Source organism: Catharus ustulatus, chromosome 2 (assembly GCF_009819885.2).
Source record: "Catharus ustulatus isolate bCatUst1 chromosome 2, bCatUst1.pri.v2, whole genome shotgun sequence".
In the NCBI taxonomy this organism is placed as follows: Eukaryota; Metazoa; Chordata; class Aves; order Passeriformes; family Turdidae; genus Catharus; species Catharus ustulatus.
The window spans coordinates 52,937,361-53,081,539 of NC_046222.1; the positions used below are offsets into that span (position 1 = coordinate 52,937,361).

General features: G+C 40.5%; 2 protein-coding genes across 3 annotated transcripts in view; one reads left to right on the top strand and one right to left on the bottom strand.

The window, feature by feature from the left end:
• Positions 1-22,121, bottom strand: part of LOC116992613 (heat shock protein 105 kDa-like) — a 23,300-nt gene extending 1,179 nt beyond the window's left edge. Inside the window, exons 1-17 of one of the 2 annotated variants that reach the window (XM_033052405.2) lie at positions 21,914-22,120; positions 20,992-21,049; positions 15,126-15,266; positions 13,285-13,407; positions 11,935-12,034; positions 11,079-11,212; positions 10,356-10,600; positions 9,256-9,484; positions 8,281-8,387; positions 6,919-7,052; positions 4,675-4,880; positions 3,771-3,902; positions 2,895-3,032; positions 2,354-2,479; positions 1,720-1,827; positions 1,493-1,612; positions 172-333 (exon numbers count right to left, since the gene is read on the bottom strand). In XM_033052405.2, the coding sequence (XP_032908296.1) occupies positions 172-333; positions 1,493-1,612; positions 1,720-1,827; positions 2,354-2,479; positions 2,895-3,032; positions 3,771-3,902; positions 4,675-4,880; positions 6,919-7,052; positions 8,281-8,387; positions 9,256-9,484; positions 10,356-10,600; positions 11,079-11,212; positions 11,935-12,034; positions 13,285-13,407; positions 15,126-15,266; positions 20,992-21,049; positions 21,914-22,020 (2,370 nt within the window). In that variant the 5' untranslated portion in view covers positions 22,021-22,120. Of the gene's footprint in view, positions 1-171; positions 334-1,492; positions 1,613-1,719; positions 1,828-2,353; positions 2,480-2,894; positions 3,033-3,770; positions 3,903-4,674; positions 4,881-6,918; positions 7,053-8,280; positions 8,388-9,255; positions 9,485-10,355; positions 10,601-11,078; positions 11,213-11,934; positions 12,035-13,284; positions 13,408-15,125; positions 15,267-20,991; positions 21,050-21,913 lie in introns of both variants that reach the window. The other variant, XM_033052406.2, reaches the window with a different exon arrangement.
• Positions 22,122-40,680: 18,559 nt separating this feature from the next.
• On the top strand, positions 40,681-97,803 carry LOC116992835 (beta-1,3-glucosyltransferase-like). Its single transcript, XM_033052845.1, has 15 exons — positions 40,681-40,812; positions 49,842-49,903; positions 52,070-52,109; positions 64,822-64,931; positions 78,243-78,319; positions 80,813-80,924; positions 83,377-83,513; positions 84,320-84,383; positions 86,152-86,283; positions 87,313-87,382; positions 91,335-91,448; positions 93,102-93,201; positions 94,229-94,348; positions 94,874-95,018; positions 96,179-97,803. Exons 1-15 carry the CDS (start codon positions 40,725-40,727, stop codon positions 96,344-96,346), a joined length of 1,539 nt encoding a protein of 512 aa, XP_032908736.1. The 5' UTR covers positions 40,681-40,724; the 3' UTR covers positions 96,347-97,803.
• Positions 97,804-144,179: the final 46,376 nt, after the last annotated feature.

Below are 144,179 nucleotides of genomic sequence, written 5' to 3' on the forward strand. Positions count from 1 at the left end.
ATTGTATCCAGTACACTGCAGCTCCTCTGCTTTTTACTGGATCCCCTCCTTTCCATACTTTCTACCTTTCAAGAACACTAGAGTAGCAAGATGAAACTGGGGAAGACAAAAGGCACAGATCCAGTCTACTTTAAGCACCAATCTCTAAAGATAGTTTCTTATGGTACTTACCTGTAGCTTTGCCTTAATTTCACTTGAATGCACAGCTGGATCCTGATCTAAGCTCTTCTTAGCCTGTGCACTCACAGCATTATTCATCCACTCTACCACTTCACTAACACACTTTTCTACTTTCATCATTTCCATCTCATCGATATGGATATATTTTTCATCCTGTCCAAATACAAACATTTTGTATTAGTTAATCATGTCAAGTGTTAATAATGTAATCAAGTAATCCCAACAAGTCTATCAATTATTTATAACTTGTAAATCTCTTCCAATGGTCAAAATAAATAGAAGTTAGCCACAAGGCAGATCCATTACAGCAAGGGACAACAGGAAATAGAGACGTCAATATAAAGCTTCCTGTACCCAAATGAACAAGAAATCTGGTTCAGAGGTCATACAAGCTTCAGAAGAGCATCATGCAATAAAATCTAACATTCTTCACAAAGCTGATTAAAAAAAAAAAAAATCCCCTCCCATTCTGGAGGAGCTACCTCTACCCAAGTTAGAGATTCTGATGTACAGAGAAAGGATCAGAGTTTTCAACTTTAGCATTCCCTACAATACCACAGTTACACAGTTAACTACTATCAGGAGAAGGATCTGCCCAGATACACAACCAATGAATCCATATTCAGAATTCTTACATAAAACCAAGTTTTAAATATAATACTTACAATGATGCTCATTATTTCACATATAACACTACTACCGATTTCACTTAATTTTGTAACCTATAGCTGTAAGGACATAATTGTTTCTGATGTTAAGTTTCAGATTGAATTAGCTTGAGTGTTTGAGCTGTCTACTAAAATTCTTTAAGTTGAAATCCAAGGAGCAAATTTTCAGACAGGAATGTTTATCAAGAACATAACCTACAAATACCAACAAGGGGAAAAAACCACAAAAAATCTACAAAAACCAAGCCCCAAACACCCACACATAATAAAATGGTATTTTCTACTTTATCTGCAATTATATTTTACACTAATGTTTCTCATCATGCAATAATTCTTGCCCCTGAAACAACTGGAAGAGGAGCACATTTCTGAAAAACACTCAGACCAGTTTTTTAAAGGACAAGAATCAGATCACAAGTCTAAACTCTTTATAAGGGTATCCTCTTCAGCCTGAAAACATCCAGAAGTATCAAGCAACTGAAGATACGACACTGTGTGAGATTTTTTTTGAGTACTGGGAAACATTTGTGGTGTTAAATTTGTGACCTATATAGCAGTAGATTGCAGCTCATCTGAAAGTGCATTTGAAGCCCCTCCAGCCAATGAGCCTCACTGAAGCACTGTGGTTAAAAAAAGTCACTTACTTTATTCCTGAATTCCCCAGCTATTGTTGCATAGTACTGGAGCCTGTGTCCCAGTTCTTGTAATAGCCTTGGTCGTTCCTCTGCTTCTTGGTAGCGCATTTCAATTGGAGTACCTAATTTCTAGAAAAAGCAATTTGTACATGTTCATGTGATTCATTAACATTCATTAATGTTGTTGAGCACAGTGTTTGGGAAATTTTGCTTTTTGGGCATATTAACAGGCCTACCTTTAAGTTCTCTAATTTTTCTACATACACCTGCTTTGCTTCATCCTCACCCTCTTCATACAGCCAGCCTTCTGTCTCTGCTAGGAGGGCAGAGAATCCCTGCAGATCCTGTGTGTCAACATAATTCAACACAAACATCAAAATACACACCAATTCACCATGTTTGTCTTGAAGGACCATGATAGAGATAAATATACACATTAATCGTTAGCCTCCTGTATAAAAATTTAATTTCTACTGCAGCTTTTGCCTAATTAGGTTACTTAAAACATGCCAGCTTCTGGACTAAGAAACAGACCTACAAAGGTAGCATTAGACTTCTGTCCTTGATTAGGCCAATGCTTGGAGTGCAACTCTTAATTCATGGTTTTGGTTACACAAAAAGCAACACAGTTTCCCCTTCCAGTCACCAGCTTCAACTGGAAACAAAACTTCACTGTATTTCTGACAAAATCTATATTAAGGGATATGTATTTGACATGCCTAAACCTAATTCTGGGTTAGACACTGCCATCATTCAAATGAAATTCTGTGCAGCTATGTCCAGAGTGGCTTTGAGAAAGTTTAACTAAGGTATACAAAACAGTTATTTGATATCAGTATTTTCAGAGAAGTTCCTGAAACCATAACCTACCTTTTCACAAACAAACTTTTCATATGGTCCAGACAACTTGTCCCTGAACTCATATACATATTCCTCCACTGCATTCTTTGCATCATTTCTTTCTTTCTCCAGTTTATCTTGCATAATCATCTTTCCCTGTATACCACAGAAAATATTTTAATTATAAAATGCCAATGTTCAAACAGCATTCTGCAAAGCACAGCGCCTGTAAAATCTCCCAGAGGCCTTGGCTCACCTAACTGTTGATATTTTCATTATTATGCAGTAGACTCATCTGAAGAAATGGGTTGCACTTCTTACAACAGTTTAAATGAATCTGTGATGTTATTCCACGGATCAGTGCTCTGATACTAATTGCTGTAAAGGACACTTCAATCTTTCTGATAAACATTTGTCAGTTATGTGTTAGAAGGCAGACCAGTATATGTTAGCTCATTGTTAATTGAGCCCACACTCCAGAGTGATTGTATAAGAACAGAGGTTGCCTTGAGAAGCAGGTGAATGGTTAGTAACTGCACACAAGAAAGCAGTCTAAACCACACTAACTCACCTCTGTTTCAATATACATATTGAGAAGATCTTTTCCTAACTGCCAAACCAAGTTAGCTTCAATGGGTAGTTCCACATTCTTCACTTTTATCTTGGGTTTTTTAGCTTCTGGGGGCTGATCACCTTTCTTCTCATTTGTCTGAGTTAGAAAGAAGAAAAATAAGATAATTTTCCTGACTTTTCTTCTGATGAAGTACCACTACAATGAAAAATACATTTAGAGAAAGAATACACAAAAGGTTTTTCCATATTCTTTTAAAATCTTCAACATATACTCATGAGGCACTTTCCTTTGGAGGATTCCACCTCCTATCCTAGTCTCCTCACAGTCTGTTTCTAGATAGTAAGCACTGAGCTACAGCAAGGACATTACTCAGATACATGATGTGTTTGCAGATTTTCCAGAAGTGTCCATCTGTAACATAGCAGTTTGCTAAGGATGTGACAGTGGTTAAGATTTTAACCCAAAGCATTTTTCATCATATACAGATGAAAAAACAAAATCACTAGCAATAACATGCAGGCCAATGTTTCACATTGATTATTTCCTTTTAGATTTATGAATTCCTGATCCCAGCTTCCCTCAGCAGGCCTAATAAGTTTGGCCTCTAACTGCTGTTTAAATTGAAATGTATTCAACCCAAATAAACTAGTTGTACAACACTGCAAGAAGATAGGGAAGTGGTAGAGAAAGGCTTCTTGCAGGAATCCTTTTGGAAACTCTGCACAAAAACCATCACAAGATAGACATTTTTCACTATAGGAAAGGTGAAAATGAAAGAGGTTCCAACACCAAGTTCCTTTTCCTGAAATATGTTACCATTTTAAAAGCCATTATATAGGATAACATTTTCAACAGAGTTAAAGGGTCACTCACTTTCTTGACATCTGGGATTTTGTTTTCTTCAGAGGGAGGTTCTGATGAAGGGGGAGACTGTGACGTTTGCTGACCATCAGTTTGTACCTGGGACTGTGTTCCAGCCTCACTGTTCTCTTGCTGGATATTTTTCTGAAATGAAAGCCCAGGCACAAAGGATGTAGAAGGCATGTGCACTTGCATTTAAGTATAGGGCACTTCACTTCTGACGCACATACGGTACAAAGTGCCCTACAAAGCATTCTGTGCACACGCAGAAACACACGCTTCGGCTATGGAGATACAGACTAGCTGCAAGTTCAGAAGGACTTCATGAAAATGCACCATACTTGTGTGTGTGTGTGCACATGCTACCACTCTCTCTCATAAAAAAGGGGCTTTTAATTTATTGAGTCATAATGTTTAAGTTTTTCCCCCTCAGAAAACTATTAAAACACCAAGTAGACTGTAACAGTGTGCATTATTCCCCAGTGTTTCCCTCTTCTTCAATGCTGTAGAAAATAATTCAGCTTTTCCTTTCACAAAAAGTTGCAAAAACTTTACTGATACAAAGGATTACATACAAGTCCATCAACACAAAGGGCATGGATGATTAACAATCCAAATCTAGTTCTCCTGTTTGGAACAGCTGGATAGCTATGGTAGCTGTAAGCAACCCCACCCTCAACCAACCTGCTGGTATTCGGCACTTCACACAGTAACTGATTTTGAAATCCACACATTTGCAAGATAGCACAAATTGTTTCCTGTTCTTGTAAAGACATTTCTTGACAGCTACACACATCTTAAAATTAATCTCCTTTTGCTTCCTTAGAGGAAGGTGTTTTTCTTCCAGCATATGTAACAGTAGAACACATTTTCATCAATCAGTATGGACATTCACACACAAGAAAAGTCAACTTACATCACTGAAGTTTTCAGTAGGCCTCTGGTCCTGAGCTTCCACTTCAGTCTCAACACTGACATCTTCACACTCTTCACTTTTAACTGGTTCTACCATAGATGCAGTGGACACACTGAAAATGCCATGAGTATTGACACGGACTTTCACTTTGACTTTAGACTTCTCTCCATCTTTCTGGGCTGCCACATTCTGGATAACATACCTACCTAAAACCAAAACAATCAAAACTCACACAGTGGAATTAAGTAGGTAATATAACAGAGCCAGGAAAACATCTCTTTTTTTCACAGGCAAACTGTTTTCTGAATATTTGATGAAGCCTCTGTGCTAATCTCATGGTCCCTCAAATTAAATCAGTACTACCAGGCAAAAAAAAAAAAAAAAAAAACAAAAAACAAAACCAAAGCAACAAAACCAAAGTACACTGCTTTTCAGCCAACTTAATTTATAAATCAAATAGTAGGTTCTCCTGACACCATTTATGCAGAGTAAATACAAAACTGGTGCTATCTGTGTTACTAGTGGGCTCAAAGAAAACTATGAAAGGGCTTAGCCTAACACCACTGTTAAGTGGTGGCCTTCTGATACAAGTTGCTGCCCAACATAGGAACAGTATTTCTCGAGGCTTTCCTTACAGCTTCTAACATCCATGCAAGTCTGTCATTACCTTTTATTCTAGGGCAGAACCTAATTGTTCTGCAACTACTGTAAAACTTGAAACAAGTATTGTGTAATAGACCATTAGTTTAAGAGTAAATGAAGAATCAGGTGTCCTTGACATTAACAGCAGATATTTTTCCTTATGCATGGATTACCAAAAGAGCAACCTGGAGATCAGAATGCTTACTTAGCTGCAAAGTTCCCCAGTTTTGCAGTCCAGATATATGCATTTGCACACACAATTCCTTCGGCAACAGATCTAGACCACAAGTGCACAAGCTTTTACCTGCCTAGCTCACAGACTACGCAATGTAATCCTGTCTTGTAAATTCAGCAATATTGGAGTTGTATGATGTGGTCTCCCTTTTGCCAGTCTCATTAGAACTACTACTTCAGCAATTAGTCATGCCAGCAATTCTGTTCTGAGCAAAGGATTAACTGACAACTGAGTTGAAAAAAATCTGATCTTCAGTTCTGTTCTTACCAGTTTCCAGAACAGCAGGTAAACAGCTTTCCATTTGTTAAAGCCATATAAATTGAACACTGACAAACCCACCATTAGTCTTTATGGTAAGAGTTAACAACAAAAGGAAGTCTGATGTTTCTGTAACTACAGAACACTGTCAGAGAAACACAGAATGGCCTGGGTTGGAAAACACCTTAAAGATGGAGTTCCAAACCTCCTGCCTTTCATTTCACCAGGCTCCTCAGGGTCTCATCCAACCTGGCCTAGAATGCCTCCAAGGATGGAGCATCCACAACTTCTCTGAGAAACCTATTCCAGTGCCTCACCATCCTCACAGTAAAGAATTTGTTCCTAATATCCAATATAAACCTGCTGTCTTGCAGTTTTTTAAAGCTATTCCCCCTTGTATGATCACTACTTGTACTTGTACTAAGTCCCTTCTCCATTGTTCTGGTTTTTCAAAATACATGGTATGCAAACAGAGCATTTAATTGTATATTTAGAACTCAAGAATAATTATTTAATTGGCCTGTCTTTACCATCACCATCTTTTTCTAACTAACTACATTGTAAGCTCTTTGTAAGTATCAACACTGTCAAGTACTGCAATTTGTCAAAAAGTATGAAAGGGTTGGCTAGAAATGTTACATAGACAAATCAATACTGTAGTCTTGTAGCTGCCACTATTTCAGACTGCTTTGATTAAAAGTTATTCAGCATTATGTCAGTCCCAGAGGGTACAGGTGAAAACAACTAGTTATTCAAGACATAGGGGTATTTTTATACACAGGAGGTATTTTTCAATTATTCCTAGCTTGCTTCAGTGATAAGCAGAAAAGATGTTGAAAGTTACAAAGCTATCTTTTGTTGTGATAACCACATTTTAGTTGTAGCCATTCGTTTCCCCTCATTTCTTTATTTAGCCAAAGCAACATTATAAGCAAGAAAAATAAAAAATAAAAAACACTGATTCAGTTGCCTCAGGAATGGGAAAATTCTGAGTCCTTCAGAGACAAAAACCTGAGTATATACATCATAACCATACTGCAGCACACAGTTACTGTTTGATCTCAAATCATTCTATTGGAGACAACACCATTTCCAGGACAAGTACTTACCAATTTTTGACTCAGGATATGGGACTCCATTAGGATCAGAATAAAAAGCTTCTAGCTCAAATGGACCTTTCCTATAGAACGTAAGTACCTTAGAGAAAGGTGCTGCATGATTTCTGCTGAAGACCTCATGAACTCTGCAGTTAAGAGAAAAGCAACACTTTTAGTGGTGTATTTGAGCTAAAATGTTTTGATAGGGTCAGAACTCTTTCAGAGGAACATCATGTTTTGACACATTTACCCTTCTGAACAATTACAGTGAAGATACTTCACTACTGTACTGCAAAAAAGGATTTACTGTTCCTTACTGTAATAAGAAATTGTCCTATTCTACTATTTGAGCTTGGAACACTGTATTTTGAACAATAATTTGCACCCTTCCTTAGTCTCAAAGGGATAATTATAGCCCTGTTAATTCTGTTCCATGGCTCAGTTGAGAACCCTGACACCAGATTATTATTCATTCCTCAAAATGACAGAAAAACAACCAGCTTTACTTCGTGTTCTATGGCACATCCACTGTTATGCCAGCCTGATTCTAATTTCCTGCTAAGTTTTGTCTCCTAACTGTGGAAGATCTCATCTAATAACCTAGATGTGAGAAAATGAGAGCTTTACCTAGAACATGAACCCACAAGCTGCTCTCACAAGTGAGACAAAAAATAGGCCCTGCACCTCCAGAGAAAACAGACAGGAAAGAAAAAAAAAAAGGCTAAACTGCGAAGAACATGAAAAAGGTATGAACAGATCCCTTTAGAACTATGATTTTTCCAGAAGTTGAACTTGGAGCTCTTAACATCTTAGAAAGCAATTGCATTTCCCACAGGCACGGCACAGTTAATAACAGATGTCAGCCATAAGACTGTGGCAAGAAATTACTCTTAAATGTTAATTTTTTTCTAGGTATTCAATTCTTGCTTTAGCCAGATAAACAGTATCCATATACGCTCACAGTAGTGCCATAGTACACAACATTACTAATAAATCAGGATAGGTGCCAGGAACACCATGAGTAAAAAACAAAAAGCCAGAAGGCAAAGTGCCATCAGGACCCAGGCACTAACCTAGTCAATTTTGTATTTCTAATCCTAACAACCAGATAATGGTAGTGCAAGACCAGATACTGGTTGGTAGCTCTTCCACTCACATTTTAAAAATCTTCATATTTTAACAACTGAGGAATTACAGTTAAAATTTCAACCTATATGTCTTAATCTTCCCTGTCAACTATCTCTATAGTTGACAACAAGGCCTATGGGTTTTCTACATGAGAATGCCAAGATCCTAAATTGAATGCATGCAAGAACATTACCCTTGAATTATGAAGGTGAAATGCTTCATAGAACAGTAGTCTGAGCAACCTACCCTTCAGTGTCCTCTGCTTCTGTGTTCCACAGCAGAGATATTGGAAAAGGTGTAGCATCTGTCACAGAAAACTCTCTCACTTTAAAAGCTGGAGAAAGAATGGCACACTAAAAAAAGCCAAAAAACAAAATAACTTACATTAAGGCTTACACCAGCCAAGACAACAAAAAAATATTTGAACAAGTGAGAACTGTATTGATTTTATTAGGTAGAACTATTTCAATACTCAACTTCAATGCAACATGAGAAATTTCACACACAAGTGTTTATGTGCTGTGTTACCAGGCCTTTTTTAGCTTGTGAATAAAGGTAGCACTCTGATAGCAGGACTGTAAAAAATGGAAATGCTGCACTGCTTAGTCCTAAAAGAAGTGTTTATCTAAAGGGTCCTGCTTCTTTTCCTGAACACAACTGATTGCTGGCAATGGGAATCTGTTAGTGAGATGGAGTAAAGAAACAAGTCAAAAAGAAGAGGGTGAAATAAGAAGTTAGAGGAGAAAAAGGAGAACACAGAGTGAGTGGTTTCCTTGCAAAATATAGTTGGAAACAGTAAAAATGGGAGGGAGACAGAACAAAGCCTGTTCCACATTGATGGCAAGTTGGATACCAGAAAAGTCAAACTTGCAGTAGTTAGGGCTCTCCATAGATACTCCTCATATCTTGTTGAGTAAAAATCTTTCATCTTGACAATGACTTAAATTTTTGGCATTAAACACTCTTAGATCATATTCTTCTGAAGAGTAGCGGGCTGCTTACAGAATACATCCTGCAATAAAGTACTGCACCAGAGAGGAGTACTCTGGACTTTTTAAACAGCATAGTGTCATAAAAAGACCTAGTGAACAGGTATGTTTCCCTTGAGTACTTTAAAATGAACCACTTCTACAATTTTTTAAAACTGCTTGACTAATTCTTCATGGAAGTGCTACCAAGAAATGTATCTTTTAATTTCATCAAGTATTGTCAGTACTATACCTGCAGAGCACAGCCCCTAGCTATGGCTTCATCTGCATTCAGTGTTGTACTGACATCCTTGCCAAAGAATTTAGCAATCCTCTCTTTGACAGCAGGAATACGGGTTGCTCCTCCCACAATCTCTACAGCATTTACATCTTCCACTTTCAGTTGTGTTTGTTCCATTAATGAAAGCAGAGGCATCTCTATCCTTTGCAGCAGGTCAGCACACAATTCTTCAAATTGTGACCTAAGAATAAAAATAGAATTAACTAAAGAATGCCTGTCCCACAAGAACCTTGCCTGGTATTTGTTTCCAAATTCATGATGACTACGTTAGTTAACTACACTGCAAACAGAGCTAAACTCCTGTGAGTAGGCTAAAGAGGCAACCATAGACAAGGTAGTACACAAATAACTGCTTACTAATTTTCCTAAGCCACTATCAATGTAGTTAAATAAGACGTTTTGTTTGGGCAGCTGCTATATATTTGCCTCAGAGCAGAGGTTACAGATAGGAAATCAGAAAACACTGACACTTCCTTTATAATGAAAAATTGTTGCCTAAATACTGGAAGAAAAAGAACCCACCACTCTTACCAGCAGCTACAGAACTAACAAATTAAGCCATGCCTGTGAACACACGCAAGAAAGATAGACTTCATTTACACTTGGACCATAATCAAGTCAACACCCATAAGCACTGTTTCTGTTCTCCATTTCTCTACCAATATCCACAGTATACTAAGAGCAGAAAAAAAGAAAAAGCTTAAATTGTTGCTATCTTAAAGAGCAGTAGGATATTTAGGTTACCTAAAATACACAGAAGGGTCTAAATATGCAGCCAACCCTCTGGTTTGCATGCATCAATCCATGGTTTTAAGAACACACTCTATAAAAAGAATCCAAACTTCTTATGCATGCTTTATTGCAGCGCAACATTACTCAAGTAGCTGAACACCACATTTCCCAGCCTTAGCTAGTCTAGCATTAAAAAATGCCACAGCTATTCAGGACTTACACTTAATTTTAGCACATTAAGTTTCTTTCAAATACAGAAAGAAACACTTGTTTAAAAAATATAGCCACCAAAGCAAATGTCTGTCTTCTACAGAACTTACCTGTTCATTTTTCCAGATACATCAATATCATTCATGAAACACTCAATATTTAGGGGAATGTCTGTGCTATTTGAACTCATTAGTTTCTTCAGTTTCTCACACTCCTGATATAGACGAAGAAGAGCCCGAACTTTGGTTTTTGGATCTAGTTTGTACTTGGATTTTATTTCTGCACAAAAGTAATCTACCAGTTTTCCATCAAAGTTTCTCCCACCAAGGAAAGGGTCAAATGCTGTGCCAAGTACCTGGTTTGAAAGAACACAATAATATAGTCTTACACCAATAAAACCAAAGGGAATAGCAATCTTCCAATATCAGCAAATCCTTGCTTCAAAAAATGCTGGGGACAGGTCAGCCTGTCTTCCAGTGCATAACCACATTCAGTCAAAAATTGATCTTCGCTTTTACAGAGGAAATAATACTAAGTAACTAAGTGACAATCCTAAGTATTCAAAATTTTAATTCATACACACACTCATTTAGATAAAACCAAATAAATTCTAGCACTTGTATTACATATGTAATATGTATATGGCAAGAAATTTACAGCCTGTTTGAAACAATTCTAATGAAATGAAGGACACTGATGAAAACCTTCACCTTTTGACTTGTTGCCACTTTCTATGCATTAAAGCATTTCAGAATTTAAAAAAGAAAGCAAATGGACAGCCTATTTGATTCTAACTGCTTATAAACCCTTTTATTTCCATTTAATCTTACTACCTTCAATTTACTCTTGTTGAAGGCACAGGCTGATACTTGAAATGCAGAATGTCCCATATCAACAAACACAACTATCCGTGGCTTCTCTTCAGGAGCTGGAAGGTCTTGTTTATAAATTCCGTAATTCAGAGCCACTGCAAAAGAAGTGTCAGATATTATCCACACAATCTCTAGTTTCCAGTGGCACATCCCTGTGAACATTAAGTTGCAAGATCAAAGGCATCAAGACAAATCCAGACATACACCTGTGCAAGACATGGAAGTTTTATTCCATTAACCTAAGCTGTAGGACCTGAAAAGCAGAACATTCTCCCTTAGTCATGTTATATGCTCCCTAAGCATTTGTTTGGGTTTTTTGGGTTTGTTTTGTTTTGTCTTGCAAAGCAATCAACACAGACCACCTTAACCACAAAGTCCAAAGCCAGTTTTGTATTTACAGTATTTTCCAAGCTGGGAAGTTTTGTCTGACAGCTGTATAAATGGTCAGCAGAGCCAAGGGTCTGTTTAAAACCCTAACTATACTGAAAATCCTCGGAAGTTATGAGGTCTTGACATTTAATCAAGGAACTTCCTTTATGAGTGTCAGAATCCTGCAACTATGCATCTGGGCAGTACACTAAATGAACAAGTAGTCCAGGCACACATAGTGACTCAAGTAAGTGCTCAGTGAGATAATTATCACTGGAGCTTGATCTCATCTACCCCTTCACACAGAAGACATTAAATCAAGAAAAGAATAGCAAGTTTTTCAAATATTTATGTTTCATATTTGCCTTTTCAAGTCAGTCCTTTTTCTTAGAGTAATTAAACGCATCCTCTATCCCACTTGCAGGAACTGCTGTTTTATCCTACTTACCTGCTGTCATGTCATTCATTAATCTAAGACAATTTAGGCCAACAATCTGAGCTGCATCTAAAAGGGACCTCCTTTCAGCATCTGTGAAAAATGATGGAACCTGAAGAAAGCAGGTGAGAATTCAAAGTTAATTCCAGAAAATGGAGACATTCCACTATTTACTAAAAAGTATTAATTAAAAAATTTTATCTATTCCTCCTCTTGGAGGAAGACATTTACTGCAAGTCCCCTAAAATGCAGCTACTATATTGAATTGACACCTTAAATATTCTATTCAGAGATGGAATGAAACCAACACCAGCTAGTTTTTACATGAGCATACATTAGCAAGAAACAAATCAGTTACTTGTATACAAGTGTTAATAACATTAAGTGCTGGCCCAAAATGTGAAACTGGATATTATTAAGACAGTGACATGATATACCTTAATTAGAACTAGCCGGTATAGTCCCATCCAAAAAAACAAAACAGAAAGCAGGAACTAAAAACGTACAGCAATACTACAGATGTCAGAGATACAAAGAAATAAGGGACAACAAATTAAGAGAATCTACTTTGGCAGAAATTACTTTGGGCAAGAAGTGCTTAAAAAATCTGAAGAAATATGCTGAAAATTGAATATTTTCTACAGATCTCTAGCATTGGCATTGAACAGTGCCTTCTAATGTCCCCTTCCAGGGACACATGAAGAACTAGCTTTCCAGGTATCAACTGGAGAATCAACATTTCTAATAATAACAGAGCTAAATATTCCTAGATGCAACATGAGACAGACTTGTTTAGAGCCATTGAGAACAGAGAGTCAGGTGTTATTTTATACTCAGGGCTTTGCAATGGAATGACTGTTCTGGATCTGAGGACATTTTCTGTGCAGTCATAACATTGAAAAAAAAACAAACCAAAATTTGCTGAAAAGATGAAGATAAACAGGACAGAAGCTAAAGTTTTCAGCTACCAGAGGGGAAATTTTGATAAACAAAGGGAATTGTTTATTCAAGTTGTTATCAAAGCATTTTAAATTCAAGAAAAACCACAAACATATGTATTTACCTTAACGAGTAATTAGTATGCTTAGTCGTGAAAACAAGCTGTCCCAAAAGGGTATATACCTGGATCCAGAGACATTTTGGGTCCAAAAGTTCAGACATTTCCAAGAGAATGAGTTCATGAAGTTAGTCAGGGTCTGGAACACGGCAGCAGCCCTGGGATTTCTTTAAGTCAAAAGCTCTAAAGCTAGTTAAGATTAATCCCTTTGTAAGTGCTTAGCAGAGTTCTTTTTCACAGAAACAAAATGCCCTCAATAGCTGAAGTTAAAAGACATAATGTTCCTGTGCACTACAATTACTTACAGAAATAACACAGTCTGTTACTGGTTTTTTTAGGTTACTCTCTGCAGTCTCCTTTAATTTAGTCAATAGCATAGCTGAAATCTGTTCCACACTGAAGATGTGCTCCTCATCCATGTACATGACCTGGATAGAATAGGTAAAATAATTCCATTAGCTCAACTTGAGGAAAATTACATGTATTTAATGTTCTTTGATACACTGCTGGCTAATACTCTATGAATCATGACATGCTTCATTATTTCATTATAGAACTTCAGTTTACAATTTAATTTCCCAGTTGAGTGTTTATAGAAGCAATAATTCCATTCTCACTGTCTTAAAACATCAAGAACTATATCAACTCGATAGATCAAGGAAACAGTACGGAAATGGCCAAAAGTGACACAAATTTAAAATGTGGCACACCATTAAGTAAAAACAGCCATAATTTTTCAAATTTATGCCAAATGCAAAAAATGTACAGAACTACTTGCTGTCTATTTTCCCTTGGCATTTTTATCCCTCTGCTTAAATATATTAGGAGTCTCTGAAAGGAAGAATTGTGCAACAACAGTTCACCTAGGCACATAAAACAGCTAAAAACTTAAAATAAAGCTCAGCAAAAAGTTTATTTCATGCTCTCCTCACAAAAAATATTCTTGAATCACCATTTTTATCATGCAACAGAATACATGACAATGATGAAGTGAAGTAACACATAACTGATGCTCGAAAGTAGCACTTTTATTCACTCAGTACAATTTGGGGGAAAATTAGGCATTTTGATTTTAATAGAAAAACCGTTCACTGAACCTCCCAGCCTTACTGAGTGCTACTGAATCAATTATTAAAACTCTTTAACCACAGTTAAATAAATACTAATTTGTTCTCCAAGCAGCCTAAGAAAAATAGGAAAAATACCAACTAGTAGTGTTCTCCCAACACTACTCTCATAATACAAGACTCCTACACAGACACACTGATTAAAGGAAACCAATCATTTCTGTCTTATCTGTTCGCCTCACAAGTCACAAAGAACAAAAGAAAAAGCATCTCCTCTGTTGCAAAGCTTGGTTACTTTTCCAGTCAGAATTCTTTCTGATGCATACAATTCTGCGATCTATTCACTACTTAGGACTGATCTACACCGAAATTATGAGGGACCAGTTGAAGCTAAGGTCTTCATTAGCGAAGCAATGACTTAACAAGCAATAACTGCCTGTTATGCCAGCAATGCTTCATTATCAGCACTGGTACATATTTCTGTAAATGGACACAATGTAATTAAATCAAGCCATTCTACCAAAAGATGACATTGTATCAGTGAAGGCCTTGAAGAATAAGCAAGAGCCAAATCTGCAATGTGGCAGGAGCTGGTTTTGAACACCCCTTTGCAAGTAACTGACTCCAGGCAGTCCACTGAAGACACTTGCCACTAACTTATGGTAATCATTCTGAAGAACTCAGATTACTTTCTAAAGCACTTGTAAACCACCTAATAATACCTGCTGCAATGCATTCCACACAAAAGTGACAAAGTCATACTTTGAAGTAAAACCATACAACCTTGTAATTAACTTAGCAGTTTTCCCTGCCAGTATGTTTGAGCTAGATGTGCAATTTGCCAACAGGGAAACCTGCATTTCAGCAATTATTTGTAAATGAACCTTAATTTGTAGCTTAACATCCACTATTTAAAGATGAAGCTGTCTATTCATAGAAGAGCTCTTCTTTAACAGAAAGATTAAAACAACCTACCCTTTAGGGTAGTTAAAAGAAACCCGTATTTTTATGACTAGGTGCTGAAATGTAAGACTTCATATTTATCCACACAACCCAGAAAGAAACAAGTGCAGATTTACCTTCACTCCAACACCACCATTCTTCATGGGAACCAAATCATAGCTCAGCTTTTCTTTTTCCTTCTGAACAAAAGGATCATTAAATGCACGGCCATGGAATCTCTTGAAGTTAGATACAGTGTTGTGGGCATGAGTAATTTGCTGTGAAGAAATACAGGATAGTTAGAAATCCACTCTCAATCACCCTGCAATGTTCAGTGCTGCTCTGAATGCCCCCAAGCACAGGTCAAGTTTTCAGACAACCACTCACTCCCTCGTCACATTGTTTTATTTAACACTGGTAATTACTGTCTGGTACTTTTTATCACCTCATTAATAAGTTAGACACAGTACCAGACCCTTACTTACTAAGGATTATAAACCTATCTCTGAAACCCTGATACAACTGGGTGAACAATAACATGATCAACAGAGCCTACTACTTTAGTCAACTAATTTAGAATCTTAGAATCATTTAAGTTGGAAAAGGTCTTTCAGATCAAGTCCAGTTATTCACCTAACCCAGCCAAGACCACTAATGTCCTCAAAAGCCACATCCACACACCTTTTAAATACCTCTCAGGACAGGGAATCCATCACTTCCCTGGGCAGCCTGTCCAAACATTTACAAACCTTTGGTGAAAAAAAAATTCCTAATAGCCAATCTAATCTAAACTTCCCTTGGTGCAACTCGTGCTCCTTTTAGGTTACTGCTAGTGATAAGGGCACACCTGAGCTTCCTCAGGGGCTAAACACCCCCAGCTCCCTCAGTTGCTCCTCACAGTACTTGCACTCCAGACCCTTCCCCAGCTCCCTCGCCCTTCTCTGGACACGCTCCAGCCCCTCAATGTCTTTCTTGTAGTGAGGGGCCCAGAACTAACACAGGATTTGAGGTGTGGCCTCACCAGTGCCCAGTAAAGGGGGACCATCCCTGCTGGCCACAGGCAAGGATGCCAGTGGCCTTCTTAGACACCTGGGCACACTCTGGTTCATGTTCAGCCACAGCACTCCCAGGTCTTTTTCCACCATGCAGCCACTTTGCCCCCAGCCTGTAGTGTTACATGAGGTTGTTGTGACTCAAGGGCAGGACCCAGCACTTGTTGAACTTCATACATTGGACCTAAAATCTTCAATCTAGCCTGTCCAGATCCTTCTGTAGAGCCATCTTGCCCTCCAGCAGATCAACACTCCTGTCCAACTTGGCCTCACCTCCAAACTGACTGATGGTGCACTCAATCCCCTTTTTCAGATCATTGATTAAAATATCAAATAGGGCTAGCCCCCAGTACTGAACCTTGAGAAACACCACTGGTGATAGGCAGCCAGTTGGATCTAACTCCATTCACCATCACACTCTGGGCTATCCAGCCAGTTTTTAACCAGTTAGGAGTAACACCCCAGTTGTGCCAGCCATCCCCCCAGGTCTCCACAATGGTAACTGTATCACAATTTTACTGCTCCACAATGGTGTCCAGATCCTCCTCTTTATTGCTTGTGTTGCGGGCATTGATGTACAGGCACTTCAGCTGGACTATTGATCCCACCACGTTTAAGAGAAGCCCCAGTTCCTACACGACCATTCTCAGGAGCTTCAAGCCCCAGTTCCTACATGACCATTCTCAGGAGCTTCCATAGTTTCTAACACATCAACAATAACCCTTGCGTCACTGCTGCTGCATGGATCTCCATCCCATTTCCACCAAGGCAGCAGAGTGAAGGACCTCACTAGAACACTCTCAAACACTGCTGTGGTACTCCCCAGGCTTATCTCTAGCAAACCTGGTTGTATATCTTTCCCCCTCCAAACCTGGTTTAAAGCTCTCCATGATCCTTGCTAGCTCCTGTGCAAAGATCCTTTCCCCGCTCTGAGACAGGTGTACCCTGCCTGTTGCTGCTGTCATGTGAACTGACCCACGATCAAAACCCCCAATTTCTGCCAGTGGCACCCGGCTCAGATATTGGTCTGCTGGCTCTTCCTGCTTCCTGCTTCATTTCCTGCAACTGGAAGGCTAGAGAACATTTGATAGCACTGTTGGTGCTCCTGATCCCTTAAGCAGTCATTCCAAGGCCCTGAAATCTCTCCTGATTGCCCTTGGACTTGCTGGTGCAACCTCATCACTGTTTGAGAAACCAATAATGGATAATTATCTGACAGCCATACCAGGGTAGGAACTTGGACCCAAGAGAGGCAGCAGGCTTTCCTAAGAAGTGGTTCCAGCCAGCATACTGGGCCTTCTGCTCCCTTCTGAAAGGAGTCTCCTATTGTAATGACCTGTCTGCTTTTCTTCAGGGAAGCAGTTTTGACATAGGACAACTTAACCATGGTGACCGACTGCTCCCTTTCCCTTCAAGTACTGTTTTCCAGCAGGTGGAGGTGAGAGAAAAGAATCCTGTGTGTCCCATCTGCTTCCCAGACATGTCCCAGGGAAGGCAGGGTACAATTCTGCTATATTATCTCCCTCTCTCACACTCCCTGAGATTCCTCAACCTGCTCACCTCTCACCAGAGTTCTGTCACTAAGTGGAAGAGTACCTGGACACCATCCCATATCTGTGCTCTCAGTGCCACCCATGCTGGCATGGAGAGCAGGGCTGACCCTGCAGGTGGCACCTGGGTGGCAGGGTGTTCCTGCCAGAGCTGTCTGGGCAGCTGCGCCAGCCGTGCCGGGTGTGGAGCTGAGCGAGGCCGTGGCTTTCTGCCAGTGGATACCACTGCTGCCTGGGCTGGCACTGCCTCAGCACCCTTCCTGCACTCTGATGTGCCACACCCTGTTCACCAGTATTCCCCAAGGGCTTATTTTATATTTGCGGGAAACTGCTGTTGCTGCTTCTGGCCCCACCCAGGTCCCATCAGCCACCGTCACTTGAGCTGTAGCCTTCTGGCAGCTCTTGTAGTGACGTTCTTGTCCCTGTGACGTTCCCCCAGTTCAGGAAACCCCTCTGTGCACTGCACTGGAGCACTCTGCTGCTAACTGTGCTGGCAAGCAGAGCCACTCACCTTGGGTGACAGAGCTCAGACCAAATTACAATGTTTAAAGATTTCAACTACATGTGAAGCTGGTTTCTCTGTTTGTAAGATGGCCCTCCAACCCATGCCACACTACCTCCACTTCAAACATTACATTAAGAGCAAACAAGGGCTTTCCTAGTTACCAAGTGTCAAGCTTAAGTGTCCCCATGCATTTCAATACTTACTTTTTCCTCCCTGAGCTACTTTGAAATCACATCAGCTCCTTGTTCACATTCACCTAGCAGCAACTCAAATTCTTGCACCAGACCAAAGAAGAATACAGTGCACAGACAACTTGGAATCTTTTTTGCTAACATCAGTTTGAAGTATATGCTAAACTACAATGCAAGCAACACAGACAAGCATTCCTTATCAGAAATGCAAAGCACAACAGAAACCAGACAACTAGAGCAGCCTAAGAGATAATGCAAGTATCTCAGAGTAGAATTAATCCTATTTTATTAGAGACAAATTATAAAAGTGTGTTATTATCTACAGGATAGATTTAGGCAGGCACCAACAGACAGCATGATAGCAACTCAAAAGCTGAGCATACCAAGGAATATGTGTATTCACCACCCCCAAAGAAAAGCAAAAACTATTCCTTGTTGCATATAAAATTTTCCACCATGAAATGAAAGAATTTGAGCTACATCTTGTATTAGAAAGCTACTCAACTAGGACAGTTCTCCTACAGAAAAGCTTCCTGACAAAAAAGGAGGCCATACTCCCACTAACAAGCAGTAACTTTCAGACAGCTGTGTCTGTGCAAAGATGTCACACTTGGACTCCCTGCTGAGAATCATCCTTGGTTTATTCTAATCACCAAACAGTGCTCAGCAATTAATAGCACAAGCACAAGTTAGCACAGGCCAAAAATGATGCCAGGAACTATTCCAGTACTTTAATGTGATGGAGTAGTTAGGTTATGTGTTGAAGATTGTTTTGTTTCCCAGCATGGTTTCATTTATTTGTATAGCCACAACTTCAGAGTACTTGAATGCTACGTATTTCACAGCTGTACGGCTAAAGAACGTAGCAGCAGGAATTATTACCATGTAGTGGGCAGAGAAGCACAAACACTGTGGCAGCTTTTATGGCCTAATTTAGAATTAACCTCAAAGCCCTTTCTAAGAGAACAATCTTAAGATATTTTTAGAGTAATTGTATGCCATTAGGTCTGTAGCATGTTTTAATATCTTCCTGCTTAGTCACAATTAAGAAAGCTGAGAATTATGGTCTATTAACTAACATACTGTTCTCATCTCCAGTGCTACCACACTTACCTAAAGGGAACAGAAATTCTCTGAAAATTTGCTCCAGCAGCAATTTCTCAAATGTTAAAGAGAACACCTTTGAGTGTTTCGAGGTCTCTCACAAAATCACATTGTAGAAGTCATTAGTCAAAACTTCCTTTTTTTATTTTGTGTTATTTTTTTGTTTGCTCTTTTTTTTTTAAATGAAAAGAATCATCGCACTCCTTGATTTAAGTAGCTACTACACCCTAGGACACCAAAAATCTAACTCTGAATAGTCCATGCGAGGAAACGTCCACATTTACAAAGGAAACCACTCACATCTCAGGTCATCAGCCAAACTGGACCACTTACAACTAGAGAAATAAATCACCTGCCATCTTTTATCATTTTAAGTATCACATTCTTTTTTCCTGGCAAAAATATTTCGCTTCAACTACTAGAAGAGGCAAGCATGAAACACTCAATATAGTAACATCATACAAGTTAGTCTGAAGGTAAGTAAAGTCACAGGTGTTCATCACTGCAATTGCACATTTGTAAATGCAATCTATGAGATAATCTGCCTCGCTTTCAGCTTACTTCATGTTTTTCATAGCATCTACTGGAACAATCTAATATTGAAACATGCTTGAGAGTACATAGGATTCAGATCATTTCCCATTTTGAGTAACAACTCATTTTTGCACACTAATGAATCATACTGGTTTCTGACTTGTAACAATGTCAGCAGCAACTTAGCAATGCTAAAATGAAATTTAAGGAAAAAACACAAATGTGTGTTTACTTCCATTACTCCAAATGTTAACCTGTAAATGTAACTGAAAATGTGTGTGCTTGTTAACATGTAAAGTATTTTTATTGTCTTGGCTATTCAAAATTATGAAGAGTGCTATTACAGTGGAATAAAGCCTCCTTTAGTGCTCTCTCCATGGAAACCCACTGCAGTCCTTTTACTACATGAGAGAGATGCACAGGCCAGTGGAGGCTGCATGCTTGATCTCCCAGCAGCAGTTATGTAACAATGTACAGTGCCTAAGGATTTATAAAATCGTGACACTTTGTTATTGTGAGACTTACTGGAATTAAGTTTTCATTCTAAACTGAAAATAATACTTTAAAAAAGAAAACATTCAATCGTTCAGAGCACCTCAATAAAAAAGCAAACAACAAAACAAAAAACCCAAAATAAGGACTTGCACCTTCAAAACCAGAGTCATTTAATTTACAGCAAATCCATAGGTAGTAAGGTATGCTAAATAGCTTTAAGAATGTGAGCCAAACCTCTCCCCTTACATCTAATTTTAAGAAACTATACATAGCATTTAAAATGTTTTCCTTCAATTACAAGGAAAATCCTGTAAACAATCATTAGGAAAAGAAACCCAGTGACCTTAACAGGAACAAATTCAACTGGAAAGTATTACATTAACGAAAAAGAGAGCAGAAGCATTCTGGCAAAAACATCCTACATTGCTCTGAAGAAAGCATGGCAGCATAGTGCGGCGTTTCTAAAATAAAAGGCTCAACAAGAAACTGAAGCTGTTCAGTTTCAACTACACCCAGCCAACTCTCTTTACACCCACTGGTACTTCAACAGTTTGCAGCACAAAATTACCTACCTGGTTTTTAGCTGCAACACCAATAGCTCTGTTTTTTGATCCAAATGAAACCACCGACCTGGAAAGAACAACAGGCTAATTAACTCGGTCCTGAAAAAAAACACGACTCAGAACTATCACGGATTCATTTTCTACTACTGCAGATATCATAGTGTCATTCTTTCAGTTCGCAGTAAAAAACTACAGGAATACTTTTATCCATCTTAAAGCCTTGGCTCGAATCCAGGAATTTTTCACAAAGGCTTATCCAAACGGTACAACAGGATGGTCGCAATTCAGAGCTCACAGCCAGACTACACCCTACCCGCCTGTGCACGGCTGCTTCCAACTTGTCAACTAACTCCTGCTTTGAGCCTGCCTTTCTATACCTGACCTCTGACTAAAGCAGAGCAGCTGGCAGAGCCCATCCTACGCAGCACGAGTGGCAGCGCGTTCCCCCCGTGTCCCACTTAACCCGGGCTGCCCCCACGGGGATTCTGCGGGCCGCCCCCGCGCTCCCAGCCCGCCGCACCGCGACCGCAGCAGGCTCCGCATAGCCCCTCCGTGCCCCGGGCCCTGCCCGCGGGACGAGCCCCGGAGAACGGGTCGGGACCGGGACACCGCGGGACAGAGCGGGTGGGGACCGGGGAGCAAGGGTGGGCGGTGGCTGGGGAGAGGGGCAGAGAGCTGGCCAGGACCCGGGAAGGGGGCACACAGCGGGTCGGGGAAGGAAGGGGGTCGCGGGGCCGCACCGCGGGCCGCCACACAGCCCCACCGCTCTGTACCTGCCCCCGGCAGCCCTCGCGGGCCCGTAGGGAGGCGGCGAGAGCCGGCGAACGCGCTGGCCCCGCACAGAGGGAACCCCCCACGCCCCACCGCGAAACTTTCCCCACAGCGGCCGCTCCGCCGGGCACAGACCGGCCCCGCCGCCCCCCTCACTCACGGCGTGCACCGGTCGCTGAACTCGTTGGCCACGGTCTCGATGCCGCCGGCCCGCGCCACGGCGATGTAGCAGCTCTGGAAGCCCAAATCAAAGCCCACCACGGCCATGGCGCCGGCGCCAGAAGGAGGCCCCCGCTCTGCCCGGCTCGCTCCCGGTGCTGCTGCGGCCGCCGGTCCCCGTAGCGCGCGCGGGCGGGCGGACGGGGAGGGGACCCAGCGGCAGCGCCGCCGCTTTAAATATGACAATGAGGCGAAGTTTCCAGAAACTGCGGCAGCCACTCACCGGCTCCACGTGCGGCTTCCGCTTCCGCCCTCGGGCGCCTTCTCGAACAATTCCCACCAATCGGCGGGGCCGGGCGCGGTGACGCGCGCCGTTCCCATGGCGACCGCGGACGCCGCCGGCCCCGCGCGGGGCGGTGCCAGGCGGGCGGGGGCCGGGAAAGGCGGGGGCTCCGGCAGCCCGGAATGTGCGGGAACATGGGAGAGCAGCCGCTCTCCGTGGCAGTGCCCCTACTTCAATGCGCTGGGAAACCTCTCCAGAGCTCCTTGTCGCGCTGTTGTGGGTAACTCCCCCCTGTGCTGGCAGGCTGAATGTGTTCATTCTACACATCACTTGCTCTCTGCAGAGGGCTTTTGTCTCGGTATGCCACAATCCGCTATAACAGAAATGTCCTGTTGCCTCCTAGCTGTCTAGCTCTGTCTTTTTGTGCAGGACCCCGTCCCTGCTAGAAGAAGCCTTAACCTTCTGCATTCCATATGGAGGTATGGTGGGTACACAGGTCCTGATTTCAGTTGTCAGCAGTACATCCATCACAGAATCAGTTAGGTTGGAAAAGACCTCTGAGATCATTGACTCCAACCTCTGACTGAACCATGACCACCAAACCATGGCACTGAGTGCCGCATCCAGTCTTTCCTCAAACACCTCCAGGGACAGTGACTCCACCTGGAGTACGTCCCTGGGCAGCCCGTTCCAATGGCTAATCACCCTTTCTGAAAAGAAATTCCTCCTCGTGTCCAGCCTCACACTCCCCTGACACAGCTTAAGACTATGTCCTCTCTCATGTTAGGTGCTGCCTTTCAGGTCCTGGATGTTACAAAGGGCAGGGAGAGATGATAGTGTCCTCAGTGTCCTGAGTGCTCCTGCATGGAAGAGGCAAGATATTTCCACCCCCACTCCTCTCTTTCTAGGTACTGTGGTTCGGCAATTTCTGATAAAGCTTTGCTTCAGACTTGAGTAACGTTCAGCTCTGCTGGATTTTGACCCCCTTCTGAGTGTGTATGGGGAGGATTTGGTCTCCTGAAATAGTGCTTGCCTGTTTCAGAGGAGACACAGGGCTGAAAAATTCATGAGACCAGTGTGACTAGCTGAGGATGCAGCTTCTAGCTTCAGAATGAACTGGTAAGTTGGCCTGATCGATGTGGGTGTGTGAGTTGATGAGGTTTTGTGTCCTTACTTGACATGGTAAATATTCATGATAATGTATTTCCAGTTTTGAATGAGGAGACAGACTTCATCAAAGTATTTAGCTGCTTAAATATCCTGACACAGAAATGCTTGAAGTATCTAAGCAACCTTCATGAGCATCCAAAGTACTTGCATCCTGGATAATACTTATGTAGAACTTGAAGGTGATAAACAGTCTTTTCATTTATCAGTTCACCTGCGTGTCAGCTGTCACCCTATCTGACAAGAAGTGCCATTTTCAGTGGTTGTTTAGAAAGTCCTATTGTGGCAAATTATGGACATGCAGCACACCTGGTGGTTTAAGAGTTGCCATAGATGATAAAAGTAAATACCAAACATTCTTTCTGCTTTTTCCTCTTTTGTTATAAAGTGTTTATCCTTGAATAGAAAAATAGAGAAAGCTTGACTGTTTGCCCAGATTTGCAGCTGCTCTCTAAAGGGAGGAAAAGATCAGCAGTGAATTTTTAAGTTACTCTGCTGGCACCACCTCTGATGGTGCAGTGCAGTGGTTGAGTTATGGCTTCAATGAAGTGGAATCCCAGTATAGAAATAAAGTTTATTTTTACTCAGCTTAGAGCAGAAGCACATATTGCTATGTGTTCCCACTGTGGAACAGTGTTGAGGAGGAGTAGAGGGGAGATAAGAACTGCTGAGGGAGGTAATACTGGTAAGGTGCTTGCTAGAGATGGTTCCTTCGTCTGGGTCTGGGGCAGCTGATGCTGTGGTGAGGGCTGTTCTGAAAGCATAGGCATGCTGCCAGCAAATCTGTAGGCTGGAAACTCTGTGGCTGTGGGCACAGCCTGCTGCCACCAGGAAGTGCTCTGTGAAGGGACAAGTTTGAATGTTAGGATGTGAATAAGAACCCCCTGTTTTTCATCACTGATGGGAACCAAGAAACACAAGATAAAAGAAGCATCAAGAAATGCTACAACATGGGCTGGCTGAGGTTAACACACTGGTGAGGCCTGGCAGTGAGAACACTTGCATCTGTCTGTCTAGAATGATGCTTTGGATAAAGCCAGCAGGATTGGAATCCTTAAAACCAAGATTTACCAAAGGCTGTAGAAATGAGATGATAAACTTTATTTTAAAAGTCTAGGAAAAGATTCTGCAAAGTCTCAGTTCTTTCTTCCAGCAGTGTGGACAGTGTGTGTCTCTTCCTTCTAAACGAGAGACAGGAAGGGTTGCATATGGACAGTCAATCTTGTAGGGGTGGGTGGGGAAACACTGTGACCTCTGCTGCTGTTTGTTAGTGTTGGAAAGCTTGTGAGCTCCAGAACTGAGGCTACCCAGAGTGCTGCCCTTCTTTTTGGTGTCACAGCAGCCTCCACTGGGTATCCATGTGGACAGAAATGCTGGTCTGATGTGAAAATTCTGTTAAGGTCCTTCTTGGTCATGTAGTCTGTGATCTTAATGCTCCTGGGAAGAGGAGAGTTCTGCTATTCCTGGTTTCTCATAGTTCAGTGGCATGCTTGGTTCTTACACATGGGTGCTGTATTTTAACCTTTGTGGATTTGCAATGCACCAACTATTGTAGCTTGTTACCAAAATATAGTAAATATGAGCCATGTTTTTCTAATTTTTAAGGTTGCCTTGCACATTTAGGATGCCCAGTTTACCCAAATATTCTCCCCACTTCATTGTTTAACTTATGATAAATGAAGAGAGAGTTTGGTGACACAAAGATATCTCTGCTGGATTTTAATTCACCCCCTCAGTAAATGCAGGGAGTTTAGTTCTGCAAGTGCTCTTACTGTGACAGTAAAGGCTTCTGTAAACTTGCTCACATTCTGACCTGGAGAAAGGAGCAGTCTGACCCTCTTCAGTGCAAGCAATGCTTTAAAATGGTAGCTGATCGGGCCTTTAAAAATTGTTTCTTATTTGATACTGTGGCCTCTACCAGAGCATTAATAAGGGTGTTCAGAAACTGAATTTAACATGGGAAGAGGAGTTATCTCATGTGTTAAACCAGTCCTGATGTTGGTAAACTGCCATGGGGAGCAGAGATAGAATGACATTAGCGTCTATACAGGGAATGTTACCGTTATAAAACATGACCTCAGTCAACCAGAAGATGGGCTAATGTTCCTGTGGAAGGCCAAGCGTGGCAGAAAATAACATAGGAATCAATTGAGTACATGAAATTTCTGCTGTGTTGCCAGAGGCCCAAACAGAGATCTACAGAAACTCTGCTGGGACAATAGAGGCAGCATTCTTTGTGCATAATCTTCATATTTTAATTGGAACAGAAAACAGGAAAACCCATCCCAGTACAGGCAGGCAGCACCTAAACATTGCATTCCAAGTAAATAGGTCTCTGTCATTTACCTGGGGACTTTATATATGTTCTCATTTTCCATTTGGGGGCTGAGATGCATTCCAGCCCATGCTATTGTTTTAATCTGTTTGGAAGTTGCCTGTGCCAGCTTTGCTGCAGCTGCCGTTCTGTAAATGTGAGCAGTTGGCTCTTAGGATAGCTGGTCAATCTAAGCTTCTGCACTGTTTCTGTCTCTCATCATTTGAGAAGGTCTTTAGTGCAAGCTAATGAGATTAGGGTTCATTTGTTCTTGGTTTCCCAGCTAAGTTTTAAAAGGGTAAAGAGCATTTCAGGTCATTGCTTATTCCAAAGAAGGACTGACATTCCTATCAAGCTGTGGTTCTCTGGAAATATGAATTAGCTCACTAGACAACTCCAGTAGTCTCACCCTTGCAGTACAATCGTGTACTTCAGCGCTTGCTTTACCCTGATATTCATATCACTATGGTACGACTATGATATTTATTTTGGTGTATTGTTGTGGGGAGAGGGAGTTTTAGAAATTTTTCCCATTATTATGTTAAACTGGCCGGGGCAGAGCTCCTCTTTTAGCCATTAAGTGCTCAAGACAAAGGAATGGCTGGGCTGCCCCGATGGCTCCATTACGGAAGGTGGAGTGCTGCTTCGTCCTTCAGCGGGTGGGGGGACACTCGCAGCTCGCCGGCCCGAACTCGGGGAGAGAGGTTGTTTTTTCTCCGTGGTGGGATCAGGCCCCTGGACTCCAACTGCTAAAGCTTCCTGCTTCTGAGAACAACGCTGAGAACCGGGACGCCCATGGTGAGTAAGTGCTTTCCTCACCCTTCTCCCACCTGGGAGGACGCTGCCGCCTCGCTCCCCTGCTCCTGCAGCAGCCACGACTGAGAGGCTGCCCTGCCCTGCGCCATCGCGACTGTGTGGATGAGGAGGGGCATCGGTGACTGGAAAAAGGGACTGAGACTGAGTTTCGTTCTGTTCTGTCACTTTTTTTTTTTTCCTCATAGCTGATGCTGTTTTTGTTTGTCTTGTAGATATATCAGTAAAGAACTGTTATTCCAAACCCATACCTTTTGCCTGAGAGTTCCTGAATTTCCAAATTACAGTAATTTCACGAATACAAGCCGCACCAATTTGACCAAAATTTTGGTGGAAACCCGGAAGTGCGGCTAATATTCCGGGGCGGCTAATCTATTAACAAAATTCTAAAAGCTGCCAACACGGAAGTGAGAGCCCGCGGCAGCCCCAAGCCAAGCTGGAGCCCGGCCGGCCCCGGCAGAGGTGGGAAAGCCTGGCAGAGGCGGGGCCAGCAGTGTGGGGGGCGGGCGGCTGAGCCTGAGCCAGCAGGGCGGGGCAGGGAGGGCGGCAGAGCCTGAGCCAGCAGGGCGGGGGAGCCCGGGAGAACTGGGGCTAGCAGTGCAGGGGAGCATGGCAGAAGCAGGAAGGCCGGCGGGTGGGGCTGCCTGGCAGCGGGGGAAGCCCAGCAGAATCGGGGCCAGCAGCATGGGGGAGCCCGGCAGTGCGGGGGCCTGCAGTGCCGGCCAGGGCGAGGAAACGCGGCGGCGGTGCAGACGGGAGGGGGCGGCCGGTGAGCCTGGTGGCGGCGGCGGCAGCCCTGCCGGCGGGGCGAGCGAAAGCGCCGCTCGGCGAGCGAAAACGGTGCTCGCGAAAGCGCTGCGGGGCGGGGCGGGCGCGGCGCGGGGCGGGCGCGGCACTCGCGAGGCGCGGCGCTCGCGAGGCGCGGCACAGGGCGAGCGAAAGCGGCAGCGGGGCGAGCGAAAGCGGCAGCGGGGCGGGCGGCGAGCCCGGCGGCGGCAGCCCTGCCAGCCGGGCGAGCGAACGCGGCAGCGGGGCGGTGCTGACGGGAGAGGGGGGCCAGCGAGCCCGGCGGCGGCGGCAGCACCACCCGGCCAGCCCCGCCGAGCCGTGGCGCTGAGCTGGGCCACCCGGCCCCGTCGGCAACCATGAGCGGGCCGAGCCTTCCTGGCCCCGCCCCGAGCCAGTAAAGCCCGCTATGCCGCGATCCTGTTACTAATTGGCCAATTTGTGAAAGCTGCGCACGGATTCTCGCGACGAACGAAAGTGCGGCTAATATTCGGGGTGCGGCTTATCTATTGACAAAGACAGCAACATTGTCGAGGCACCGGGGGTGCGGCTTATAATCCGTGCGGCTTGTATTCGTGAAACTACTGTATAGTAAACTGGGAGGGAGGGGATTTTCACTATCCATTGTTTTTTGAAAAAAAACCTCACCTTTTCCTTTTCCTGGCAATACTGTCCCTTTAAACCAGGACATGTATATAAACATTTCATAAATCAAGTGAAAAAGAGTATTGTGACAAGGAAAATAATATGAGTTGCCAAAAGTCTATCCAACTATGTGAGACTAACACACCATGCTTGTATTTCACTTAAATTCTTTTTGGTCTCCTCTGTATAGGAAGTGTTAATGATAATTTCTACAGTATTATCTTTGCTAATACCTCCCTTTCACATTCTTATCCTGGAGAAAGAGAGGAAAATTGAAGCGGATATGTCACCAATGTGGTAGTGTAAGTAGCCTGAAGCACAGCAGTCAATGGGCGCTGCTTTCTGAATGTTTAAAATCTGAGCTGAGCTGTTCAGAGTATTCTTACTGTGGCAAATATCCACTTTGCACAAAATGCACAGGCTCTTGGGTAAGGCAGATAAACTTAGCTTGATAGATTATTGCATGCTTCCAGATAACAACCTCAGCACTTGGCAAATTCTAATGAGGCTCTTTGCAGCTCTGGCCATGTATCAGCACTTGTACACACAGCATAGCATGCATCCAAATCCCAGAGTAACCAACAGGGTGATGGCTTTATCACCCTGACACTCTGAATAAGACTCTTAACCCAAAAATTTTCTTAATCTGAATACAAGGATGTCCTTTGTCTGCAACTTTTTTCATTTTCATGCCTATTAATAGACCTTCGTTCAAATAAAACATTAGTTAAAATGGAGCAGACTTTATTTTTGAGGTTAAAATGAATTCCTCAAAACCTGTAGCTGTGAATGTTTGCTTTGATGGCTCAGAAACTACTGTTACTGTCTGATGCAGATTAAGCATTATTCGTGTTTAGAAAAGCACAGATTAAGGCTGAAACTAATGCAAAGGAGGAGAAGGTAAGTTAAAAGTTATAGTGCCAAAGTTGTTGTGAAATTCTTTGTTTTATTCCCTTGGATGTACAGATATTTTCATCCCTTCACCTGAACAACTGGATTGTCCCACTGGAAAAGTTAAGACTTTAGGAAGAAGAACATTTACACTTTATTTACAGTGATTTCATGATTATAAACCGCACCATTTTGACTAAAATTTTGCTCCCAAACCGGAAGTGCGGCTTATTTGTATGAACAAATTTTGGAAATTTCCCAACCAGGAAGTCCGAGCCAGCAGCAACTCTGAGCCAAGGTGGAGCCTGCCCAGCCCCGGGCGGCGGCGGGGCAGTGGCAGCACAACAGCAGCACTGCCCGGCCCTGGGGGGAGCGCAGCGGCACCAGCCGGCCACGCCCCTCTCCCTCCTCCTGGCGGCATCAGCCAGGGACGCCCCTCTCCCTCTTCCCGGTGGCATCGGCCAGGCACGCCACTCCCCTGTCTCCCAGCGGCAGTGGTGAGCGGGGCCGGGGCCGCTCCCTGGCGGCTGCCCCGAGCAGGGCTGAGCCAGTAAACCCCGTGATCCTGTGATTCTGTTACTAATTGGCAACTTTGTGAAAGTTGCACACGGATCCTCACTGCGAACGAAAGTGCGGCTTATAATCGATGCGGCTTGTAATCATGAAATTACTGTACTTTGTTTTTAATAAACTTAACACAGCAAGGCCAGTATACCATAAATGCTTTAAGATCCAAAATTATGGAGATTGAGCATATTCAAACAGTGTTAAACCTGGAGTGTTCATGAATCTCAAATACTCAAATTTGAGTGATTATATGTTTATAATTCCCTCATAAACTTTTCTCCTGTTGCTTAGACACAAGATGTGTTTTAAACAAGAAAATCAGACAATATGATTAGGGTTGAAAACTAAATTAATAGAGGTGACCAGCTGAACACCACTAATTGGAAGAAGGGGGGAGTTGGATTTTTTAAAGTAAATATGGAACTAGATTGTATAAACTCTCTGATGTCTAAGTGCAATTAATAAAATAAAAGTACTGCAGAAAGATTGCAAAGCCTCTTTAGACAGTCTGGATTAAAAAAAAAACAGTGGGATTTTGTCTGGTTTTTGTATATGAAATGAAAGGAACTCAATGTTATTTTTAAGTAGGGAAATGAAAAGGGATGAAAATGAAAATAAGGGATGAGGGGAATGGAGAAAAATAAGCTAAGTTATTACTACTTGATCTGATAGCAAACCATCTGGCAATATGCTGCCAAATCATTATGTATCATTTATATGACTCAGTGCTAATTAGATGTGCACGGATTATGCAGACTTCTTGTGCTTTCAACATTGCTAGAATGTTTTAAAAATATCACTTACATTATTAGTATGTCATGTACTTGTTATGAATTTCTGACAGCAATCCAAGCCATTTTTTCACTAGAAAGTATCCAAAGCACTTCAAAGACTCTTCAGATTTTGACTTATTAAAAAAATAGAAACAAAACAAAAAACCTCAATATAATATCAGGATCTTCTGTCCAGACACTAAAAAAAATTAATTTCTTTTGCTTTTCCAAGTAACTTTCAGAAAATCTACTGACTGAGTGGTTAGGCCTGAGCAGCATGAAAAGTTGACTAAGTACATGAATATATATATACTACAGGTTACAGTAAACATGCTTAGAAAGATCAAGTAATGAAGCATCTTTATAAAGTGTGCATACATTGCACCATGTCTGTACAAACACAAATCAAACACTTTTTTTTTCCTAAAAGGAAATTAAGGTAGGTAATTTTCCCACTTTCATTCTCATAAAGTCAACAATTGCCACAAATTGAGGACTATAAAATTTTCCTTTGAGTATGTATAGTACCTCTATAGCTATACTTAGAATGTATTAACTGTTATGTGTCTATCTTAAACATGCTGCAACATAAACCTGTTAATAAAATATATTTTGAGAGTTGAAAACTTCACACTGTTTTCATATGAAAGCTATTAAAATCTATTGAATGGAAGATTAAATATTGAGAGTTAAAAATCCACAGTCTGAGTGAGTGATTAATAGATGAAATTGCTTCCTTTTCAAGGAATGTCTCGAGGGTGGTGCATCTAACACTACAGAAACATTTTTTTAAAGAAAAAAAAATCAATATGCTTGACAAAGAAATATTACACGCATTCTGAAAACCAAAGACCTCTGAAGGGAGCTTGTTTATTTGTCACGTGAACATAAGTCTTGGTTATGAATATGGTGAAAATAAGGCAGCACAAACCCATACTTGCATAATGAACTAGCAAGTGCAAAGAAAGAAGTAATATTTGAAAAAATATCAGAACATTCTAATACAGGGAAATAGATCTTAACACAATAATACTTTTTGTGATGTGAGTGCTTTATTGAATATGCATGATTTGCCATGTGTTGTTCTGTATTTACATTTACAGATCATTTGGAAGAGTTGAAGATAGCCCGAAGAGCTGACAGAATGCTTTATAGTGTAGAACACATGATCTGTAAAGTGGTATAAATAAACATGTATAGACTTAGAATTACACAAGAGGTATATGCTCATTAGAGTATTTTTTCTATTTATTTCAGAAGCAGTGACATAATGTTCCTCTAGTAGATGAATGAGGGTAAAATTCCAAACTAAAGTGACATGTTCATTTTTAACAATAATTATCATTAATTATTTCCTACTGAAGTTTTCTAATATTATAAACTCTTTATTAATAGTTACGGGTAGCTTTCTAAAAAGTTACTGTCCTTTGAACACAGGCTGGATTCATCCATTTATCAAAACTGGATTATTGTGCAAGAATTTTCATTTTAGTAGTGTAACAGTGGAATTCCTGCACTACTTGAAACATGCTGAAGACTGATTGCTGTGAGAGGTCCCAGCTCAGAGGGCTCAAAAAGTGAGAAACTGAAATAATGAGGACCTTAGGAAAATGTTGGTAGAAGTGTTTTGACAGCTTGAATGGATTTACCTGGGCTATGCTAATATTAATTTTACAGAGAATTCAAGCTGAAATAAAAAAAAATATTTGCCTGCTTGGAAATTTACCACATCTGTTAATCTTATGCCTGAGCCAAACCTTCACATACAGTTATGATTACTAATAACATTACGTGCAATTTGTTGAGTTTGGGGTTTTTTGTTCTTGGATCAATAAAGAAAAACAAATTTATGTATAACTTCTGGACATTGGGTGGCACCATTGCCTCACATAAGCCTTCACAGTGTTGGCTCTACTCCTTTTTTCCTTTAGCATAACTATATAAGGCAAGTCAGAATGCAGAACTAGTTGCCTTCTTTCTTCTCTCTCTTTTTTTCCCCTCTTTTTTTAGTTTGATTGTAAGTAATCATCTTGCTTTAAATAGTAATGGATTTTTAACCAAGAGCTGATGTTGCTCTGTTTAGTGAAGTGGTGTTTTGATTTCAAATGCTGAAATGGAGAGATATTCTGTACAGCCAAACTGCTTTCATGTGCATGGGCACCAGCCAGCCTGTGATGAAGCTGTACAATAAATGCAAAAAGCAGGAATACCACCTGTGTGTTTTATTTTCTTTAATAAAATTCAGTTAAAAACAATTTCTAAATTCAGAGCTGATTTATGTCTGTAGCAGGGCTGATATACCAGATACCACTATGTGCTTCTTAAGGTCAAGATTCCTCTAGGTTTACTTTTAAGTTGTATTTAGTTCTTTTTAATTGGACCTTGATCTCCTTTCTGGCAAGTACAAAAACTTTGCTCCAAATGAGGAGATTGGTAAAAAAACATGCAACAAATATACTTTTCCTTACATTGGTGTGATTTTTTTTCCAGGGTTCATCAAATTTACTGTACAAAGTACTCAGTAGATAACTAACAGTATTTTGTCTTCAGACGAATTAAACCATCAGAGACTGCATTTTGAAAATTTTCTGACCAGTCACACAGCAGTGACTACTGTGGAAGTGAAAGAACTGGTAAAAAGAAATGCAGTTTTCCCATTAGTTTTTACTTTATGGCTTTGATTTTATTTGATGGAAAAGTGCAGAATTAAGCTTTGACATTATTTCAGAGAGTGTCATGGAAGAGGGCAGTCAGAGTTACATAGATCAGTGTCAGTACTAACTTACTTGGGAGAAGGCATTCTGATGAAAGCTGGAAGAATAATAGTGATTTTTTTTAAAATTTGGATTTTTAAAAAAACAATCCTCCTTCCATATATGTTGGTGTTCAACATAAAGATAGAAGTTCAGCATAAATATAAATCTGCAAAAAAGTATTTCTTATTCTTTGAAAATGTTGCCAATCAGTTTTATTTTCAGAAACAATATCCAATAATGTATCTGCTATGGTAGCACCTGCTATAAACAACTTATGAACCTGCTACTTGTCAATGTTTTCACTGTTAGGCCTCGTAAGGAATGTGTTCACTAGAATCTGAGCCAACTGCAGAATTAAAGAGCAGATAATTAAAACACATTTCTTGGCTTATCTGTAGTGCATAATCTGACCAACTCTGTCTGTTTATATTGCCCTAGAACTCATCACAGTGAAGTTCTTTAAGTTCAAGGTGTTTCATTCTTCTTTTAGAGCCTACAAATAAACGAAGTAACAGATAAATGGGTTTCACAGCTGAAAAGTGAGACAGAAGCTTTAAGTACGCATTATGAGAATGGTTGAGGATCAATGATCCAACATTGGGAGCATTCTACATTTTTATTCTTTTTAATGAGAATGAAAGTTAAAAAAAAACATGCAGCTATTTCTCAAGTATTGAAAAAATATGTAAGGACTTTCACTAGGCCCATTAAGGATATGATGAGAAATAATGTCCCAAAATTAAAACAAAGAAGTACCCTTTGGCTCCAAGAAGGTTTGAAGCTCAGTGTCAGCCAGGAACTGGGAGCCAATGCCTTGCACAACTGAAGGATATTTTTGATTTCTGGTGTCTCCATGATTTGAGAAGCAGTTGGAGTCCTGCTGTGAGCAGATATGAAAGAACCTGTTCAGTTTCTTTCTAAATCCTGTTCAATCCCACCCCATGGTTTTAACATTGTACATTCTGTAGTAGATAAATCTGCTGGAAACAATTATTCTTCTTTCAAACTTACTATTCAGACCACAATGTGTTACAGTAAATTCACTGCCAAATAAAGGTGATGAAAAGACCAGAATATCGTAGATTTAGAAGAGATTGTTACCAAGGTTTGTGAGTTGACCCTGGCCAACAGCTGAGCACTCCCACAGCTGCTTTCTCACATTTCCTCCTCCCCCAGCATGACAGTGTGTAAAAGAAGAGCAAAAGCTGCGGGCTGAGATAAAGACACTTTACTAAATGAAGAAAAAAAGGAGGAAAGACCCAAGTGATGCCAAGGCAATTGTTCGCCACCCCTTAGTGCAGTGTCTAGCCAAGCTCCAGACATCACCTTGGAGGCCACCCACCCACACACACACACACACCCCTTCAACTAACCCAGCTTTTATTGGGTAGAATAACTTTATATGATATGGAATATGCCCTTGGCCAGTTTGGGTCCTCTCACAGCATCCTGCTCAGCTTGGGGGGGAAGGATAGCACTGTATAGGCTCTTATGAAGGAAGTTAATTCCATCCTGGCCAGACCCAGTACACCAAGTTTTTACAGCTTTTTAGGTAAAATTCAATAAACTAGTTGTCTTCTTTTCTGTCTACAGTGCTTATAATTGAGGTTTACTGTGCTTGTCATGGTCATTTTCTTAGTATTGTTTGTGTTTTCCATAGAGCTGTGTAAAAACTTGGTACTGCTTGGTACTGGTTATGTCCAGTGTGCCATACTGCTTGGTCACAAAGCAGTTTTTCCAGCTCTCGACTGAGTGGTTTTGATTTAGGGTAGTGTATTTTGAGGGTTTGAGCAATGTTTTCTTAGATGATGTTGCCATCGAACTCACAAACTCCTTTTGACTTTTGTAGTTTCCCTGTGTCACGTTGACTTCATGTTATTGTACTTGAGTGGTTCTGTACCAGATGTGGCTTTCTGTGGTTTTTTGGTCCAGTTCTGTTTGACTTCCCATATCAAAAGCAGAATGCAAGAGTCCTAAGGGAGCAATTGTGGGTGGACATAATCTAAAACTGCTTTGAGACTACTACAGGTTGCAATAAGTGCAGTTGCTCTGAAGTGACACCAGGCTGTAATGGCTGCTAAGGGCCACTTCATAGCTGAAAACTTCTGAGTGAGGAGTGCTCTGGTTCCTACTGTCAGGTTTGATCAATAAGCTGCTCATCTGGTTAACTATGCCAACCCTTGTTTCCCCATATGTCACTGAGAAGGACAAGGCAGATCTCCACCTTTCAATGAAGACAATCAGGATGCAGACAATTTTCAGACAATTAAATCTATTTTTATAGTTCATGTTCATGTCGAGGGATGGTTGTTAGGTGACTTACTCATAATCAAGGATGGTTGGCAAGCTCAGAGCTTAGTTGTTTTACTTTCAGTAATGACTGATACAATAACTTTAAACTGCTGTTTTGCCTAAATGGGAAGCCTCAACAGGCAGCAAATACCAGCTTCTGTTGTTGCTAGTGAGAATGAGTTTACATATTCAAAGCTGACTGATTTTGTCTGCAGGTATGTGTCAGGTAGGTGTCATGTCTTTTTCTATTCTTCTCCCTGCCATCTCAGAATAAGAAAACAATTAATCTGGGAAAGAATTTTGAGGTCATCTGGTCCAACACCCAGCTCAAAGCTACTTCTGAAGTGGCACAGTTTTCCAGCTCTGCTTGTTCTATGGCATGATTACTGTGCACACCTGAGCTGGTTCAAAAGAAAACTACTTTGGCTGAAGATACTAGCTGTTATGCACTTGCCAATGTTTAGAGTGCACACAGTCCCTTTGCTTCTTGATATTACTGGCATTAAAAGCTGTAAGACAGACAGACCCCAAAGTCTTTGTGTCACCATTTTATAAATCACTCTGGATTTTTCCAGAGTCTAAAGCCTTGTTAAGATGTTCCATGCTGGCTGAACATCTCTGGATATTACTGTGACTGCTTATCTCTTACACTCTCAGAGATCTTTTTTTTGGCTGCCAAATTAGGCTGGCATAATAACGTTTGAGTTGTTTTCTGAACTGTCATGGTTTACAGGGCAGCTGCAATAAGGTAAAACACAATATATGGAAGTTGTTTGTGAGGCATGGGATGTCTTGAGGGACAAGTCCCAGGAACTGATGCAGGTTCATCAATGCTTGAGCAATCATGATATTTACAGCTCATCAAACCAGCATTGATTATCTGTATTTTGACTTTCAGTTTACAAAGTAATATTTTCACTTATTTATTAAAAGACAGGATCAGGTAGTTTAAGACTAATGTTTCATATTTTCAGATAGCTACATTTCAGCAGGGAACATATAAAAAGCTCAGATGTGCCTGGTAGAGTTAGTTCTGTGTCAGATGGAAACAGCAGGAGACCAAACAGGAGAGAGCAGCGAGTCTGACAGTTGTTTAGGCAAGCTGTTCATTTGACCAAGAGAGTGGGCAGCATGCCCTTGGCTTATAATCAAGACTGAAAATCTTCAGTCCTCTACATCTGCCTATAGAATTTTCTCCTTGACTGTGTGCACTACAGTAGACAGGAGCATCTCATAATCTTATCACCTGAACTCTGGGGACCTGTGTTAAGTTCCACAGCTTGATAGATCTTCTGTTTCTTATCTGTAGCTCGGTCTGTAATAGTTCAAGGATGTTGAAATTCCTGTGTCCTGCCCCCTGCCCTGAGTGTATGTATTCTGCCTCTTGGACAATCCTAAATGAGCACCAGAAGATATGCTGCAGATGCTGTTTTCACTGTTTCTCTTCCAGAAGACAGAGGAGCTGACTGGCAGAGACAGTTAAGCACTCATTATTGCCCCACAGGAAAGGAATTGTCTTTGATCCATCTTTACAATCTTACAAGAATCTGTGACTGATTGCTTCACACCCACTGTTTTTCCACAGCCTTTCCAGAGAGTGTGTGATCTAATAACAGCAGTCTCTATCATGAAAAATTGCTTGGTTGAACTCTGTTCCAGGGACTCTTTGCTACAGCTACACACTAGTGCTCTTCAAAGCTTTGATTTGACTTGGCTCAAATGGAGTTCTCAAATTTTAATTAAGAACAGCACTTCCCAGGTTAACCCAGGAAGAAGAGAGACTAAACTCGGACCACACTAAGGGCTGCCACAGAGGTTGACTGGAGTGCTGAGTTCCCTCAGTGGTTTCATTGTCAGGTTTACAGCATGCACTGCTGATACTGCAACATTATCAGTTCTCCTGAGCAAGATGGAACAAGTTCCAGGCCAAGTGTTGCCGACTGAGTCATGGTCAGAGTGTGGGGGGCTTTCCCTGCTACAGCAGGTTTCTCCCAGGGAGAGTTGTTCAGACCTGGTCCAAAGGGAACAAGCACATGTAGTTCAGATCTGAGTGCTGCAGAGTATCAGAGCACTCCCACTCAAACCCACTGCCTAGCATTTGACAAATGTAGGTGTATTCCCAGGGTATCAGTATTTTAGGGTATATAATAAGGGACTGGAACTGGCATTGAATAACTGCCTTGAGTAGCTGAAAGCTGGGAAACGGTTTCCAAATGCATCTTGTAAGTCAAAAAGTAATTGTGTGATTCTGAACTAATTTGGATTGGTTTTGCCCATTTCCATGGGATTAGTCATCACTTAAAGTTATGCCCCTCCTTACGTAACTTCCTGACTAGAACAGAGAGGTCCAATTGCAGAAGCCTGAGGAAGAGCTGGAACAGAACTTAACTCATGTGGTTTAAAGGGCTGTCTCAGACAGAGAGTTCTTTCTGCCCCACCTATTGAAAGGAACTACAGAAACTCTGTCATTCCTGGATGAACACTTTCTCAAATGGCTAAAAGAACAAAGGAGTTGCAGTCAAGTTCTCTAACTCAGCAATTGCTGTTGTATCTGGTTCATAACTTCTAATTTCTTTGTTTCCCTGTTTCTATAGAAAGTGATAACAGAGCCACCAGGGTATCTGGAGGCACTGCTGCAGTGCCTGTACAAAGAGCAAGCTACCTTTGAATCATATGACAGCCTTTGTATTTGATATGAATAATTTTACAAATTTTACGTATATATGTGTGTGTGTGTATATACATATATGTGTGTATACATCTATGTATATATATGGCAGCATTTATTTGTATTTGCAGCCCCTCCTTTCTAATCTCAGAGGAGGGACAGCAACAGTGCTATATTTGTATTATTTAGGAATCTAAAATATATGTAATATTATAAAGAAAGGAGGCTTGGTGGTGTTCTAAACCTCTGTGTTTCTTAACAGAAAGTTCATTATTTTCAACCTTCCTGAGATTGAAATTCTCAGTGGGGTAGTTAGAATAATAAACAAACACAATCTGTATATGTGACTGCAAATAGAGTAATGTAAATAGAGTAGAATTCAAGAAAAAGCTTTATTTTCTACTCCCTCCTCACAGACCCAACTATAAGATTTAAAACACTTAAGTGCTATTTTTCTTAACAGTTGGAGAACACACATTTCATGGTAGAGTTCCATATTTCTTGGAGGTTGTTACAATGGAATTTTTCTTATATTTGTGACAAGCCAAAACACTTTTTACATCTTAGCAAAAGGTTGGGGTGTTTTTCCTTCCAGACTTGCTGCATGGGGAAACATTGGAACATGGGTGTATCTTAACCACTTTGAAAGTGAAAAGTCTTATGTTTATCCCAGATGTTGTGGGCATGATACTTGTGATGTGAATTCTGAAAGAAACCAGAATAAAACAGAGAAATGGAAGAAACTTATAAGGAAGACCAAGTAAATGCAGATATACTTGTTAAGCAAAAGGTTTTATATATTTTATGTTGTTATAGTTCTAGAAATGGAGGATAACTTTATAATTCTCTCTTTTTGTTTTTCCTATTGATAAGCATGCACATAAAATCAAACAGAGAAATAGTATGTAAGTTTCACTTAGTTTGCATCAGAATTATTATTATTGAGGCCAGTAAGTTATTTAGTGAATTGGAATGTCAGCCACAAGTAGTTGCTCTGTAAGGCAAATAACAAGCTGTTGTTGTTCACACTTGTGCCTCATTTTCCCTTCTCTTGTGATATCAGGGGGTGTGTGTTTAGAAAATACACAAAGCAAGTTGAGTACTCCAAAGAAGTCTGGCTAATATTTCTATTGCGGTAAATTTAAAGGATAGTATGAGGTCTACTACAAAGTTACTGTGATATAAATGTGCTTGCCTGAGCTTGCAGTGGGAATGAGTGTTTTATCACTGTGAGAAGGTTTCCATTCATCTCCACAATCACTTCCCTAGCATATTCAAGGTATCCTATGGTAACCACTTGACCTGTCTGGAAAAGAATGCCATAGATCTAAAGGTTGCAGTGTTTTGAAGAAAGATCCAAGTTGGGTCCCGTGCTGTTTGGCCTTACTGGATTAAAAATAGTTTATGGCTGACTTGGACTCTGCATCACTTTTCTCCAGTGAGGTCAGTGCATACTGAATGGTTGGTTGCTAGGAGGGGTCTATGTGTAAAGTATTTGATGGAAAAATGTGTAGAAATGGACCTGGCTAAAAATTCATGTTTATATGTAGCCAACATTAAAGGAATTGTTACATAGGCCCACCAGGTGTTACACTCAAAATTATGTTTAAAAGCAAAGAGGAAGCACACATTATATGTTATATGCCAATAATTGTTTCTTGCTACTGTAGTTGAAATGTGAAATTCTAATAATTATTAATACATATCTAATTGTTACAGAAAAAAAGAAAGAATAACGTTGCACTGAAAATTTTCTGCACACTGCTGAGGTCCTACTCCTATCACTGCTTGCCTTTCTGCAGCTTCTGTGGGCATGAAGGACAGCAGTTTAATTCTGGGGTGTATGGGGGGGGGGCTTATTGTTGTTAACACGTAGAGTGGTTCACTAGAACAAATCTGACATTCCTGTGGATGTTTTCTTCTTCCTTGTGCCAGGATTCATGTGGGGTCATTTTTTGTTTGCTAACAAGGTTTCACATTCTTGATCTTTCTTCATTGGTCTGTGGCTCTGTTATATGCAAATTTACTGTCTGTATCATGATATGTAAGCATGTTAGAATCGACTCTGTCCTCTGTGTTACCCCTAAAACCAGTTTTGTGCAGCTCCAGGTCTGCATTTCTTTAGCCAAATAGGGTGAGTCATTTTAGCTGTGGAGGCTCCAGTGCCAAGGCTGTGCTCCGGGTCACATGCCCGCACTCCGTGTCCCCACTCCCGGTCACACAGGCAGTTTGGGAAAGGCTCTCTAAAGGTGCCGTGTGCTCTCTTGGATGAGGGTTGTTTTAGAGACGAATTAGGTCCCTTGCCTTCGTGGATGAGGTTCCTGTTGGAGTGCTGAGTAACATTTCACAGAGTAACAGAACCAATTAGGTTGGAAAAGACCTCTGAGATCATCGAGTCCAACCCACGACCGTACACCAGGGCACTGAATGCCACATGCAGTCGGTGACTCCACCACCTCCCCGGCGGCCCGTTCCAGCGGAGGGCTGAGCAGAGTTAGAGGCCAAGGGGAGCGGTGGATTATCACCGGGATTATTTCGGGCAGGACGCTCGCTCACTCCCGTCCCCGCGAGCAGCGCCCCGGAGCGCGGGGCCGCAGAGCGCTGCCTGTCCCGCTGCTGCCGCCAGAGGGCGCGGCCGCCGAGCGCCTCCCCCGCTGCCGGCGCTGGCGGCCGGTCCTGCCGGGAGGAGGGAAGGGAGGAGGAGGAGGAGGAGGAGGAGGAGGGCGGGCAGGCGGCGACCGCGGCCCCGCCGGCAGCCGGAGGCCGCTCGCCCGCGCTCCTGCGGCAGAGGCGGGCAGGCGGGCGCCCCGTGCCCCTCGCCCGCTCCCCGCGCCGTGGGCTCGGCGGCCCCGCCGAGATGTCTCGGGAGCGCGGCTGCAGCCGCTGGCTCCTCTTCGCTGCCTGCGCCCACCTCGTCTTCCTTCTCCCGCCGCTCCGCGCCCGGGGTGAGTGGCGGGGGCCGGGCCGGGACGCCATGGCGAGGTGAAGGGAGGAGAGGCGGGACGCTCGGCCCCTCCGAGGAGGGGATGGCCGGGAGGAGGGCACGGAGAGCTCGGAGCGGCGCCGGAGCCGCTTCCTGGCCGCCGTGTCCCGCCCCGCGCGGGGAGGCGGCGGAGCCGAGGTGCCCCTGTTCCCGAAGTTTGTTGGTGATCCGGGCTGCGGGGCAGCGCCGGGAGCGGGGCCGGGGGAAACCTGCCCTGGGATCGGGAACAGCTCCGTGGAGCAGCCGAGTCCAGCGCGGAGCACTCGTGCTCGTGTCTGGGCAGCGCCGCACTGCCGGGGTGTTCTGCTCAGGGAGGGGGGAAAAGCAAAACCGCCCGCCTAAAATGCCAGCCGAGAGGAAAAAAATACCTTACTCTGCTTTAGAGATGATTTTCATGTGTCTAGTCAAGTGGGAGAAGATGAAAGGAGAAGGATTAGTAGTACTATGTCAGTGATTGGGTTGCTACAGGCTCCTGGAGTTGGGAGCTGTTGGCGTGAGTGTAAAAGACAGAAGTAAATGTTTGCATCTATTCTGTTTCTCATTATTTCTATTCCTAAATATTTTCATCTCTGTTTGCATAGGCTTGTCAGTTTGTTGTGAGCCTTTGGATTTGATTCTCTTCCACTGCTATGGCTTGTGCATAAAAAATATGCAGGGGAAATGTGGTACTAATAAATCACATTTTCAGCAAAGTAAAACTGTGATATTTTGGTTTTTCTTCTGCTAAACGCTTTTCCTTTCACTGATACAGCTTGGGTTTTGGAGGAGTCCTAATACTCTATAGCTCTTCCTAAAGCTGCATTTCATTCTTTCTGGGATGAGTAGTTTGGCTCCAATAAGGTACTACAGCACTTGTAATCGCAAACAGATTGAAATCATAGTCAGAGAATAGTAGATTCAGTTTTTCCCATATCTGTACTTATTCTACATGCATATATACCTACATACATGCAGGTAGAAAGCAGAAATGGAAACATGTTCTTGTTTAGTAGGTCTTGGTAAATGCTTATATGGAATTTATTCACCAGAAGCTTCCTGCAGTATTGTGGTTTTCTTTTGGTTTTCTGATACCAGTGTAAGTTACAGAGTCTGTCCTTTTCCAAATAACCCGTGCCTTTGAGATGGCCTGGATAGTAAGTTTGTTCTTTGAAAACAGAAATAATTTGGGTTACCTTGTGCAGAAGCAAACAGCTTGTCTGTCTTTAGTTCAGTAATTTCATCAATTCCAGCTTGCAAGTGGCAGCTTACAGAATGAGAAAATGTATTCAGATGATTTTGTATGGTGCAACTTCTAGGCAATCAGAAGGGATCATGATGATGCTTTTTCTTCCATGTTTTTTCTTTGCTTGCCTTTTATAAAGATAGTGATGTACACAGCACTCATTTAGATGTTCCAGTGGTTCAAAGTGGTGATTTCAACTGCCTTCATCCCATTATGTGCCATTTGTTAAAAAAAAATATAAGTAGTTGCTTTTATTTTATGGAAAGCTTCAGATGCTGTAAATTTGCTTGCATCAGCCTCTCCTCTTCTTCTTCCCCCTGCTCTCTCCCCATTTTGTGTTGATGAATTTGTAATACATTCTAATCTGGCTAGACCAGTCTTTGGTGCTGATGGGGTGGCAACAGTGAAGAAATATTATAAAAGCTTGCATATAAATACACAAAATAATTTATTGTGCTCACAGGCTGTCTCAAAACTGAAGATCCCATCTCTTTGACTGACAGCATCAGTGCAGATTTTCTCTGGTATCATGTCAACCCACAGAATCTTATGTTCTTTGAAAACTTGTAAGGGGGAAGAAACCCAGCCAAAACAAAAATAGACCTTTCATTAAATTATTATTAGAAGTATAAAGAAATTGTATTTTAAGTGTTTTCTCCACTGTGTACAACATAATCACTAGCTGTCATTATTTGAAGTGGTTATTATCAGTCACAGTATTACCATATATTAAGTAATGGAATTGTTACTTTTTTGTAGCTCATTTAAACTGACCCACAGCTCAGTGAGGTGGTTGGAGTGACTCTGGGGTCAGTCAACCGTGAATCAGACTGTAAAAGGGGAATATAATAGAAGTGATGCTTTTCTTTCTCAGGTGGATTAGTCTTTGAAAGCAAAGAGTTAACTCCTCAGGTTTTAGCATCCTTTGCACTTCAAGGACATATAATTGTAAACGTTTGGAAGTTGTGTATGCAAGAAAGAGTGTTACTGAGGAGTGGATTGCTTGTACATATAAAATGTGATATTTATTTATTTATACAGTTTATTGTATTTTAATGCTGCAGCATTTACATCCATTTTTCTATCCTGCACATATTCCTGCAGTTTGGTTGCTGAACAATGAAAATATTTGCTGAGTTTTACTTTCTAGTGTTATAAGCAAGTCTATTCGTTTATCAAAATTTTAATGGAAATAATAAAACACTTGACAAAAATAAATAGGAGTTGAAGGAATTTAATTGAATAGGAATTCTCATATTAGATGTCCAGGTTTTGAATGGATCCAAATATGTTGTCTAGGTTTTCTGGTGGATTTTAGTCATGCTCTCAAAAGACACAAAGATAAGATTGATGATAATGTAGAACTTTGAAGCGTTTCTAAAATTTCTTTGCTTTTCTTATCCTCAGTTCTTGGCCATTTAGCAAAAGGAGGGGAGGACTAGCGATTGACACATTCTGATTCTGCCTGCTTGTGCCAGATGACATGATGTTAATGCACAATGTGTGCTAACAACCTTCAGAGTACACAGTGCATTAAATAATGAAGTGACAAATACAAGATTGCAGGTTGCACTTAAGATGATGCCTTGCTGGTTTTTTTTCTGCTTTGTGTAGCTTTGTTTATGAGAAAAGGTACAGTTACAGTAATTTCACGACCATAAGGCGCACCAGACTAAAAGGCGCACCCCCCGGCCCCCCGGGAGTCGGCAAAATTTGCAACTTTGTAGATCAGATAAGGCGCACCGGACTATAAGGCGCACTTTTTTTTTGCAGCGAGGCTCTGCCCCCAGCTCCCCCCGCGCGGTTGCTGGACAAGGCCCTACCTCAGTCCGGCAGCCATTGGCCCCCGGGCCCGCCTGTATCCAGTGGGGCCGAGGCATGGCTGCCGCCCCTCCGTGCCGCCTCCACGGGGCCGGGGGGTGCCTCTGGAGGGGCAGCTCCACTTCCACGGGGCCAGGGCATGCCTCTGGAGGGGCGGCTCTGCCTGCACGGGGCCGGGGCGTGCCCGCCGCTGCTCCACCTCACCTCCACCTGGCAGCCATGGCCCTGCCGGCTCCCCCCGTGGCTCACAGCTCTCACTTCTGGGTAGGCAAAATTTTTGAACTTTGTCCATCAGATAAGGCGCACCGGACTATAAGGCGCACTTCCGGGTTCCGGGGAAAATTTTAGTCAAAAGGGTGTGCCTTATAGTCGTGAAATTACTGTAATCTCCCTGGTCTTTTGGTTACTGTGGTAGCTGCAGGGCTTGCACTTTTACCAGCTAATAAGTTACTTCTTGCAATCTTATTTTCTCTGTGCTCTGTGGCAAGTCAGTGGTCCAGCTGAGGTATGGTTGCGTTGTATTAGAAAACAGAAAAGGATTAGAGGAAATTCTGGATTTAGCAAAGGTGCCTCTAGCTCCAGGCATCGATATGCGTTTTAGGGAGTTATACCAAAAGAAATCCGTTGCAGTTGTCTGAATTAATAACGATGTTTGGGCGAGAAAAGTTACTGTTTTGTTACAGTAGCATCTGATAGCTCCTAAACATAGGTCATCCTTCTTTGTGCACATGTGCCTTGCATGCAACAAAAAGATATCCTTCACACAGAGAATTTATAGTTTCTGCCTGTGTTGTACAAGCGACCTGGTCATGAGCTGCATCTGGAGTTAGAATTTTTCCGTCAGTGGTCCATTCCTGGGAACACCTACGTCACAAACCTCTTGTAAGGGAATTGCATGTGAATGAATTAATCTTGGAGTTGTCCACTTGTGCCAAGGCACTGTGTTTTCTACCTACCCTGTGGTCCCTTTGTTGGTATTTTGTAGACCAGCTAAATTTACCATGTTCTTTTCCTGCTGCCCTTTTCCCAGTAAATCCTTAGAAGAGGATATTTATTTCCATGCTGAGAGATCAGGTTGCTTAGCCGGAGCAGTCTTGGCCACAGTAGACTTCTGACAGCTGCTTTATCAAATTAGATGTGCATAACAGATTTGCTAATCAGGTAGAAGAGTGTTGCTAAGGATAAATTCATATAGCCTGCAAGCGTGAAAAACTTCATTACTGTTGGGTGAGGACTCTTGAGGCTTTTTTGATGGTGTCTTCAGGGGTCTGTTAGTCTGTTTTGTTAATGGTTCTTCAGTAGTTAAAAAATAGTCTGAACAGTTCTTGTCTTATTAAAATGCATTAGCTGGAAAAGGTCTTCCTGATATATTTAATGTAAAAGATACCAAGTCATTTTAAATTGTTGGAAAAGGAGGGGAAGCTGACTTTCTGAAACCATGGAGAATAAGAATAATGATATAGCAAGAGACTAACGTTCATTGCATGTATTGGTTTGTTGAATAAATTGCATTTGTGAGTGTTGAAATTGCACTGTGTGACAGGGTCAGAGCTGGTTGATTTTCAAGGCTCATCTCCTGCAATAATGATCCATTCTCACATGCAGAAAGGTAGGCAAAGATGACAGGAGGCCCACATGCACAAACAGGAGCTCCTGGAAAAGCTCAAACATAAAAAAGGAAGCACATAAGAGATGGAAATACAGTCAGGTCTCCACAAGAGTAACATGGAGACACTGTCTGAGAGTGCAGGTATGCCATTGGGAAACTCATGGCCCACCTGGAGTTGAATCTGGTGAGGGATTCAACTATTGAAAGGTAAGAAAAAGGGCTTCTGCAGGTGTATCAGCAAAAGGGAGACTAGGGAAAATAATAATAGATCTTCTTATGAATGGAGGACAGAGTTAAATGAAGGATATAAAAAAGGGCAAGGAACTTCGAACCTTCTTGCCTTGATCAATATTTCTAAGACTCACCTTCAGAAATCCCAGGGTCCTGAAACTCATGAGAAAGTCTGGAACATAGAAGAGTTAATCCCACTGGAGGAGGACTGGTTTAAGGAACATTTAAACAAACTGGACATACAGATGCCACAGGACCTGATGGTGGGCACATACAAGCACTGGTGGAGTTTGATGGTGTCAATCTTTGAAAGGTGATGGTGACTGAGGGGAGTTTCCTCAAGACTAGAATATCACCCTGGTCTTCAAGAAGGGCAAGGATAAGTTGGCTAGTGGTACCTCAGTCCCTGGGAAGGTGATGGAGCAAATAACCCTCAGTATCACTGCCAAACAAGAAAGGACAAGACAAGCATATAAAGGACAAGAGGGTGACTGGGAGAAGTCACCATGTTCTTATGAATGGGCAGTCATGCTTAACCAACCCAAAAAACTTCTGTGATGACACGACTGCCTTCATGAGTGTGAAGAAAGCAGTGGATGTTGTTCATCTCAACTTCAGCAAGGAGTTTGAGTTTACTCCTGCCTCCTATAATGTCATAACAAACTGATAGAAGTATGGGTGTGTCTCTGGGCAGCAAAGTGGATAGAAAACTGACTTGGTTGGCTCGTGGGCTCTGATGAGTGGCTCCAGTAGTGTTTAACCATTGTGGCAATGATGGCCAACAGCCCTCTGAGCTGCAGGGGGAAGAGTGTTGGCAGCAGGGCAAGGGAGGTGGCCCCTCCTGTCTGCTCAGCACTGGTGTGACACTCCTAGGGTGCTGTATCCCAGTTTGGGCTCTCCAGTACAAGAGAGACATGGCATACTGGAGTGAGTCCAGCAAAGGACCATGGACATTATTAATAGATTGGAACCCCTGACAGACAAGGAGAGGCTGAAGGAACTGGGGCTGTTTAGCCTGGAGAAAAGAAGGTTCAGGGAGGACATCCAACATTTAAATACCTGATGGGATGCAATAAAGAAGACAGAACCAGACTCTGGTACTTAGCAGAACACGAATCAGTTTACACGAACTGAAATACAGGAAATTCTGCTTGAACATAATTACTTCTTTATTTGGTTTTTGTTTGTTTTGTTGTTTGCGTTTTGTTGGTTTTTTTTATTTTTAATCTAAGAATGAACACTAGAAGAGGTTACTCAGAGCGTTTATGGAATCTGTTCTAGGAAATAATCAAAACCTAACTAGATAGGGTCTTGAGGATCTGTTTCTGGGGGGTTGAACTAAATGACCATTAGACATCCTGTCCAACCTCAACAAATCTATGGTTCTGTAAATCCAGGATGAGTAGGTTGTTTAATTACAGTAATTTCACGATTATAAGCCGCACCATTTTGACAAAAATTTTGGTCTGAACCCAAAATGTGGCCTATAATCAGGTGTGGCTTATATACAGACAAAGAACAAAAAGTTGCTGTTTTAGTTTGGAGGACAGGTGTCTGCTGAGAAAGGCAGGAATTTCTCTTTGAAATGGAGAATGTAAACCCCCTCCCTCCAAATTATTATAATTTTGAAATCAAGGGGCTTTCAGGCAAAAATATGGGAATTAGGAATAACAGTTCTTTTCTAGGGAAATTAAAATAGCAATACAGTACTACAAAGGAACAAACTCCAAACCCTGACAAAGTCAGAGTACAACCTGACACCCTGTCAGGCAGGGTGTTGGTAGCAGTCCCATTAAATGGTGGCTGCATTCTCCTGCAGTGACAGATGTGATTCAGTTGAAGCAGTGCTCCTGTAGAAGGTGCAGTTTCCCTCTGGAGGTCCAGTGGTGATGTGGAGAAATCCGGTTTTCCTCTGGAGTCCAGTAGAGAAAGGGGCTCCGTTAGTGTCCCAAAACCTCTGTTTTTTATCTTGGTAAGAAATGTTGGGCTCTTCCCCCTAGCTGGAGCAACTTCCAATGGGATGAAGTAATTTTATCAGTCCCACAGTGGGACTCAATGGGCCATTAGCAGAAAATGACTCCCTGGAGGAAGGATGGGGGTGTGAAAAGATAAAGAACAATGCCCCACCTGGTTTTAATGGATGACCCATTAGCAGAATGTCTCCCATGGAGATAAGGATCACTGCCCCCACCCTCAACAGATGGTGATAGAATAGATACCTTTTATCACACTCTGTATTGTAACATGCGGCTTATAATCAGGTGTGGCTTATATATGGACAAAGAATGAAAAGCTGACACCCGGAAGTGCGGCTTATACTCAGTGCGGCTTATAATCGTGAAATTACTGTAATTCCCTGAAGAGCTAAAGATGTGGTGTGAAACAGGTGATCTGATTATTGGTTGATTTGTTTCAAGGATCATGTTTGTTAATATTTTATAAAGCTTAGGATCAGTGTGGCATGGGTTATTGAATGCAGTGTGGTGACAGAGGCAGCATCTCTTGTCAGTCACAGTTGTCTTAGGTTTCATGTGTCATTCCTTGGGTGCACATTAAAAACTGAAAATTAGGCTTGTGAATAAGGCTGAATTTATGAAGTGACAACTTCTTCAGGTTAATACTACATAATTAATACATTTCCTGGAATAAGGATGTTTTGTGTTGATCTTATAATTAGGATTGTGTCAAGAAGAAGGTGTAGATCTGGTTTGTGTAGGGGAAGCTGTTCCTTGTCTGAATCTATAAATACTGTTATATTGGGAGAAAAGGAGGAAAGTGACCTTGAGATTTGCTCAGCTGGTTAGAGCCTGGTGCTCATTCCGTGGGTTCAGTCCCTGCACTAGCCACTCATTTAAGAGTTGTGGGTCCCTTCCAACTCAGAATATTCTATGATTCTGATTTATGGCCACCACGAGTCTGGTGTGTTAGAATGATTTTTGGGATGTCTGGATCTAGTAGTGTAATTTGAGATGCAAGTTAACCAGGACCTGAGATGTCACTGTGAACCTCAGCTCCTGGACACTTGATGAAATTTGATCTCCAGCTGGAAGAGGATAAGGATGTAGGTGTTCAGAGATGGGGCATCCTAGACCTAGGACAATCTGGTCTTGCTGTCCTATATTGTAGGTTTGTAGTGCATCAAAGGAATGATAATGACTAACAGTTCACGCTGAAGTAAATTTCAAGCAATAAATAATTTAAATTTGTAGTGAGACAATCCACTTGAATCTGTTTTCTGCCCCAGTTTTTAAGAAAACCATCAATTTGACCATGATGAATAGTATCTTGAATTCCTTCCAAATTGTAACAGTTTGCTTTCATTTGCATCTCTTTAGTACTTTTAAGAAAAAGACTTCTTAAGAAGAATCTTAGCAAGACTTCCGTATGTTAAATGGAACTGCTTTTACAAATGAGCAGGCTGAGACAAATTGATTACATCAACAACGAAAAAGTAACTCCAGAACCCGATTATTTTTTCTAATACAATAAACCAGAAGTGTATGCAAAGGGTGGTGTCACTATAAATAGTTTAAGAAAATGCTACTTCTGTGCAGATTAGCTCTGTAGGGTCCCTGTTCTTTTTGTAAACATTTATTTGGGTCTCATGCATTTACAAGTTCGACTGTTTTTCAAAGATGGCATTCAAAGCCTGTGATAGTCATCTTCACTTTTGATAGAAATTTCTGTCAGCCGCTGTCATTTTTTGTGGTTCCAAGAGAAGCTTTGGAAATCCAAACTTTAACCTAGAAACAGTGGACTGCAGGTCTCCTGTGTGGTAGCACATTAGGCTGCTATCAAGTGAGCTACTGGACTGAACAGATTTTTTTAAAGGGATTTATTTGCCTTGAAGCCAAGAAAAATTGGCTTCATATCAGAGTCATTTTTAAAATAATGATGTGGGAGCTGTCAGGCAGCAAATGTATAAATTCTTGAAGAACAGACTCTCATGTTCACAAAGATTATTACAAATACAGTATCATTTAATGTGAAAAATCTACCTAAATGAATGGGGGGGAGGAATTGTTTGGTTTTTTTTTTTTGCTGCAGAACTTCATCAGTTGTGAAGGTGAGCTCCTGTAATATGAAAAAAGTCTATTTTTTCTTTCAGCCTTTGCTCTAAGTGTAGTTTCTGAAGGTGCAGAAGATGAGACTGAACTACCAGTGCTGCAGGTAATGAATTTTAATTGCTACAGGAGGAACATTTTACAGACATTACAATATAAGATAGAACAGACCTAAGCAGAGAGCCCAATATCTGCGGCATTGAATATTTAATTATTGACTTCAGTAGTACCAAATTTCATGTGATGTCTTTCTGCTGTGTGTCATGTAAGTTCTTAGTGCTATTGCTGTTGAGAAAAGTTTTTGAGTACATAACCTTTATTAATTCAAAGACAGGTTTTCCTTTCTTCTTGGTTTTGTTAATTATATAATACACTGAGAGGGAAATGGCTGCCTCTGTGCCAAATTAGCGTTATTACATATTACCACTCAAGTCACAGCTCAAGCAAAGCTCATGTATTAAATTTCAAGTTATTCAGATTAGGAGAACTAATGGTCAGAGCTAGACCTAGCTTTAAGTAACATACTGAGTGTTAGGTGTGTATGCATGCATGTCCTTTGACAGATTTCTGATTACTACTTTTATATGAGTACATAGTTGTAACAGATATTTGTGTATAGATATTTAAGGGAGGAAAATAAAAAACTGGAATGAATCAATAGTTAGAATCTATAAATTCCATTTAGATCTAGTGATCTGACATAAAATAGAAATATAGTCAGAAGTACATATTTCTAAATATTTTTTGATTTTGATTGTGATTGCTATGACTACAGTAATTTTTCTAAGTGGAAAATATCCCTATTGCAAACTGCTAATCTGCCAGTGTCTGGGAGATTTGGTCATGTCATTCTGTTGTCATAGTAGTAATAATGACAATACCAAACATGCTGTTTGTTAAATTCCGTCACTGTCTCAATCCAGCTGCTACCCTTCTTAGAGAGGATATAATTTATGAAGGCTTTCATACTATTTTAGAGTTTCAAAACCTTCCCTCAGATAAAGTCAGAGGTGCTTCCTAGAACTCTTCAGGTCAAAATATATTTTTCTCCCTTTTCTTAAAAAGAACATTAACAGGAATATAATAGGCAACAATTGGTTTGTGTTTTAATAAAAGTAGTTTCAAATATGGCTTGTTCTTCTTTTGTACCACAAAACACATAGGTTTTTGTTTGCTTGGAAAATCATTATTTTTTCTTATACAAGTTAGCTTAAAATGTTAACTTACTGTGCTATATAATGACAGTGTTATGTCTAGACATCAAAGTAAATTAATCTTTTAAACTTTATTAACCCAGACATCAGGGAAAGGATCATAAGAATGGATGGAGTTGCAGTAATTTTACAGATGACTACCAGGGAAGTTGGAGGTTATTCATTTCAGTGCAAAAGTCAGAGGAAAGATCATCCAATGCAAATAGAGCTAAAAGGATTACATGGAGCTGATATTTTAAAAATTGAGGGGGCTAAGTATTTAAAAATAGAACTTGTCTCAAGGGTAGGAAAACTATGTATGAGCTTACTGCTAAGGATATGTATGGCATTTCTATCTGAAAGTCTTAAAACATGGAACCAAGATCAATCCTACAACAGTCTTATGGAATTAGCAAAGATGAGTTTGATTTTTTCATGAGGTCAAACCAAAGCACTGGGGTGCTGTCACCTGGGATAAATTGGGCAACAAATGAAAGCTCTGTTTTCCTTCTTACAATTTTCTGGGCAGTGCAGAGATACCTGATGTTTGTGATACCTGTGAATAAATTCCAGTGGAGTCATGTTATGTGCAAATACCTTTTGATATTTGTCTTGATATAAATTGCATTTGAGTCTTTAAGAATTGCATTTTGATAGTAGATTAAATGAATAGAGTGTGTTGGGTTTTTTTCCACACTGAACAGGTGTGTTTTTATTGTAGAGCTCCATATTCCAAACTTAGCGCTCGGGAGATACATAATAAAAAAATAAATAATTACAAAAAGACATTATAGTAATAATTTAAAGAGCTCTGGTATAAATTGAGTCACGAAAAAGCATTTTCTCTTTTCTCGCCTTGCTCTATTTTCTGAGTAATAGTATGCAAGTGTTTAGGATATCTTTTGCAATTCTTGATGATGAATAACATTTTACTTTATTTTTCATATTAATTTTTGAGTTGAAACATCTGTGTATACATTTAGAATCTGATGAGTGCTTTGACTCTCGGTGTATTTCTGTAGAAATATTTGAGGCTTTTTGTATATTCTTACTTGGTTTTTTTTTGTTCTTTCTTCTAGAAGTCTGAAAAAAGTAGAACAACTAGTAAAATAGGCAGAGGTAAGTAGAGTATAGTGCTGTTTCACAAATACTTTCTTTTTTTTTTGGTTCATGTAGTCTCATCAAACAGAGGATTCTAAATCTTCGATTATACTTGCAGTTCTTGTTAAGTTTTCTGTGAACATGTGCACAAGCACATGGATTAATAATTGCTTTTTGTAGTGCACCATAGTTTGAAATAAAATTTTATGATATTTAGTAGCTGTTCTTGTAGGAACTTCAGATGAAACTGAATTTTTTACCATTCTGCTAGGCTCTAAATGTAATAATTAGGGTTTTTAGAAGTTGCTTGTAATAAATTATAACAGCTTTGTAATATCTAGAAGCAAGTATTTAAGAAGCATGTCAAACATTAATAGGTAAAATAGTGGTAAAACAAGTTTTGCTGCTGGACACGTGATAAATAATGAGAATAAAAATTCTGCAAAGTTCTGCCTTCTCTGAAGACAAGTCTGATGTCCTTCTGGCAAAAAAAATTAACAGACCTGACTTGCATTCTCTGCACTGTAAGGGTAGACTTCTCACTATGCTAAACCTTCAGGACTTGGCTCTGCTTGGTCTAAAAGGACCAACTTAATTATGTCTGTCTTCTGGTATTTGCTAAGATAACATTTGTCAATACTGTGAGGGTATGAGGAGCACTGGAGAAAGTGAAGGTTTTGTGATGTCCCTAAGTACTCTTTCCTCTTACTACTGTTAAAAAATATACTGGACTAGATGAATTGCTGGTCTGATGCAATACATCAATTTTTTTGCCTCTTCCTAATAAAGTTATTTTGGTTTGAACTTTTTGGGGTTTTTTTAGGTCTTTTAACCCACTTCTATAGGTAAAATGTAAGGGCTTGAAACAGAATGTAGTTCTTGATGGGTTTTAGTTCCTGTGGTATTTCATTCTTCTGGTTTGAACTGTTATGTAAAGATCACAGTAGCACATTTGGAGATTATTCTTTCAAGAGACTGCTCTTTCTCTGGAGTCATTGGGTGTTTCTCAACCTGAGAAACAACTGAGGTGTTCAATATTGTACTGTTTTCTGTTGACGTTTTCATACACTGAATATGTCTTTTATTAAGTACAGTAATTTCACGACTATAAGGCACACCGGGTTATAAGGTGCGCATCAGGAAGTCAGCAAATTTCCGACCTTTGTCCATACATAAGGCGCACCGGGCTATAAGGTGCACTTTTTTTTTTTTGGCAGTGAGGATCCGTGCACAACAAAGTAATGAATTAGTAACAATCACGCCAACCGTGGTGTTTTGGGTTACAACACAGGATGTGATCAAAGTATCTATTCTATCACCATCTGTTGTGACCAGGTGAAATTACTGTACTTGAGTTGCCACGGGGCCGTGCCAGTCAGCATGCCCCTGTCACCATGTCTGTGTCACCGTGCCTGTATCATGCTGCAGGCAGGGACTGCCTGGTCCTCACTTTATCAATAAATCAGGTTTCTATTCAATATGACAGACTCTGACAGGGCTAGCTGGTGGCCCAAATCTTTAATCCAGTATGTAAGGTCTGCAGGATCTACTCAGGCACAAAGGGGCAAAGGCTGTTCCCAGCTGGCACTGCCACAGTGTCCTGGGAGCCATGGGGTGGGCAGTGGTGGCACCAGGCCTCTTCCAGATGCGTCCCTTGCTCCTAGGAATGCTTCACTGCCATGGGCTGGGCTGCCCTTTCCACTTCCAGGCCTTTCCTGGTCATGAGCACCCTGAGGGCTGAGCCGTTCCCACTGTCCTGAGGCAGGCGGGGCTGTGACAGCACAAAGGGGGGTGACACAAGCGTGAGGCTGAACTGTGGTGTAGCCAGTGTCATGGCCCCAGCACTGTGACATCACAGGGCCATCCCTATAAATACTGGGCCAGCCCCACAGCCGCCAGTGCAGTTGCGATGGCACACGCCGGAGCCATGAGCGAGGTCGGTGTCCTGCTGGCTGCACTTGTCCTGCTGCTGGCCACCGTGGCTTTCTGGTGGGCCACTGGCCACCGGGCACCACGGGGGCAGCAGGCCAGGACTCAGAAGCTGCTCAAGCACCCCAGAGTCCAAGCCAGGGGCCCACGGAGGAGTCCAGGAGCCCCTGTGGCTCCCAGGTCCTGCAGGCCTCGTGCGACCTCTTGGAAGCGACCACATGTTCCCACGAATTCCCCGAGCGTCCCCTGCGGCTGCGGCCCCTGCCTGAGTATGACCAAGGAGCTGCAGAGGCTGCTGCTGCTGCTCTGGGTTCCGTGTGGGACATCAGCTTCCCTTTATTCCGGGATGTGGCAGGCGCTCTGGGTACAGCTGCAGCAGCTGTGGAAGGGAGGCCACCTGCCCTGCTGTGCCTCAGCCCGCTGCTCCAGGCGCCTCCGTCCCTCCAAGAGCCTGCTCCCACTGAGACTGGCCATCCTTAGGACAACCTCCAGACCTCTGAGGAGATTCCGTCATGGACCAACCATCCGTCCAAGAAGTTCAGGCTGTGAGAGATCCAGCACTCCACGAACCTCCACTGCCTCTGACAGCCGCCAAGGCTACAAGACCCTCCCTGCTGCCAACTGCCCCCCTCCATTGGAGAACTTCCCCATCACTGAGACCTCACATCCCTGCGAGCAGCTTCCCACAGCCCCCGTTCCTGCTGAGAGCCCCCAGTCCTTCAAGATTCTCCACATGGCAAGACCCGTCCTTCTCTCCAAGTTCCTGCCTCCCTCCCAAAGATTCACTCCTGTAGGCCTCGATCCCCGCCAGCCTCTCGGGGAGCCCTTCCAGTTTATGAACACCGAGGAATGCCTGGACAGCTTTTCCGGCTCCCTTCAAGATCAACAACATCCCATGGACATCAACAGCACCGGCACAACCCAGCATGTCGACACGGCCAGGGAAAGCCGGGAAGCTGAAACGGAAACCAAGCTGGAACCAGCGAGGCATGCCCAGGAGCAGGTGGCAGAGCCACAAGTGTCCTGCAGCCACGAGTGTCCACCACAGGGCTCCCAGGATGCTGTGCCAGAGCCAACTGGGGGCAACCCAAGCTTGGTGGCACAGATGGTGTCCAGGAGACCACGGAGGCTGCATGGTCTGCAAGAGGCTCGCCCAAGACGGCCCCCAGGCTCCAAGCTGGTGTTCACTGTCATGGGAGAGGCCTTCTGAGATGGGTGGACATAAATTAGCATAGGTGATTAATAAGTTAGGATAGGTGTTAAGTAAATTAGCGTTCCCTCAAAGAACTGTCTGAGTGCTTCTGATTTTCTGCATTTGACTGGGAGAGGACTCCTTTTCTCCCAGGAACTGGCTCAGTGCTGGATTTGGGTTCCAGCTGGGAATGCTGTGGAATTCTGAACTACTTGATTTGATGAAAGTCCTGTTTCTCCTTAGGGCTGAGCAAGTATCAGTTTCAACCCTCGCAGGTATTTTTGTCATTTCTTATGACATCCTTCTGACAGAGATGCCGATGGGGCTGGCAAATGCACCCAAGTGCTTGGAGGCTTTGTAGGGACAGAGTCACGGCCCTGCTCTGCTCCTATAAATGCTCTGCTCCTATAAATGCTCTGCTTCTGGTCCCTGTGAGAGCGGGGACAGGACATCCATGTGGGGTCTGCCTTTGCACCTGCCCAGGGCTGCCCTGCTCCAAGAGCAGCGTCTACAGTGCTCCAAGCAGCCTCATGTCTGGCGGCCGGTAATGGGAGGAAATTACAGCAATTTCACGACTATAAGGCATACTGGATTATCAGGAGCACCTCTGGGAGTCAGCAAAAGTCCGCACTTAGTCCATACATAAGGCGCACCGGACTATAAGGTACACTTTTTTTTTTTTTTGGCAGTGAGGACCCGCACAAAACAAAGTAATGAATTAGTAACAATCACGCCGGCCGTGGTGTTTTGGGTTACAACACAGGATGTGATCAAAGTATCTATTCTATCACCATCTGTTGTGACCAGGTGAAATTACTGTACTTGAGTTGCCACGGGGCCGTGCCAGTCAGCATGCCCCTGTCACCATGTCTGTGTCACCGTGCCTGTATCATGCTGCAGGCAGGGACTGCCTGGTCCTCACTTTATCAATAAATCAGGTTTCTATTCAATATGACAAACTCTGGCAGGGCTAGCTGGTGGCCCAAATCTTTAATCCAGTATGTAAGGTCTGCAGGATCTTCTCAGGCACAAAGGGGCAAAGGCTGTTCCCAACTGGCACTGCCACAGTGTCCTGGGAGCCATGGGGTGGGCAGTGGTGGCACCAGGCCTCTTCCAGACGCGTCCCTTGCTCCTAGGAATGCTTCACTGCCATGGGCTGGGCTGCCCTTTCCACTTCCAGGCCTTTCCTGGTCATGAGCACCCTGAGGGCTGAGCGGTTCCCACTGCCCTGAGGCGGGCGGGGCTGTGACAGCACAAAGGGGGTGACACAAGCGTGAGGCTGAACATTGGTGTAGCCAGTGTCGTGGCCCCAGCACTGTGACATCACAGGGCCATCCCTATAAATACTGGGCCAACCCCACAGCCGCCAGTGCAGTTGCGATGGCACACGCCGGAGCCATGAGCGAGGTCGGTGTCCTGCTGGCTGCACTTGTCCTGCTGCTGGCCACCGTGGCTTTCTGGTGGGCCACTGGCCACCGGGCACCACGGGGGCAGCAGGCCAGGACTCAGAAGCTGCTCAAGCACCCCAGAGTCCAAGCCAGGGGCCCACGGAGGAGTCCAGGAGCCCCTGTGGCTCCCAGGTCCTGCAGGCCTCGTGCGACCTCTTGGAAGCGACCACATGTTCCCACGAATTCCCCGAGCGTCCCCTGCGGCTGCGGCCCCTGCCTGAGTATGGCCAAGGAGCTGCAGAGGCTGCTGCTGCTGCTCTGGGTTCCGTGTGGGACATCAGCTTCCCTTTATTCCGGGATGCGGCAGGCGCTCTGGGTACAGCTGCAGCAGCTGTGGAAGGGAGGCCACCTGCCCTGCTGTGCCTCAGCTCGCTGCTCCAGGCGCCTCCGTCCCTCCAAGAGCCTGCTCCCACTGAGACTGGCCATCCTTGGGACAGCCTCCAGGCCTCTGAGGAGATTCCGTCGTGGACCAACCATCCGTCCAAGAAGCTCAGGCTGTGAGAGATCCAGCACTCCACGAACCTCCACTGCCTCTGACAACTGCCAAGGCTACAAGACCCTCCCTGATGTCAACTGCCCCCCTCCATCGGAGAACCTCCCCATCACTGAGACCTCACGTCCCTGCGAGCAGCTTCCCACAGCCCCCGTTCCTGCTGAGAGCCCCCAGTCCTTCAAGATTCTCCACATGGCAAGACCCGTCCTTCTCTCCAAGTTCCTGCCTCCCTCCCAAAGATTCAGTCCTGTAGGCCTCGATCCCCCCCAGCCTCTCGGGGAGCCCTTCCAGTTTATGAACACCGAGGAACGCCTGGACAGCTTTTCCTGCTCCCTTCAAGATCAACAACATCCCATGGACATCAACAGCACCGGCACAACCCAGCATGTCGACACGGCCAGGGAAAGCCGGGAAGCTGAAACGGAAACCAAGCTGGAACCAGCGAGGCATGCCCAGGAGCAGGTGGCAGAGCCACAAGTGTCCTGCAGCCACGAGTGTCCACCACAGGGCTCCCAGGATGCTGTGCTGGAGCCAACCGGGGGCAACCCAAGCTTGGTGGCACAGATGGTGTCCAGGAGACCACGGAGGCTGCATGGTCTGCAAGAGGCTCGCCCAAGACGGCCCCCAGGCTCCAAGCTGGTGTTCACTGTCATGGGAGAGGCCTTCTGAGATGGGTGGACATAAATTAGCATAGGTGATTAATAAGTTAGGATAGGTGTTAAGTAAATTAGCGTTCCCTCAAAGAACTGTCTGAGTGCTTCTGATTTTCTGCATTTGACTGGGAGAGGACTCCTTTTCTCCCAGGAACTGGCTCAGTGCTGGATTTGGGTTCCAGCTGGGAATGCTGTGGAATTCTGAACTACTTGATTTGATGAAAGTCCTGTTTCTCCTTAGGGCTGAGCAAGTATCAGTTTCAACCCTCACAGGTATTTTTGTCATTTCTTATGACATCCTTCTGACAGAGATGCCGATGGGGCTGGCAAATGCACCCAAGTGCTTGGAGGCTTTGTAGGGACAGAGTCACAGCCCTGCTCTGCTCCTGTAAATGCTCTGCTCCTATAAATGCTCTGCTTCTGGTCCCTGTGAGAGCAGGGACAGGACATCCATGTGGGGTCTGCCTTTGCACCTGCCCAGGGCTGCCCTGCTCCAAGAGCAGCGTCTACAGTGCTCCAAAGCAGCCTCATGTCTGGCGGCCGGTAATGGGAGGAAATTACAGCTATTTCATGACTATAAGGCATACCGGATTATCAGGAGCACCTCTGGGAGTCAGCAAAAGTCCGCACTTAGTCCATACATAAGGCGCACCGGACTATAAGGTGCACTTTTTTTTTTTTTTGGCAGTGAGGATCCGTGCACAACAAAGTAATGAATTAGTAACAATCACGCCGGCCGTGGTGTTTTGGGTTACAACACAGGATGTGATCAAAGTATCTATTCTATCACCATCTGTTGTGACCAGGTGAAATTACTGTACTTGAGTTGCCACGGGGCCGTGCCAGTCAGCATGCCCCTGTCACCATGTCTGTGTCACCGTGCCTGTATCATGCTGCAGGCAGGGACTGCCTGGTCCTCACTTTATCAATAAATCAGGTTTCTATTCAATATGACAAACTCTGGCAGGGCTAGCTGGTGGCCCAAATCTTTAATCCAGTATGTAAGGTCTGCAGGATCTTCTCAGGCACAAAGGGGCAAAGGCTGTTCCCAGCTGGCACTGCCACAGTGTCCTGGGAGCCATGGGGTGGGCAGTGGTGGCACCAGGCCTCTTCCAGACGCGTCCCTTGCTCCTAGGAATGCTTCACTGCCATGGGCTGGGCTGCCCTTTCCACTTCCAGGCCTTTCCTGGTCATGAGCACCCTGAGGGCTGAGCAGTTCCCACTGCCCTGAGGCGGGCGGGGCTGTGACAGCACAAAGGGGGTGACACAAGCGTGAGGCTGAACTGTGGTGTAGCCAGTGTCGTGGCCCCAGCACTGTGACCTCACAGGGCCATCCCTATAAATACTGGGCCAACCCCACAGCCGCCAGTGCAGTTGCGATGGCACACGCCGGAGCCATGAGCGAGGTCGGTGTCCTGCTGGCTGCACTTGTCCTGCTGCTGGCCACCGTGGCTTTCTGGTGGGCCACTGGCCACCGGGCACCATGGGGGCAGCAGGCCAGGACTCAGAAGCTGCTCAAGCGCCCCAGAGTCCAAGCCAGGGGCCCACGGAGGAGTCCAGGAGCCCCTGTGGCTCCCAGGTCCTGCAGGCCTCGTGTGACCCCTTGGAAGCGACCACATGTTCCCACGAATTCCCCGAGCGTCCCCTGCAGCTGCGGCCCCTGCCTGAGTATGGCCAAGGAGCTGCAGAGGCTGCTGCTGCTGCTCTGGGTTCCGTGTGGGACATCAGCTTCCCTTTATTCCGGGATGTGGCAGGCGCTCTGGGTACAGCTGCAGCAGCTGTGGAAGGGAGGCCACCTGCCCTGCTGTGCCTCAGCCCACTGCTCCAGGCGCCTCCGTCCCTCCAAGAGCCTGCTCCCACTGAGACTGGCCATCCTTGGGACAGCCTCCAGGCCTCTGAGGAGATTCCGTCGTGGACCAACCATCTGTCCAAGAAGCTCAGGCTGTGAGAGATCCAGCACTCCACGAACCTCCACTGCCTCTGACAACTGCCAAGGCTACAAGACCCTCCCTGATGTCGACTGCCCCCCTCCATCAGAGAACCTCCCCATCACTGAGACCTCACGTCCCTGCGAGCAGCTTCCCACAGCCCCCGTTCCTGCTGAGAGCCCCCAGTCCTTCAAGATTCTCCACATGGCAAGACCCGTCCTTCTCTCCAAGTTCCTGCCTCCCTCCCAAAGATTCAGTCCTGTAGGCCTCGATCCCCCCCAGCCTCTCGGGGAGCCCTTCCAGTTTATGAACACCGAGGAACGCCTGGACAGCTTTTCCTGCTCCCTTCAAGATCAACAACATCCCATGGACATCAACAGCACCGGCACAACCCAGCATGTCGACACGGCCAGGGAAAGCCGGGAAGCTGAAACGGAAACCAAGCTGGAACCAGCGAGGCATTCCCAGGAGCAGGTGGCAGAGCCACAAGTGTCCTGCAGCCATGAGTGTCCACCACAGGGCTCCCAGGATGCTGTGCCAGAGCCAGGTGGGGGCAACCCAAGCTTGGTGGCACAGATGGTGTCCAGGAGACCACGGAGGCTGCATGGTCTGCAAGAGGCTCGCCCAAGACGGCCCCCAGGCTCCAAGCTGGTGTTCACTGTCATGGGAGAGGCCTTCTGAGATGGGTGGACATAAATTAGCATAGGTGATCAATAAGTTAGGATAGGTGTTAAGTAAATTAGCGTTCCCTCAAAGAACTGTCTGAGTGCTTCTGATTTTCTGCATTTGGCTGGGAGAGAGCTCCTTTTTTCCCAGGAACTGGCTCAGTGCTGGATTTGGGTTCCAGCTGGGAATGCTGTGGAATTCTGAACTACTTGATTTGATGAAAGTCCTGTTTCTCCTTAAGGCTGAGCAAGTATCAGTTTCAACCCTCACAGGTATTTTTGTCATTTCTTATGACATCCTTCTGACAGAGATGCCGATGGGGCTGGCAAATGCACCCAAGTGCTTGGAGGCTTTGTAGGGACAGAGTCACGGCCCTGCTCTGCTCCTATAAATGCTCTGCTCCTATAAATGCTCTGCTTCTGGTCCCTGTGAGAGCAGGGACAGGACATCCATGTGGGGTCTGCCTTTGCACCTGCCCAGGGCTGCCCTGCTCCAAGAGCAGCGTCTACAGTGCTCCAAAGCAGCCTCATGTCTGGCAGCAGGTAGTGGGGAGGAAATTACAGCAATTTCACGACTATAAGGCATACCGGATTATCAGGAGCACCTCTGGGAGTCAGTAAATTTCCGAACTTTGTCCATACATAAGGCGCACCGGACTATAAGACGTGCTTTTTTTTTTTTGGCAGTGAGGATCCGTGCACAACAAAGTAATGAATTAGTAACAATCATGCCAGCCGTGGTGTTTTGGGTTACAACACAGGATGTGATCAAAGTATCTATTCTATCACCATCTGTTGTGACCAGGTGAAATACAGACAACTACTTCCACTGAACCATATCTGTCGCTGCAGGAGGACTGTAGCCACCATTTAATGGCACTGCTACCAACACCCTCTGACTTTGTGTTTTAGTTTGGAGGACAGGTGTCTCCTAAGAGAGGCAGGAGCCTCTCTTTGAAATGGAGAATGTAAACCCTGTCCCTCCAAATTATTATAATTTTGAGATCAAGGGGCTCTCAGGTAAAGATATGGGAATTAGGAATAACCGCTCTTACTAGGGAAATTAAAATTGAAATACAGTACTACAAAGAAACTAACTCCAAACCCTGACAAAGTCAGAGTACAACCTGACAGCCCATCAGTCATGGTGTTGGTAGCAGTTTGATTAAATAGTGGCTGCAGTCTTCTTGCAGTGACAGATGTGATTCAGTTGAAGCAGTGGTCCTCTACAAGCTGCAGTTTCCTTCCAGAGGTCTAGTAGTGATGTGCAGAAATCTTGTTTTTTTCTAGAGGCCAGTAGAGAAAGGGCTACTCGGTGTCCTAGTATTTCAGTTTTTTTCTAGGTAAGAAATTCTTCGCTTTTCCCCCCCTGACTGGAGCACCTCTCTATGGGATGCAGTAATTTTATCAGTCACACAGTGGTACTCAATGGGCCATTACCAGAAGATAACTCCCTGGAGGAAGGGTGAGGGGTTGCAAAGATAAAGAACAACACCCTACTGGTTTCTATAGATGGCCCATTAGCAGAGTATCTCCCACAGAGATAAGGATCACTGCCCCCACCTCGTCACAACAGATAGTTGTAGAATAGAAACTTTGATCACATCCTGTATTGTAACCCATGACACTTTGTTAGTGTTTGGGGTTTGTTTTGGCTGTGGTTCGGTCGCAGCTCGCACTTCTGGGTTAGCAAATTTCCGAACTTTGTCCATATATAAGGCGGTCTGGAGTATAGGGTGCACTTCCGGGTTTGGACCCAAATTTTAGTCAAAAGAGTACCCCTTAATAGTGAAATTACTGTACTTTACCTATAGCAAAGGAAACTATTTCCATTTGATTTAATCATAAAAGTAGATGTTATCTCACTCCTAGAAAGTATGCTATTGTGAAATATCACAGGATTTGTTAAATGTGCCGTAAGTGAATCTAAGTGTAATTCAGATGCTTCCATATCTGTAAATATACTGGTACTAAAACAGCAATTATATAAAAACAAGGTCGTGTTTGCTTTTTGTCTCTGTGGGTGTTTTTGGTGTTGTGCATGCAGATTTAGCCCTTTGACTCTCATTAGCATCAATGAAGTATAGTTTAAGTTTTCACACCAGTTTTAATTTTTGCACAGGAAATCTAACAAAGATCTTGCTAGGTAGCAATTAGTTGCTATTCATAAGTTTTTATTATGCATGGGATTTTTAAGCAGTTTGTTTAGTTCAGAGCATGAATACTGTTGATTCCTACACTGTATGGGAAAAATGTGAAATGAATACTGATACCTAAACCAATACTTATTCCATCTCCATAACGTATCACCAGAAACCTCACATGATTTGACAGTGTCTTGATGAATAAGCTAATAAATTGAAGCAAAAGTAGAAAAACATCCAACTGCAGTTTTGAGCTGTCATAGGTCTACATTAACAAATAACTGTTCAGAGGAACAAAGCAGTGTAATGGATCCTCAGGTGTTGGATGTAGCAATCTTCTCATAACCTTAGTGTAGGTATTTGTGGTTAATGCTCTTTCTGTTCACAGTGTTTTCCTTGTGATCCTTCTTCATGCTCTCAGTTTTACTCTTTTTTCCTTGTGATTACTTCTTCCTTTTCTTCCTCCAGTTTTCTTCCACTTTGTTCCACAGTCCATCACTCATTTTACTCTATTAGCCAAGTGAGCTTTTTTTTTTCATTTTTTTTGTTCCTTCTCCACAATTCTCATCATTCTGTACAGATCTCCTGGGCATTAGTTTCTTTCCTTGTGGTGCTGTCGTAAGTTGTTGTAGTCTGAGTTTCCTGGTACACTTTCTACATAGTATCTGTTCAGTTCAGCCTTTTGTGGCCAAAGGGACAGAAGTCACAGTATCATGAGTTACTCCTCCTCTTTGATTGATACTTACAGTAATTTCACGACTGTAAGGCGCACCCTTTTGACTAAATTTTTCCCCCGAACCTGGAAGTGCGCCTTATAGTCCAGTGCGCCTTATATGATGTACAAAGTTACGAAATTTGCCAAACCAGAAGTGTGAACTGCAATGGGGGGGCGGTGCCACAGGAACGCCGAGTCGTGACAGGGGGCGGGAGTGGGTGGCCATGGCCGGCAGAAGCCACGTGGGGAGGGAGGCAGCTGCCGCCACCCCCAGCCCGGGCGTGGGCGGAACAAGAAGCCGGGCGGCACCACCCCGGTTGCGGGGGCGGGGAGGATGAGAAGCTGGGCGGTGCCGGCTCAGGCGCGGGGGAAACAAGAAGCCGGGTGGCCCTGGAACGGGTGCGGGGGGAACGAGAAGTGCGAGACCACAACAGTCCCGAGCAGAGCCCGCCCGGTGGCGGCATCAGAACAGCAGTGGTGCAGCCCAGGCGGCTGGGGGAAAGCGGCGGTGGCCCAGCCCCTGCGGCCGCAGCAAAGTGGCGGCGGCCCGGCCCCTGTGGCCACGGCAAAGCGGCGACAAGCGGCGGAGCTGCGGGGAAGCGCGGAGAAGTGGCGCAACCGCCGCTGCGGGGAAGCAGGGAGAAGCGGTGGCACCGCCGCCGGCCGCGGGGAAGCAACGACAAGCAACACAGCTGCGGGGAAGTGGGGAGAAGCAGCGAGAAACGCTGCCCGGGAAAGTGGCGAGAAGCACCGCTGCCACCGGCCAGGGGGAAGCCAGGATGCAGCGCGACCGTGCAGTGGGAGCCAGGAGCCATGAACCGTGCCAGCCGGCACCAGGGGTGGGCAGGAGTGCCAGGGCCCGCTGCACGGGGAGGGCGCCTGGGGCTGTATTTAAAGACTACACTGATCTTTGAAAAATGTTTACAAATTGAGCACCTGCCAGTAATTCGTTACTTTGTTGCATTCTGCACAGCTCCTCGCTGCAAAAAAAGTGTACCTTATAGTCCAAGTGCGCCTTATGGTTGTGAAATTACTGTAGTTAATGGTCATGTGTTTAAACACTGTGAAGAGGTGAGATATTGATGCTGTTACATTAGATAAGAGTATCAGCTCAGTGTCCTTGTGTGTGTGTCTCTCCACCTGATACTTGGTTTTGGGTAGGGTTTTAAACTCTTTGTTTGGGAATCAGCTTTTCTGTTTCCTGTTCATGCATCTCCCCTGGAGAGGGGAGATGCTGGTCTGTGATGGACACCTTTTAACTCTGGTGACAAAGACTGCTGGTGTACTGGAGAAAAAGCAACCTCATGAATGTGGCTGCTGTCAAGTGCTGCACATCTTCCAGTCATGCCATGCTCTTTTAAAATGAGTCTTGAAAAGGTCTGGTTTGGATTTTCATGTGTCTGTGTTAAATAATGCCCTTTTACTATTTTGTGAAATATTTGCATAATTAAAGGAATAGCTCATTGTGTAATCGAGTCCTACATACACCTGGGTTCTCACTACCTTTGGAGCAAATCAGAAAATAATTTATTCTATCTTTAAATCTTTTTTTCCTGTTTACAGAATTAAAAGGAATTATATTTGTCATCCAGAGTCAAAGTAATTCTTTCCATTCCAAGAGAGCAGAAGATCTAAAAAGAGACATTTTGAAACAGGCTGAAGATCTTGGAAAGGTATGTTGAGAGAATATTAAGTGCATCTTTTTATATATGTTGTTACCGCATTTTACTTAAAATATTGGGGTTTGTTGTGCCTTTTTTTTCAAATCCATTCTATTTCTTTTGTTAATTGCTTTCGTGTGCTTATAAAAAATATTTCAGTGGTTATTTGATTATTGTATGGTGTGGTTTATCACTTTATTTCAACTATCAACCTTCTTGTGTAACAGCTGTTATTGTTTGGATGGCATTTGATGCAAAAGTGATAAGACTTGGAAGAAGGCAGTTTTCCAATATGACTGTAGTGTGTTTACAAAAAAAAAAAAAAAGGAAAAAAAAGATGCATTCTTTATGAAGTGAAAAACACGACAATTTAATTATTAGTTAGAACAATTTTAGGTGAATATTAATAGTGATAATCATAATAATATAATAATAGAGCCAGTGAATGTGCTCTAATGTAGATTTTGTCAGGATTCCATTACACAATTGTGACATCGTGGCAGTAGAGCAGAAATGTGTGTGGACATTAAATTCCTAAGGCACGATTCTCCCCTTCTTGCAGCAGCAGTCCTTCACACCTCTCCTGCCCCTGTCCTTCTGTCATCCAGTGCCTTCCCTAACTATCCCTTGTTCTTCTGCCACCCCTCTGCAGACTGAGCACTCTGCCCTTGACCTGCTGGTGGGTCGCACTGACCTGAGAGCTACATGTTGTACTTTATATTCTAATGTGGAAATCGATTTGTAAAGCTTAAGCTTAGAGAGAAGAGCTTTTTAAGAAACTTCCACTGAAAGTTCTATATGCATAAACAATGCTTTATTTTCTTTGTCTTTTATAAAATTAAGACAAAAATTTAAGAGTGACTTTCATGCCCTGATATGAAATAGCTTTCTGTGAGGTTATTTGACCTATTTTTCATTTCCATGTTCTTTGTTGTAAAGGAAAAATAAATCTGATTAAATTGTCTTATGTACAGTAGTCTTGTAGTGCCTAAATCAGATTGCTGGATGTTTTAGGCTTCATTTATCCAAGCTTATCAAACGTGTTGTAATTAAATCCATTCTAAATGCAATTTTTAATCCCTTAATGGAATCAGTCATGTGCACAGCCTTTGTTCTGCAGCGTTCTGCTCTTTCAGAGTCCTCTTTGGAATTAAGACAAGTGTTCATATACAATGTATGCAGAGAGGATTATGGTGCCAATTGTTAAACCCAAGGATTTTAGTTGAATTCTGTGACTGATATTGCAGAATATGAGTAATGAAAAGTTCAGTAAGTAGAAATACAGATTGTTTCAGTGAGGCTGGAATATAGGCATGTTTTGTGGGAGAGAGGTGAAATCTTTTTGTAATCAGAGCTGTACCTGAAACAGACCTGGCTTCTAAAAACCTTTATTGCCCAATTAAGGAGATACCTTTATGGAAATGCTGAAATGGTGATGCTTTTCCAGTATCAACAGTTACCTCTTGAACAGCAGTCATGGCATCTTAAGAGAAGCAATGGTAGAAATCCCACCAATAATCTCATATTTGAAATTTTGGAAAAGGGGAAAAGCAATCAGTATATAGGGAAAAAAATAAATGGGCATTATCAGCAGGTTCTTGCTACATCTTGATTGTTTTGGTCAGCTAACAATGCCGCTGTGAGACACTACCCAGTAGTGCTGATAATGGAGATGAGGAATATCATCTGTGCAATCCTGCATATCAACATTTAAGCTGGCATTTTTCACTGCAAAGAATACATATGAAATTATTAGTTTCAGGCAGAAAAAAGTTAAATCCTTGAGTCTTCAAAGACAACTGCTGTATGAAAACAAAAGACAGAATCATCAGGTTCACTCCTCTGTTGTTACAGGCCCAAGCAATAGATGTTTAATCCGTAAAGGTTCATTAGTTGATTTCTGCTAGATTAAAATGAGAAATAGAATCCATCTGCTAGATTTGTGTTACATCATTAAACTAGCATATATGTCTCCCTTTAAAATGGATTAGATCACTGACATTAATCCTTACAAGTGATTTGTCCATTTATTTTTTTTTATAGTGTACTTAAAACATTTTTGTAAAGTGAAACCAATCTGTGGTTCTGGTCACCAGTAGATGTCAGTACTTTGTTCTTGCTTAAAAAATGTTTTCTGTAGCAATTTATTGACTACTAGCCAAAACTCTTCAGTTAGAATTTAGCAGTGGCAAAAATTCATTACAGCTTCTACAATCTTCTTACTTTTCTGAGATTCCTGAACATTTAATGTCTGTAAATTAGACTTTCGTAAGAAGCACCTATTAAGAATAAGGAAGTGTCGCGAGTGCAAAATGATAATGTTTGGGACTATGCCGTTTGTGTCTTTAAAAAACCAAAATCAGCATTCCTTTTTGGCTATTACATCATCTAAAATGAGAAAACAGGTAAAATAAAGTTTTTGAAAAATCAGTTTGGATGCAGTCAGTGCTTTTAAATCGCCTTTGGTTGTGACACTGTTTAGAAGACAAAAGTCTGTATATTTTTGTATGAAAACTGGTCTAGTAGAGTAGGAATTTTTTTTGCTTTGGGACCTCGAGGGTTCTCACATTGTAATTTTTCCTGAAAAGTCTAGAGATCAAATGGGGTCCTACGTTTATTAACCAGAAGAACTATAGCAAGTTAGTATTGTTCATTATGGAGTTAAAATGATAAAACAAAACACTACAATAAAAAATCAAAACACCGAAACAAAACAACAAACCAATAAAGTAAGAATATTTAAATACAGATACCATGTAGTCTTGGAAAATGAAAATGGGTATCACATACTTCCATGTGGGTAATAGATGATGTGAAGTATTAGTTCTGTTTTATAGAGGTGTAACTCTGATTTGCAGTATTTTTACTACTGGGCTTACTTTGTTTTTAGCAAATATCGTGACATTACACAGAAATGAAGTTTCACATTTAAAATATATCTGCATATTAAGGGGAATATTGCTTATTTGTGAGTTTGAGGACTGTTACTGTAGTGATTATTAACACCAGTCTGAATTAAATAAGTACAGTCAAGAGTGTGGAACTATACACAGGAAATGGATGTATATTATGTTTCATGAGTAAATGCTTACTTCAGTTAATACCAAAATTAAACTTTCATAATACCATTTTTTCTTCAGTCTTCCAGTTTGACTAATGTGAAAACAAGTAGCAAATATTAGGACCATCCTGTAGTTTTGTTCCTGTTAATTTAAAACAATTTTGCAAAATCCTGTTTCGATCAGAAACCCAGCCGGCATGTACCAGTGGTCTGTGCCTCAGAAGTTCAGTGTCATTTTTACTTTGGAAGACCATGGCTACACCAGATTCTGTTTTACTGCTTTCAACACAAATGAACTGTAACACAGTGTCTTAGCTGCTGATCTCTGATGTTGAAAAGCCTCTAACTGTCCATGTCAGAGTTATTTTATTGTGGCATTAGGCTCATGGCTACAATATCTGTTGCCAAAGTGCCTTTGACAACTGGGCATGGCATATGTGCTTTAAAAACCAGTTTAAATTGACTAGGCTGTACTGATGGCAGCATTGCACTGTTATAATAATATGGAAGATTTTTCTGTTAAGGGATTGGAGAGGGGCAAAAAGTAAAATCAGTTTGCTTGAATTTTAGTGTATATATGCTAACCATCACCATATTCCTAACTGAAATGATCTGCCTTCAAATTGTTCCTGCTGATGTTTTGGCCATCACTGCAAGATTACTTTCAGGGAATTTCTAGGCAATTTTCTTCTTTTGTTTTTTACCTATAGTAATTTCATGATTATAAGCCGCACCTGATTATGAGCCACACTTCCAGGTGTCGGCAACTTTTCGTTATTTGTCCATATCTAAGCCGCACCTGATTATAAACCGCACATCCGGGTGTCGGAAACTTTCTTGGGTTACAATACAGAGTGTGATAAAAGGTATCTATTCTATCACCATCTGTTGAGGGTGGGGGCAGTGATCCTTGTCTCCGTGGGAGATATTCTGTTAATGGGCCATCCACTGAAACCAGGCAGGGCATTGTTCTTTATCTTTTCACAACCCATCCTTCCTCCAGCGAGTCATTTTCTGCTAATGGCCCATTGAGTCCCACTGTGGGACTGATAAAATTACTGCATCCCATTGGAAGTTGCACCAGCCAGGGGGAAGAGCCCAGCATTTCTTACCAAGATAAAACAGAGGTTTTGGGACACTAAGGGAGCCCCTTTCTCCGCTGGACTCCAGAGGAAAACCGGATTTCTCCACATCACCACTGGACCTCCGGAGGGAAACTGCACCTTCTGCAGGAGTGCTGCTTCAACTGAATCACATCTGTCACTGCAGGAGGATGCAGCCACCATTTAATGGGACTGCTGCCAACACCCTGGCTGACGGGGTGCCAGGTTGTACTCTGACTTTGTCAGGGTTTGGAGTTTGTTTCTTTGTAGTACTGTATTTCTATTTTAATTTCCCTAGAAAAGAACCGTTATTCCTAATTCCCATATCTTTGCCTGAAAGCCCCTTGATTTCAAAATTATAATAATTTGGAGGGAGGGGGTTTACATTCTCCATTTCAAAGAGAAGTTCCTGCCTTTCTCAGCAGACACCTGTCCTCCAAACTAAAACAGCAACTTTTCATTTTTTTGTCCATATATAAGCCGCACCTGATTATAAGCTGCACTTTGGGTTCGGACCAAAATTTTAGTCAAATAAATAATAGTGCGGCTTATAATTGTGAAATTTCTGTAATTTTCCAGTGAGACATTCTGCGTGAGTTAATGTCTCCTGAAGTTCTTCCAGCTCTGTTTTCACGTTTGCTTTCAGATGCTGGAATGAAGCTACCTGAAGTTCTGTTTTCCAAAGTAGTCCTCTGTTAGTGTTTAATACTATTTCCTGTATTCAGAACCCAACAAACTCAGAATTCACTGTATTCTGACATCCATATCTCACCTGAAGTTTTCATTTTTTCAATACTATCAGGCTATGATAGAAACAACTCTGAAGATTTTTTTCTTGGACTATGTTCTCCTTATTTCATTCCATGAGAGATGTATTCTAAAAATCAATAGGCATACTTTCCTTTTATTGCCCTACAACAAACTGTACAGTTAAAATTTCCCAATGAAGTAGATCTGAACTTACTGAAAAGCTCAAATGCAAGTTAATAATGTTGCAATTATAAGATTTAGTGGAATAGCTTCTTTTTCAAGGCAAGTGAGTTGTTTTTAAACTGATTTGCATATTTAGATGAAATAGACATAATTTTCATGAGACTTTTCAAAATTAATGCCATAAATTCAGTGCAATCCATAATATACCTATTGTTTCCATTTTGAGTTACTTGCTCATATTCGTTATTCTAGTATGAAAACCCTGTTTACTTCTCTCCCTCCTTTAATGGCTTCCCATTTCTCGGAAGCTACTTTCCAGCTGAGACTGATCAGGCAATTCATTTTTTGATCCTGCAGTTTTAACAAGTTCAAACAGATTATATTTAAGTGAATTGTTGGGCCTGCCCCTCCATCTCCATATCTACAATAATTTGTCTTTATGGCAAGGTTTTCCACCATATCAGATGAACCCTATTTTTTTAAATTAAGACAGATATGTTTTAACTTCAAAAGCTTTCAACTTTTTGATTTCTCAGGATTACCAGATCAATTCCCTTTGATTTTTTGTGTAAAGTAATAGTGTGCCCTTTGCTTCCCTTCTAGCAATGTGGTTTTTTTTTCTACAAGGTTTCATTCTTTTTTCTGTTTACAACATCATCCACTACTTTAATATTTACATTTGTTTTCCAAATCTGTCCATAAAATTACACTTATATTATGTGAGAAAAACTTGCAGTATAAAAACCTAATAAGAGTGTGCATTTAAGCGGTCAGTATATGAAATTCCTTTTTCAACTATTTTATCCATGTTAGCAGCTGTGTTTTATATTGTGTTATTTATTCTGCTTGCATACATTGCCTAGTGTCAGTATGCTCTTGGCCATTTTTCTTTGTTTTTCTTCATAATGCACCATTCCTTTTAAGATTTCCATTTTAAAGTCCAACTGCTCATTCTGGGGCTTCAGTATTTGGGTGCTCAAGTTGTGACATGCTTCTAAACTCTGTTCTGTGGAAAGGTGAGGTGCATTCAAAATAAAACCTTCTGAAAATGTTCCAGGAAAAGGGTACAAAAGCTACTGCTTAGTTTTGAAAATGTATTTCAGAGTTGCCTTAAATCTCTTCAAGGTCAGCTTGCAGGGCTTTACACATTTGAGGGACTTTTGTTTAATCTTTGCTTTCCTCCAGCTGTTCTACCTTTTTGTTTTAATTGTTCGATCTTTGACTTTCTAATATGCCCTTGCTTCTCATTCTGCAAAGGTTCTGGCATCCTTTTGACAATTGCTAGGCTTTATTATCAGCAGAATTGATGTCTAGCTCATTAACTGTTGAAACTGTGAAAGTTACCTACACTGAGTGCTGGAAGGTGAACAGGATCGTTTTCCTCTAATGGATGCTCAGCAGATTTGAAGGAATTTGTAGAAGTCGGATAATTCTGCACTAATGAGATCTTTTAAATGTTTTAGTAGTGATGAATGGGCTGCCCTCAGCCCTGCCTTTCACGTCATGTACCGTTTTTATATTGCTGCTTTTACCAATCAAAGTTGTGGTAACGTCCTTCACTTTTTAAATGCAGAAAATAGGACCTGTCGTCTCACAGAGATGCCTTGTCATGTCAGGGCAAAATATATACAAAAAATTCAGAAGTTTAAAGTGCTTTAGGCTAAGTGTCTCTCTCAGCCTCTTCAGCAGCAATCTCTGCATACTTAATAGGATTTGAAAAAACCTGCTTCAATAAGGTATTTCTTTTCTTGGTGAAGAATGAGATTGCTATAAAGCTTCCTCCTCCACTGCTGTTGGCTATATTAAAATTGCTCAGTCATCTTTGAATAGAGTGCTCAAGTATACATGAGACTAGAATTACTAAATCATCAGATTAAAATCATTACCTGGTGACAGTTGTTTTGTTCTTGTAAATTCTCCTGAGCATCTCTACTAGTACTTGAAGTACATTTACCAAATTTATTGCCTTGTGGAAGCTTCATTCTGTTCTGCCTTCCCTAGTTAAAAAAGGTGCGTGAGATTTACTTGGCCAGAGCCTATTGTGAGGAAGGCACCTGCTCCCCCATGTATCGCACTGGTTTAGCTTGGGACACAACTGTCTCAATCTTGCTGTCAGTGAAAGATGCTTCAGGTTTTCCCTGAAAATAAAAATCTACTTATACTGCTGATCTTGCTGATATTAAAAGAAGCATCTGAACCCCATAAATTGCTTAATTTCATTGCTTGAATCATAGAATCATTACGGTTGAAAAAGATCTCAAATCATGAAGTCTTTGACTGAATACCACCACACCCACTAAACCATATCAGGAAATGCCACATCTGCCCAGTTTTTAGAATGCTGGTGACTCCACCACTGCCCTGGGAAGTTTGTTCCAATGCTTACTTGCTCTTTCAGTGAAGAAATCTGTCCCTATATCCAACCTGAAGTATTTTTATGCACTAGTTGGGTTTGACAAAGATTTTACTTTTAAGTAAAAACTCGCTTTACAGACTAATATTATCAACTACAATATTAAAATCCTATCTTAAACACATTGTAAACAAACATCTTACTCAGACCAGTTGGCAGTATAATTATAGTGGTTCATCTTTAATATTGGCTTTTGTAATAACAGCTATGTGCTGTATACCACACGTCTGTCTTTTGTATGATTGCATTTTTTTAGAATGCAACTGGGAGCTGTGGAGAAAGTATTCCTTGCTGCTTTTTATTCACTGAATTGAAGAGCAAACAAAGAGCACTTTACTGCAATGTGTTGTTGTCATCCTAGGCTGCTGTCTTAATATACTCATCTATGGTAGCATATATAATAAGCACTCAAAACTTTTCCAGATTTTTCTCCACATTTTTTTTTAATTTGTCTTGCTACAAAATAAAGTCTCATTTGTTAATTTTTCTGCAGTACTTGCTCTTGATTTGTAAAAGCAGGGTAGTGCTGTGACCTTTCACTGAATTCTCTGAAATGATACAAAACACATTATGAAAACTCAGGGTTTTTTTAAAATGATAACTGGGCATCTGAGACTAGAACAGAAGTAGGAATTCTCTCTAATGAAAATAGTATATTATATTTTATTACTTTGGGCTTCCTGAGGAGCAAAATATTATTGGAAACCATGCCTTATTAGAAACGTGGGTTTTGTTGTTGTGGGGGTTTTTTGCACCTTGTTGTGGCCTTTCAGTACTTAACAGGGGCTTATAAAGAAAGATGGGAACAGGCTTTTTAGAGGGCCTGTAATGATAAGGAAAGGGTAAAGTTTTTAAACTAAAGGAGAGTAGATTCAGACTCAAAAGAAGGAAGAAATTTTTCACAGTGATGTTGGTGAAACACTGACAGTTTGCCAGAGAGGTGATTGATATCCCATCCCTGGAAACATTTAAGATCATTTTGATCACGGCTCTGAGCAACCTGATGTAGCTGAAGGTGTCCCTGCTCATTGGAGGGGCTTGGACTAGAGCTTTAAAGGTTCCTTCCAATTCAAAGCTGTTCTACAATTCTATGAAAGAAGTCTAAAGGGAGAAATAGAGCAAGGAAATAGAAGGACTGGACAACTTTGAAGAAAACTCTAAATAACTGATGTGTTAAACAGAAGCAAAGTTCCTTTACAGTGATATTGCAAAATAGTGCTTTAAATCATTCATGAGTTTTATTTGAATGGGATTATAGAAATAATATTTTGTCCTGGATTCTTGGATAAAATTGATACTTATGTCTTTAAAACATGAAAAATGTTTGAAATGTGTATTGTAATTTTCAATATTTAAGAAAAATGTTAGAATATAGAGAAGATGTAATGTTTGATACAATGTTTGAAGCTGGCAATTCCCAGTAAATTGTCTGACCCACTGGGCTTAGAGGTAGGAGATTTGCTGTTACATGCTTTAACTATTGCTACTGGGATTACTTTCTTTTACAAATCCTTCAGGATTTCTACAGAATTGGCATATTTTTGAAAATAAAGCTGTAGGGAGACTTCAGTATATATTCCACAGCTCTTCTGTGTCAAAGTAGTCATAACAGACTTGAGTAAGAGCTTGGCTTATTTAACCTCCCAAGGGAAGGCTGAGAAGGTAGGCTAGCTCTGAACATGTCTTAGGATTGATTACTGAAAAGAAGATGAGAGAGTAGTGAAAATGTTGTTACATCCTTGTAGGGTATGTAGAGATGGGATGACATTTCTAACTGTAGCTGTGCAGCTCAGTGGCAGTGCTTGGGGTTTTAGATCCCCACTCCTGCCCCCTCAGCTCTGGGCTTTACCGGGCAGTTTAATAAGCTCACAAAGCACAGAGATGATTGATGCAAGACACCTAGATACCAGCAAAGTGGACTCATTAGGAGCAAATTCTATACACTACTTCATTTTTCTCTAGTGTATTACAAGATGGCTTTTTGCTCTGCTCAGGTGACTCAGTAACATAATGAACACATTACTGTCGGGTTTTGCATTTCACCACAGTTCTGTATCTGTTTCTGTGTCATACTTGCAAAATCATGTCACACATGACATGTAATTATTAGTGCTGAGCAAGATCTAGTTTGAATTGTGTTCTAATAAAGTGTGATCTCACAAGAGAATACACTCAGGGCAAGGTTTGGTTATGCTTAGATGAAAGTCAGTGAACTCTTTTGCAGAAGAAGAAAGCAAACACAGTTCTGGATCATAGAGAATCATAGAGAATGTGACCTAGCCTGGAAATCCCATTTTAGCTGGGGTCGATCTTTGCCATCCTGCATGCATATAGGAGCCCATTTTGGCCTCATAATCTATGAAACCTTAGCATTTTCTTTTGGTTTTACCCTATACAGTTTTGTTCTCTATAAATTACACATTTCTCATACAGGGTTTGGTAGATTAATTGGAAATTGCATGTAGTGCAGAAAGAATACAGATACTTGTTTCAGGTAAACAATTCCCTTACTTAATTCTTAACTCTTTTATTCTGAATTACCTTTTCTTTGTTGGATATACTAGTCCTCCAAGGTTTTTCATGTTAATGAAGAAAACTTTCAATATTGAGATTCAAGAACCAGAGTTCTCTCTGTGATTTGGTGTGAAATTGCTTGTGTCATTAGCATCTTCAACTTGCATAAAAAATACTAGATGATTTTAAGGTACAAATGAGGCTGTGTGAGTCTGTGTCTTCTTAGAATTGGCTTGAAAACATGGATCTAACTCCTTTATTCACAATTAGATTTTTGTTTTTGTGAAGTTTGAAATTGTAATCTGTGGCAGGTATTGCTGATCTCTTTGTGCTGATAAAGTAGGTGATACTTAGAATAAAAATGTCTCATACTGTGTTTCAGACTACAAGCAATTCCATTTCTTGGTTTTGGCCTTTAAAGTCATCTCAGTTGTGTAAGTGGAGAGGGGAGTTTCTCAGTCTTCAAAAAGTAATTGAATTATTTTATTTAGTTTATAAGACACTTGAGTCATATGTAAAATGTTGGTATGTGTGAAAACACATGTGCTTTGTAACTGTGGAAACAAAAATTTCAAGCTAGAATAACCAATGAATGCAGTGGAGGCCATGGATGCATTTGTAGGAGAGTTTTATGAGACAGGCAGACCCACTGTGCAAGTTACATTTCATTACCTTGGCTGCACGTGCCCTTCCACTCCTCAAAGCTGACACCAGGTACATTTTGCTTTTTTGTTCTGTCCTTGTACTGAGGATAGATTAAATAAATCAAATAGGTCAGCCCAGTTCCACTAGGTTCAGAGTAAAAACGAGAAAGGAAAAGCAACAGAAATCCCCAGTATTTTTGAAGGAGGTGTTTTAGATCTATACAGTGTGTTTTAAGCTTCTCCTTTATTAAATTAGAATTGATGCATGGTTAGAGGTGAGTGGAAGGACAGGATCGTGCAGGACATGTATTTTCATGTTTTAGAGAAAGTTGGGTAGAGAAAGAGACCAGGTTTATGAGGTTGTCAAAGAGAAAAGATATCCTTGTAAAAGCATTGGATAAGCTCAAGAGAGAGAGCTTTTCCTTTATCATCTTCACTCTGCACAAAGGAAATGGTTGGGTTTTTTGTTAAAGAGATAACTGAGTGTATGGTACTTACCTACTTAGATTATGTATTTTACTTCATACCTTTTGCATGGGTAAATTCTGTTTTTATCTAAAATTAATCCAGTTTCAGCTTTCAGTGCAACAGAGACACTGAGTATATTATTATTAACTACTTTTTTCTTTGTCTGGATCCTATTGTACATGAAATACATGGCTGCCTACAAATACTATCATAGCTGCAGGTTTTGTATGTGTGTAAAAATAAATGTTCTTGTAAAGACAGAGGTCTGCCCTTTTATCTTCTCATCTGCAGTCCCATAAGTAAGCATAATATTATGATTTTACCATAAACTTACACCAAAACTAAAAATAAATCAATGAATCTGAGTAAACAAAATCAATAAAGATAAAATTATACCAAATTTACTTTACTTTTTACCATTTTCACATTTTGATGAAATGCAAGATGTTGAGAATACTATGACTGAGATTTGCCACTTCCACAAAAAAACTCCGAACTTTTGGCTTTTCAGTAAATTGAAAACAAGCAGAAGCATTTTTGTTAGGTTGGCTTGAACCTGAACCATAAATCAGAAATGGTGATTTTTGAGATGCAGGTGAATATCCCATTCCAAACTAGAGTATTGGCATTGTTTCTTTTCAGTTTCGGTCCTCTAATAGCATAAATCCTTATTTTTGTATAAGATTAATGCACTCCTGAGAGACACAGTTATTCCTTAGAGTGGTAGAGATATTTCCTTAGCATATGAAATTTGGAGAGTTTATGTATTTCTAGGTGCTCTGCTTAATTGCCCTTTAAAATTATTTAAAGTAAACTTGACAGAGTCAGCAAATAGTGTAAACTTTATCTTATAACTTTTCTTAGAAAATAAATTATTTTTGTGTTTAGGTGTGAATTTTGTGTTAATGGCATAGTTCATAAAAAGCATTCATCAAGCAGGAATGTTTGGCTGTAAGTGGACAAGGATTAGGGCCTGGAGAGACAGGTGCACCTCTACAACTCATGGTCCTCTGTCTGGTTTTGGGAACACAGACCTCCAAAGACAGACACACAAAGCATCCTGCCCAGGAGTCAGAAATGGAATTTAAGGAGGAGACAGGACAGGCTGCAGTGATCAGAGCAGGGCATGGCCAGACAAGTGTCCTGGCCAGCAATTTGTTACAAGTGACCAACTTCTTTTTTCTCCTACACTTACCAATGATTTTTCCTCCTTGTCCTGGTTCCAGCTAGGATAGAGGAAAGAGAGAAAGAGGAGGGTTGAATGAGCAGCTACATGGTGCTTAATTTCCAGCTGTGCTTTAACCACTCCTCAACCCACCATAATTCTCCTTTTGCTGACCTTTGTCTCTCTCCTAAGCATCTCACCTGAAGTTTTGTGCCAGCCCAAAGTGCTGTTGCCCTGAATGCTGTGGTGAGTCCCTCCTGTGGGCAGTGACCCCCTGTCAGTGGTCCCTGTGTATTAAGGCATGGTATCTGTATCCAGCTTTTGGCATGTATTACAAATCAAGCAGTTTGGTTTATCAGAAGGCCGTGTTTAAATGGTCTTTTCTTGGAAATTACCCCAGAATGATGGCTTATCTGCTAGACATTGGGATCTACCACATCAAAGGGGTTTCAAGTAACAAAGAGCAAAAGAACTTTCCTTTGTAGGAAAGCTTCTTTCATCTTTCAGAAAGAGAAAAATGCTAACTCCTCATTTTGATTTTTGTGTAAATCCATGGGTATTTGTCATGATGTCAGTGTGACAGGTCAAAGCTCAGCTCAAAGTGAGGAGTGTTAGAACTCTCACTTAAGCTGTGTGTAACATGCTCGTCCAAAGGAAACCTTTGTAGAATATACTACATTACTTATAAATATTTCTTTACAATATGGGATTTTATGGTGTGGCAAGGAGGTTACTATGATGTATTGATTACATGGGTTCTTATGCAAAGCATTTAACTTGAAGTCTGTTAACTTATAACTGAAAGACAATTAAGAAATTATGAGTTGGAAGAAGCACTATCCCTAACTTGCAGATCACCTTGTTTCATACCATCCTAAGTCATCTATTCTTCAGGTCTGCTTGCCAGTCAAAACCAGTGAAAACTAAGTCATTCCAGAAAAAATTTTTAAAGAGTAATTGATGTTTAGGAAGAAAGTACATTTAATTCAAGTTTAATGGGAATATTTTTATTTGTCTTAAAGGAATTGCCTAAAGTTCTACTTATTCATCAGATCGACAGGCATGAAGGTGCATGGACAATATTGCCATTAATGAAAGAGTAAGTGTAATGAATGCCAGTTATTTTCAGAAGCGTTTGTAACCAAGAATATATTTATTACTCAGACTTCTTTTTTCAGAAGCAAAATTTATTAATGAGAGTTGCAACCTTAGATTTTAACTTTCTTACTGTACTTCTTTTATTTTCATTTCACAAAGCAATTTTCTGATAAACTTAATTAAATCAGGGAAGCCTATTTAAAATAAAAGAACAATAACAATATAGTTTATTTGAGCAACAACCTACTTCAAATCCTGGTGCATTTTAAAATTATTAGGGAAGTAAACTAGTCTAAAGAAACAACATTTATAAATCTGTATTTTTCTATTTGGTCCCCAGTTCTCACAGTGTAAGGTGTGAAGCATTACAGAAATTTTGATCTTTCAGATTACTTGACTGAATGAAGTGGAATAAATGTTTTTAAAAAGAGATCATAATATTTGTTTGAGGTTTTTATTGCTTGTAGTGTTTACAAGAGGTTGCATGTCTCTGTAGCGAGAAGTTGTAGGGTTCAGCATCTTTTTAGATGCTTGTATGGCAAATATTCATATTAGTATGGTCAGAAAAGACAGGTAGTCTCAAGTATCTTTTCTTCTTAGCTTATGCAGATGGCTCCAAGGAAGACATGCTGCATTTTCATGATAGTATCTTGCAAACTGTCAGGAAACATTTTGTTTCAGAAATCCTGAAGCTCCATGATACTGAAGACTATCTTTTGCCTGAAGCTTGCATTTGAAATCTTGAGGTTTAATTTAGTTAATATAATTTATTAGACTTACTCAGGGTGAGGTTTTTATGTCAGAGTGGTTGCAGGACAGGGTACTTTTTCTTCTGTTTTCCGCTACTTTGTGTGTAGAAAAATGAAAATAGTGCTTGTATAGCGGCTGTCTTTGAGATGTATGGAAGCTGTGAAAAATAGCAAAAGAGATTTGAAGTAAATTGAAAAACTGGAAGATGATGTTCAAACTATCAATCATCTTTCCTTTTTTCCCCTGCTTAGCTCCTGTTTCAATGACCTTGTGGTTCCTCTTCTGAATTATTTATGTCTTGGTGACAGGGCTTACAGATACAGCTCTTAAAAGATAGCAAAACTAAAAGAAAAAATACAAATGCTTATTTGTGTGAAAAAGCAGAACAAAATTCTTTAGAAATCAGAAGAGGAATCATAAGTAGAGGATTTCCATCTTGAGATTTCTGGAATATGGATTTCCGTGTGTGTACTGTTTCACTTAGTACTTTTGTTGAATGAAGACATGGAGTAGTTTAGAAGTATATTGATGTTTGGACGCTTGTATTGTTTTGTTTTCTCTATGGACGAAAGAGGATGGAGGGAGTTCAGCCCATCCTGCAGCAACTGATGCTGTTTTTAATTTAGATATAAGATGCACCTGTATCAGAAAACTGCTTTCAAAAGAATAGATTTATCAGTCCTGTAGTTGTCAGCATTTTTAAGGAGGTCTCTAAGGAGTTGTGAAAATTCTTAATTTTTAATTCTTGAGCACAGGTTGAGTTGGACAAAATATTTAATTTCAGAAGATATAATCAGTGGGTGTCTTATGACACAGTATCCTTACTGTGCCCAGAAGGCCTGCTACATTTCTTCTCAGTAACCATGTTCATTCAGCAGAGAAGAAATCCCTTTTTAAAAAATTGTCCAAAACAGGATCTTATCTAGGAATCTCCAATGTCTCCTTCCAGTCTGAACTCCAAACTTTTGTGCTCTGAGGTCCCCATAAGATTCTCTTGGCGACCTTAAGTACTTAGCCTTGGGAAACATTCCCAAAAGCCATGCAAAGGAAATTGGCCAAATAAAGATTGTAGGGTTTTTTTCCATTAGGATGTTATTAATTGATACAGCTCTGTTTTGATGAGTAGTGGAAGAAGTAAGGCTAGAGGAGCAGAGAAACAAGGAATGACATTTTTTCTCAAGGAGTCAGGAATCCTGCATTGAGATTATTGCTGTCTTTAAGGAGTCCCTTCAGTCTGTACAGTTTAACTGTACTGCAAAATCCAATGAAGTTTTTGGGTTGGGAACGACCTGTGACCAACAACTGTGAGAAAACCTGTCATTAGTCATTTTGATGATGGTTGCAATGCTGCTAGATGTTAGATGGCCAGTGGTGGGGCCCCTTGGAAGAAGGGGAAGGTAATTGAAACTGCTATCTATGGACTTCTGAATTCATAGGTGGCTATTAGACCTGTACATTTCTGAATGGAAATTCTTTATGTGTCTCTGTTCCCTTCTTTTTGGAATAACTGGTGCTTTATAACCAGATAGCAGCAGAGTCAGCATCTTTATCCATTCACAGCAGTCCTCTGATGTGTAATTCCAAATCAGTAGTAAAACTGAAAAAAAACCACCAAAAACAACTTTCTGCTTCTGTGTAAATGAAGAATTGATGGCAGATTATTTATGTTTGGGGAATGTGCCTTGAATATGCCATTTTTGTTCATAAGTTGCCTTATTAGTAAATTGTTTCTTTCTTTTTTTAGCTTCTCTCTTACCTATGGTAGGAACTCCTCATGGATTTTCTTCTGTGAAGAAGATACAAGAATACAAGTCGTAAAACTGCTAGAAACACTCAGAAGATTTGACAAGTCAAAGGTGAAATAAAAATTAGGAGATTTGCCTTTTTTTTTAATGTGATAGAGTGTGTTTTGCCAAATCTGGAAAAGATGTGTCCAAACACCTTAAAACAGGGGCAGAGATTTCTGTTGCTGAGACTGAGAGCAAGGTATTTAACAAGAAGCAGTACAAATGCCTGTATAGCTGTTAAAGAACGTTAAAATCAAGCAGAGAAACCATTTTTTCTGTGAATAGCCTGAAAATTATGTACCATAAATAAAAAGAGGAATATAGTCTGTTTTGTGATCCCTTCTCCCCATTTTCCTGTCCGTTATCAATTCTGGTTATTGTCAGACTGAATGACTGATGCTAGTTTGTCTTTGATGTAAAATAGTAGGGTGTTTTACTTGCATTCTGTTTCTGATCCGTCTTGGAGATAAGTATTCTGTACCTGTTGGAAAAAAAACAACACCAAACGATTTGCAGAACAAAATAGAAGTACAGTCACCAAGGAGAAAAGCAAATTTGGCAATGCAACTGACATGAAAGGTGTTAGTATTTGGAATTTTCAGTTTTCAGAAAAACACCCCACCTTGGTGTCAGTCCTTTCCCTGTAATAAAAGAAGCCCAGATCTTGCATGTGAAATATGTTTTGCTTCTATATTGTAATTCTGCTTCAGGACTCACTTTAGCTTCTTTGCTTCCTTTTAAAGCACATGGCCTTGTGTTTTCTCCCAGTTCTTTTCTAAAATGGTAATAACAATAACAATTCAGAGGTCTTACCTTTTAAAACAGTTGGTCTTTGAAACAGAGGACTGAATATATTCAGACATTTGGAAGCTCCTCTTTTTTTCTGTTTCAGAAACACCTACTAGTAATTGATATTCTCGGAATAAAAACATGAATATTTTTGTTCTAGATACCCTTTTACCATTTTTACTCTCTGCTTTGCATTATATACAGATTCTAATAAAATAACAAATTACATTCCAACCTGCAATAAATGGGAAATAGAACATTTTGCTTTTGTACATAGTAATTGTCATCTTAGTGTAACAGTCCATCCTTGATTCCTTATATGCAGTAGCAGTCCATCAGGTACACAATTTAAGGTGATTTATATCAGAGCTCCTTCAATATTCACTTTTAAGTCTCAGCAATCTGCATCATAAAAACTTGGTATACATTTATCTCATTAAGAGGTCTGCAATGGGCATGTGAATTGTTAAGGAATCTGCAGCTTTTCAGTGTGGATATGTAGAGATTAGTAACAGAAAAATTGAGACTGATACAAGTGTAGCATTGAATGTAATAATGAATGAAAATAGATGTTTCAAAGCATTGAAAGAGACTCTGGAGGAATGTTAAGAGGATGTCCTGCATTGATAATCAAAGGCATTACTGGCTGCAGTAAAACTGAAAAACAGTGGGGAATGTCTTTAAATATAGACCTCAAGGCAAGCACTCAGATGCTGAATTATACCTGAACATCAGGCAATCCTTTTGTATTGTGCAGGTGAATGAGCATTGGCCAAAGACATTGTGAACTCTCAATCCTTGGATGTAACTCATGAGCCATGGTCCTGACATCTGCTTTGAAGCTGGCCCTGCCTGAGCTGGAGAATTTGGGCCAGGTGGTCCCGAGAGGTCCCTTCCAATCTGAGCCCCTCTGTGATTCTGTGTTTCAACAGTAGATTGATTCCAACTGTGCTTTCACATTGGAAGATGGCAGCAAGGTTAAACCAAGTTGTATGTGCCACTCCTCTTCCAGGCATCCTCTCAGGGCAATGGACTACAGCCCCAAAGATGTCTGGAATGAATAACCCAAGTGGATGGGCAACAATGACTTAGTAGCTGTTGATACCTAAAGGGTATAAAAGATCTGTCTTAAGAACAGTTTGTCTTTTGAGAATCCTAAGAACTCATAAAATGTGACACAGTGAGGGCGTGACAGCTGAAATCTCTTTTTAAGTTCCCTAGTGTGGAAGAGGCTAGATGGATGGAAATTCAAAACTGATATGCATGAGTTCCTGAATACAATGCTTCTGAGTGTCTTGTCTAGAGAGCAGTCAGTTTGGGAATTCAAACACTGGAACAGGTTATCCAGGGAACTTGTGGAATGTATTCAAAACATGACTGGATGGAGTTCTGGGCAACCTGCATTGGGTGATCCTGCTCAAGCAGGGGAATTGGACTATATGATCTCAAGAGGCTCTTCCAACCTCTGTGACTCTGGGATTCCATGTTCTTTGAACAGGTGGAAGCCAAAGCATATTTTGGAGTTTGAAAATGCAGCCTGTATTTAGTTTCAGAAAACAATCTTTAGTTTCAATTCTTACCAAGTACAGTTTTTGTCCAGATTATTTATTGTGAACAATATGCTTCCCTTGTTTTTGTTTTCAGGTTTGCTTTATTCAGCATGAATGCAGTCGTCATCTTCCCTAAAAGGATGCTGTAGATGAACAAAATTGTTTCCTATATTCCTTTACAGGAGTGGTTTTTAGGTAAAGCATTATATGATGAAGAATCTACAATAATTCACCATTATGCCTTTGCTGAAAATCCTACAGTCTTTAAATTTCCAGATTTTGCTGCTGGTTGGGCACTTAGCATTCCACTTGTTAACAAGTAAGAATTGAATTTTAAGTCACTTCCTGTTTATTCTGCATTATTCAACACATTCCAAGTATAATTATTATAAACACTTCAAAATTAAACAAGAGTGCAGAAATAGATTTTTGTATCATTGCTGTGCATGTGATTTATTTTGCTTCACTCTGCCTACATCAACTAGCTAATAGTTGTCCAGTCCTAATTAACTAGTTCAATCCCATATTGTAGTATGTATTCTCCCTCAGACAGTGGTTTTATTCTTGGGTTGTAGAGTAGTTGCATTGAAGAATCTAGAAGTGTTTTTTCATGCTGTGCAGCAAACTACATATTTATTTCAGCCTAGATCCTTAGGTGCTTTTAAATGAGATTTTAAAAGTTCACAGATTTCAGAAGTTGAATGCATCTTACCATAGCAAGCATGTTCTCATGAATTGAAAGTTCTTAAATACTATGCTTTGAAACACACAGAAAGAGAATGTTGTCTGTAGTTTGAGATGCTGATCAATACTGATGCTTCAAATGCACTACTGCTTTTAATCCACTGAATATTTTATGCCAGACCCTTTACCTTCTCCAGATGAAAACTTTCAAAGTGTGTGTGCTGAAAAATATTAACATCATGACACTGTTCAGATTTTTTTTTAAAAAGGATTATATAATAAATATAAGTTGCTTCTTGAGGCAATATACGCATAAATGTGATTAATTACTATTTTTTCCCTTATAAGATGGTCAGTAGTACCAGCCACACTTGCCTGCATGCACTAGTGATTGATTTTTTTAATATGTTTGATTAAATTTCTTCTTCTCTAATTGCATAGGCTTGCAAAGAAGTTGAAGAGTGAACCACTCAAATCAGACTTTACTATAGATTTAAAGCATGAGGTAAGCAGTGGTGTAATGAAAGAAACAATTGTCTGAAATTTATATATTTAAATTATGTTAGATCATAATGGAAACAAGAGATTCTTCTTAAACATTGCTAAAAAACTTGACTGCAATGGCATTTCTTTTTTTGCTTTAGAATATTGTATTACTTTAGAGCTGTATTTTAAGCACAGAAAAATTGATTAATAAGCTTGCATTGATATATGAATCATACATGGTTGTATACATTAAGGTATCTTCTAAGGATGGCTCTATAAGGTAGGAGATTGAAGATGATTAAGATTAGGATTAAGATTTTGGCCTGAAATTATGAGTGACATTGAAGTAGTTTTAACTCTTTCTGTACTCCTGAAAAGCATCTATAAATTGCTGGTTTGGTCCAGAAAAAACAACACAAAACAACATAAAACTACTGCTGCTTTTTCAGATCTTGTAATGGTCATAAACCTCCTCATTTACAACATAAATCTGTGGTGTCTTTATAGAGTAGAGATTTTAGCATATTTAGAGAAATTTGGTTTTATGTAAAACCATTCTTTTATTTAGTTTCCCCTCATTGACTGACCTATTCCTCAAAAACAATTTAATCCCTCTCAGCTTTCATTTTGCTGTGAGAAACAAGACAAGAAGCTGTTTTTTTCTGCTTGTTAATTTTTCTCAATGCAAGACCTTGTGCTTCACAATGCCGTTTTATTTTAACTTTATTTTTAAGACAAAATCATTCATATATTCCCAGTATTACAGTCTACCTCAGGACTAACACAGTCTCTAAACATTGTCATAAAAAAGATCATTAAGAGCCACTCCTTTTATGTGCCACAGATTGCTTAGCAAAAAAGTTGATCACTCAACCAACAAAATGACTTCCATCCTCTTATTATTCTGTTAGCAGTTCTTTGCATATGTTTCATTTCAAATTTATTGCCATTGATAACCTACTTCAACTCTGTAGTTATTCTTTCTGCACAGTCTCATGTCTCCCTAGAGACAGTTTCATTCCATCTCGTTTATTTAATAAATCACCATCTTCTCTGTCTTAAATCATTTTTATGTCTATGCTCATCTTGTGTGAATCAAGATTGACAATAAATCACAGAGTATAATCTGTTGTTTTTAATGATTGTGTATAATGTTTAAGTTTACAAGAAATATTTTAGTTTGACAAACTCCTAATAACATATGCCTCTATTTGGTATTTTATTGTGCTCTGCATTCTTTTTATTATTTCTCTCTTTTTTTGTTACCCTATTACTTTCCAAGTCCCTATTCCTTATATCCATAGCATTTATATCACTGCCATATCTTGCAGATGTAGTAAAGTTTTTGTCGTGCTGCTGCTCATTTGTTGCTTAGACTTTTTGTAATTTTTTGTAACTTTATGTACAATATATGGCATATTCCCTGATGCCCATTCAAAGCTCGAATTGAATAATGGTTGTTGGTTTATGTGACAGACATTAATTCTGAATAGCTGGATTCTGAACTAATAGAGGGTCAATTGCTTGAAGGGCCCAGGAACACAAGTACTGTTCTCTATCGTTCCAGTTACAGGGAATGATGAGGGAAGAAACAGGAGGAGCCAACAACCAACACCAGGCTCTGAGCATGGTACCACTGGCAGAATATGGAGGAATTGGTTAATCAGCTCAGGGACAAATCTGCTACACCATTCCACATCTTTTACTTTTCTTGTTAATGTGATTTCTTTGTATGCCCTGAGAACTTTTATCTAGTTTAATTACTGATACGTTTGCAATTTTGATAGATTGCCCTGTACATTTGGCAGAAAGGGGAAGGACCACATCTTACTCCGGTGCCTGAGTTCTGCACAGATGATGTGAATTCATATAAGGTTGATCACTGTGCAACAACATTCAGTAATTTTCTGCCACTTTGTGTAAGTACAATATTTTGAATACCATTTGCTTAGTAAAAGTATAACTCTCACTAAAATGTATAATACTTAAGTTCAAAAATCTCGAAACTTGAAAAATTATTTTTAAGTAAGCTAAAATAAATCCCAACAAAACAATTTGTTCTGGCATTTATCTAGGATATATTTTGGATATGCTTTCAGGCTTCTGTGGCACAGAATATTTCCTGGCAACTAATACTGCACATGCTTTAATGAGTCTTTCTACCACAATGTTTGGTTGGTACATGATCTGTAAATTATTTATCCTTACACTCCTTACACAGTGAGATACTAAAGTATAGATGATCTTTTTTTATTTCCCCACAGATGGGAATATAAAACTTGTTGAGGATAAAGATAAAATGTAATGTAGTATTTGGTGCCTTAAAGTACAACCCATCTCTTCCACCTCTAGGAGAATACATTTATTATATTATGAGTTAAGTGTAGCCAGAGGCCAAAAAGTGTTCTGTGCTTCCAGGAGAGCAAAATTCAAGGTGCCAAAAAGGATAACAAATCAAAGTGCTCAAATGGTTTATTACAGTTGAGGAATCTTTGAATTTTTGAATTCAAAGATATCTAGTGTGTAGCATTTAAGCTGTTTTTTCCAAGTGTGATACAATTTGTGTTCTCATAGTGACCCATTTCAAAGAAATTAGGAAAACATTCTTTTTCAGATTAATCATTCTTAGTTCACAAAGTTTTTCTACTCACAGTCTTTTCCTAATGATCAGTGATTGTGGTTTAGTTCTTGTTAGAGTACTGCATCAATGGAAAAATTTTCCAATAATGTTATTTCTGGAATTTTAAACAACCAATGTCTTTTTTTTTCTTTTTTTTTTAAGAGATAAAAATTTACTTCCTGGTGTATCATGAGAACACTATTCTGCTTCATAGGCTATACAGTGAAAATATATTTCTGTTTTGTTATATGTACGGACATATATATCTTATAAAATACTACAGGCACAACCTCCACTTAAAATACTAATTTTTGTTTTGTTCATATAGGGAGAGCCGGTGAATAAGGAAGATGTTTTTGTTGCTGTAAAAACATGTCAAAAATTTCATGGTGACAGAAGTAAGTTATTGCCTGGTCAAGGTAATAGTTCTATGCAATATAGTTCATAAAATGAATATTTTAAAAGCATGCTGACGTGTGCTGTCTCTGTAGCTCTTGTTGCAAATATTTGCAAAATTGACTGGAAAGAGGAAAGTTCTGGAATTATGAACAGCTTGTCCTTCAGGTGGAATCCTTTTGTTCCTCAGAGTCCTCGGGAGTGCTGTGAAACATTTAAGATAAAAAATTGTTTCATCATTGGCAAAAAACTTGGAATTGAATGCCTAAATTAAAACATGCAAAGGGTTAGCTTATATTGTTGTAAATTTGAACTGTTGGATTATGAATTAGTACAGTAGCTAGTAAACAGTGAGCTTCCCCCAGGTAATTGCTTCACTTCTTTTCATTGTACCAGTTCTTTGGTGGCTGACTTAGAAATTTGAAGAAGCTGAAAGGCCTCTCATCTCCTCCTTCCTTTTGTCCTGCCTTCTCCAGTAAAAGACTGAGCAGCTTATATTGTCATAGTGCTTCTTGCTGCTCCATGTGCATGTATGGTTTATAATGCATGGCATGGGAAAATTTGTCCCTTCTAGAAATCTGGTCATATGTAAAACTTTGTCCAGCCAGTGGATCAAGAGTGTGAAACACTATAGCGTGATTCGTCTAAAAGTTCATCTGAAAATTGTGGTGTTACACAAGCAGTGATGGTCACCATGCTGAAAACAAGAAACAAAAAACCCGAGCACAGCCCAACAAGATCCATGCTAGAGCTAGTGTTGACATCCTCCTCAGAGGCACAGAAAATAGACACTGAGAGACTCTCAGCTTCTGCTAACACGTAGTAATGCTCAGCTAAGCTGAGGAAGATCAAATCTCAGCAAAGCTTAGAAGGAAAAATTCTAAACCCACCAATTTAACAGAAGACGCTCCACCTACTTGATGCCACCTACCAGTCTGTTCTAGTTTTATTCTAGACATTTTGTTAATAAGGAAGAGATTTGTTCCCAGGAATTTGCTTTAGTTTTGTGTGCTCTTTAATATTCCAGTTGCATAATACTGTGTACATTAGGCTTAGTTTGTTTATAAGCATAATTTAAAGTGATTATAATTGGCAAAAAAAATTGAAAATCAAGTACTTGGTTAGTAGTCGTACCAAATTTTGAGAGGATTTTTCCACACTTGTTGTCAGAGGACAGGATGAAAGTAAAATCTTTTCTTAATTGAGTCTGGTTAAAAGCAGGTGGGATTTTTTTAATCATGAGATGTATGGATTTTTTTCATAATTCTACTGCACCTGATGAAGGTACATTTGTAGTATTTAAATCACATAATTGTTAGGTTATCTTTAAAGTAGCTTTTGACAAAACAAAATTGACTGTCCTGTAATTGGAGTTCACTGAAGAGTTCTTCCTGGATCCATGTTCATTTTTTAACATCAGAATTTTTAAAAAGAAGAAAAAGAAAAAAAAACAAAACCTAGAAAGTCAAAAAGAAACATAAGGCTCCCAAAGATAGCATAAACATCCTTCAAGAAACACCTGGTGAAGACTGAGGAAAATTCTTGAACTTTCCTCACAGCTTCCAGTGTTATGCAATAGAGGATAATCTTACTCCAGATTTTGAAAGATTAATGGATGCCAGCTTCAGAGAGCTCTTTTTACCTGGTAAGTCATTCCTTATTGTATGCCAGAAACTACATTAATGCAGCATTAAGGCTTGGAAAATTATGTGCTTTTAAAAGCAGCTAAATTTAACCTCAGAATTTACTTCAGATACAACTCTCCTTACACATACCATCTGTAGTTAGAAATTTTCAAGGCTGCAAACATGCATCAGGGTTCTAGAAATAGCAGAAATAAAAAGTCTTTAAGAGCTTGGAGCTAACCTTTAAATATCTCTAATGGTATTAAAACTTTGGTGTGATCACAGTATTATTACATATTGATAAATATTTGCATCGTCATCTACTCCAAAATTTCCAGTAGTTTCCTTTGGAAGATACAATTTGCCAGAAATGACAAAGTGTTGTGGGATTCAATTAACAATTGACATTAGTCTGCATGGTGACACTTCCATCAAGACAAACAAGGGAAAGAGAAGGACACTTTTAGCTAACAGCCCCCTTGCTAGACCTTTTAACTGAGATGGGACTCAAGTCCTTGCTTTGGTAAACTTCATTCATAGAAACAAGGGGGACTCCACCAAAGGAATTGAGAGGCTCAGTCTGTAATTCCAAATATTTCTGTGTGTTAAAGGACCCTGCTGAGTTTCAGGTCCTTGTTTGGAGAAAGGTGAAACAACTTTCACAAATGCATCTCCTCTTCCAGGGGAAGTTTGGATGCTCTTGTGATTCTCTGTGATTCATCTTTGTGATGGTCTGTGAGTCGTCCGTTCTGTAACCTTGTTTTCTGAAATTTTTCTGGTTTTGTTCTGCTGAGAAACATTTTTAAGTAAAACATTGCAACAAAATAAGAAAATAATTTCCTGCCTATACATTTTTTTTTTTTGTACATAATTCCTTTTACATTTCTTATGAAAAAAAGAGAACCCTTTTACATTTCTTTAAGAACTTTTAAAAGTAGTGTGGACAGTTGCAAAATGTTACAAAAATGATTTTTTTTTTCTTTTCAAAATATTAAAGTCTTTCCATTAGTGTATTGAATTCTTGTTACGCTGTCTTAACACTAAAACGAAAGGTAATTGTTATCAAACTGACTGTTGATCTATCAACAGTAATAAATCCTATACGTTTAAAGTAGAGGGAAGTGAGCAACTAGGTAGGCAACAAACATCAGATTAGGTGACGGATGATTCTAGCATGGGGCTAAAGCGAATTGTTCACAAGCATCAGGGTTGTATAGCAGCAAAGGGAAGTTATACAAGTATTTCCTCCATTCAAAGCACTGCCTGCCACCAGTGAGACCTCCTGGATGGTGCCAAGAGCATGAAGCAGAGAAGCAGTAACAGCAGAATGCAGAGCACTTGCTCAGAGTACCTGCTCAGAGTACTTGCTCATCTCAGGCCTGACTTCCTCGTTTTTAAGATGGAAGAGGGATCGTTATTTCAATCTGATGGTTTTCTTCTGAGTGCCCTGCAGATGGTTGGGGTTTTTTGTGTTACCCATAATTTATTCACTTCTGGATGTAATGTCAACACTCATGGCATCATTATTGGCACTTTGATCACTTCTAAATGCTGATGTGAAATGGCAAACTAGCATGAAAAAGGTTGATTTTTAAGAGAAGCATTAAGCAATCCTCCTTTGAATAGCATCTCCATGGGATAAAAACAGATTGTATGATATTTATAAACTATACTATACAAATACTTCTTATTTGCAAATGAAACAATAAATATTTGTATGTTTATAATAGGAATGGTAATAAAATGTCCTCTGAGTTTCAAGAGGCAGGTGCTTTGGAGCATTAATATGTTGTTGTTGTCAGATGGGGTGTGTATAATACCAATGTAGTATTTCAAAAGGTGCATTTGATCTGTTTCTGATTCACAATATATTACAGACTGTACAGTTGGATTAAAATGTGCCATTTCAATACTGGAAGATGGATTTATCTCTGATAGTGTTCGTGCTGATATGTGCTATGAATCATACATTAGCAAGTGTAAAAGTAGAATTCCATGCTTTGGTTAGCTAAAATGTGAATATTTCATTTTTCAATTATTAATATGAATATAGTGTCATGAAGCTATAGTAATATTTTAGTAGAATCTTCTTTATCATTTAAATAAAACTGTCCAGACTGACTTTCACAAAATTTTAATTTTTTTTCTGTAAATATTATAGGAAAGAAAATAGAATGAACATTTAGAATGATGATGCTGTATTTGAAGCAGCATTTTTATTACCATGTGAAGAAATGTGGCTAATGTAATGTGGTTACCATGAATATTTGGATCAAGTATCTATTTTAATCAAATTCTTTGTGTTTGAATGCCAATCACTGTTTTGCAGTACCAGTTGTAAAGCAGACTTGGGAAGGAGAAGCTGCCCTGATTGAATACTACAGTGATTATGCAGACATCTCCATTCCTACCATAGATTTAGGTGTACCTAACACTGACAGAGGTGAGCTATTGACTGTTGTTAGTTTTGCACAAATGACTGACTGAAGAAGTGAAGCTTTATGGATGATATGTGTCTTTCATGTCAAGCATGTCATTTAGAAATTCTGTTTTTCTCTAGCACATATGTGTTGCCTAAAGTAGAAGAAGGCTTTTCACACAGGAAATGGATGGAGAGTATATTCAGAGTCCCACTGTGAGATAACATGTTCTTTTTAGCAGAAACCTAAATACTGAGATTTTGAAAGCATGGTATACTGATATACTTCAAGAGAAAAAAAAGTATTATTACTAATAGCTCTACAGTTTTTTATGATTTTCAGTAGGATCATCAACAGTGACGAAGTCATAAATCTATTTTTAAAGACCTCAGGCAGTGCCAACTGGTTACTAAGCATAAACTGCTTGCCATATGGTTTTCAGATATTATATCCATGTTCCTTGCATGTCTTGCTTTAAGCACAAAAACTAAATGTTAAGATTGAAACATCTTTTTATAGCAAACAACAGGCATTTAAATTGATTTACTTTGAATTGAGAAAATGGTATGGATATGATGGCTTTCTTGAGTTTACTAGTTTTGATTTGTTCTTTCATTTGACATATTCTTCTTAGGCTGATATTTTAGATCTACTACCTTCTGAATTACAGGCATCCAGGCAGTGGCCTGTTAGCCTTATCTGGCCCACCAGGTCAGTTGTTCTGGCCTCTGGGTTATTTTTGCCCCTTTTGTTTTTTGTCTGTTAGAGGCAGAGAGAGAACAGGCAGGGATTTCTGTGTGCACAGGTAGAGTGGGACATGAGCAAGCAGTGAATGTTTTCAGGAGGCAGCAAGACTGCTGGGCACATGTGGATCATTAGTAGAAGCCCAATAGTTCTAATCATGCCAGGGAGCTTCCACATTTTTGTGATAGAATATAATATAGACTTCTTGGGTTTAATTTTGTAAATGTTCACCTGTCAGTCTGCATTAAATTCACAGTCTCACGAAATCACCAGAGTGAAGATTTCCTTCATTTCTTTAGCATAGAATTGCTGCATTTTCTCGTAGAATATTTTAACTAAAAGTGGCTTCAAATATAATATTGTTATTTTGAATGATTGTTTACTAAATGTAATATTGATACTTTAGACAGTCAACTGTGATGAATACAGACTGACTGAAACGAGGTTTGTCTGAAGTCTAAAAAAAGACTCAGTAGAAGTCTGAAACTTCTTGATTTTCATGTCCTGCTTATTTGGAATAAGGGTGTTTCACTTCTGCACTTCTGGCAAAGAGTGTCTTACCTCTGAACTTCATTATAATCTTGTGATAAATGTTCAGACCTTTCCTTGGAGGCAGTGATCAGGACCTGAGTCGCCAGTGAGGAGAACAGTATATTAAAGTGGATTTAAATATTTCTATAAAAGCAGTGGATCTACCTGATGCATCATGAAATGCTATGACAGTATCTTGGATTATTTTGCAGAACATGCTTCTATCAGTCTTTCATGCTTCTATTCTGGGTTATCTCCTCATTTTTACAGCTCTTTTAATTAAGAGTAGCGGTTTGTCCAGTATTGTTCAACAGCTTGACACATAACTGGAAAAAAGGTTGTTTTTAATTTAATTCCTCTTTTATTCAAGTGTCTATTCTGTTAATTTCTCTTCTTTTTAGGTCACTGTGGGAAAACTTTTGCCATTTTGGAAAGGTTTTTGAATCATACTTCTCCCAGAACCCCTTGGCTAGTTGTAGTGGACGATGACACACTGATAAGGTATATATTGCATTATTTCAGGAGCTACCACTGCTTATATTAATAAGAGATTTAGTAATATTCACCTATCCTTCTTTATTTAAGAGATACAGTGATATACCATCATACAGAGATAGATACATATATTTAAGAGAAACAGATCTATAGAGATATATTTTATTAGTCATGAGGCTTGATATTACTTGAAGAAAAAAATTTGTTGCTTCCCATCAGTATTCTTCTGACAGATATTAAAAACAACATTGTAACTTGGTTAAAACTGTGCATATCAGTGTTGTGATGTAATCAAATAGTCTGAATATGCCACATTTTGTGATTCCTCAGTGTAGGTATGTTTGAGCTGATAGGGTTTCGTCATTTGCTATAACCTTTCTAATGTGTTCCTCAGACAAACGTGTCAGAAGAAAGGTTCCATAAGCTCAGGTCATTGTCTGAGCCACCCAGAATGGTGTTTTGGAACTTGCCTCTATTGGAAAATTAGATCCCATTCTAATAAAATCAGACACTGCAATATAAGCAAAAAAAGGCACAGTGTGGAAAGTACAGGATCACATGGTTATGAACAGTGGATCAAGACAATACTTTACATCAAATCATGTGACAGAAGAAGAAATAGTGAGAGGATGATAATGCAATATTCATATAACCAAATCTACATTTTTTATTTTTCAATTTGAGCATGTTCATAGATAATTTGCAAAGATCTTATCATTGCTTGGAAAGTGTCATTTCCTGTTTTCTCTGAGATGACATGCAGTTTGGCTGACAAACTGCGTACTTCAAGAAATACTCTAAGCTAATTTGTTCATCATTTGACCAAATTGCGCAGTCATATCTCATAGTAAACAATCCGTCATAAATTTCTCTTTAGCAGTTTGTATCTCTGGGGGAGGGGTTTTTTTTGGGTAGAATTTCTGAATTTCACCTGTCATCTTTTTGCTATTTACTAGAATACTGTTGAAGGTAGCAATGTCTGCTCCAAAATTAATGTTTACAAGATTTTTTTAAATGGCTTTTCATATTATAGTATATTCAGACTCCGAAAATTGCTCAGTTGCTATGACCCAAATGAACCAGTATTCCTTGGAGAGCGTTACGGCTACGGCTTGGGAACAGGAGGATACAGTTATATCACTGGTGGAGGAGGGTAATTTATTTAAATTCCTACTGAGATCTACATTAGTTTTGAGTGCAAATGTTTTAAATTACAACACAAATCAGTTTCAACGGAAACAGTGATGCTTTCCCCAAATGTGTGCCATTTACCTCACACCCTCTGTTAGTGACGCATGCTGGTCTCAAGGCCCCAGCTCCTCCTTTACATTTGAGTAAGATTGAGGAGAACATCCCCTTTGGAGTCCAGACCAAATTTAGGAGGAATTATCAGCTGTAGTAAAAAATGGTGGGTAGCTAACTTATTGCTGCAATAACAACAATGGGTATAATTGGTGCAATTCATTTTCAGTATAAAAAGTAATTATCTTTAAGAAAATGTCTCTAGCTCTGTTTGTCAGTTCTGACCTCTTTAATTTTGAATTTCTAATGTGTTGCATCACAGGGCTATATTTGGTCTTGCAGTTTTAAACAATTTAGCGATATTTATTAATTGCAGTTATTTGATGTCTTTAGAAGTTTTTATACATTTCATGTGCTTTTTTTTTTTTTTATTCAGGATGGTTTTCAGCAGAACAGCTGTTCAGAAACTACTTGCTAGCAAATGCCGGTGTTACAGCATGGATGCACCCGATGATATGGTCCTTGGGATGTGTTTCAGTGGCTTAGGAATCCCTATAACACACAGTCCACTTTTCCATCAGGTCAGAGAGCTGTTTTTGAGTATTGAAAGCGTATTTCACTTTTTAAGTATACACATAAAACAGTCATAAATATTCAAATTAGATCAATATGTAATAATACTAACCAAGATGTTGCTGCTGCTGCTTTTTACCTTGATTCTCAGCAGAATATAACTGATGAAATAAGAACATTCTCATACCATGGATTACTAAAATACTTTGCTGCTTTGTATGATATTTTAGCTAACCTATAACTACATTTTATAAGAAATGCAGGCAGAGGTGAGGATTTTCAAAACAAAATAGAACAAGGAGCAATATGTTTTGAATAGTTGTTGTATGTCCTCTTAAGAAAAAAAATCTACAACACAATACTTTTTTCTTCAGGTAATGGAGAACTGACTGTAAAAATTTTAAATAAATCTACCTGCTCTACTTGCCTGATTTTTCTATTGATTTAGTATATACTATTCTCATTAGTGGAGATATAAAATATGAAATTATTGCTTTTATGGTGGATTCTGAAGAATGATATGAGTACCATAAATTGCTCTAGGCTAGCACATGGCAAAGAGAGCTTACAAAACATGGTTTACATGGGAGTTTGGGAGAAAAGACCTGGAGTAGATTTGTTTCTGTCTTCCACAGTGTTTTACAAGCTAACTGTAGTGTCACAGTGGAAAACATGATGCATTGATGCCTGTAGAAATTTTCTTCCTTCTAAGCCAAATAAACCAAATCCTTCCATGATATGAGCAAGAAACACTAGAGATTTTTTCCCAAACAGTGCACAATTTTTTTAAAAGTCAACATTTAAATCAGTATAGGATTTTATGTTTTTCAGGTGTCAATTTAGCTGAAAAACGGGGAAGACTGGCATATCTAAATATGAGCTGAGAATAAAATAAGCTACTTGAGAATTAGTAAATTATTCTGTAGTTCAAAGCAGCTGTCAATGGTGGGGGGAGTTTCATATTTAAATTATCAGCTTCTCCTCTGTTAAGATTCCATTTCTGATTACATTTAATATTTAGAGAAATGGGAAAACTCAGAACATACTATTCAATATTTTAATTCCTTGTCCATATTAAAAAATCCTGTCTGTTTACTGTCATGTTTTGTTTCTCATGGCTTACTCATTTCAGTATACTGGGTGCATTTATTTTTTTCTTCCATCTTAGGCAAGGCCAATGGACTACCCAAAAGACTACCTTTCTCACCAAATTCCAGTATCGTTTCACAAGCATTGGAATATTGATCCGGTGAAGGTGTATTTCACATGGCTGGCACCAAACACAGAAGAGTCACATAATGGAAAAAAAGTTGGATATAACAGAGAGGATTTATAAGCAGTAGAAGAATGTAAATGTTAATTGTTATTCTACAGCTGAGAGACAGTCACTGCTGTGATTTTTGTTTTGCTTTCACGTTGTTCATCTGTTCATGACATAAGAAGACAATATTTTGTTCCTGTTGGTTGCATCCCTTCAGAACAATGAAAAAAGGCACTTCAATGACTTTTGGATTCTTTTCCTCTCCTTGGTTTCTTTATAGAATGTTTTTGGGCTTTGTATACCAATGAACTTGACTCACATCTGAGTCTTGTACAACTTTACCTGTGTTCTGTTTTGGACTTGGTTTGGACAGCATCAATTTACATTCCCTTCCTTTGCTCTCTCAAAAGCTGAATTTATGTATTTGGGAGTCTAATATTGAATAAGTGTTGAACATCTGTTATACATCATCTCTCACTGACTTATAGAAAACAGTTCTTTAAAAGGTTCTGGAATAGTTCCTTGATAAATCATAGAGGACGTTTGATTTTTTTCTGTGACCAGGAGCTAGATTGTGTGAAGGCTGTGCTCCGTTATGCTCATTTCAGATAGAAACACTGTAGTTTTCTGGAGTAGCTGGACCAGGCATGAATCCATTGTTGTACCTTTAAGTTTATTGTCATTTGTGTGGATTGTCATGTACAAAATGGAAAAAAAGGTTAAGGATAGGGATTTCTTAGGTGGCCACGGGAGGTCACTGTGGTTCCTTCAGAAACTGAAGTCACCGGACATCAATTTGGCAAATATAAAAGTGACTCTTAAGCATTTTTGCAGAACTAACATTTCAGTATTTCTGATGTGTGCATTTCAATAGCATATAAATGCCAGCTTTAAAAATTTTGTAGTATCCCTAATTTATCGCATCAAGATAAGTAATTTTATGCATACAACATGTAAAGCGTGATTCATATTTAAAACGTTCTTGAATTTTTTTTAGTAGTTCAGTTTTGTAAAACTTTTGTACAAAAAACAGGCTTTAGTATGTTCTAAACTAATTTTTATGTTGTAAAACTGCTTCTTTTTAAATGACAGTATGTGGCACTTGTATACTGTTATTTACCTTGGCTTGCTATATTGTAACAAAATACAGGGTCTTAAAGCCATACTGCTGAAGTAATTCGTGTTTTGGTTTCTTTTAGTAGGTTAAAAATTGATTCCACTCCAAAGAAAAGCAATACTTGCTCTAGAGTCACCACTGATTCCTGTCTCGGTAATTACCGAACGTGAATAAACATTTGTTTGTGAATGTAGCTTGTGTAAGCATTAAATAGCAAGCACATATTCATAATAGATTCAAATTCTGATTAAGAAAGAGCAATCCATGTTGTCTTTTTTTCTTCCCACTACCAGTGCCTTAAACAGTAGACATTTTACTGATGCCAGAACTATGTTCTCTGATACCATTGGTGAATTGTTAATTATGTTTACTGTTTAGAACTGTGAAAGCTGAATAAAAGTATTCTTTAACCTTTTGTGCCTTCTTCCTCTTTGCAAACTAAGTACAGGATTCTTTAAGCACCAGTGAAATAAGTTTATCACCTTAATAGTATTTACTGTCAATTTTATTAAAAAGCAGCTTAATCTTTGGGGTTTTTTTCATGATCTGTCCTGACCTCCATGTTAGGTCAGTTTTCAGCCTCTAGTTTTGTGCCATGGAAAATGCTGTTCTAATGAACACCTTGAGACTGGAAGCCTTGATGCTATCACAAAACATATTTTACTATCTAATTCTCCAAAGGTCTTGCAACTCAGTCCAATCAGGTCCAACTTTCAACTGGTGATATTTAATCTCTCCTTGGGCCCTGTGGAGGCAGACTAGATCAACAAAAGATGATTAAATTCGAGTCCAGGCTGTGCTGTACCAGTAGACTTCTTATTTAGATGTGGGAAGTACATTGACTCATTGATTGATTGCTTACTTGACTTTTATTTCTGGTTTGACAAATGTAGTGGTAGCTGTCCTAAAGTCCATCTTTTCCCTTGCTGTTAGCTCTGGGTTTTACTGCAAGATTTCTGGAGGCATTAGTAAGCATCAGACTTCTGATTTTAGTCTCCATAGTTTTGAAGGCAACAAAGCCATAATTTGCTCAAGTATTTTGCCCCCAAAACTCTAACTTTTGAGATACTGCAGCAGCATGACACAAATGACCTTTTAGTCCACCACCTAAATAAGATTTTTTCAAGAAATGGATCACAAAGAGTTTCTATAAACAGGACCTTCTATGTGAACTTCAGTTTTAGAAGACTCAGGATGACTGCTACTAGCTGAAACCTAAGGACAAAACTGTGTGTTAATGAGCCTGAACAGTACTAATGTTTCTAATGAAAATCAAGTGGATTATAAAAGGTGTAATGTTAAAGCAAATCAATAGAAGAGGCATTCAGAACTCATTTGTTAACAGGCAGATTAAAACAGGGCTGCAAAGTTGACTGACTGCTTGAAGTTTCCTTTTCTGAAACATTGCAGGATTATGGCATGAAAAAGAAAATGTGGGAAGTGTTACTGACTATTTGTTTTTAATGTTTATAGCATAAAAATTTTCAGTGTAGAAAGATCTTTCTTTCGCAACATTATTTTTATAATTTGGTTGGTTGGTTGGTTGGTTGGTTGGTTGGTTGGTTGGTTGGTTCATCTGTCAGGAGCCAAAAAACCCTTGTGGCTCCAATAGAGCAGATATGTAAACAAAGAGTGATGAAGAATTTGAGGCCCACATTTGATTATAAGCGAGAATGAGGGCTGTGAATCTCTTTTTATTTCCCTACATCTCCAGATGTCCCAGGCGTGGAGAGACCCAAAAGGATCTGACCTTTGCCTCTTCCTTTGTGATTAGAAAAATGGGCAAGAGTCTTGAGGCAGCTTGCAAGCTGAGTAACTTTCTTTTTGTGCAGGAACACTTTGCCCTGACACCAGCTCTGATGGCTGCTGACTGGAGGGAGGAGTCCAAATTACCTTATTTTCAATTCTTTAATTTCTTGTGGCTTTTATTATCATGGCTGGAACTAGAATGTCTCAGCCAGAGGCCTGAGACACCATTCAATGAGATTCCTGGAAGGTGAGATCAACAGTATGCAAGACTGCCATGATTATTTACCATGAGCACCTCCAAAGCCAACAGTGCCAGTGCATTACCAAGAAACACGGAGAAGTAGTAAGAGATTTGCTTTTTGCAGCACTGTGAAACTCTGAATGCCTTTGTGCATTGGACACCATGATAATAAATATATTTGAGTTTGCTTCAGTGCAATTTCTTCTTCTTGTTGTTGATATGAAACTAAAGGAGAAATTTAGAATTCTGAGCAAAATACTCCCTGAGGATGTCACCTCATCATACATTGGCTGAGGAATCTAAGAGCACTTGACTCTGCTCTGTTAGTGCTGCCTGGTGTAGCTCTGGCTCTGAGGTCCCAGCTCTCACCAGCATGGTGGCTTCACCCTCTGAACTACCCTGTACACGCATCTACTGTGTCAGTATAGAACAAACTCACCTTCCCAGTCACACTGAGGGTTCTATCTTTAAGTAGTTGTTCCATTCAGCAAAGAAATAGATTCAGTATTGATCTGTAGGTAGCTGTTTCAGTTTGTGACACCCACTGTTCAGGTATAAAGAATAGCTTTTTAAATACACAGCCTCATAGTGGTAGCCATTGTGTAACTGCTTGATTTAAATTCTGTCCTGAGAAGAAAAGAACTCATTCTTTTCAGATCTCAGCCTGTGGTTCACAAAAAGAAACCTGTGGGACCAGAGGAAGTAGAGAGAGGTGAAGAATATGTTTATATCTACCTGCTTTTGCAGATTTGCTTTACTTGTTTTTTGTGCCCTTGTCAGCTAAGAAGCAGAAGTACTTCCACTGAAATCAGTTAATGAGATTTCTTCTGCTAGGACCTGCATTTGCATGGCAAGAATGAAGCAGCTTTGGTGGAATGTGTGTGTGCTGGTTAGTTCTGAGCACAAGGGGAAAAGACACAGTAGAAATAATTTATTTAAAGATGAGAAGGTAAGTAGGCATTATGCAAATGCATACAGAGGCCTAAAGGGCTCACTGTCAAAGGAAGAACTGGTTTGGAAAACAGGCTATGGAGAGGAGTGATAGGAAATTACACCAATGGAGTTTAATGAAACACTCTTTATGGAAAAATCTATAGGCATGCTGCTTTTATAAGCCAAAAAAAAAAAAAGCTAAGCTATTCCTGTGAGAAATAAAATTTTAAAGCAATGCTTTTGTAAGTCTGAAGGCTTTAGAGCCTGACTGCTAAACAAAACAATTCCAAAAAAGTTGAAAGCACTAAGCTGTTAATATTTTACAGACTCAACTTACAAAAAAAAAAAAAATAGTGTAAGCAGCTTGTTAATTAATAAGAAGCCAATAAAGAAAATTATCTGCTGGGAAGATTATTATGCATCATCAACTGATTTGTGCCCACTTCTCATTTATGTATTTCTACCTGGGACATCCTCCAGAAGAAGGTCTAATCAGACAGTTTATAATGTACCCCATCAAGGGCCTCATAGCAGAAGATCTTATGTTGCCCTAGTTCTACAGGCACTGCACCCCATCTTCACAGGGGTGCTGTGTGACACTGTCAGGTATCTGCTCCCCAAAAGCCTGTGAGAATAGCAAGAAATACAGCACATATCCCTTAGGAAGGAGGGAAATTGTAGGACTGAAGACCTGTGAGTTCCTCAGTTGTCTTAAGGAAGCTCTTAGTGGTCCTCCTTCAAAGTAGGTGGCTAGCTGGCAGCAGAAATGATGTGGGGTATAACCCTCAGTAAACACAAATATGAAGTCATAGCCTGGAGCAGGTCAAGCTCACCTGCAGCTCCAGAGGCTTTGGTAGCTCTAAGGACAGACAGTCACAAGTGCTGGTGGGTGATGTTGTCTAATTCACCAGCATTTTTTGCCAGAGACCTCTTATGTTGCTAAGGTTGTTGGCAAGCTCCTTGAGGGAGCCCTTTACACAGAGCAGAGTGGGAGCTGTGCTTTGATGCAGCCTATGCTGTGGTCCCATGGCCTCATTCTGTCCAGTCATGAAGCTCTGCTGAAAAGTTCTCAGCCTATCTCATGTGCTGACAAACCAAGCTACTAATTGGTTGTTCCTCCTTCTGTTGCTGTCTCTTCAGGCTAGAATTTTTCCTGTTGATGAATTTTATGTTAACTAAAACATCTGATCCTACAAATGCAAGTTCTGGAATTACTTTACACTTAATAAACAGTGAAATACGTTTTTAACAAAATGAAATATGGATAATCATGCTATAATTACTAGGTTATTGTATTCTTGTGAGAAACTCTGTCAAGTGCAGTTTGAATGTCTGAAAAAGATATGATTTTGCTTCATAAGAGCTGGCTTACCTCCACCATGGCTTGCCCCTTGTTCAGTTAAGTGATATGATTAACACATAAATAATCCTTGCTTTAGAAGCTCATAATTGTCCTGCCACCAAACCCTGCTCTTGGGAATTTGGTGCTTGAAAGCTGAAGCTCCAAGCAGGGAAGTTTCTTTCTTGTCTACAATTTTCTCTTGTGCTCTGTGCATCCTGCAAAATCTGCTTAACACTGGGCCTTAAACTGAGCCATACCATTGTTCCTGGCTTGGGAAAAGGAAGATGGAGCCCAGCTCTTGCCAGGCTGAAATACCTACTACAGGTGTGTATTTGGCTCCCATCAGCATTCATCACACTCAGTCCCTGAGAGGTCTGGAGTCAGTGCTTCTTCAGGGTGAGCAGATCCCTCAGGCAGTGCCTCCCAGAGCTGTTTCTCACCAGGAACAGCACATTTGCACACAAAACTCAGAATTGTAGAACAGCCCAGGCTCCTCTGGAGGTCTCCTGGTCCAGTCCCCCTGCTCAAGCAGGGACGCCTACAGCTGACTGCTCAGGACCATGTCCAGGTGGCTTTTGAGTAGTGCAAAGGGTGCAGACCCACCACTACTCTAGGCAACCTCCTCACAGTAGAGAACCATTTTCTTATGTTCAATTGGAATTCCCTGTATTTCAATTTGTTCCCACTGCCTCTTTTCCTGTCATTGGGCTCCACTTGGAAGACTTCAGTTCAATCTAATCTATACCTTCCCATCATGTAATTACTGATAAGATCCTACCTGAGCCTCTCCTCTGAGAAGTTTCTGAAGCTGCCTAAGTGGGGCTCAATTCAATTTGGTTTTGTTTATTTGACAGTTTCTTTTTAACATGGCAAGGTGACTCCAGGCATTTTCCACCAGAGCCTGTTTACAGGTTTTTAATAACTGTCACGGTGCCAGGCGTTTGCTGCATGTTGAGAAGCTGCTGGGAATAATTAGCACCAAGGGGAAAATGTCAAAGAGATTTAAATGTAATGTTTATACAAAATGCTACTGCTTTTTAAAATTCCGGTCAGCAGCAGCACAAAACCTCTGTGATTCCCTGCACCCCAAGGTTCATCCCACCCACACAGCTGTGCAAAGCAAGCTCCCCACTCAGAACCCCATTTCTCTTCCCTGCAGGAGTGATGCCAGCAGTGCTGAGAGCTGGAGAAAAGCGTGAGCTCCTCAGTGCCCCCACACCCTGCTCGTGGCACCTTTCTGCCAGCCGTGTTATCCACGGATCATGGCCCTGTAGGAAGTTGCCCAATCTGTCTGCATCACTTACATCACTGCTCAGACCTTCTCTCCTGTTGCCTCCCTTCCCTGCTTGGTTTTACCTCCAGCCACCCCATCACTGTGCCGAGCTCTTCAGTTCTGCACATCAACCCCCCAGTACCAGCCATGAGTTATGTGACATACACTGCATTCCTGCTGCCCTCATTCCACTAAAAATCAATGGGCAGTTACTGTAATCTGCAGGTTTTAAATCGTTTGCATGTGAAGGAGAGTCAGTTTTCCATTAACCCTTTGCCCCTTTGCAGGGTTCATTACCAGTATCCAGCACAAGGTGTTACTGCACCCTCCCTAGGGATTGTACTGCTTCAACTGAAGGTGCTGGGGAAGAGATTTCCTCCAGAACCCACTTGTTTTGTGCCTTCCCTGACCCTCCAATGTGGAAGTGCCCTCATCTTGCCAGCACAAATGCAACCTGCTCTTAAAAGTGCATACTTTGCTGTGTCAGTATTTTGGGGGTCAAATTGAGGTTTATCCTGCCAGAGTTTCTCCCCAGTGGAAAGAATGGAGGAGAAGTGTTTGCTGCTGAGGCTGACTGGAGGGTTTAAAACATTTGAGGGATTGGTGAAGGCATCTATTTCCCTAAAGGTTCACATGGAATTGCTTCCATGGTGAGAAAAAATTAATACATTCTCCAGAGATGCCCCATTAGGACTGAAGAGCCAGTTTGTATCTTCAAAGCAGGTTTGTATCTTCAGGAGCAGACAATTTGCTGCACAGCAGCCTCACCACGGATTGCAGAGCAATAGAACTACTTTTAGTCAGCTCTTGAGGATCTGACCTATGGGTGGTAACTTGGAAATACAAACTGTTTAAATTGGTAAGATACAAATACTGTTTTCTGTAATATCCCTGGGCCTCTAAAATGTTTTTCTTCCCCCATTAGGTCCTTCTGATTAGTGAAAATATAGTTATTATTGTAGATTTCCAGATAACTGTGATATATTCTTCCCCCACCCACAAATGAAAAAATAAAATCAGCACCAATCTCTTTGGAGTGTATGCCTAAAGGGAATTTATAGGTACGTGTTCCAAAATATATATGTACATTTCTAAGACCTCTTTCAGAAACCCATGATTTTGTCAAACCTCAGTGTTAATAGCTCCAAGGAGCTAATTTTACACAGGCACCACCATTAAAATCCTATGTTTACATTTCATTATATCTGGGCTGGGAAATAATGGTACAATACAGAGGAGCAGACAGGTAATGATTTATACTGTCCTGTGTAATTTTCTCAAGTGCTCCTCATGCCTTGGTTGGCCAAATCCTTTCTGAAGTTCCCTTTTCACCTGTGTTGAGAGGGAGCTGGAGTTGCCATCTCTAGGTTTTAAGCAGAAACACTCCATACTCCCTGGAGCCACTGGACTTGTGGAGCAGCAGTGGTGGCCAGGCTGCTGTTGAAGATGTTTCATTTTAGGTGGAGTATGTACACAGAGGAGCAGTCCACAGATCTCAGGTCTTCCTCAGTACTGCCTGAGTGGCTGTGGGCTCTGTTGAGATCAAGAAAGGTAAACCATCCCTATACAGGTGACAAGGCTGCAGTTTCTTATCTTTTTGCTGAGAAATGTTCAGCAAAGTTCTGTTTGTGTCACTGTGGATGCAGAGCACCTCTCTGCAGTAGAGGGCCATTTATGCCCACTCACAGTAGTGGTGAGCCAGAAATAAAAAATACATGTGATGTACATTAGGGAATACTGGGCTTTTACCTCTCAGGCACTGTGAGGAATGTAGCAAGATTTTCTTTATTCTGCATTTTTAGACTTTATGTTAAAATGCAATCTTTCTAATTTATCTCATGCAACGACTATTGTACAGATGGAAATATTCCACATTAGACAAATAGCAAATCACGTTTGAGTTGACCAAATCATCCCATTCAGGGTGCAATTAATTATTCAAGAAGTGCACATCTAAATGTTATATAAGAGCTCTCTTCCATCTGAAATTACCAAATATAATTAAAAATGTATAAAGGAGGAGACAAGTAGCTTCAAATAACTTTGTGAACTTCTAATTATTTCCAAAACTGGTTCAAAGCTAGTGTAAGACTTGCATGTGTAACCTGCATACTGCTAAAAGCTATGTTCTCACAGGCATGTACAGCTCCCTGGGCAAAATAATGCCATTATTCCCAAATCCCTTACCATTTCACAAGACATTAGCTCATGTTGTTGGCTTCTGTGGGAGCAGAACTGCCTCTGAGGTCACCAATGGCCACTGACACCTTGGGGCCCTGGTGCCCACACCCCTCTGATATCTGTGTGCCACAGCTCATCTAAGACTCTGGTCTGATTACAAACAAACTTCTACCAGGGTAAAGCCTTACTTGCTGGAAGAGATTGAATAGAAAATGATGAGAGTTTGTTTTTCCTAGCAGCAGGAAACAGGAATTTTCAACAATAAGCTATTGAATAACAAACATGATCATCTTTGCTGGGCAAGCAGCTCAATTTTATTTATGAATAAAGGAGATAAAAAAAGGAGATTTACTCACAGATTGAAAAACATAACAATCTTTTCTTTCTCTAGTTATTTGTTAAGGGTTGTGGATCAGCCCTGTCAGACAGGGAAAGGGAAATGCTCTAAAACCAACAGAGGCAGATTAACCTGCTGGGGCTTCTTCAAAGGCATGCTGCAAAGCTCCACACATTTCATCAGTGCTGCAGGGATAATTGCAAGTCTGTCTGTTCCTCCTGAAACACTTTAAACTTTCTTACACTCAGCTCTCAGAACCAGTATTGTGTAACAAATGCCAAGGCCTGTAAGAAGCTTCACGCAGTCTTAAATTTTACTTCCCCGCTCTTTTTTATTTCTTCCTTTCTTTTGGTCTCTTTTCTCCCCCCAGTCCCTAGCTTGTTTGCTAGTGAACCTACCATTCAAACAGATTTAGAGGGGAGGCTGAGGGGACTTCAGTCACCCACCCAGCCCAACTAGTCTGGTGTGTCCTTGACATGGACACAGCCAACTTATTTAAAACAAAGCTGCCTGTGAAGTAGAAAATGCCCAGACCACCTCAGATTTATTCTCCTGCTTTCCATTTTTGCCAGTCTATGCCCTCACATATGAGCAAATTTTACTGTTTTGCTCCCACAGAGAGGACAGATGTGAAATTGGCTGGCAGTGTCAATGCAGAGGAGCACCCCAGGTCTATTGTGTGTCAGTGCTCCCACCGGTGCCTGCAGCAAGGAATTCTCTGAAAAAACAAAGTGTGGTGTTTTCCTGCTTGCCAATACTCAGCCACCTTGGGCCCTTGGCACCTTTATAAATCTGCCTCCTGTGTTTTGAATAACCCATCCCCTACCTGAGGTTAAGGTCTCTGTAAGTAAACGCTGAATGCAGTTAGGTGATTTTGTCCAAGTGTCGCCATGAAGGAAGAATTATCAACACTTGGTGAACACACTCAAAGCTGAAGAGCTTTACAGCTGGAGGCAGAACTCAGTGCTACACAAACCAAGAAAAAGGAGGAGTTTTACAGGTTGTTAAAGATCAATACACAGTTGTTATTTTGCCTTTAATTAATTCCCTTGTGCCCAACACCTGTGAACACTGTAGCTGTATAATTTCTCTTCAGAACAGGAAGAAAAATTCTCCCTAGCCTGTGTGACTCCCTTTAACATACTTTTCCCAGGAAATGAGGCTGTTTTTCTTTCTGCTATGACTGAGTCTCCATCTCAGTACCCTGAGTGCCTGTCTTCATTCATGAGTACCAAAAGGACTATACAGCCTCCTGGTCATTCTGCTCAGACTTGAGCCTGCATCAGCCTGGCTTATCCTGGCACCACAGCAGCACCTTTGGGTACTCAAAGGCACATGAAATTCCTGTCTTCAATTGTCTTCTCCCTGTAGGTATCACTGTATTTGCCCATAGACTTTAAGGCTCAAAGGACCTAGTCACTGTCTGGTCCAAAGTGCTGCAGAGTGAGAACCCTGTGCCCAGCTGGAGCCTTGGCTGCACAATTTGGGGAAGGGTGATGTGGCTGACATGAGACCTCGCTGGAAGGAGACCTGGCAGTGTCCTTGGGCAGGGGTGAATGGCACACCTGGACTTTATGGATCTGAGTGGTGACAGAGAGCAGGGAACAGAAAGGATGTGTGCATTAGGGGCAGGTGGAGCTCTAACATTTGCAGTGAAAAGGAAAGGAGACCCAAAAAAATTGTGTGAGACCAGCCCTCTGAAGGGCTAACTAGAAAAAGAAAATGCACCAACTTGTTAAATTTTTGAAAAGTAAAACCAGTTCTTCATCTTGGAGTGTATGGCTTTCCTTGACATTTATAAACCAAAATGTTGCTATATAGATAAACATGGATCTTTACGCCAAATCATGCTTGAATATTATAAAAATTTTACATAAGCTCAAATATTCAAGGACTGATGGCATCTCAGATGTATTTCATCATGTCCACTGAAATCCCTTTTTCCGGATGATTTAGTTTTGACTCTCAGAAGAATTATCACTGGTCAAGGTTTCTAAATGTGGTCACACATAAAAATTTTTTTTCCTCTCCACTTTCAGATTTCCAGACAGTGTCTATATCCTTGTTATTTTGACTCATCCCATAAAATGCCTTCTCAACTGATTTTCAAGGCCTGTGGCAATTTTTTCTGCACATGCCTATTGCTCAAGGGTATTTAATCTCCTTCTTCCAGAGCACTGCTCTGTGCTGCACTCCTGGAAAAGGTGATAAAAATACACAGAGACTGAGAGAATGTGAACCAGGTAAATTCTGGGGTTTATTTGCCAAACCCTGCATGACCTCAGGCAAATTACTTTATGCCTGGTGAGATGGGATAGTTGTAGATGTCAGTTGGTAGCATAGTTTCACGTCTATAAGTCCTTGGAAAGTCCTGGATTGCAGTACCCTTGAAAGTAAAGCTGCAGACACCTAAAGCTAGATACATGAAACCAAATAACCTTTAGTGAAGTGTGAGTCTCTGTTTTATTTTAACTTATTTTTTCTGGGCACTGGAACAACCTGTAGTTTCAGAAAATGATACATTTGGTTGAATTCAACTTTATTTCTGTATGATAGATTAGTCCTCAGGACTTGTTTGGTACACTATACATTTATGTACATATACATGAGCTGGGTAATTGCACAACTCCTGAAAAAAAAGCTTTTTGATAACCTTTCTCTATGAAATCCCCAGAGAAACACTTTGTATCACAAATTTATTTTGGCTGACGAATGTATTTTAAATACTGCTCCTATATCAACTTTGGCAGCCAGTCTTAGCTAGTAAATTTGAGGTTTGGGAATCAAGACAAACAGAACATACATAAATGAAAATCTCTGTGACATAAACAGTGTCAGTCACCAAGTCATAAAGCTTAATGAATTGTAACCCATTAGTGTAATTCTGGCTATATCTGGCACTTGGAAAGGACTAGATTAAAATACTTTAAAGGCTAAGGAAAGTCAAATTTACACTCAAGATTCAAAGCTGAGGTGAATTGTTTGCCTTCAAAACCAAGGAAAAAAAGGAAGATGAATGGGAGCCGCCTGCTCAGCTGTGCGTGAGGCAGCACTGCCCAAGGTTTTATCCCACACAATTCACGTGAGGCTGTTTGCCATGGCCAACACTGTGACTGCCTCATGGCCTGTGGCAGACTAAAACAAGACCCAAAGGATGATTTCCTTTGAGGAGGTGCTGGAGAGGGATCCACCGCAAATGTAACAAGCTCAAATGATCCCTGGGGCTCAGATTTGGGCTCAAAGGGAAAGGTACTGTGTGCTCAGTTCATCTCTTAGAGGCCATGCAAGCTAAGCTTCTGCCTAAATGGACATTTCTGTGAATGAATGCTGTATTTGTCCAACCACCTTCTACCCTCACTAGGATAATGGGAATGGTCTGAACCCCTTGGTGCCCGTGGGTGTCTTTCAAGTGGATTAGTGAAAACCTTGGAATTATTTTGAAACAACCCTTTTATCATGTAACAGAGAGCAGTGTACTTATGGCCTGGTAGCTTTGGAGTTGTTTTTTTTTTTCCTCTGAATGCTGTTCAAGCTCAGTGTTGTGCAGTCCCTCTTGTGTTATGCTTTATGGGAAGAAAGTGGATCTCACAACAGTTCCTCACGTTTCCTGCAAGTCAAGAAAAGCAAGGGATTTTTGAGGATTTTCACTGAAAAACTTTGCCCAGATCCACAGAGTCCTGCAAGGTTAAATCCTTCTTGTTTCCCTGATGGAAAGTAAGTGATGCATTAGCAGCTCCCATTAATTTCTGTCCATTCATCTTGTCCTAAGGGGCAAGATGATGTTTCATCAAAGGAAGCAACAGAGTTGCTGCTCTTATTTAAATATAAAATTAATAATTTGAAAATAGGCACACATTACTTATGTTTCTGTTGTTGAAAAAGTTTTCCTACCTTATTATGAAGATTTTAAAAACTAAATTTCTTGCTATACTTTTTTTTAAATTCAGAATTAGAGTTGACCAGCAAACTTTGATTAAAAAGGCTTTTAAAGAAAAATAATTATTAGGAAATTCCCAGTGTTTTCCTAGGAAAAATTTCTCTCCCTCTTTTTTTTTTTTTTATTTTTTTTCCCCACAGATTTGAACCAAGTCCCAGTGTTCTGTGAACTGCCATGAATTGTCTTGCGTTTGCAGCATTTGGGGAGTCCTGAATTCTTTTCCCTTTTATTTCCTCTCATAGAACAGGGTTTATAGAAAATGGTTTGTTCCTTTGAGCGTGTTTGGAGGTCACAGCACCCTGAATTGATTCCGTCCTTTTGCTCACAAAGATCAATAAGGAAACCATCAACTGTCAGATGAAAATTATCAAATGAACTTAGCAACAAGATCAATTAATTGTGTCAAAACTGGGTACTCTGATTCGGCAAATGCTGAAGTGGTTCATTCTGATGTTGCTCAAAATTATGCATCCCAAATTTTGCCCTGGAATGGGATGAGAAACTTGGGTTTAAGGGAAGCATTTGCTGTAATCTGGATCTTCTGGACTCAACTCAGTTTGGTTTGGCAGAATAGCCCATGAAGGAGTGTCCATTCAACATCCTCTCTCACCTTTGCAGTGCAGACTGGAGTGAATCCAAACCTCTGAAGGTCACTGAGCTTTTCTCAGCGCTCACTTATCAAGGAACGTGTAACTTCTGTGGTTTCATGGTGAGAAGTGATGCCTTGTGTCTGGCAGGTGATAAACACCTGTGCCTGGGGCCATTGGCACTGTACTTCAACTTGTATGTGGTCATGCAAGAAGTAATCTCTCTCAAGACCCCTACAGGGATCAGCCCTTCTCCTGCTCACTTGAGTGATGGCTTGGTCTCCAATTTCCCTCAGAAATAGCAACAGAAATAGTCACTGGTTTTCAGTGAGCAATTACCCAAATAGCAGTGCCTTGGGCATGGAAAGCTGAACAGATTTTTGCTTTTCTAAAACAGCACAGAAAGAGTCCCCTTTGGAGCTTTCGTTGGGATCATGCAAGGGGTACCTCTAGAGATTTGCCTAGTGCTTTTTTTTCAGTCTTCTGCCTCTTGGTGGTGTGTGTCTGCTGTGTATTTTGCTCTGGTGTGCTGCTGAGAGCCACTCAGCTTGCTGCCTCTTCATTATCATTGTATCTGCAGTGGAAAACCCTGTGACTGAATGAATCAATATCACATATGGCCTGATTCTAGGGAGATGGAATTAATTGGTACAAACCATCACTGATAATGTGTTTTTCCATTGTTAGGCCAAATCTGTCCAGAATTGTCATTGTCCATTGTCTGGGAATTAGTCCATGTGGTAAGAGTTTTCTCAAGCACTCAGAAAAATTTGTTATCCAAATATGAGCCAGTCTGTCTCTCAGTGAAAAAATTCCCAGGGTTGATCCAATCAGAGGGAAGTAAGGGGGGGAAACAGAATTTAGAACTGCAAAACAATAGAACCATTGAATGTACTTAGTCCCATTAGGCTAACAGGGTCTTAGGGTTACATCCACAGAGACTTCTATGAGGATATGGTGCTTAGGGTTTGTGGCTCTGTTATTCTTTGCACATGGTCATTACTGCAGCAGCTGTCTCTAAATAATGCACGTCTGTTTGCAAGTTTTATGGACTTCTTTTGAAGATGTGGATTTCTCTTAAAGCAGTTAATAGAGTTATGCACAACAGAGTGTGGCTCTGTTACCCTCTGAGGAAAATCAAGGAAAAGACTCTAGAGCTCTCCAAGATCTGCAAAGCTGGTGTTTGTTTCCTCAAGGCAAAATGAGCCCAGCAAGGGAACACCAGCCAGAGGCAGTCTGGTGTGCTCTCCTTCATCCAAATCAGAGCAATGCTGAACACTCTTCTCAGCCTGCTTATGTCCCCGCTGTCCTGGTACCAGCACCAGTGCCACACGTGGGTTTTCATCAGTGAGTGGATGAGTAGAAATCTTCAAAAAAATTTCTGCTTGGAAACATCACTCAAAACGGGATCGCTTTAATTTGTTCATCTTACTATAATATTACATCTTCACATTATACAAGAATCAATGGATAGGACGGACTAAATTCTAACTTACTTGCTATAGGATCTTTCAAATTAGCTAATGTTAATTTACCAATGTTGTTTGGTTTGATTCCTGGAGTAATCCTTGGCACATGCATAAAAGAATTGATTACTCTAAGTGGAGATGATGCCAGTCTTGTTTCTGCCTCAAGGCTCAGCAAAGCTTCATGGCAGCCCATCCCAGACCCATCCTATTCTTGGTGCCTCAGGAAGGATCCCCATGGGGTAGGAGGTGGCTTTCAGGGCAGAGATCAGACTCAGAGGGCAGGCAGGAGGGAAAAGTGTGTCTTTAGTCCCAGTTGCTCGAAACACAGAGCAGTTTTGTCTCATGCCCTGGGCATGCAGACAGCAGCAACAACTGGGCTAGAGCCCTGGAGCCCTGTCCATCCCAAGCCATCAGCAGAGCAGATGGGTCTGATAGGGAAGGGTTTCAAGAAAGAAGAGAAACCTTCAGGAGAGCACAAGGTGGGCACTGACCGTTGTGTGCACCCTCGCTTGGGAAGTGCACGGGGAACCAGGGTTTCTTGCCTCATATGCAGCCTTCAAACCATGCAGAACTTCCCCAGCATGGGCTGGTGCTTGCTGGGACATGCAGATACCATGGGCCTGCAGAGCACACCAAACCCAGGGCACACCAAACCCAGAGCAAGTTGTACACCTGGATGGAGATGGTCAGTACCAAGGCCAGGTGCAAAGGTCTCTTTTGAGAAGAGGGAGATCACCACCACGCAGTCCCAAGGAAACTGAAGGCTGGCTGGAAAGGACCCTACCTGGACTCCATCCATCAACCAGCTTTGGCATCCAGCTGCTGCACCTCTCTGCCTGTGTGCATGGTACCCCTTTGCCAGAGGAGCAGTAAAACATGCAGTAAAATTACTTGTGAGAGTCCCACAAAAGTTCATGTGCGGGAATTTCATTAGTGAGAAGCTGTATTACCCAAAAAATCCTTGCTAAGGGCTATAAATCAACTCAATCAACTTCCACATCCAGTGAACCAAATGGCTGTAAACCCAAGTGTCCATGCCTCCAACAAGCTGTGCAATGGCTCCTCACCCCTGGTGTGGAGGGCAGACATCCCACCCACAGGGTGAGTGGGAGAAAAAGAAACTAGGAGATAATTTCTTTTGATCCATGAAATTGGATCAAAACCTTTTCTTCTATTACTGGGCAGCAAAATGAAAAAATGAGTTTTCTGAATAATGTTAAAATATCATTCTTAGAAGCCCAGAGTCTTCTTAACAGGTAAAGCAGGAATAGCCTCTAGAATTTGTTTTCGTCTTTCAGAGAAGTCTAAAATTAGCTGCTAAATTATTCTCCTCTGTGTTGGCTAAAAAAAAAACAAAAAAAACATCCAGAGATTACTCACATGTGACTTAATTTCAATAAATGTACTATCAGTGACATGATTGCTAATTATCCTTGTACTCAGTTACTCAAATTAACATCCTATGAAATTGATCAAAATGGATAAGCTGTGGCAGAGAAAATATGTTTATTTGCCTAAACCTGCAGTGTTACACATCTGTAAGCAGCATATAGCAGGGGTTCAGCCTTTGACAAGGGGAGACCATGCTGCTGTTTCACAGTATTTAGCACTTTTCCTACCTTGGGGTGAAGTGAACAAGGCTGGTTTACCTCCCTTCCCAGCAGATAGAAAAGGAACTGATGACACCCTTTTCATAGGACCTGACTGGGAAAATTGAGATGGACACACTCAGCTGCTCCAGCCTTCACATTTTTCCTCATGTCTTAATCTCATTATTACGTTTCTTCATGAAACAACATCACAGAGAAAGAAAAAAACCCTGCGTGATGGAGAAAGAAACATCAGGAAAAGAGCTCTGGAAGTGTTTTCCCTTTGTCTGAGGAATATGGCAGAGTTTCCTCAGCAACAAGAAATACAGAAATGTGCTCAGACAAGTCAGGAGAAGAAAAAGAGCGAGGAATAACGAGTGGAAAATTTACACTGGGGCTAGGTTAATATAAGAGGTGAAAGCACGGATGGAGGTAATGTAAAAATTAAGCAGAACATGCTTGTTGTGGGAGTGGGCTAGTGAGATGGAGAAGGGGCAGAGGCAGGGAGCCAGGAGTAAAGATGGTTTAATTTTGGAGCCCCTCACACAATACAGAAGCTCTGTTTCCAATGTGCCTGGGATCACTTAGCCTATGGGACACCATTTGTTGTTTTTCTTTTTTTTCCCTCCCATCCTAAATGTATGAGATCACTTACTGCAGAACTCTTCCAACAGGCATGAGACCTACAGGGCTTTGACCATAGGAATACATTCTCACAAGAGATTCATTCAAAGGTAAGTGAAATAATGAATCACTGCTTGAAAGCAAGAATTTAACCATAAGAAAGGAAAAAACTTTCTATTTCCTGCCAAAAAGAGCAGGCCAATGACCATGTTAAGTCTTGCCAACCCCAGTAGTCCATGGCAAAGCCAGCACTTGCAGCTTTGAAGGTGTCAGTGGAGCTGCACGTAGATGCTCAGCACCTTTGAAGACCATACCTTTAATAATATTGGATCAAAAATGTTCCTAAAAATCTATTTAATTGGTTCTTCACTGGGTTTTTCTTTCATTTTTATTTTATTTGTTGTAAGTGAGAACTTGGCCTGGGGTTCTTCAACTAGAGTTCAGATAAAGAATAATGTTTGATGTGAAGTAGGACTGAAATTAGCTCACTTTCACAGAGTATCTTGGCTATGTACTAATCAAAAGAATTAACGCTTGCTCTTAATTAGCCAAAGGGGAAATGTCACTGAACATGTCATGAGGAGCACATCCTTTTAAGTAGCCTCAGTAAAAACACTTCCAACAGCTATGCTATAAAGGCATGGTGCCAGGTAAAAACAGACTCAAGAGTTATAAAAGGCATCCTATAGATCCAATTCTTAGAAATCATAAGTTACATCCTTTTCTGCACAATTTTCCATCACCTATATTTGGCTCTCTTTTGCCAAAATTACTGTAAAGAATTATTTTATTTCAGAAAATTAATATATTAGCAATATTCTAACATAGTTTGATTATGTTCACCAACTATTTCTGGCTTTGCATAAATAAGCAATTATAGCCAACATCTAATGATCTTTATATCCCTCCACTTTCACCTTTTTCCTTTTAAAATCCGTAATTGTCCTTTGCAATATTTCCTGATATAGATCTTAAACTATATCACAGGCACAAAACGTACTATCCCCCAGAATCCTTCGGCAGCCCGACTCTGGTGTTCCATTAGTGAGAGAAGCTGACTCACGCTCTGATGATTGATGCCTCTCCTGTATTATGTAAACAGTCAGGAAACTTGACATACAGCATAATTAAGGGATCATTTATAATTTGTTCACTCAATTTTTTGGCTAATCCAATTGAATTTGCTGATCCTGCTGAAGTGTGTAAAGCCCTTTGTCTGAGTTACCTTTAACATCAGTCTGAGTTATTCTTTGTTTTGTAACCTGAGCACAATAATGCCATTTAAGCCCCAGAATGACATATTCCAGTGTCAAAGGTGACTTCCCATTTCTACATATAAATGTAAACATATATAAACCTGGGCTCAACTCTTAAGAATTACTTTAAGCACCCAAATAAAATCCATACCATTTACCTTTTGTAATTAATGTCCATTACTCTTCTTAAGTAAAAGAGTCAATTAAATTAATTCTATTAATGGTACCTTGTTTGTTAAGTGATGTCATAAATAAAATGCACTTTGAGGGAATTACGTCAGTGCTTTTCCCCATTGGCTTTATTTCTTCTCTAGAAAGCATATTTTCCTCAGCTGGTCTAAAACTGCCGCTCTTTCCCCATCCTTGTCTGCTTTGGTGCTACACTGCAACCACCCCAGGGGAGCCATGGAAGAGCTTGGTGGTGATGCACACAGTCACCACACTTCTCCCCAGGCCCTCAGCACCTGTACTTCCAATTTAACCTTTGCCTTTCAAGCTTTGCTGCTCCTGGCTGGGTTTACCAGACACATCCTTCCTTCCTTCCTTCCTTCCTTCCTTCCTTCCTTCCTTCCTTCCTTCCTTCCTTCCTTCCTTCCTTCCTTCCTTCCTTCCTTCCTTCCTTCCTTCCTTCCTTCCTTCCTTCCTTCCTTCCTTCCTTCCTTCCTTCCTTCCTTCCTTCCTTCCTTCCTTCCTTCCTTCCTTCCTTCCTTCCTTCCTTCCTTCCTTCCTTCCTTCCTTCCTTCCTTCCTTCCTTCCTTCCTTCCTTCCTTCCTTCCTTCCTTCCTTCCTTCCTTCCTTCCTTCCTTCCTTCCTTCCTTCCTTCCTTCTTTCCTTCCTTCCTTCCTTCCTTCCTTCCTTCCTTCCTTCCTTCCTTCCTTCCTTCCTTCCTTCCTTCCTTCCTTCCTTCCTTCCTTCCTTCCTTCCTTCCTTCCTCCCTCCCTCCCTCCCTCCCTCCCTTCCTTCCTTCTGTCCCTCCCTCCCTCCCTCCATCCATCCATCCCATTTATAGGCTTGTGGCAAGGGTTCAGCTCATACAGGATTTCACTGATGGTAAAAGCTGTTCTGCATCTGTCCTCAGGAAACACAAACCTTTTCTGTCAAAGCAAAGCAATCAAGCACTCACGGAAACCAACCCTTTTAGTTCTATATCTCACAGCTTTAATTGAATCTCTCATTTCAGCAGGCTCTTTCAACAGCTTTGTGGACTCAGTGAGCTGCTGAAAACTTGAGCTAGGAAAAGAGAGTAGTGTGGCTGCTGGCCAGGACAGCTCTCCCACATGACATGTGCCTCATCACTCTGCTAAGACAGGATTAATCCAAACAACAACATCCTGCTGGTATGAGTGTGGCTATTGTGTAAAAAAGCCACATGATACATTCAAGTGCAAGGTCATGTTTGCATCTGCTATAATTCTGAAGCAAATCCCAGCTTATATGAGCTAGGTAAAGCTAATAAATATCACATCTATATCTATACTAGCTCAGCAGGTAAAACTACAAAAATTAAACCAGTTTTCAGGTACATTAATTCTCAAAGCTGTGAAAGGACAGGAAGGGCCACTTCAGAACCCAAAACAGGGTTTCTGTGCTTAAAATCTTCTTAGTCTTACAATTCTACCCGATGTTCAGTTATCCTTACCTACAGCAATTTGGTTTCCTTACTCTCCTGAGAAGTGAGATCTACAGCAGTACTCTGTATTGCTGATCCATTGGTGCCTCATCCTACCACCCTTTGGTCTTTGAGCCTTCTGTCCTGGAGCGGGAGGGACATGTCTCCAAGAAACAGCACCATCTTCCCCAGCCTGGAGCAGATTCCTCCTCAGGAATGTGGGTCAGTGAGTTGTCCCTTAAATCTGCTTCATGGTAGCATTGAAAGGTTATGGATCCAAATGAGGTCAAAACAAAAGCCACTGACATTGAAACAAAAGCCACTCCTCAAACACAGACCAGTTTCTGAAATTAAATACGCTTATTCCTGCAGTTGTGAACCAGACATCTAGACATTTTTACAATGGTGTGCAGTGATAGGAAGCAGGGATGGTTTTAAACTGAAAAAGACCAGATTTAGATTAGATGTTGGGAAGAAATTCTTTACTGTTAGTGTGGTGAAGTCTTGGTTCAGGTTGCCTAGAGAAATTGTGGATGCCCCATCCCTGTAAGTGTTCAAGGCTAGGTTGGATGGGGTTTTGAGCAGCCTGGTCTAAGGGAAGGTGTCCCTGTCCATGGCAGGGACATTGGAAGTGGGTGATCTGTAAGGTTCTTTCCAACCCAAAGTGTTCTATGATTCTATCTGTAACATAAAAACTGCTGAGCAACCCATAAATTTCTTCTTTCTTTTGCATCATCAAAACCCCCTCATTTTATTTCAATCTCCACTGAAAGACCTGATTTAACCCCGTTTTCAATGTTTTTTACTTTATGCTCCTACTTTCTGAATTCCAAAGAACACTTCTTGTTCTTTGCAAGCTTACTTCATATTCTATTCTCTTTGAGGTGAGTATTCATCTCATTGTGTAGTATTCTCCTACAGTCAACAGCTGCAGCTCTGATCTTACAAGCATTTATCACCTCCTTGAGATGCAGGTTCCAAATGTTATTTATATTTTTGACCTGAACAAATGTCAAGTTCTGTCCACATTCAAGACCTTGATCCCTCTGCACACATGGCTGAACTAAGGAGGTCCTTTCATTCCTCGGTACATTGTCTGCTGGTTGAGTCTTGAAGAATGAGAGGCATTTACAATGCCAGGTTACTAAACTATGGACATGAAAAAGCTCAGTATTCAGTCTGCCTCTGAATGAGTGAGTAGCAGAGGAGGAAGGTAGGAAAGAGCCAGGGTCCCAGGAGTCATTCTTTGTCTCTTTTCTGCTTGATTTCCATTTATTTCATTTCACCTAGAGCAGAATTTAACAATAGAGGGGAGTGAGGGAATGTCAGGAGTGTATCTATGTTGTCAAGCAGATCATCAAAATTTCTTAACACAATAGTTTCCCTGGGTAGCAGAGTAGACACGATTGACTAGGGCTCCCAGGACAGCTGGAACTCAGCGGCTCAGGAGATCTATAGTTGAGGCTGCTATAGGGGAAGTTGTCCGGGACTTTATGAATGAGCTGAACAAGTTTCTCATCTTCCATCCACAGAAAGGCTGGATGAGGGGCACTGCTCATCTTGAAAGAGTGGTTTCCCCACTGCCTTCAGTGCTGTTACTCTCCTGCCATCCTCTTGGTCTGGTGATTGCTTCCCTCAGTATCCTTTGGAAATTCAACCCTCTTTGAAGGCTGACAGCCACTTCTGTTGGCACAGCTGCCCCAAGGGACCTCATTAGGAGCACAGCTTCCATGTCCATGTCTGTCATTACTTTCCACCATAGTTAAATGCATTTTCCAGGTGCTTGCTGAAAATAAGTCTCTGGTCCTCCTTTCAAGCGCCAGTCTCAGCAGTTCAGTGCTCAGCTCAGGCTCTTCTCTGCCCTCTCTGAGCTGCTTCACATAAGAGCCTGGTCTTGACTTTTGCTCAGGTTGAAACTGGGTGTGCACCTGTGGCACTGTCCTGTAGTGCTCTTGCACAGAACCTTGACAAATTTGTTTTGGCATTTTCATAGCCACAAAGGATGTTGATTCAACCAATTCGATTCAACCAATACCAAGTCTTTCTGAACATCTGCGCACTAGGTGATTTTTGTCTATTACATCCAGGGTCTTCAAACCTCTTTAGAATTTACCTTTACCAACACGGTGACATTGTGAAAGTAAACACTCAGTGGCAGAGCTCAAGATCTGTTCATATGTGCATAAAATAACTCAGACGTGCTGGAAATGTGGAGAAATACCTGCAAAAACCTTGTTGATTGTAACATTTTCTGAACTACAGACTGATATTTCTAGTGCAGAATACACTAGTTGTCCCAGATAATAATAAAATAAACTATGCAGAACAATTTTCTTTGCAGAAGGCCATGTCAAGATGTGATGTAAAAAGTCTCTGAAATAGCCCAGGCAATATCCATTTTCTTCCTGAGCTGGGAACTGCCCACACCTGGAAGGGAGAGGAAGGACTGTGCAGGGGAACTTCTGCTGGAGATTGATTAAACAATTGTTTAACTGCTGAATTGAAAGAAACTACCCCCAACCACCCTGGGCAGAAAGAAAAAAGAAAAAAAAAAAATAACATTTTTGGCATGTATGAAGATACCTAAATATACAAAATGATGCTGTAACAATTGATAAGTGAAGACATCACAATGCCAAGGTACCCTGTATTTATCAGAAAAACGTGGGAAGTCCCCTTCTGCAACTGTGCAAATGAAAGATTTAATTTTTTTTGTTGTGATGCCTATTAAGTCTTGAAAATCAGCTGTTTACAGTGATTCACAACCTGGGGAGGAAGAGTGCAACTGGAACAACACACACACAGAAGACTTCTTGGCTGAAGAAGCACTAGAAAGAAACACAGTTAAGAGGTCTTTTGTTTGGGAAAATATTTTCTTATAGAAGCAGATGTTTTTCTAGCTGTAGTTGCTGGAGATGTTCTTTATTATGTGAACATGCCTAAAAATCTGCTAGGAATCTTAGACAGCTGTCACAGTGCTCACATTTGAGATGTGAGAGTGTAGCATGGGTTTTATTTCCATCTGAGCAAAATGGCTGGATAACATTCTGCAGTAGTATAGCATATAAATAATTCAGCTTCTCAGAGAGTTTTATAAATAAAAATAGAAATTATTTAACACCACTTTTTAAATTGTAATTAGACTAGCTAGCCACTCTTAAAGATCTTGGCTCTAATTAATATATATATTTTCCTTGTGTCTCTTTTTTCATCAATGATAAATGTAGGCTTTTTCCTTGAGGAGTTAGTGTGTTTGTTTTGACATTGATAAAACCAATCTCTTTTGTTAATTTTTAATTGAATGAGCAGAATATGTCTCTCTTCTTTATTGTTGGAGCCTCCTCCAGCATTCACTATATGGTAATAGAAGAAGGCAAATAATTCTGTGTCAGAAATGCAAATAATCTATATTTACTAATGTCACCAGGTAGTTTGAGTTCTAATTTACTTTACTTAAATTTTTAGACTCTTAGAGAGTGGGCACAATATTTAGACAAAATACTGCTTCCCATCTATTTTTGTCGGGTGCCAGCCTAAAGTTGCCCCTCTGATTTACCAAGCTATTAAACACCAGCTGGGGTTAACAATCATGTTCACACACCTCTACCAAAAGTGGTTCAAATGGCTACTGTCACCTGGAAGCCATTTCCTCCAGAGCTGAAAACATTAAATATGTGTGAGCACTCCAGGCTGCTTCGTAGCAAAGTAACCATAAATTAACTTAAATCACCTTCAGCGTCAGAGGTCGTCAGCGTAAGTTGAGAACCACCAAAAGGTAACACAAGTTAGAGCCTGCAATTAGCTTACATTTTTTAAAGTTACATTGAATAGAAAGAGCTTTTTGAGTCATAACAATTAAAAAAAAGGAAAACAAAAGATATGAGGTCACCAGTGCAGAGAGAGAGGGGTAGTTTGAAAACATTCTAGGCATGGTTCCTGCATAAATGCTTAAAGTTTGGGCTTTTTAGTGGAATACTTCTGGAATATGATAATAAAGGCAGGGCGATTGGTCAGAAACAGGCTATTGAAAGAGAAATCTGAGGAATCGGCTTCATGAGGAAGGACATAAATCCAGTTTGTGCAAGAACTGGCTTCAGAAATGTTGGATGTAACAGCAAGAATCTCAAGTAAATATCTTGAGCTGGGAGAGGTGATTGAGAAAGTGAGCCAGGCGATTGAAAGTGCAGCTTAGTATTCCAGCTAGAGCGGCTGTGGACATTATTCATTAGCACACAGCCAGTCTGCATCGCTCTGCTGTGCTGAAGGTGACCCAGCTGTGTCCCTGCCTTTGCACAGGCTCAGCAAAAGGCTGCTGGGGGCACGGGGTATCCTGAGTCCAGGGGCTCCTTGTGGGTGTCCTGCTGTTATCTCAAAGGATGCACTGGCGTGAAATGCTGGGCCAGGAGCACATGGCAACTGTGGTGCCACAAAGCAGATGGAATTTGCCGCTAGAAAAAAAAAACACAATGAGGAGCAAATGAGGATAGCTACCAGATCTACTAACTAGACTGAGCACAGGAAAACACCCCAACAAATGTCCTTTATGTGGTTAATAATGTCCCACTTGATAAGCTTTTACTGTTCCGCTGCAGAATAATCAAGCATCAATTTATTTGTATAATGCACTCACTGAGTGCGCATATTAATATATTCAAATATATATTCATGTATTTCCTGAGAAGCTGAGGTTCACCATGCTGCAGCATGCATCATCACCTCATGGACCAGTACTGTGTTTTCAATTTATGAAAATTGAAATATCTCATAAACCAACATTACCTTAGCAATGCTTTGTTTAACTGACAATATTATGACATGTTTGCTGGAAAATTAGAATAACAGTATTTGACCGTAAGGTATTAGTCACTAAAGCAAGATGCAGAGCACACAAACCACTCCTGATCTTTCCACTCCTTTCTCTTTCTTTGTCCTGCTCAGTTTTTCGTGCACAACGAGTGTGCCTGCAGCCCAGCCTAAGCTGTCATGGGATCTTCTGTGCCATTTGTAGGAGTAACTATTGATTTTAGGATCGTAGAAGATTGATCACTTCTGAGTCAGTGGGTAGGACTGAGGCACCAAAACCTAATTTAGGGACCTTCCAGGCAACCTGTGATGAAATCCTTTAGTTATTAGTGAAAAACAGTATTTTATTTCTATTTTTCAGGTAATCACTTTTATCTGTCAAAAAGTTTGTTTTAATTTATCCCACTCCCAGAGGAGAGTTGTGTTTAATCTCTTATGCTGGCTGACACATATGTGCATATATATATATATATATATATATACACACACATACATGTTATGTATATGTATGTATACATGTATATTCATGTATTGGTCTTCTCCACTAACTCAAAACAATTTAAAAATGTGCTTTGTAGGTGGAACGAGAGATTGAAGAAATTCCTAGAACAGTTTTCCTTTAAAATCTCCTTTTTACATAAACTGTTTTTACTCTTTTTCATACATTTCAATGACATTTTTAAAGTCAGAAAGTATAATTTTAAATTTTTTAAATGACAAAATAGAATTTTTTGACCTTATTCCTGATTTAGATAAGCTGCATTCAAATATAAATGTCAAAATACTTTTTTCCATACTGTTTATGACTTTTTAATGCAAACCTAATACTTACAGAATAATCCACATGACCAAAATCAGGAAAATAATCAGGAAGTATTGAATCATAGAACAGTTTAGGTTGGAAAAGACCTCTAAGATCATTGAGTCCAACCATTAACCCACCACAGCCAAGTCCACCACCAAACCATGTCCTCAGTGCCACATCTAGACAATTTTAAATACCTACAGAGATGGTGACTCCACCACTTCCCTGGGCAGCCTGTTCCAATGCCTTACAACCCTTTCAGTGAAGAAACCTTTCTTAATATCCAGTATAAACCTTCCCTGGCACCACATGAAAGCATTTCTGCTGAAGCAACATAAAATAAACAGAAGTTGCAACACAATATTCTGAATGCCTCTTTTGTTTCAAAATACAGTGAGATTTTTGTGTGCCATTAGTTTTAATATCTGTATATAATATGTAATATCTTTATAATATTATTTTAAGCACATTGTGATTAATGTGAGTGTAAGATATTATTTTGCTCCAACTTTGTGAAGGTGGAGGGTTTCTTGTTAAAACAAGTACTAAGTCCAAATGAATGTATATTTTAATTATCTCCATGGAAATATAGGAATTTCAGCTTGACATCCAGAGGTGGAAGAAAATCAGTTCAAGCAACCAAGAAGAAAGCTTGATTTTAAGGTACAAGTGGATACCTGATTTATCATTAATTCTAATAAGCTTCTGCAAGATGATGGGGTCTGAAAAAGACTGCCCTTATTGGCTGTGCCACAGCAGAATGGCTGTGTAGGCAGTCTGAGCAGCACTAATTGCCCTGATCCCTCCATTTCAGCTGCCACTTGCTGTCATTCTTTGAGGACCCTCTTCTCCCACCTTTGCCCTTGGTGACAGTAGTTTCAAGTAGTATAAACTCAATAAAAGTGAACATAGTACAAAGTACAGCTGATGAGCAGGTATAATCCAATTGATTTTATTCTGTTATTCATCACGAAGTTTGTGCACGATGTTTTGCACCAAAATTTAGGCAATTCAGCCAGTGGATTAAACATCAACCTTATACATTCATTCATGCACAAAGCCTTTAGGACCAGAATATTGAAAAGACCTCCTGAACATGAAAGCTCAAGACACAATGGGCATGTCTTTCTGCCTAAATACACACATTTCAGAAGAGAACAAAATTTCATGAGTTGCTCATGAAACTGTTTTCATAAAGATGCTCTTCTTAGGGGATCTCATGGGCAGAATTTTCTAAAGATAGCTACCTTTTCTAGTGCATTTCCTTTGAGTTAGAAAGTCTCACTCTATACTAGAAAAAGGAATTGGTGTCAACCAAGATGAATAATATAAAATTTATCCCAGGTTCAAATGACACCAGTGAAACCAGTGAGCTTGTAGTGTCAGTGTCAGTGTCAGTCCAGAATCCAATTTTTTTTTCAATAATGTAGTAATTTGGGATATTCCTTGCAAAGCAAAAAAAAATTGTTAAAATGAAAGTGGTTGGCTGTGTCACTGTTCAACTTACTGCTTTTCAAAATTCTCTAGCTAAAGAGATTGTTATTTCTGGAGGCAGATGTTGGAGGAAACCATGGGAGTCTTCAGAACATAGTAGGGATTACTGACTGGCAGAAAGCCTTCAAGCTATGAGATTCTTCTACTGAAGAATTTTTAGATTAGATTCTCCAAACTTTCTGTCAAAATCTTGTGATAAATACATCTGAGAAACAGAGGATACGAAGTACAGAGCCAAGGAAAAGGACATTATTTTTTAAAAAGCACTAGTTTAAAATTAATAGCCCTAAAAGGTTGTCCTTTGGAAGGTTTTCCTGTCTCTTCCTGAGAATGTCATATAACACACTTTTAAATAATGGACTGAATTATTGCAGCATGTTATTCAAGGGCCATACCCTGCTACAATTACAGTACCCATTGCAGGTTAAAGAATAATTTTGCCAGTGGTATACTCTGTAATAAGTATATGAGATCTGGAGGTGGGAGGGGGAAATGTGTGTCTTCTCAGAATTTTTATTATGGAATAAGATCTCCTTTGAAGAGCCTACTTCTGGGAATTGCACCTGAGGAAGATGAAACACCAAGTGTGGGACAAGCAGTGTACATAAAACTCACAAAGAACCCAATGTTATTGTCGTTAAAATTACTTATTTTACCTATTCCTGAATTTAGAGGTGTCTAGAAATTATCTGTGTGGTGAAGGGAATGGTTGTTTACTCATTCTCACAATCGGATTGCTCTGATATATGAGGAATCTTGAAGAGAAAGTGACAAGCACAGGCATTAATCTAAACCACTTAGAGTTGTAGGAAGGCTGATGGAAGCAGGAATTACTGCTACTGCCACCTGTCACTTCTATTCCTTCAAACTGGGCATGTGTACAAACAGCTGTCCAATTGAGATTTAAGTACCTATGGCAAATCTAAAAGTGAGTGCAGTAAATAAAATAGCTTTTTCTGTTTAATATTAAAGTTGCCAGCTGGAAAATTTGCTATAATAGCTTGGAATGGCTATAAATTGGTTTCAAATTATAGGAGTGGAGTGGAAGGTAAATGAACTGCTGTTTTGGCTAGAGAAAAAAGTGAGTAGCACATCTGGGTGTGCCTGTGCTGGAGTCATCTCTGTATGGACTGGCTGCCACAGGGGATTGGAAACAATAGGAAGAGGGTATTTTCTCATACCTGTAGCTCTACAGTGAGTTTTCCCACTGTGATAGGTCTTGATCCTGCTAAGCCTGACCACCATTTTTACAGTAATGTGGCTAAATTGGTATTTCCACCTTCACTGTGGATTTGCACAGTTTGGAGACACTTTCCCTGATGCACAATATGCCTTTGAGTGCCTGTCTATGTGCAGACTTGTATTTGAAGTGGAAAATTTATCTCCTCTTTGCCCAGCATGATTTAGACTTTCAGGGACTTTGTGAAGAATGAACACCGACCTGGTGGAGGCTGAGTCTTGACAGCAACAAGAACCACACCCACACCTTGCAAGTCCTGCTGATGGACCAAACTTCTTGATGTCACCAGCCTAATTCTCACTCAACTTTCTTGCACAGCCTACCTTTTCATTTGAAGTCCTTTCTACAGACAGTTTGAACTGATGTTCAAGTGACTCAAAAATCGTTTTGCCATTAAGATTTGGTATAAGGATACCTACAGAAAGGGAACCTAAAATGACTATGAACTTAGTAAAACAACATCTATTTAATAAAAACCATTTCCTGAACAGGTTCTGTGGTATTTATGCATTAAATATTTCTGAAGCTTGAAAGGAGATGTAACGGAAAGAGTAACATCAAAGACATTAACTATCCCCATAAAGAGAGGTTGGAAAATGTAATGCCGCTTCTCAAATTATTTGCTTGGAAAAAAGGCTATACATATTATATTCCTCTTCTGAAAGACTATTATGTCATGTCATGATGTGATCAGGTTGGGAGTCTGATTGATAATGATTTTTATCCTGTTTGGTTACTGTTTGCTAGGTCCATTCTTTGAGAACATGAATGTCTGCAATCAGGAAAGCTGTATTCATAGCAGTAAAGTAAATGTGTGTGTGATAACGATTAAACTTTTCTTTCATTTCCATTATCTGATTTTTATCCCTCCATTTGCCTACACTTTCCAACTTATTCCAATTATTTTTAAATCTTTCACTGCTCACTTTCATTGCTGGTAAGAAGAAGCTGATGTACGTGGCTGAGTGTTGCCAGGAGCAGCTGTGGAAGATTCAAGCTGCCCTAAGGAGCACTGTGACCAGGAGCAGTAGGATCAGCTAAGAACAGCAAATAATGAGGCTTACCCTAATACAAATTCCTTTTTCCACAGTTTTTTTTCCTTTCCTTTTCCCTTTCTGCAAAAAAAAAAAACCAAAACCAAACCAAACATATTATAATGCTATCAGATTACAGCAGCTCTGAAAATTGTGTGCATTGGGAGGCAAAGAAAAATGACAGACTTTCTATTTCTTATGTTCTTTACAATTCATTTGCAAGGTGAATTGAAAAGCAAGAAGCGTAAAAGTAATGCAATGAAAAATTAATCGAGATTTTGCTTCCATTGTAATATGATAATTATAATAAATAAAATAATAAAAGTGGACTGGAAGCAGTAACTGGAAACTGTTGGCTTTTGCAGAAACAAGCATTTCATAATCAGAGGCGTAGTTTTGCAGGTTGCACTTTGCTGACCCCACATGTCTAGATGACAGGCAGAGCTGAAACCTGGGCGTTCCTTGGCACCCTGAGACCTACTCCACTGCCTGGAGTCCACAGGGGATTTACACCTAAGAGAGACATTGCATCCAAGGAGTTGAGCTTTCCTAGGACATTGATTGATCTCCCCAGCATGGTCACAGCCCATTACATACAGAGCCACTTTTCTTGTTCTAGAGCCTTAAGTTAGTCAAAAACAGCTTAGAAGGAGTGAGAATTACTTTTTACTTTAATTCGGGACCTGATTAAAGGTTAAATGCTGTAACCCCAAAGGCCCGGTGAGAATGAGAGGATTACTGACAAGTGGAAACTCCCACAACCTGCTCAGGTCACTGCTGGCCATAGCTGGGGAGGCAGAGCTGCAGGAATGCCCAGAGTCAGCTGCCAAGGACACAAAGCCCCTGGATCCTCAGGTTCACTGGATCCTGCAGCCTCTAACAAAGTGGAAAAGCCAGAACCCATGTATATTTATGAATGTTTAGTATGCATTAGAATTTTTCATCCATTTGACATTAAAGTAACAAACATAAACTCCAAAAGCCGCTACAATCAAAGGCAGTGTCAGAGGACAACTTCTTTCATTTGAACCTATGATATGTCACTCTACAGCTGCTCCTATGCTAAAACTGTATTTGAGTACATCATACTGAGATCAGATTTTAAATAGTAATTAGTTACTCTTTTGAACATAATGCCTTGATGTCTATTTATAATTTAATTTTGGAGTCTGCAAAATAAGTAAAATAAATTTTTCATTATGGTTTCATGCAGATTTCAACATGAAAGTTGGAAGTTGACTAAATGGCTATATATATATATAGAAAATTATATATTCTGTTAGTATCTCACTTTCAGAATTGAATGCTTTACAGTCCCCAGGAAGACCAAAAACATTTTCCTGTAGTTTTTAAAGTCACTTTTAATGTGAAAGGTCTTTCTAAATCTGAAATGTATTTAGCTGACTGATGTGCCAGATAGAGACAAGAATTAATCTTTTGTTCTTGATTTTTTTGAAATAAACTGCTTGAATTCACAGAGGCAGCAGACATGCACTGCACACAAAACCAGAGCACTGAGTTTATGAAACAGTTGCTGTTCTGCCTCCTGATAATTTGCTGTTATTATCTCTATTTGCCAGGATATTTTTGCCATTTTGAGATAAACCTTGCTTTGGGTTTTCTGACAGGCATAAATTCCTCCCTTTTACTATCTTAATTTCTAAAGCTTTCAACAGCTTTTCAACACTCTTAGACGGTATCATTTGATATTTTCACTTATATGAGGGGAGCAGCTATTTGCATCCTAAATCTGTCTTGTAATTACCTTATCACTCAAGAATGTGATTGCTCCAATTTGTGTGTGTGAATAGTATTAATATTTTTGAGGCTTAAAAGTAAAACCCAAAGACCTGCATTGTTTTCAGTTTGACTGGCATTACTTTGGAACACCATTTAGGCAATATCCTTTTGCTCAGAAATAATTACCAGCACTTCCCCAATCACAGTGTATTCTAAGGTTCTGGCAGCAGACAAACATCACTGTTTTGCCTTGTTTTAACATTTGTGAAATCACAAACTTTATTAAAAATGGCAAAATCCCCTTCTGTTAGGATATCAACTACTATATGAAAGAGATAAGAAATGTAGAGATGTGTTGCAAACAACTGTGTACTCAAAAATATTATTTTGTCAAGTGCCTGAACAAACAATGAGAACAGTATTTCTTTCTAATATGCTCCAAGCTTCCAACTGTTTTCAGCTCCAGAGACTTCTTCAGGCTGATGTGGTTTCTGTGTAGTTAGGAATCCACAAGTTTACCCTTCCATGAAATTATCATCTCTTTCAAGCCATATGAATGTTGCTATCTTCAATAAGCTGAAGCAAGGAACTCAGAGGTTTACCACGATTTCAATTAAGAACTCCATGCATGGTTGTCACCTAATCATGCCTGAGCAACACAGAGCTTTTCCAGCTGCCGTCACCCAGAGCAGCAAAAGAACCAGAAGTGGAGCATCATACGCAATTTCTGAACTGCCACTCCACTGGTAATTGCACACTGAAAATCATGCAGCTCCTGAATAGCGCAAATTTTTCTGTTTCACCAAAAGATCAAGAACCTGAGGCCTTTACAAACAGTTTACTATTTCTTTTTTAACAAAGCTTTACCTTCTAATGCTTTGGAAGGCATCCCGCCACCTGCTTTGCCTCTTAGATAAGGGAATGCATAAAATGCAGTTTAATTTTAAAAAGCAAAAATAGATAAAACATCCAGATCAAGCATGTTGCCATTTTGGTTTGCAATTTTTTTTTTATTCTATGTTTTTGCAGCAGCCCTTAGTTTGATGTGACATGCAGAATTTTTGCTGAATCTGAGTCTACCTTAAAATTCATCCTTTACACAATTTATTTCTTCTGGATTTCTTTCCACAGTGCAAATTCCCTACATGTTGCTCATGCCTTTTTTGCATTTGAACCTTAAACCTTTTGATTGGCTGAGTGGCCTGTAAAAGGGAAAGGGGAAGGGGAAGCGGAAGGGGAAGGGAAGGGAAGGGAAGGGAAGGGAAGGGAAGGGAAGGGAAGGGAAGGGAAGGGAAGGGAAGGGAAGGGAAGGGAAGGGAAGGGAAGGGAAGGGAAGGGAAGGGAAGGGAAGGGAAGGAAGGAAAGGAAAGGAAAGGAAAGGAAAGGAAAGGAAAGGAAAGGAAAGGAAAGGAAAGGAAAGGAAAGGAAAGGAAAGGAAAGGAAAGGAAAGGAAAGGAAAGGAAAGGAAAGGAAAGGAAAGGAAAGGAAAGGAAAGGAAAGGAAAGGAAAGGAAAGGAAAGGAAAGGAAAGGAAAGGAAAGGAAAGGGAATACTTCATAAACATGTATTTGAAATTAGGTGCTTTTGAGACTGAAATGCTTTTGAGTCACAGTACAAGTTAAACAGCCTCCAAAGAAACACTTAAAAGGGTTATAAATTAGTGTTTAACCATAAGAATTTTCATTTAATTTAGATGTGGGCTTGAACCAAAACCACAACATCAAATTTTGCATATCTTTAAACTTAATCATTTTATATTTGGATTTCAGAGGCCTTCTGACTGTATCATTTATGAGCCTGCCCTCAAAAAAGTTGTGTTGGCTAAACTGCAATGAGATATTTCTTTTTAATAAATCTTAAGATGATTAAAATAATATTACTTTAAAGTATAATCAAGTACTGCTAAGGAGATAACATTTGTGCCTATCTGTATTTGGGTATGTGATTTGGTATGCAAAAATTGCCTTAACACCATGTCATCCTGTAATATGAAATAACATCAAGGAGTTAGTAAAAGTTTTACACAAGAGATTTTTCTGTAGGAAAGTGGGAACTCATTGCAATTTTCTACCAGAAAGAATAGTCTGTCAGGAAAAATCTATGTGACCTAATACATGTGTAAATTTTCATGCTTGCCTCAGGTATTTCAAAATTCTGTGCTTGTAATCCCATTTCTGCATTGATTCAGTTTTCCATTACATGCCCAGGAAATACTTTTAATAAATATATAAATATATAATTAATTCCATAAATAATGAATTATAAAATTTCATGCTGCTTGGCATATGCACTGTTTCTCAATAAGCTTAACCATATAGGAAATATATATTCATCTGTGCTATTTCATTACTTAGCTCGTTTGGGGTAGGAATAGAGTCTGACACAGCTGCTAAATTTCTTAGAGGGTTCCGTTTCCATTAATTTTAATTCCTAAACTATCTAGCAGACTGGATTTTAAAATCTCAGAAATTCATTTGGCTCTCAAAAGAGTGTTAGTACTGCAAGGGGAGGTTATGTTGTATTTCTGACACACAAAAGTGAGAATGAGTCTCTGTTGTAAACAAAAAATTATTATACTGTTATAAATCTGTACTACCTTTCAATGCACTCATGGTTTTACTTCCACAGTTACCTGAGGCTGATTGTAAATAGCCAAGATTTACTCTCACAAGAAGCAGAACTGAAAAGTCCAGCTCTGACAGATGAGTCAGAGCCATCTTCCTTTGGACTTTATGATCTACACATAGGAAATCTCACTTTATTATGTTTTTTTTTTCCCCCACTTTGTACTCTCACTTGCACTTTGTAGACACGTTGCCTAATAAAACCACAGGAATCCTGCAATGCCCACAAGTCTGGGTGTAGGATTGGTACTTGCCACCACTTCATCCTCTTCACTGCAAGGCACCATGACAGGCATACGTCTTTACAAGGAAGATTGTTACGAGTAAAGACTTTCTTTTTTTTCTGAAACTCAGACCAAGAATAAAATTTTACATAGAATCATAGGATCATAGGATGACTCAGGAACCTTTAAGACTATTTAGTTCTGCCCTTCCAAAGGGCAGCAACATCTTCCACTAGACCTGGTTGCTCAAAGCCCCATCCAATCTGGCCTCAAACTCTTCTATGAATGGGGCATCCACAATTTCTCTGGGCAACCCATTCCAGTGCCTCACCACCCTGACAATTAAATATTTCTTCTTAATACTTTATCTAAACCTGTCCTATTTTAGTTTAAAGCCATTCACCTTTGCCCTGTCACAAATTGCCCTGAAAGAGAGGTCCTCTCCAGCTCTCTTGCAGGTCCCCTCTCTCCTGATGTGATAAATCTTGGCTTTTCAGCCGGCAGTGAGTTGCTTCTGAAAGGTCATGTCAGGCTTTGGGGGAGCCCTCTTCCTCTTGTAGATTCTTGCTGTTACAATCTTCCATTTTTCTGTGTTACTGGCCCCCTCCCTCCCTTCTGTGTGTGCTGTTGTGGGAGTTTTAGGCTGTTTGACCGCGGCTGTGCTTGGGCCAAGCTATCCAACTCCTTCTCAGTCTCCCTGGCATTATGCAGCCCTCTCACCATGTCCTGCAGCTCAGCCACCTGCCCCAAGAGGTCCTGCACAGGGCACACCTTTCACAGGCAGGTGTCCTGTCCCTGCTGGCTGTCCCTTGCTCAGGAGAAAGGTCTCAGCACCTCTGCAGCCCTCTGAGGTCTTCACAGCAGCCTCTCCCTTCAGCAGCTCCCTCTGAGTGGTGGCAGCAGCGTAGGCGGGTCAGATCCTCCAGCCAATGCTGCAGCCTGTGCTCCCAGACAAGAGAAAACCAGTGGGAGTCTGGAAGAAGATCTGCTGCTTGTTAAATTAACTTGCAACCATTCATATTTGTCTCATTAAAGAGAAGGTGAAAAATCCTCTGAACTAACAAAAGATTTGTAAATGACTCAATTGTCATCAGGATCTGGTTCACAGCATACAGCAAATGCTTCACAAAACAGTGAAACAACAGGGACAATATGGAACCTATTGTGCAATGAATCATAATGGTATTGATTACTGCAGTAATTTATCATACTTGTCTTGCTCCTGGCATTTTCTCATTGATGGATTCTGCTGGCAAAAATAAAATACTGATTACTTGTTATCATGGAAATTTGCAGAAAATCTAATTGGTGTAAAATGCAGCACATCCTTGTGTTCAAAGCCATGCAAAACAGAAAGACCACAAATAGAATAAAGTAATTTGCTTCATGGATATCCAGGAGAGGAAGTATCCCTGCAGTTTACTCATAGTCATTTAAAAAACATAAATTATGAACAACAGAAACAAGCTGCAAAATAACTAAGGAGAAAAAAATGTAGGTCCTTATATAAAAACATACACAGTTAATGATTTACTTACTGTGAAATTGATTTTAAAAGTCCATATTTAGTCTCTTTTCTATCTCCTGACAGTTACCTTCATAAGGACTTAAATTTCAGGTTTGATAGATCCAAAACTCTTTTAAGTGCTAATAGTTTTCTTTGAACTTCAGAGGATATGTGTACAGGGGGGTACTGTATGAATTTATAAAGAGTAAAATGAGACCTAAAGTATATCAAAAGCATAAACTAGTAAACCATGGACTTGGTCTTAAAGAAGAAGTTAGTAGCTGAAAAAAATCTAAGAAATTATACCATTCCTTTGTGTATTTTATAATAAAACAAATCCATCTTCCAGAATTTTAGGACTTAATACAATAGAAATATGGGTTGTTATCAACAGAGAATACAGTGACTGCAGCAGTCATGGTGCCATTGTCCCTATGACCTAAAAAAGGATCTTTGATAGGTGTGTCTATTCAAGAAGCATGTTCCTGTTAATTTTTCAATAGAATGGTAGAATGAATTCAATAGAATGCTGGAAATGATTACTACCTAAACTATTTGTAGCAGTAACCTGATTGTATAGCTATACGCTTTAGGAAGAAAAAAAATCTTGTCACAGTTTGCCTCCATTTCCTTTGAGTACTGCACTATGTTGAGAATAGTAGGGCTTAGGAGCAACTTAATCTGTTGCTCCTTTAACAGACTTTGATAAAAACAGGTTTTGTTAGCATTTAATATACACTTACTTTCTTGCTACTTTTTTCTTTATGTAAAATTACACGTCTCATGCACTGTTTGTATATTTTCTGCTCTTTTGATTCAACTTCTCCGTCATTTGTTTTTTGTGATTTCTGATCTTGCCTGTGGTTCTGCAGCTTTTATTCTAGGGTAGAAACACCCTTTCCTAGGAGAAAAGACCAGTAGTTTTCCCCACATCGAGCTTACAAAGGAAAAGGATTGCAAAAAACCCAAAAAACAATCAATCAAACCTCAACCCTAAAAAAAACCCTGAATGCAAGTAAAAGGTGGATTAGGAGTTCATGAACACTATCCAATATAACTGCTGGCTAAGGACTGATGATATGACTGGGAAGTTCATTGGCAGGTTCTCACAGTACATCCAGGTAGTTGCAATAGTTAACATTGTGCTAAAGATAAACCCTCAGACTTTGTTATAAGAGTGCTGATATGATTTACCCAGACAGCTCTGGCATTCTGTATGGGGTAAGTGCAGGCATATTCTTGAACTCTGGTCACAGCCCAGTAGGAAAACCTTTCAGAGAGCATTTTCTTGGTTTTCTTATTTCTACTTTTCTAAGATGAGCAAGAAATCCAAAGTCTGATTCTATTGTGCCTTCTAAGTTTGCCTTCCTCTTTACTTTTTAATCGCCTCTTGTAACTATTGCCTTTTATGATGCTGTCTACCTTCTCATCTTTGAGAAGCAGTGAGAAAGGAAGGCAAACTCTTTTATCCAAAGTGGCAGGCTGTTAACTTGTTCTTTCTGCACTGAGAGAGGCTGTTTGCTGTAAGGGCTGTGCCCCTAAGGTGTGGGTACATTCCCAGCTCATCTTCCCTGCCCACAACCTTGCCTACTCATGATGCTCCCCTGGTGCATTGGCACACAGACAGGTGGGAAATGCCTCGAGGGAAGTGTTTCCCTCTGTCTTGCTTTATGAAGTGCACGGGACATTTCTGGATGCTTTTTGTAAGCAACAATAATTATTATTTATGTATAACTTTAGGACACGGACTAAACCATGAAGATATGGTCATATTAATATCAAAACAGAGCTTTCTACTGGCCAAAAATGGTACAGGACCAGGCAGTATAGCCTTGGAAGTATTCTCTAGAACGGTATTTGAGCTGAGTGAAATACTAAGAATTACAAAACTCAGTAAACAAATACTCTATAAAAACAAAAAACACAAGGGCTCAGCCCTGCAAGGATTTGAGAACTGAGGTTTTGATCCAGCAAAGCACAGAAGTATGTATTTAACTTTAAGATATTTATGTTCCAGAGTATTCCTGTGCACTTTGAGTTAAATACCTGTTTAAGTGCTTTACTGGCCAGGGCATTTTCGGCATCTTTTGAGGCTGAGTTCTTACATAAGAGATCTCTGAGATCTCAAAGCATTTTGCAAAACACACGAAAGACAATTCTTCAAAATAATAAGGTAAAATACTCTCGTAGGACAGAATATTGTATTATTCCCCTGAGTAGGTACAAGATTCCCGTCCATAACTACCTCTCCTAGCTTTCTAAATCTGTGATACAAAAATATTATCTGCTTTTGTTCCATTTACTACAAAATACCCTTCTCCAGTAAACACTGAAATGAATGAGTCATGTAAGAAAGGCAGGTTTGAAAGTAAGCTACAATGATGAAAGTCCCTAGCTACAGGGGTTTGGGGGTGTGTTTTGTTTTCTCATGAGAGGATGCAAAGAGATGGGGTTTATTTCTTTAGCTGGGAAGAATTGAAAACAGTAATGAGATAAACTAAAGACCATCTATAGCAGAGGCAGTAAAGTGCCTTAAGAGAAATGACAAGGAACTGAATAAAATGTCCTCAGGTGCATCAGGCAGAGCATCACCACCAGGTCAAGGGAGGGGGATTCTCCCACTCTGGTCTGTTGTCATGGTGCAGCTTCACAGTAATATGTGGTAATACTCACTCTAGATAGGTATGTCATTACAGCATCGAAAGACCCTATCTAATTTCTTTGTGCAAGCAGTTCAAACACATATGGAGAGTTAAAATGTTATTTTAAAATGCAGCACATATGCCAAAGAAAGACAAGAAAAAAAAATTGTCGTTTCCTAGAAGGCATGCCTCCACCCTGGGCTAGTTGTTTGCTTGAGTTCACCTCAGGAGCTACTACACAGGCCTTCAGGCAAGTCTGTCCAAGCTACCTTCTCCCAGCTGTGCCCTCTTCCAGCTGCAGAAGAAAAGGGGATGTTGTGGAGAAGGTCCATGCTCCAGCCTCCCACAAAACCCTAGGAGATCTGATTGTGGGTATCCAGTCACCAAGTCTCTTTGCTTCCAGATCTTTGTCCATCCAATTTCGTTTCTTTTTAAAGAAGATAAAATACTAACAAAGGATTAAAAGGTCTAAAAATGGGAAGAGACTAAATTCTTAAGAAGTGTGTGCATATGAAAAAATGTCTTTTAATATTCACAGCTTTGTCAAATGGAATAATATTTACCCAAAATAACAAGTATGGTGAACCTCACTCCTTTTTAGTCAGTAATATTAGAGTTTCATAATGGCAATTGCATGTTTGTTTTTCATGGTAGGAGAGGTATTTTCTTTTTGCGTGTATTGTATTATCATTAGAAACAGAATAATTTTGGCTCAGCTAAAGCATCACCTTCACAAAACAAAAGATAGCAAATTTCAGCTTGAATAATGAATACCAGAAAATTTGAAGGTACCTAGCAGGATGTCATCAGAAGGAAAAAGTTTGAGAAAGCTTAAATACCAATTTCTTAGTAATCTTCATAAAAATTAGCACGCAGGACACAGTACTTAAACTTCTGAGTTGTCACATCTGAGTGAAACCAAGGCAACCACTTGACCTCTCATATGTGTGACACAAATTTCCATCCTGATCCAAACTGTAAGGGCTGTGATAGAAGAATTTTGCCCTGTTCAGTTCAGCCAGACTTTGAAATCACTGTGAATTCTCAAGGCCATCTAATTTCCCCTAGTCCTTCTGACGCCTTCCCTCAGGACCCTGTGTAGTCTCAGGACAGAGAAGAGGGGGAGAAGTCTTTGCCTCTGTCCACCTCCAGCCTCCCTGATCCAGCCTTTGGAACACACCAATATTCAAAGGTAGAGCAACTCTGCAAACACACCACTCTGGTTACTATAAGGGGTCTTCATCGACTGTGGGGAAATCTGTCAAAGGTGTTTCAGGCAGGTACAGAAGGTTAGTCAGCTAGAGAGGTTGTTTGCACTATGGTGCATATAAAAATACAAATAAATGGGTTCAGGAAGCTCAGAAAATAATTGATAAAAGTTTTTTTTTATAGGTTGCAGTAATAAAGGAGTATTGTGACTGTTCTTCATGTCCACTAAAGCTAGAAGAAAAAATAATTAGCTTAATTTTCAGAAATAGAGGTATCAGGCAGGTATGAGAGAAAACCTTCTGTTTTTAAGGCTAACATAGAAGAAAGTGTTAAAAGGCTACAACAGGCTTTAAGAAAGAAAGTAAAATCCCCAGCCCTGGATGGTTGTGATTCAGCCAAGTATCTCTCAGAAGAGGTGTAATCTTATTTGATTACTGGAGCATATAAAAGATTCATTTTAGTCCTTTTCACTGCACATTTCTGTGATTTTTATGATTTGACAAAGCAATGGCAATTAAAACACTAGCTTTTTGCTATGATCTGCCAGATGGATCTACTGATAAATCACATTCCCTTTGGTGTCCTTTTCTCAGCAATACAGAATTTAAATAAGAGCTGACCTAGTTTACATATTCAGCATGAAAATGCTTTTGCCTGTTTAAAAGGTGAATCTATTTCTAATAATGTGCTATTTAATTCTGTCTACATAATTTCAGTGGCTCAATTTAAACAAAGAGAATATCTTCATAAGCATTTTAAACATGCCTGTCATTAATCTCCAAAGCTAGAGCATTTTCACAGTACCTCTGGCATTAGTAGAATGACATCTTAGTTGATCCTAAAGGCTACAAGCATATGTTACTGTTTTACAGTGATTGCTGTAGTTTCTCTCCTCCCTGTCTCTTTCTTCTTGCCATCACTCATCTCTGCCATGAGGGATTCATGCTTCCTCAGCTGCTGGGTGTTTTATAACCATTTTTTGTTTGTTAAAACTTTATAATCATGGATTAAGGTTTACATTCACATTTCATTGGATGACATTTATACACAAGGTGCATACATGTAGTGCTGTGGGTCACGTGCAAACAACTGGTGTAGTGAGCTGCGGGGTGGTGGATTTCTCTTCTGAATTTAAACTTAGCTGCCTTTCAGAAAAAAAAATTATTGCTTGTCATTTTTTTAATGAACATGTCATATTCCTCCAGCACAGCACCACTTTGGATGTAAAATAACTTTATGCTGGCAAATGAGTCAGTTTTTCTTTCAGGATTCTTGAAATGTAGAGATCATGCTAAAGGCATTGTGGACAGCTTGACAGAATGTCTAGTCTGACATTATATCCACAAAATGTTCTATATTTTGATGTCCCTGATAAATCACAGTGTACTCATCTTTTTTTTTCTCTCTCTCTTTTTTATGAGAATACTCATTGAACAACACAGCTTTGGGACTTCAAGGTAAACTGCAATGAACTGAATTGAGAGTCATCCTAAGTATATGAGCCAACTAAGGAAGAAAATAACAGTATAGAACGTATTTTTTGGAAAAGATATGAAAACTTCTTGACCACACATGTTCACACTGGCTCTAAAAATGTTATAGTCTTGAATTAACTTGCATATTTTCTTTAAGTATCTCCTGTTTTACACTAAACCATTTAGATTTCTCTAACATGCTTTTCATAATTTCTCCTAACAGGTTTCAAAATCTCTCCAGTAATTTTTACCATATGTTAGGGGAGAAAGACTAAATCAAACTTAAGTAAGATGGTAATTACATCTATTCATGTTTCTCAGTCTCTCGGGTTTGGCTATAGAGTCTCAGAACCACACAGTCACATACATATCTATAATCATTAACGACTCAAAACATATGTATTGATATTTCTAGTGCAATCAACACATTCAACTAACAGGAATTTCCAGAATGTCCTGGAAGTGCAGCCAGGAATTCAGTCTGAGGCACAGTGATAAAAACCTAGGGTGGAGGCTTGAGCTAAGCAGGATGCCTCCAGGAACCCTGGAGACCTCTTGCAGTCTGCTCCCACACAAGCTCCATGAGATCTGACACACAAATAGGCTGGCAGGAAACAGAGACTGATTGCAGGAACTTGATGGACATCTGCTAATTGAAGCAGAAATTTTAAAGTAGATGGTTTCCTGTTTCTGCAGCATGGCCCCCAGTTCTGCACAGGAATCTGTATTTCATCCTGGGCTTCTTTTGGAAAGGTAATATATTCTCCTTCTAGAAGCTTAGTGTGCTTTCAGCTCAGTGTGCTTTCAGCATTTAAGTGATTCAGTGTGTTATTAAAGTTCAGTGTTCTTTTTTCTATAGGCCAGCTAGTTCTTGAACAGAGTGGGTGAACCTCTTCATCAAACAAAAGCAGGCGATCAGAAGGAAGCACAACTGACAGCTGTACCACTGCAGACCAAGGCAAATAAGTGTTTAAGCACAAAAACCCCACAATGGCCTAGCAAAGTGTGCTCTTTTTTTTTTGTCTAACAGAAGAAGGCAGATTTTGCTCCACCAAGGAGCAAGGGTGGGGCAAAAAGTAAAATAAAGATACTAGAAAAGCAGGGAGCTCGTTCACCTCCAGACTTCCCTCTTATAAATGTATTTCGAGGTTTCCCTTTTATTTGCCAAAGGTAATCTTTTTGCTTTGCTGTTATTATTTTAGTTATCCTTATTGCTACAAGAAGTATGACCTACAGAGTCTATACTGAAAAAGGTTGCATGTGTATGTTGTTCTACTGCACCATGAGAAGTTCCCATGAAAATGCTGCAAGTCACTGAGTAATTTCTGAAGGACAGAATTGTTAATGTTGAGTCACTTTGGTAGCCTTTCATCTATCTGGGTTATTACTTGGAAGCTTTTGAGGCCGTCTTTTAAACAGTTTAATATATTTTGAGATGTGCAATATTTTTGCAAAAGCAGGCTGATTTTAGATATAAAAAGGGAATGAGTAGCTTTGTTAACTTTAATGATTATGATGTGACATTCTTAAGCCAACAAGGACATCACTTCAAGGTGTCACTAGACTATTAGCAGTTAATCAAATTACTACACTAGGTCAGAATGGAGGAGAAAGAAATCATAAAACTTTTGAGATTTTTAATGTGAGCAGAAAGTGCAGTACTTGCTGTAGATGAGCACATATGAAGATACAAAGAGAATTCGAGCTGGCAAACTGACCCATTCAAAGGAATTTAAGTGTCCATCAATGGTCAATTTTTAACTGCCATCAAATCCAATCTTATAAGAAAAGTCATGTTTAATGATTTGCTTGCTAAGTAAATATTTGTCAAAAGCTTGTGCAGTTAGGAAAACAAAATGATACATGGATAAAGATTTTTTCTGGAAGGAATGACAAGCAGAGGATTTTAGATATAGTGTTTTTAATTACCACTTTTCTGAAATTCAACAACTTTGAAAACAGCAAAAGACTTGCTGGGAGCTAGGGAATTGTGACAGCTTTTCCTGAAAAACCACCTAAAAAAACCCTGCTAACTTTTTCACTGGAACATACACATCTTGCTTCTGTCAAAACAGAGCAGCTACAAATTACCTTCTGGACTCATTTCCTAGGCTGAAAAGAAAAAAAAAAAAAAACAGAAGGACCAGGGGATAATTTACATGTGAGGGGTTCAGGGCTGAGCTTTATTAGCTGTGTTTCTAAGAGTCAGAGCAAAGGTCTCACATGGGACATTCTTGATGAACTGCCCAGCTTGACACACTTGGCTGTTGAAGTCCTCCAAAGAACTGAAAGATCTCATCTATGAACTTATTTATTTTCAAATCAGACACATAGTCTCGAGGTACTTAATGTCAAAACAAATAACTATTCCTTACATTCATTGTAGCTCAGCTGGTACTGAGAAAAGGGAACATAAAAATAAAAGTAATATTACAAGAATGCAATGTGCAATGAACCCACTTAGCCTCTCACTTCCCAGTCTCCCTTGTACCTCACACATTCACTTAATTCCTCCTTTGTGGGGACTTTCAGTCACATCTCCTCTTGAACCTCCTCTTTCTCATCTCAATGCCTGAGGAATAGACTGCTGGGTGGAGCACTCTCTGTTTGGATTAGAGTGGTGAATTTTTTGCTAGTTTTTGGGTAGAAGGAACACAAATCTTGAAGCACAAGTGATTTGAGTGCTCATTTGAAAGCAAATGAACCTCTTTTTTTGCTTTCAGGATTGTTTATATACTTTATCCAATGCCTCTTGTAGCACAAAATTATGAGGACCATGGTGACAACACCACTGACAGTCCCAAGCATTAGATATATGTCCCTGATACTTCTCTCTCCTTCCCTTCCTTTCACTGCCCAGCAGACTTTGATCTTCTACATGCAGAGAAGCAAAACTTACTATTGCGCATCTGAAATAATGTTCCACTAGAACACTAGAAGACTCAGGAGCTGAAATCTTCTCTCCCCTGCATATCTTTTGAGAAGCTTTGTGCTAATCACATTGATTTTGAGTTCTGATTAGTGAGCTTAATGTATTAGAAGCTGCAAATTGTCATCTGAAGGAGTCCAAATTTCCATAAAACTCATATAAAGCATTAATTATAGGTGCATCTCATTCTGAAAGGACATGGCTTGCATATTAAGTCCTGTACTATATAGTTTCTGGCATAAGTGTTAAAGCATTATCATTTAAGGCCCTCATAAATCTGTGCTTCCTTGAAAAGAACCAGAAAAGTTTCTTCCACAAATACCTAAGACCAGTAACAATTCTTATATTCTGTAAAGTTTGTGTAATCAACACATACCAACATCCTTCTTCTAGGATAGAAATACAATATATTAGCTAGAGTTTTAGGCAGGTATGTAGGTGGAAGTTGAAATCTAAAAGCAAAATAATACAAGCCTCACCTGAGTCAAAGAAAAGTTTGTCTTGTCTTTTTAATTTGGTAATTAATTTAATATATTTATTAAATTTTAATTGTTAACTCAGTTTTCTTCTTGCAGTGTTTCATCTTTAATTCATCTTTTTCAGGAATCTATTCATTTTCTCACTCTTGTTATTAAAATTCTGGAAAAACTAAGTCAACCCAGCTTATGCTGCTGCAATCAAATCCCAAAATAAATCATAAACTCCAAATATGGGAGTAACCTCTAATTAAAAGAAATCCTGTCCACCAGGTACTGCTACCAAAGAAAATTCATGTACCCAAAAGTTTCCTTCTAATTCTTAAAAAAACCTAGAATCGTTACCACAGAATTTAAAATATATCAATACCTTATTTTAATTTTGAAATGTCTGGTGTCTTTGTGAGCTATACAATTTCTCAGGAATTTGGGCTGTTTCCAGATTAAGATATTTTTAAAACATTTAAATGAGTTAAATTTGTGGATGATTGCATTTTAAATCTAAGCATATGATTCTATTGTGTTAAGTCCTTCAATAATTCTTTGAATATCTCTTATCTTCAGTTAATGTCACAAATGTTTTCACTTATTACCATATTCCATAAAAATATTCCCCCAAGTGTCATTCTGATTGTATTTTATTTCCTGTTGTAACTCAAAAAATCTATAAATAATTTTTCATATATCTTCTCATTTCAACAAATGTCAGCAATAATGCATGCAGAGAGGGATTTTTTTTAAATAATCACTCTATTTTTAATTTTCATTACATGCCTTCTTGGCAGTAAACCAAATAGCTTACAAAATATTTGGAAAAGCATTACTGTGGTTCATATTGCATGTTTTTAACCTGAATGCAGCAATCATAAGGAAAAAAAAGAGGAACTTTTGCCAAAGCAATTCAGTCAGAGGATATAAATTCATTTTTCCCGTGCAGTGAATACTATTTCCCTTATATTTGTGTTGGAACTCACAGTAACTGATGTTATCTCAGTAGTTTTTGATTTTCTGTAAGTAGTGCAGCACTGAGTTCATCCTATTCTTTGATTCTTTGTGGTTTTCTTCTTGCATGCCTTTTGTACAGAATAATACACCAAAAAAGGCATAGACCTTGATCTCCAGAGCAGAGAGAGACCTTACAGTCACTTCTGATGGGAACATCCTGTCTACCCCTACCTGTTCCTGGCTTTATGTTCCCACCACCTCTCTTGCTTCCCTGGTGCCTGGCAGATGAAAAAAACTAAACCAGTAGAAAGCTGCTCTTGCAGAGAGCAACAGTCCTGTGCCAGGGCTGGATGGCAAAGGGGATGTGACTGTGGAACTGGAGAAGAGGGACCAGACCAGTTCATCTGGCAGCAGCTCACCATGAGAGAAAAACCTCACCTTCACTTAGCAGCCTGGCAACACAGCATCCAATTAAAAATATTAAACATCTACTGGGTGCCTCTGAGTATTTCAAATTAGAGTAATTTCACAACTATAAGGCAAACCCTTTTGACTAAAATTTTGGTCTGAACCCGAACTGCGCCTTATAGTCCAGTGCACCTTATATAATGTACAAAGTTGCGAAATTTGCCAACCCGGAAGTGCGAGCCAGGAGGGCCGTGGGGGGAGCTGGCGGCACCACAGCCCCGCCGAGCGGTTCAGGCTCCCAGCATCACAGTGCGGCTTGGGCTCCTGGTAGCATGGGACGGCACGGATTCCCAGCACCGTGGTGCGGCATGGGCGCCCGGCACAGCGGCGGAGCACGGGGTCCCGGCTCCGCTCCGTGGCAGAGTTGCCCACCTGGCCCCGAACCAAACCAGTAAACCCCGCGATCGCATGATTCCTTTACTATTTCGTTACTTTGTTGCACGTGGCGCAGATCCTCGCTGCAAAAAAAGTGCGCCTTATAGTCCGGTGTGCCTTATATAATGTACAAAGTTGCGGGAATTGCTGACTCCTGGAGGTGTGCCTTATAATCCGGTGCGCCTTATAGTCATGAAATTACTGTAATTAACAGTTTTGCTCCCAACCTTAAGGTCTCTTGACAAAACAGGCCAACAGTGTCATTTTGAACATAAAGACCTCTGTTGCCTGCAACATCAGCCCAGATGTGCGCTCATTTGCTGCCTGACCAGGCACAGGAAAGCAGCTTAAGCAGGACTTGTGCAAGGCAGCAGCTCTGCACCCTTACTGGGGAGGGCGAGGAGAGGCTGACAACAGACGTAAATCATTAATCACAAAAAGCTTTCATCCCTCCTTTCAGGTTATGTGACAGGCCTAATTCCTCAAGCTCTATTTTCCTGCAATTCTGATGAATTTTTATGGATATGACTGTCACAAACATTGTTGCAAAGGTTTGTATTTAATATTGAAAATCCAGTTTGGGAGCATCACAAAGCCTGTGTATGTCTGCCTCTCGCTTTTACGGCATTTTGTGCATTTTCAGACACACAGATGCATTAAAGCCAGACAATTAAAAGGCCAGTGGTCAAATTTAGTTTGATTGGATTAAATAACTAGAAGTGTAAAAGGAGCTTGCCTGGAATTTATGCTTCACTCCCAACAACAATCTCTCTCCTGCAGCTGATGCCCTGCAACCCACTGACGGCACAGCTGTCCTACTTGAAACCCAGGAGTCCATCCAAGGCTTGCCTTGCCCTGAAGTAACTGGAGGAAAAGCTCAGGCATCCAGCAGCTGCCAAAGAGCTCTGGCTGCCCACATCCCACAGCCCTGGCTGGCCTGAGAGCCTCAACCCAGACAGGGAGCTCTAGGCAGCCAAGGGGCACCAATCCATGTACAGTCACGTCCTTGGATTCTAGAGAATTCTCTTTGTACTGAGTGCAGGTCGCCCTGCACATCGCCCAGTAGGTTTTAATGTGCAGCATAGAGCTGTGGATGGAAGGAAGAAAGGATTTCAGGAGGGATTCAAGGAAGGGAGGGAGGGAGGGAGGGAGGAAGGAAGGATTCCAGGAAGGAAGGAAGGATTCCAGGAAGGAAGGAAGGATTCCAGGAAGGAAGGATTCCAGGAAGGAAGGAAGGATTCCAGGAAGGAAGGAAGGATTCCAGGAAGGAAGGAAGGAAGGAAGGAAGGAAGGAAGGAAGGAAGGAAGGAATCAACAGCTGCAGAAGACAGGAGGAGTATGTCTCCAGCATTATTCCTGAAACAGGCATACACTAAAATGCAAATTCAAACAGTGATGCTGATCTGTGGAATTGCAGGAGTTGTAGTCACAAGGAATTCTAGTTCAGGGGTCAAGCAGCAGATCAGGCTGAAATATTTGTATTAAGATAAAATGCAGCATGTGAATCACCAACAATCTCATCAGAGACTTTAGTTTTCTATGACAATGTGATCATGTCTCTTACAGCTTGCTTGGCTCTACCAAAAATGAACATGTGTGTTGACTAAGCAACAAACTCACTGTTGCTTTCATTTTTATCTGAAGGTAAAAACAGTTTGGTTTTCTTCTTATTATT

What these genes read in the sequence shown, in the direction of transcription:
- LOC116992835 (XM_033052845.1), top strand. Translation starts at nt 40,725, where the DNA reads ATGTCTCGGGAGCGCGGCTGCAGCCGCTGGCTCCTCTTCGCTGCCTGC. An exon ending in AGGCTGAAGATCTTGGAAAG is followed by an intron (nt 64,932 to 78,242) that starts GTATGTTGAGAG and finishes TTTGTCTTAAAG; the next exon opens with GAATTGCCTAAAGTTCTACT. An exon ending in ATATTGCCATTAATGAAAGA is followed by an intron (nt 78,320 to 80,812) that starts GTAAGTGTAATG and finishes TTCTTTTTTTAG; the next exon opens with CTTCTCTCTTACCTATGGTA.